Here is a 144179-nt window from a genome sequence, read left to right on the forward strand (position 1 = left end):
GGTGGACACGGCCCCTGTGACGAGTCACGTTGCCTGGGTCCACAAATAGTGGCAGTCTCACGCATCCGTGCCGCGCACCAAGTACCGGACAAGTACTGTTTGCTGTTCATGGTGCGCGGCGCGGGGTGCGACAGGGCATCTTGGGGCGTCTGTCTCTGCTCATACGGAGAAGTTGTCTGCATATCAGGCGGTAAACATTGCACTGACTAGGTGGAGTTTGGTTGTTTTTCTGCACCAATCATGGTTAATAAATTGCGAAATGGGAAGAGATGCTTTATTGGATCTCCATCAACGCTGTCTGAGGGAAATATGTCAGATGATGAGTCCATTCATGAAACGGTAAACCAAATTAGGAAAAAGGGAAAGGGCATAATTGAGAAATCGAGCTTTAACCCTTATACGAAGTCATCATCAAATACAAACGGGCCCATTCTAACATCGGTGGAGCCAGAAAAAGTTACAATCCCAGAAACTGAAAATGAGGTAAATATAGTGGCCCAAATCCACAAGGAGGGGCATGAGAGTACAACCTATCCACCAAAGCTGATACATAATGTACCCATTACCGACAGCTCAATATTGGGAGCGGTAAACTATGATTGTAATATGCCAACTATAGATATCTCGTTGGTTGCCCCAGTAGTTCTAGCTGAACTCCATAGCAGAACGCGTCTATCAAATGGGCCCTCAATGCCTGCAGCTGAGTCAAGGGGCCTTAGGGAGCAATTGCATTTCTATGCAGCTATAGCAGAAAATCTAAATCAATTAAAAGAAATGAGAAAAGGTGAAAGAGGATGGGGGGCCAGGGACCTTAAACACTCTGCTAGCTCACCTGTACATGAAAGTCATTATAATCCTTCTGATATACATTATCCACATTCACCAGTACTGGGCTTTGATCCAATACCAGCGAAAAAAAAATTAGAAAAATCTCGTCAACCAAATTCATCATTACCGTTATGTCCACTGCAAGAGAACCTAGTGAATTTAAATCCTCAAGAACTACAGAATTTTCCAGTCTTGACTAGGATACTGAACTTGCTGGATAAGGGGCACAAATTCACTCATGGGGCGATCGATGCTCTGAGTCTTGCAACATCAGAAATCAACTCGAGACTGTGTAAAATAGAGGGTTTTTTGATGGCTCAGGAAAAATGGCACGTATTCTGGGCGCAGCAACACTTGAGCGAGAAACGCTTCCATACTCAAAAGTTAGAAGCAATATTAACCGAGATAAAAGCTGTGAAGTTACATAATATGAAATCTACAGCTTCTCAAACTGAGTATGTAGAGAAGATCGATCCTACTAAAACAAATGCAACAAGTGATGCTAAGACTGTAACAGCAAATCAGACTCCACCATACGTGGAGATAGCCAAATTACAACATGAAAGAATACTGACTGTAGAGAAGATAGTCCTTGTTGCAAATTTAATTTCAGCAAAGAGTATGTCTGAGGTGCTCAATACAATTGAGGAACCAAAATTAATTCCAGTTATGCATACCCCTGATAGCCCCTCTGCGCTTACAGATTTGATCGACTTAAACTCGGTGATCACTCAGAAGGGACAGGAATGTATTGACGATCCAGCTGAGGCAGGAAATGGAACTCAGAGTACTTTCTTTATTTCCCGCAAATCTAAAAAATCGCATGCTAAAGCTCTGAAACGACAAACAAATGCAAGTTTGCAAAATCCTTTAACGCAAGCAGGGCTCAACATGGCTCACAATAATAAAGATAAAAACAAAAAATCAATGGAAAAACAGAACGATAAAAATCAGCAACAGCAAAAAAAAAATAATAAGAGTGTTATTAAGGATGACAATAACATTGATCTAACGCAACTTAACATCGAAAGCAAGGCTCTACTGGGCATAACCGACACTGTGCCACAAAATTTAATTCCCTCGAGTACAGGGGGGAACGTAAAAAAAAATACTTCAGATGAGCCATCAAACTCTAATGTTGCAAACATAAAAGATGACAATGTGCTATCATCACCTATCCTTATACAAATGCAGTTACAGTGTTTTTTTGAAAAAATGGACAAAAAATAACCTCTTTAGTCCAAAAACCACAAAATGTTGTAGATATCAGTGCTGATTGTTCTGTTGTGAACTCTTTGGCAAATAGAAGAGATAAGCCAAGCTGAGAACAAAGTTGTAGGTATTCAGGATCCTGATCCTATCAAGTTCCAACCCATGAAGGGAGCCCCAGATATACAGCAAAACCTGCATCCCATACCACCAACCCCGTCTTTTGATGGAGAGGGTGTTGATAGATGGTCATTTTACAATACTTTGGGGCCTGAAATGAAACTGGTAATGGGTTGGACGCTGGATCCAAGGAAAGTAGACAAACCTAACTTAAATAGAACATCATTGATGAAAGCATTCCACCAAATACCAGCACTGCGCAATTTAGTGTCTAATGACATCGACTGGGTTTGTTTACCGTACGTCTCAAACGGTCGTATGTTATGTAAATATCAGAACACTATCATTGCTGCGTTAATATGGAAACACGCAAGAGATTTCCAATTGCTTGGTTATGAGTTATCTTTGTTTACCTCGTTGGAAAATGCTACACTGTTTGTTGAATATCAGTCCTCTGCGTCACATAACAATGCCTTCATCGAAGATCATGAGAATCAGTTTGCAACTCTACATGAAAAAATCAGACTACAATCTGAATCTGTTGCGCAAATTGTGTCAAGCCTGGCATGGCTTGAACCACTTATGAAAAGTCTAAAAGGCGATATGCCAGTCAAAGAAAAACAATAAAATAACGCAGTGGTCATAAATTCTTGGAATTGCTGTGGCTTTAATAACCTTGAGAAATGGGTTCAGAATACACTAGATGTACAACTACCAGCAATAATCATACTGCAGGAAACCATGGCAATCCAAGATATTTATTTAGAAGGATATGTAGCTTTTTGTTCTCATGCGGTAAAAGGTATACAAGGCCGTCCATCTGGCGGACTTGCAATCCTTGTGAGACACTTATATTATACTAAGTTGTTGCAAATGTATTCATCCTTAGACATATTGATGGTGGAAGTGACATCCAAAGCTAGGGTGCTCTCCCAGTTGATCATATTTGCACTGTACTGGAACCCAGCGATAATAACTCTAGATGCTATTATCGAAAAAGTGAACTCTGTACTTCTACAAGTTGCAATCGACGCTCCAAATGCACAGATCATCATGGGTGGCGATTTTAATTCAAATCTTAATAATATAATGATGAAGTCAGACATAGCGTCCAAGTATGAAATATTGGCTTTTGAAAGGGGCAAATATGGAGGAACGTCTTGAGCGAATGGGAATTGCAAGTAGTGCCCTTTGCACAAAAGGTGCACCCTTATACTTGGGCTCGTGGCATGAAACGCTCAACAATAGATTACTTGGTAATTACGGACGCACTAGCGGAATTCGCTATAAACTGTAATATCATCCAATCGCGTCTAAGTGATCACTGCATATTGGAGTGTTTCTTAGATTGTAACTTACCAATGTATGAAGCTAAGCCAGTATTATCTTTGTTGGAGATAGACCGCAAAGCACTTTCCATCAGGTGGAATGCTAGACTATATAGGCAGCTAAATTATCTGGTTAACAGAGACACGGAAAAAAAAAATGTTGAAATGATGTCTAGATTTGATCTTATCGCATGGGAAAGAAAAAATGTTGGCATGATACGTGGTCATCTTGATACCTTGGTAAAGAAATGTTCAATGGCTAAGCAGACTGATTATAAGAAGAGTTACAATGTAGAAATTGCATTGAGGAAAAAACAAAAAAACAACGAAATACGTAAATTGATTAAATCATCCTATATTATAGGGGGTTATGTGATTCAGAAAAAAAAAATCCTTACAACCTATAGAAATGATGTCAAACAGTTGAAGATTGGTTCATTTATAGAAACCAACCAAAAAATGATTTTGAACCTAATTGGCAAAAACTCAAGGGACATTTTGGCAATACTGAAGGATCCCCTACTGAAAGGAAAGCCGGATCTTTGCTTTGCAGTAAGTGGGGAAGCATGTTGTGAAATTTATAAGTCCAAATATGCTCTGCCACAGAAATGTTGTGGGCTACAAACCCTAGATTTGGCTACGAATCTTCCCTCTAAATGTCCTTGGGGCTTGAATGATATTATATCTATAATAGCAATGCTAAAACCCTCTAAAGCTGCTGGGCCGGATGGCATTCCACCGTGCGTCATAAAGGACGGTCCGAAATTATGGGCAAAAACCATCTTAAGGAGGTTGGAATGTGTTTTTAAATCAAAGAAAGTGCCCGAGTCGTGGTTAACTGCGATCATAATTCCATTACATAAAAAGGGTCCCCTGAACGATCCCACCAATTTTAGACCTATAGCCCTAATTGATATCTCTGAAAAGATCTTTGCTGCCCTAATATTAAAGGACTTAAACGACTTCATTATAAAACAGAAAATTCTTTCATGGTTTCAAACCGGGTTCCATAAAGGTATGGGTACACAGTTGAATGCAACTCTGTTGGCACATTTACTGAAATCCACTAGGAAGAAAGGCCATGGTCCATTATATATGGCACTTGTCGATATATCCGGGGCATTTGACTCCGTAATCAGACAACAATTGTGGCAACGAATGCAAGATATTCATATTCCACCTCCCCTGATAGCAATGATTATAATGTTGCATTCTAATACAAGTTACAGGATTAAGATCGACAAGGAAGGCTCTTTAACACCGCCTATTTTAACCCATATAGGTGTAAAGCAAGGCTGTAATCTTGCAGCCACATTGTTCAACCTGTATTTATCTGAAATAGCTACAATTTGGTCTATGTGTAATTCATTTGCGATCAAACTAGGGGATCTTTGCTTGGATTGGTTGGCTTTGGCGGATGATTTGATAATGTTTGATCTTACTCCTTTTGGGCTGCAAAATAAACTTGAATGTCTAGTAATAGTCTGTGAGAATCGCAATCTCCAGCTAAACCCAAAGAAATCACATATCTTGGTATTTTCAAACAAGCAAAAGATCGTAAGATACCAATGGAAGATAAAGGGGCTCCCGATTCCATGTGCTCTGGGCATGATTTACTTGGGGTACAATTTTAACAACTCTGATTCGCTCAACAAATGGCATGTAGAAATCTCAATTAAAGCAATGCCACTGATCGCCCAAATGAAACTAATTTACTCAAAAATCTGCAATTTTTCCATGATTCCTTTGATCGATTACTATAAGCTTAAAGTAGAAGCAATCATTATATACGGCTTAGACCTGTGCTATTTGGAAATTGGTCCTATGCTAAATAAAATACAAGAAAAAATATGGAAGAAAGTATTACACTTGCCTATGTCACTCCCAAATTCGATCATCATACATGAACTGGGATTGACATCCTTAGCTACCAAATATTTATGACGCAAGCTTGCGTCCCATGCAAAAATTCTGGACCCGTATGTCAAATTCCCTTCATGAAGATCTTGATAAAATGCTAAAAAAGGCTATTCCAGCTTCGGTAGCAGAGGCAGGAAAAAGGTGTGATGAAAATCTTGTACTATTAGCCATGGAAAGGGAAGATCTAATTAAACGTCCTCAGGTTGTAAAGGCGAGGCTAATACAATATGATTGGGCAATGAACTCAGATAAAATTGGGCTATACACCTCATTTAAAGAGTACGCAAAATTTCGGGATAGACAGTCACCGTTACTTCTTGAGCGAATGGGAATTGCAAGTAGTGCCCTTTGCACAAAAGGTGCACGCTTATACTTGGGCTCGTGGCATGAAACGCTCAACAATAGATTACTTGGTAATTACGGACGCACTAGCGGAATTCGCTATAAACTGTAATATCATCCAATCGCGTCTAAGTGATCACTGCATATTGGAGTGTTTCTTAGATTGTAACTTACCAATGTATGAAGCTAAGCCAGTATTATCTTTGTTGGAGATAGACCGCAAAGCACTTTCCATCAGGTGGAATGCTAGACTATATAGGCAGCTAAATTATCTGGTTAACAGAGACACGGAAAAAATAAATGTTGAAATGATGTCTAGATTTGATCTTATCGCATGGGAAAGAAAAAATGTTGGCATGATACGTGGTCATCTTGATACCTTGGTAAAGAAATGTTCAATGGCTAAGCAGACTGATTATAAGAAGAGTTACAATGTAGAAATTGCATTGAGGAAAAAACAAAAAAACAACGAAATACGTAAATTGATTAAATCATCCTATATTATAGGGGGTTATGTGATTCAGAAAAAAAAAATCCTTACAACCTATAGAAATGATGTCAAACAGTTGAAGATTGGTTCATTTATAGAAACCAACCAAAAAATGATTTTGAACCTAATTGGCAAAAACTCAAGGGACATTTTGGCAATACTGAAGGATCCCCTTCTGAAAGGAAAGCCGGATCTATGCTTTGCAGTAAGTGGGGAAGCATGTTGTGAAATTTATAAGTCCAAATATGCTCTGCCACAGAAATGTTGTGGGCTACAAACCCTAGATTTGGCTACGAATCTTCCCTCTAAATGTCCTTGGGGCTTGAATGATATTATATCTATAATAGCAATGCTAAAACCCTCTAAAGCTGCTGGGCCGGATGGCATTCCACCGTGCGTCATAAAGGACGGTCCGAAATTATGGGCAAAAACCATCTTAAGGAGGTTGGAATGTGTTTTTAAATCAAAGAAAGTGCCCGAGTCGTGGTTAACTGCGATCATAATTCCATTACATAAAAAGGGTCCCCTGAACGATCCCACCAATTTTAGACCTATAGCCCTAATTGATATCTCTGAAAAGATCTTTGCTGCCCTAATATTAAAGGACTTAAACGACTTCATTATAAAACAGAAAATTCTTTCATGGTTTCAAACCGGGTTCCATAAAGGTATGGGTACACAGTTGAATGCAACTCTGTTGGCACATTTACTGAAATCCACTAGGAAGAAAGGCCATGGTCCATTATATATGGCACTTGTCGATATATCCGGGGCATTTGACTCCGTAATCAGACAACAATTGTGGCAACGAATGCAAGATATTCATATTCCACCTCCCCTGATAGCAATGATTATAATGTTGCATTCTAATACAAGTTACAGGATTAAGATCGACAAGGAAGGCTCTTTAACACCGCCTATTTTAACCCATATAGGTGTAAAGCAAGGCTGTAATCTTGCAGCCACATTGTTCAACCTGTATTTATCTGAAATAGCTACAATTTGGTCTATGTGTAATTCATTTGCGATCAAACTAGGGGATCTTTGCTTGGATTGGTTGGCTTTGGCGGATGATTTGATAATGTTTGATCTTACTCCTTTTGGGCTGCAAAATAAACTTGAATGTCTAGTAATAGTCTGTGAGAATCGCAATCTCCAGCTAAACCCAAAGAAATCACATATCTTGGTATTTTCAAACAAGCAAAAGATCGTAAGATACCAATGGAAGATAAAGGGGCTCCCGATTCCATGTGCTCTGGGCATGATTTACTTGGGGTACAATTTTAACAACTCTGATTCGCTCAACAAATGGCATGTAGAAATCTCAATTAAAGCAATGCCACTGATCGCCCAAATGAAACTAATTTACTCAAAAATCTGCAATTTTTCCATGATTCCTTTGATCGATTACTATAAGCTTAAAGTAGAAGCAATCATTATATACGGCTTAGACCTGTGCTATTTGGAAATTGGTCCTATGCTAAATAAAATACAAGAAAAAATATGGAAGAAAGTATTACACTTGCCTATGTCACTCCCAAATTCGATCATCATACATGAACTGGGATTGACATCCTTAGCTACCAAATATTTATGGCGCAAGCTTGCGTCCCATGCAAAAATTCTGGACCCGTATGTCAAATTCCCTTCATGAAGATCTTGATAAAATGCTAAAAAAGGCTATTCCAGCTTCGGTAGCAGAGGCAGGAAAAAGGTGTGATGAAAATCTTGTACTATTAGCCATGGAAAGGGAAGATCTAATTAAACGTCCTCAGGTTGTAAAGGCGAGGCTAATACAATATGATTGGGCAATGAACTCAGATAAAATTGGGCTATACACCTCATTTAAAGAGTACGCAAAATTTCGGGATAGACAGTCACCGTTACTGCCATATTTGAGACAGTGTCCTGGCCATAAAATGCGTTCGCTTTATATGAGGTTTAAACTCAACCTCCTTTCAACTTCAGAGCGTACCAAGAAATGGTCCAACAGTTTGTATTCAGAAGAGGAAGGATGCAGATTTTGTAAAAATTATCAAAAAGAAACTTTGAAACATCTTGTTATATACTGCGTCTTCTTTACAAAAGCACGGCAAACTAACTTGCTGAAACATCAAAATGAAATAACAGTTTACCAATGTGAAATGCTTTGGATACAATGTATGTGGGGCTATAGAATGTCCTTGATCATCGACCTAACACAATTGTTGGATGAATTTGAAAGGAACTTAAAGTGTAAGAACTTCGGCTTAAATGGATTGGCGGATGACCCTTCAGATATATCGGTTAATGAGGTCCTAGTGCACTCAACAGATGAATGAAAGTACTAAAAATTATGTTTATCCCGATGGGGAAATTATTGATCCTAACTTAGTTACATAGTCCACATTCGGTTGGAGGTAGAGTTAATGTGATTATATGTAATTGTTCTGTTTTAGACTGTGCATATGGTTTTCTTTTTTCTTTTTCTTCCCTTTCTAGCAAAACATCACGGTTATGGGACCTAATTTTATTATTGTTCTGATGTTTTTATGGTATTATGTTGTTTTGAAAGATTGTAAACTCATGAAGTAATATTAAGAATTGTTGTAAAGATAATTTGTATCGAAAAACAACAATAAAATAAAAAAATATAAATATTGGAAAAAGAAAAACAAAAAAAAATAGAGTGACTGTTGCAATGGAATGAGTAAGAGTGTAATACAATACTGTTGAGTAGAAAGTAATGGTTTAGGCTAATACATAGTGAAATTCTGTTATTTTAATTAGAGAAACATAGATGCAATATTAATATACTTAGTTTGTAGTAAGTGAAGAGTTTTCTTTGTTTGGTAGATATTTTTATCAATCTTCTTTGTTTCTGTAACTGTAATAGAAAGATAGTTGATATGTGTGGTAATGTTCAAGTAGTTTCAGTAGAATAGCATGGTATTTATTGTGGTAGGAACATTTTTAAATAAATGAGCAAATAAAGTTGTGTTATGTGTGGGGTATTCAGAAAATGTAAAAAAAGACTGTATCCATTTGTAGAAAGGGTACAGAAGACTGAAAAAGTCCTGTACCATTAATACAAATGGATACAGTCTTTTTTGCCCGTTTACATTGAGAATCCGAAAATACTGAACATGAGGAGTGGGTGTTGCGGGGTTGTCCCCCGCTCACCGTGTTCGGCATTTTCGGATTGGGGGTTGCAGGGTGTCCCTGTATAGGGCGATAAAGTAAAAACACAAAGGAAAAGACCCTGCGACACCAGTTCCGAACCATGTAAGTGAAGGGAACCAGTGTTGTAGGGAGTCAGCGGCACACAGCAAGGTGTGCTCCTAAAAGGAAAAGGTAAGTAAGCAGGGGGGTGTTTGTGGGGTATGTTTGGAGAGGCTTTCGATTTGGGGTGTTAGACCGTAACGGTCAAGCTAGCTATGGTCTTTTCCACCACAAACCTTTCCATTGTGGGCAAACAACCCAAATCTGGGTATTCAACTATGATGTCACTATATAGTATGTCATAGCATTGCTTGGAAAACACTAGTCTTTCATACGTAATGAAAAATATTTTCTTTAGGATTGTCTCTTTTTAGTAGCAATTTATTGAAATGCAAAGAATGGATACGTGCATTAGTAGTTCTACTATGTCCTGTGTTTTTGAAGTAAGGAACATGCACGTGGAAAATATTCCAGCAACTGTTTTAGTGGCAGTTGTAAAAAGGTGTAATATTGTGGTACTACATGGTATGAAAGCATTCCACCAAATACCAGCACTGCGCAATTTAGTGTCTAATGACATCGCCTGGGTTTGTTTACCGTACGTCTCAAACGGTCGTATGTTATGTAAATATCAGAACACTATCATTGCTGCGTTAATATGGAAACACGCAAGAGATTTCCAATTGCTTGGTTATGAGTTATCTTTGTTTACCTCGTTGGAAAATGCTACACTGTTTGTTGAATATCAGTCCTCTGCGTCACATAACAATGCCTTCATCGAAGATCATGAGAATCAGTTTGCAACTCTACATGAAAAAATCAGACTACAATCTGAATCTGTTGCGCAAATTGTGTCAAGCCTGGCATGGCTTGAACCACTTATGAAAAGTCTAAAAGGCGATATGCCAGTCAAAGAAAAACAATAAAATAACGCAGTGGTCATAAATTCTTGGAATTGCTGTGGCTTTAATAACCTTGAGAAATGGGTTCAGAATACACTAGATGTACAACTACCAGCAATAATCATACTGCAGGAAACCATGGCAATCCAAGATATTTATTTAGAAGGATATGTAGCTTTTTGTTCTCATGCGGTAAAAGGTATACAAGGCCGTCCATCTGGCGGACTTGCAATCCTTGTGAGACACTTATATTATACTAAGTTGTTGCAAATGTATTCATCCTTAGACATATTGATGGTGGAAGTGACATCCAAAGCTAGGGTGCTCTCCCAGTTGATCATATTTGCACTGTACTGGAACCCAGCGATAATAACTCTAGATGCTATTATCGAAAAAGTGAACTCTGTACTTCTACAAGTTGCAATCGACGCTCCAAATGCACAGATCATCATGGGTGGCGATTTTAATTCAAATCTTAATAATATAATGATGAAGTCAGACATAGCGTCCAAGTATGAAATATTGGCTTTTGAAAGGGGCAAATATGGAGGAACTTCTTGAGCGAATGGGAATTGCAAGTAGTGCCCTTTGCACAAAAGGTGCACGCTTATACTTGGGCTCGTGGCATGAAACGCTCAACAATAGATTACTTGGTAATTACGGACGCACTAGCGGAATTCGCTATAAACTGTAATATCATCCAATCGCGTCTAAGTGATCACTGCATATTGGAGTGTTTCTTAGATTGTAACTTACCAATGTATGAAGCTAAGCCAGTATTATCTTTGTTGGAGATAGACCGCAAAGCACTTTCCATCAGGTGGAATGCTAGACTATATAGGCAGCTAAATTATCTGGTTAACAGAGACACGGAAAAAATAAATGTTGAAATGATGTCTAGATTTGATCTTATCGCATGGGAAAGAAAAAATGTTGGCATGATACGTGGTCATCTTGATACCTTGGTAAAGAAATGTTCAATGGCTAAGCAGACTGATTATAAGAAGAGTTACAATGTAGAAATTGCATTGAGGAAAAAACAAAAAAACAACGAAATACGTAAATTGATTAAATCATCCTATATTATAGGGGGTTATGTGATTCAGAAAAAAAAAATCCTTACAACCTATAGAAATGATGTCAAACAGTTGAAGATTGGTTCATTTATAGAAACCAACCAAAAAATGATTTTGAACCTAATTGGCAAAAACTCAAGGGACATTTTGGCAATACTGAAGGATCCCCTTCTGAAAGGAAAGCCGGATCTATGCTTTGCAGTAAGTGGGGAAGCATGTTGTGAAATTTATAAGTCCAAATATGCTCTGCCACAGAAATGTTGTGGGCTACAAACCCTAGATTTGGCTACGAATCTTCCCTCTAAATGTCCTTGGGGCTTGAATGATATTATATCTATAATAGCAATGCTAAAACCCTCTAAAGCTGCTGGGCCGGATGGCATTCCACCGTGCGTCATAAAGGACGGTCCGAAATTATGGGCAAAAACCATCTTAAGGAGGTTGGAATGTGTTTTTAAATCAAAGAAAGTGCCCGAGTCGTGGTTAACTGCGATCATAATTCCATTACATAAAAAGGGTCCCCTGAACGATCCCACCAATTTTAGACCTATAGCCCTAATTGATATCTCTGAAAAGATCTTTGCTGCCCTAATATTAAAGGACTTAAACGACTTCATTATAAAACAGAAAATTCTTTCATGGTTTCAAACCGGGTTCCATAAAGGTATGGGTACACAGTTGAATGCAACTCTGTTGGCACATTTACTGAAATCCACTAGGAAGAAAGGCCATGGTCCATTATATATGGCACTTGTCGATATATCCGGGGCATTTGACTCCGTAATCAGACAACAATTGTGGCAACGAATGCAAGATATTCATATTCCACCTCCCCTGATAGCAATGATTATAATGTTGCATTCTAATACAAGTTACAGGATTAAGATCGACAAGGAAGGCTCTTTAACACCGCCTATTTTAACCCATATAGGTGTAAAGCAAGGCTGTAATCTTGCAGCCACATTGTTCAACCTGTATTTATCTGAAATAGCTACAATTTGGTCTATGTGTAATTCATTTGCGATCAAACTAGGGGATCTTTGCTTGGATTGGTTGGCTTTGGCGGATGATTTGATAATGTTTGATCTTACTCCTTTTGGGCTGCAAAATAAACTTGAATATCTAGTAATAGTCTGTGAGAATCGCAATCTCCAGCTAAACCCAAAGAAATCACATATCTTGGTATTTTCAAACAAGCAAAAGATCGTAAGATACCAATGGAAGATAAAGGGGCTCCCGATTCCATGTGCTCTGGGCATGATTTACTTGGGGTACAATTTTAACAACTCTGATTCGCTCAACAAATGGCATGTAGAAATCTCAATTAAAGCAATGCCACTGATCGCCCAAATGAAACTAATTTACTCAAAAATCTGCAATTTTTCCATGATTCCTTTGATCGATTACTATAAGCTTAAAGTAGAAGCAATCATTATATACGGCTTAGACCTGTGCTATTTTGAAATTGGTCCTATGCTAAATAAAATACAAGAAAAAATATGGAAGAAAGTATTACACTTGCCTATGTCACTCCCAAATTCGATCATCATACATGAACTGGGATTGACATCCTTAGCTACCAAATATTTATGGCGCAAGCTTGCGTCCCATGCAAAAATTCTGGACCCGTATGTCAAATTCCCTTCATGAAGATCTTGATAAAATGCTAAAAAAGGCTATTCCAGCTTCGGTAGCAGAGGCAGGAAAAAGGTGTGATGAAAATCTTGTACTATTAGCCATGGAAAGGGAAGATCTAATTAAACGTCCTCAGGTTGTAAAGGCGAGGCTAATACAATATGATTGGGCAATGAACTCAGATAAAATTGGGCTATACACCTCATTTAAAGAGTACGCAAAATTTCGGGATAGACAGTCACCGTTACTGCCATATTTGAGACAGTGTCCTGGCCATAAAATGCGTTCGCTTTATATGAGGTTTAAACTCAACCTCCTTTCAACTTCAGAGCGTACCAAGAAATGGTCCAACAGTTTGTATTCAGAAGAGGAAGGATGCAGATTTTGTAAAAATTATCAAAAAGAAACTTTGAAACATCTTGTTATATACTGCGTCTTCTTTACAAAAGCACGGCAAACTAACTTGCTGAAACATCAAAATGAAATAACAGTTTACCAATGTGAAATGCTTTGGATACAATGTATGTGGGGCTATAGAATGTCCTTGATCATCGACCTAACACAATTGTTGGATGAATTTGAAAGGAACTTAAAGTGTAAGAACTTCGGCTTAAATGGATTGGCGGATGACCCTTCAGATATATCGGTTAATGAGGTCCTAGTGCACTCAACAGATGAATGAAAGTACTAAAAATTATGTTTATCCCGATGGGGAAATTATTGATCCTAACTTAGTTACATAGTCCACATTCGGTTGGAGGTAGAGTTAATGTGATGATATGTAATTGTTCTGTTTTAGACTGTGCATATGGTTTTCTTTTTTCTTTTTGTTCCCTTTCTAGCAAAACATCACGGTTATGGGACCTAATTTTATTATTGTTCTGATGTTTTTATGGTATTATGTTGTTTTGAAAGATTGTAAACTCATGAAGTAATATTAAGAATTGTTGTAAAGATAATTTGTATCGAAAAACAACAATAAAATAAAAAAATATAAATATTGGAAAAAGAAAAACAAAAAAAAATAGAGTGACTGTTGCAATGGAATGAGTAAGAGTGTAATACAATACTGTTGAGTAGAAAGTAATGGTTTAGGCTAATACATAGTGGAATTCTGTTATTTTAATTAGAGAAACATAGATGCAATATTAATATACTTAGTTTGTAGTAAGTGAAGAGTTTTCTTTGTTTGGTAGCTATTTTTATCAATCTTCTTTGTTTCTGTAACTGTAATAGAAAGATAGTTGATATGTGTGGTAATGTTCAAGTAGTTTCAGTAGAATAGCATGGTATTTATTGTGGTAGGAACATTTTTAAATAAATGAGCAAATAAAGTTGTGTTATGTGTGGGGTATTCAGAAAATGTAAAAAAAGACTGTATCCATTTGTAGAAAGGGTACAGAAGACTGAAAAAGTCCTGTACCATTAATACAAATGGATACAGTCTTTTTTGCCCGTTTACATTGAGAATCCGAAAATACTGAACATGAGGAGTGGGTGTTGCGGGGTTGTCCCCCGCTCACCGTGTTCGGCATTTTCGGATTGGGGGTTGCAGGGTGTCCCTGTATAGGGCGATAAAGTAAAAACACAAAGGAAAAGACCCTGCGGCACCAGTTCCCAACCATGTAAGTGAAGGGAACCAGTGTTGTAGGGAGTCAGCGGCACACAGCAAGGTGTGCTCCTAAAAGGAAAAGGTAAGTAAGCAGGGGGGTGTTTGTGGGGTATGTTTGGAGAGGCTTTCGATTTGGGGTGTTAGACCGTAACGGTCAAGCTAGCTATGGTCTTTTCCACCACAAACCTTTCCATTGTGGGCAAACAACCCAAATCTGGGTATTCAACTATGATGTCACTATATAGTATGTCATAGCATTGCTTGGAAAACACTAGTCTTTCATACGTAATGAAAAATATTTTCTTTAGGATTGTCTCTTTTTAGTAGCAATTTATTGAAATGCAAAGAATGGATACGTGCATTAGTAGTTCTACTATGTCCTGTGTTTTTGAAGTAAGGAACATGCACGTGGAAAATATTCCAGCAACTGTTTTAGTGGCAGTTGTAAAAAGGTGTAATATTGTGGTACTACATGGTATGAAAGCATTCCACCAAATACCAGCACTGCGCAATTTAGTGTCTAATGACATCGCCTGGGTTTGTTTACCGTACGTCTCAAACGGTCGTATGTTATGTAAATATCAGAACACTATCATTGCTGCGTTAATATGGAAACACGCAAGAGATTTCCAATTGCTTGGTTATGAGTTATCTTTGTTTACCTCGTTGGAAAATGCTACACTGTTTGTTGAATATCAGTCCTCTGCGTCACATAACAATGCCTTCATCGAAGATCATGAGAATCAGTTTGCAACTCTACATGAAAAAATCAGACTACAATCTGAATCTGTTGCGCAAATTGTGTCAAGCCTGGCATGGCTTGAACCACTTATGAAAAGTCTAAAAGGCGATATGCCAGTCAAAGAAAAACAATAAAATAACGCAGTGGTCATAAATTCTTGGAATTGCTGTGGCTTTAATAACCTTGAGAAATGGGTTCAGAATACACTAGATGTACAACTACCAGCAATAATCATACTGCAGGAAACCATGGCAATCCAAGATATTTATTTAGAAGGATATGTAGCTTTTTGTTCTCATGCGGTAAAAGGTATACAAGGCCGTCCATCTGGCGGACTTGCAATCCTTGTGAGACACTTATATTATACTAAGTTGTTGCAAATGTATTCATCCTTAGACATATTGATGGTGGAAGTGACATCCAAAGCTAGGGTGCTCTCCCAGTTGATCATATTTGCACTGTACTGGAACCCAGCGATAATAACTCTAGATGCTATTATCGAAAAAGTGAACTCTGTACTTCTACAAGTTGCAATCGACGCTCCAAATGCACAGATCATCATGAGTGGCGATTTTAATTCAAATCTTAATAATATAATGATGAAGTCAGACATAGCGTCCAAGTATGAAATATTGGCTTTTGAAAGGGGCAAATATGGAGGAACTTCTTGAGCGAATGGGAATTGCAAGTAGTGCCCTTTGCACAAAAGGTGCACGCTTATACTTGGGCTCGTGGCATGAAACGCTCAACAATAGATTACTTGGTAATTACGGACGCACTAGCGGAATTCGCTATAAACTGTAATATCATCCAATCGCGTCTAAGTGATCACTGCATATTGGAGTGTTTCTTAGATTGTAACTTACCAATGTATGAAGCTAAGCCAGTATTATCTTTGTTGGAGATAGACCGCAAAGCACTTTCCATCAGGTGGAATGCTAGACTATATAGGCAGCTAAATTATCTGGTTAACAGAGACACGGACAAAATAAATGTTGAAATGATGTCTAGATTTGATCTTATCGCATGGGAAAGAAAAAATGTTGGCATGATACGTGGTCATCTTGATACCTTGGTAAAGAAATGTCCAATGGCTAAGCAGACTGATTATAAGAAGAGTTACAATGTAGAAATTGCATTGAGGAAAAAACAAAAAAACAACGAAATACGTAAATTGATTAAATCATCCTATATTATAGGGGGTTATGTGATTCAGAAAAAAAAAATCCTTACAACCTATAGAAATGATGTCAAACAGTTGAAGATTGGTTCATTTATAGAAACCAACCAAAAAATGATTTTGAACCTAATTGGCAAAAACTCAAGGGACATTTTGGCAATACTGAAGGATCCCCTACTGAAAGGAAAGCCGGATCTATGCTTTGCAGTAAGTGGGGAAGCATGTTGTGAAATTTATAAGTCCAAATATGCTCTGCCACAGAAATGTTGTGGGCTACAAACCCTAGATTTGGCTACGAATCTTCCCTCTAAATGTCCTTGGGGCTTGAATGATATTATATCTATAATAGCAATGCTAAAACCCTCTAAAGCTGCTGGGCCGGATGGCATTCCACCGTGCGTCATAAAGGACGGTCCGAAATTATGGGCAAAAACCATCTTAAGGAGGTTGGAATGTGTTTTTAAATCAAAGAAAGTGCCCGAGTCGTGGTTAACTGCGATCATAATTCCATTACATAAAAAGGGTCCCCTGAACGATCCCACCAATTTTAGACCTATAGCCCTAATTGATATCTCTGAAAAGATCTTTGCTGCCCTAATATTAAAGGACTTAAACGACTTCATTATAAAACAGAAAATTCTTTCATGGTTTCAAACCGGGTTCCATAAAGGTATGGGTACACAGTTGAATGCAACTCTGTTGGCACATTTACTGAAATCCACTAGGAAGAAAGGCCATGGTCCATTATATATGGCACTTGTCGATATATCCGGGGCATTTGACTCCGTAATCAGACAACAATTGTGGCAACGAATGCAAGATATTCATATTCCACCTCCCCTGATAGCAATGATTATAATGTTGCATTCTAATACAAGTTACAGGATTAAGATCGACAAGGAAGGCTCTTTAACACCGCCTATTTTAACCCATATAGGTGTAAAGCAAGGCTGTAATCTTGCAGCCACATTGTTCAACCTGTATTTATCTGAAATAGCTACAATTTGGTCTATGTGTAATTCATTTGCGATCAAACTAGGGGATCTTTGCTTGGATTGGTTGGCTTTGGCGGATGATTTGATAATGTTTGATCTTACTCCTTTTGGGCTGCAAAATAAACTTGAATGTCTAGTAATAGTCTGTGAGAATCGCAATCTCCAGCTAAACCCAAAGAAATCACATATCTTGGTATTTTCAAACAAGCAAAAGATCGTAAAATACCAATGGAAGATAAAGGGGCTCCCGATTCCATGTGCTCTGGGCATGATTTACTTGGGGTACAATTTTAACAACTCTGATTCGCTCAACAAATGGCATGTAGAAATCTCAATTAAAGCAATGCCACTGATCGCCCAAATGAAACTAATTTACTCAAAAATCTGCAATTTTTCCATGATTCCTTTGATCGATTACTATAAGCTTAAAGTAGAAGCAATCATTATATACGGCTTAGACCTGTGCTATTTGGAAATTGGTCCTATGCTAAATAAAATACAAGAAAAAATATGGAAGAAAGTATTACACTTGCCTATGTCACTCCCAAATTCGATCATCATACATGAACTGGGATTGACATCCTTAGCTACCAAATATTTATGGCGCAAGCTTGCGTCCCATGCAAAAATTCTGGACCCGTATGTCAAATTCCCTTCATGAAGATCTTGATAAAATGCTAAAAAAGGCTATTCCAGCTTCGGTAGCAGAGGCAGGAAAAAGGTGTGATGAAAATCTTGTACTATTAGCCATGGAAAGGGAAGATCTAATTAAACGTCCTCAGGTTGTAAAGGCGAGGCTAATACAATATGATTGGGCAATGAACTCAGATAAAATTGGGCTATACACCTCATTTAAAGAGTACGCAAAATTTCGGGATAGACAGTCACCGTTACTGCCATATTTGAGACAGTGTCCTGGCCATAAAATGCGTTCGCTTTATATGAGGTTTAAACTCAACCTCCTTTCAACTTCAGAGCGTACCAAGAAATGGTCCAACAGTTTGTATTCAGAAGAGGAAGGATGCAGATTTTGTAAAAATTATCAAAAAGAAACTTTGAAACATCTTGTTATATACTGCGTCTTCTTTACAAAAGCACGGCAAACTAACTTGCTGAAACATCAAAATGAAATAACAGTTTACCAATGTGAAATGCTTTGGATACAATGTATGTGGGGCTATAGAATGTCCTTGATCATCGACCTAACACAATTGTTGGATGAATTTGAAAGGAACTTAAAGTGTAAAAACTTCGGCTTAAATGGATTGGCGGATGACCCTTCAGATATATCGGTTAATGAGGTCCTAGTGCACTCAACAGATGAATGAAAGTACTAAAAATTATGTTTATCCCGATGGGGAAATTATTGATCCTAACTTAGTTACATAGTCCACATTCGGTTGGAGGTAGAGTTAATGTGATGATATGTAATTGTTCTGTTTTAGACTGTGCATATGGTTTTCTTTTTTCTTTTTGTTCCCTTTCTAGCAAAACATCACGGTTATGGGACCTAATTTTATTATTGTTCTGATGTTTTTATGGTATTATGTTGTTTTGAAAGATTGTAAACTCATGAAGTAATATTAAGAATTGTTGTAAAGATAATTTGTATCGAAAAACAACAATAAAATAAAAAAATATAAATATTGGAAAAAGAAAAACAAAAATAAATAGAGTGACTGTTGCAATGGAATGAGTAAGAGTGTAATACAATACTGTTGAGTAGAAAGTAATGGTTTAGGCTAATACATAGTGGAATTCTGTTATTTTAATTAGAGAAACATAGATGCAATATTAATATACTTAGTTTGTAGTAAGTGAAGAGTTTCCTTTGTTTGGTAGCTATTTTTATCAATCTTCTTTGTTTCTGTAACTGTAATAGAAAGATAGTTGATATGTGTGGTAATGTTCAAGTAGTTTCAGTAGAATAGCATGGTATTTATTGTGGTAGGAACATTTTTAAATAAATGAGCAAATAAAGTTGTGTTATGTGTGGGGTATTCAGAAAATGTAAAAAAAGACTGTATCCATTTGTAGAAAGGGTACAGAAGACTGAAAAAGTCCTGTACCATTAATACAAATGGATACAGTCTTTTTTGCCCGTTTACATTGAGAATCCGAAAATACTGAACATGAGGAGTGGGTGTTGCGGGGTTGTCCCCCGCTCACCGTGTTCGGCATTTTCGGATTGGGGGTTGCAGGGTGTCCCTGTATAGGGCGATAAAGTAAAAACACAAAGGAAAAGACCCTGCGGCACCAGTTCCCAACCATGTAAGTGAAGGGAACCAGTGTTGTAGGGAGTCAGCGGCACACAGCAAGGTGTGCTCCTAAAAGGAAAAGGTAAGTAAGCAGGGGGGTGTTTGTGGGGTATGTTTGGAGAGGCTTTCGATTTGGGGTGTTAGACCGTAACGGTCAAGCTAGCTATGGTCTTTTCCACCACAAACCTTTCCATTGTGGGCAAACAACCCAAATCTGGGTATTCAACTATGATGTCACTATATAGTATGTCATAGCATTGCTTGGAAAACACTAGTCTTTCATACGTAATGAAAAATATTTTCTTTAGGATTGTCTCTTTTTAGTAGCAATTTATTGAAATGCAAAGAATGGATACGTGCATTAGTAGTTCTACTATGTCCTGTGTTTTTGAAGTAAGGAACATGCACGTGGAAAATATTCCAGCAACTGTTTTAGTGGCAGTTGTAAAAAGGTGTAATATTGTGGTACTACATGGTATGAAAGCATTCCACCAAATACCAGCACTGCGCAATTTAGTGTCTAATGACATCGCCTGGGTTTGTTTACCGTACGTCTCAAACGGTCGTATGTTATGTAAATATCAGAACACTATCATTGCTGCGTTAATATGGAAACACGCAAGAGATTTCCAATTGCTTGGTTATGAGTTATCTTTGTTTACCTCGTTGGAAAATGCTACACTGTTTGTTGAATATCAGTCCTCTGCGTCACATAACAATGCCTTCATCGAAGATCATGAGAATCAGTTTGCAACTCTACATGAAAAAATCAGACTACAATCTGAATCTGTTGCGCAAATTGTGTCAAGCCTGGCATGGCTTGAACCACTTATGAAAAGTCTAAAAGGCGATATGCCAGTCAAAGAAAAACAATAAAATAACGCAGTGGTCATAAATTCTTGGAATTGCTGTGGCTTTAATAACCTTGAGAAATGGGTTCAGAATACACTAGATGTACAACTACCAGCAATAATCATACTGCAGGAAACCATGGCAATCCAAGATATTTATTTAGAAGGATATGTAGCTTTTTGTTCTCATGCGGTAAAAGGTATACAAGGCCGTCCATCTGGCGGACTTGCAATCCTTGTGAGACACTTATATTATACTAAGTTGTTGCAAATGTATTCATCCTTAGACATATTGATGGTGGAAGTGACATCCAAAGCTAGGGTGCTCTCCCAGTTGATCATATTTGCACTGTACTGGAACCCAGCGATAATAACTCTAGATGCTATTATCGAAAAAGTGAACTCTGTACTTCTACAAGTTGCAATCGACGCTCCAAATGCACAGATCATCATGAGTGGCGATTTTAATTCAAATCTTAATAATATAATGATGAAGTCAGACATAGCGTCCAAGTATGAAATATTGGCTTTTGAAAGGGGCAAATATGGAGGAACTTCTTGAGCGAATGGGAATTGCAAGTAGTGCCCTTTGCACAAAAGGTGCACGCTTATACTTGGGCTCGTGGCATGAAACGCTCAACAATAGATTACTTGGTAATTACGGACGCACTAGCGGAATTCGCTATAAACTGTAATATCATCCAATCGCGTCTAAGTGATCACTGCATATTGGAGTGTTTCTTAGATTGTAACTTACCAATGTATGAAGCTAAGCCAGTATTATCTTTGTTGGAGATAGACCGCAAAGCACTTTCCATCAGGTGGAATGCTAGACTATATAGGCAGCTAAATTATCTGGTTAACAGAGACACGGACAAAATAAATGTTGAAATGATGTCTAGATTTGATCTTATCGCATGGGAAAGAAAAAATGTTGGCATGATACGTGGTCATCTTGATACCTTGGTAAAGAAATGTCCAATGGCTAAGCAGACTGATTATAAGAAGAGTTACAATGTAGAAATTGCATTGAGGAAAAAACAAAAAAACAACGAAATACGTAAATTGATTAAATCATCCTATATTATAGGGGGTTATGTGATTCAGAAAAAAAAAATCCTTACAACCTATAGAAATGATGTCAAACAGTTGAAGATTGGTTCATTTATAGAAACCAACCAAAAAATGATTTTGAACCTAATTGGCAAAAACTCAAGGGACATTTTGGCAATACTGAAGGATCCCCTACTGAAAGGAAAGCCGGATCTATGCTTTGCAGTAAGTGGGGAAGCATGTTGTGAAATTTATAAGTCCAAATATGCTCTGCCACAGAAATGTTGTGGGCTACAAACCCTAGATTTGGCTACGAATCTTCCCTCTAAATGTCCTTGGGGCTTGAATGATATTATATCTATAATAGCAATGCTAAAACCCTCTAAAGCTGCTGGGCCGGATGGCATTCCACCGTGCGTCATAAAGGACGGTCCGAAATTATGGGCAAAAACCATCTTAAGGAGGTTGGAATGTGTTTTTAAATCAAAGAAAGTGCCCGAGTCGTGGTTAACTGCGATCATAATTCCATTACATAAAAAGGGTCCCCTGAACGATCCCACCAATTTTAGACCTATAGCCCTAATTGATATCTCTGAAAAGATCTTTGCTGCCCTAATATTAAAGGACTTAAACGACTTCATTATAAAACAGAAAATTCTTTCATGGTTTCAAACCGGGTTCCATAAAGGTATGGGTACACAGTTGAATGCAACTCTGTTGGCACATTTACTGAAATCCACTAGGAAGAAAGGCCATGGTCCATTATATATGGCACTTGTCGATATATCCGGGGCATTTGACTCCGTAATCAGACAACAATTGTGGCAACGAATGCAAGATATTCATATTCCACCTCCCCTGATAGCAATGATTATAATGTTGCATTCTAATACAAGTTACAGGATTAAGATCGACAAGGAAGGCTCTTTAACACCGCCTATTTTAACTCATATAGGTGTAAAGCAAGGCTGTAATCTTGCAGCCACATTGTTCAACCTGTATTTATCTGAAATAGCTACAATTTGGTCTATGTGTAATTCATTTGCGATCAAACTAGGGGATCTTTGCTTGGATTGGTTGGCTTTGGCGGATGATTTGATAATGTTTGATCTTACTCCTTTTGGGCTGCAAAATAAACTTGAATGTCTAGTAATAGTCTGTGAGAATCGCAATCTCCAGCTAAACCCAAAGAAATCACATATCTTGGTATTTTCAAACAAGCAAAAGATCGTAAGATACCAATGGAAGATAAAGGGGCTCCCGATTCCATGTGCTCTGGGCATGATTTACTTGGGGTACAATTTTAACAACTCTGATTCGCTCAACAAATGGCATGTAGAAATCTCAATTAAAGCAATGCCACTGATCGCCCAAATGAAACTAATTTACTCAAAAATCTGCAATTTTTCCATGATTCCTTTGATCGATTACTATAAGCTTAAAGTAGAAGGAATCATTATATACGGCTTAGACCTGTGCTATTTGGAAATTGGTCCTATGCTAAATAAAATACAAGAAAAAATATGGAAGAAACTATTACACTTGCCTATGTCACTCCCAAATTCGATCATCATACATGAATTGGGATTGACATCCTTAGCTACCAAATATTTATGGCGCAAGCTTGCGTCCCATGCAAAAATTCTGGACCCGTATGTCAAATTCCCTTCATGAAGATCTTGATAAAATGCTAAAAAAGGCTATTCCAGCTTCGGTAGCAGAGGCAGGAAAAAGGTGTGATGAAAATCTTGTACTATTAGCCATGGAAAGGGAAGATCTAATTAAACGTCCTCAGGTTGTAAAGGCGAGGCTAATACAATATGATTGGGCAATGAACTCAGATAAAATTGGGCTATACACCTCATTTAAAGAGTACGCAAAATTTCGGGATAGACAGTCACCGTTACTGCCATATTTGAGACAGTGTCCTGGCCATAAAATGCGTTCGCTTTATATGAGGTTTAAACTCAACCTCCTTTCAACTTCAGAGCGTACCAAGAAATGGTCCAACAGTTTGTATTCAGAAGAGGAAGGATGCAGATTTTGTAAAAATTATCAAAAAGAAACTTTGAAACATCTTGTTATATACTGCGTCTTCTTTACAAAAGCACGGCAAACTAACTTGCTGAAACATCAAAATGAAATAACAGTTTACCAATGTGAAATGCTTTGGATACAATGTATGTGGGGCTATAGAATGTCCTTGATCATCGACCTAACACAATTGTTGGATGAATTTGAAAGGAACTTAAAGTGTAAGAACTTCGGCTTAAATGGATTGGCGGATGACCCTTCAGATATATCGGTTAATGAGGTCCTAGTGCACTCAACAGATGAATGAAAGTACTAAAAATTATGTTTATCCCGATGGGGAAATTATTGATCCTAACTTAGTTACATAGTCCACATTCGGTTGGAGGTACAGTTAATGTGATGATATGTAATTGTTCTGTTTTAGACTGTGCATATGGTTTTCTTTTTTCTTTTTCTTCCCTTTCTAGCAAAACATCACGGTTATGGGACCTAATTTTATTATTGTTCTGATGTTTTTATGGTATTATGTTGTTTTGAAAGATTGTAAACTCATGAAGTAATATTAAGAATTGTTGTAAAGATAATTTGTATCGAAAAACAACAATAAAATAAAAAAATATAAATATTGGAAAAACAAAAACAAAAAAAAATAGAGTGACTGTTGCAATGGAATGAGTAAGAGTGTAATACAATACTGTTGAGTAGAAAGTAATGGTTTAGGCTAATACATAGTGGAATTCTGTTATTTTAATTAGAGAAACATAGATGCAATATTAATATACTTAGTTTGTAGTAAGTGAAGAGTTTTCTTTGTTTGGTAGCTATTTTTATCAATCTTCTTTGTTTCTGTAACTGTAATAGAAAGATAGTTGATATGTGTGGTAATGTTCAAGTAGTTTCAGTAGAATAGCATGGTATTTATTGTGGTAGGAACATTTTTAAATAAATGAGCAAATAAAGTTGTGTTATGTGTGGGGTATTCAGAAAATGTAAAAAAAGACTGTATCCATTTGTAGAAAGGGTACAGAAGACTGAAAAAGTCCTGTACCATTAATACAAATGGATACAGTCTTTTTTGCCCGTTTACATTGAGAATCCGAAAATACTGAACATGAGGAGTGGGTGTTGCGGGGTTGTCCCCCGCTCACCGTGTTCGGCATTTTCGGATTGGGGGTTGCAGGGTGTCCCTGTATAGGGCGATAAAGTAAAAACACAAAGGAAAAGACCCTGCGGCACCAGTTCCCAACCATGTAAGTGAAGGGAACCAGTGTTGTAGGGAGTCAGCGGCACACAGCAAGGTGTGCTCCTAAAAGGAAAAGGTAAGTAAGCAGGGGGGTGTTTGTGGGGTATGTTTGGAGAGGCTTTCGATTTGGGGTGTTAGACCGTAACGGTCAAGCTAGCTATGGTCTTTTCCACCACAAACCTTTCCATTGTGGGCAAACAACCCAAATCTGGGTATTCAACTATGATGTCACTATATAGTATGTCATAGCATTGCTTGGAAAACACTAGTCTTTCATACGTAATGAAAAATATTTTCTTTAGGATTGTCTCTTTTTAGTAGCAATTTATTGAAATGCAAAGAATGGATACGTGCATTAGTAGTTCTACTATGTCCTGTGTTTTTGAAGTAAGGAACATGCACGTGGAAAATATTCCAGCAACTGTTTTAGTGGCAGTTGTAAAAAGGTGTAATATTGTGGTACTACATGGTATGAAAGCATTCCACCAAATACCAGCACTGCGCAATTTAGTGTCTAATGACATCGCCTGGGTTTGTTTACCGTACGTCTCAAACGGTCGTATGTTATGTAAATATCAGAACACTATCATTGCTGCGTTAATATGGAAACACGCAAGAGATTTCCAATTGCTTGGTTATGAGTTATCTTTGTTTACCTCGTTGGAAAATGCTACACTGTTTGTTGAATATCAGTCCTCTGCGTCACATAACAATGCCTTCATCGAAGATCATGAGAATCAGTTTGCAACTCTACATGAAAAAATCAGACTACAATCTGAATCTGTTGCGCAAATTGTGTCAAGCCTGGCATGGCTTGAACCACTTATGAAAAGTCTAAAAGGCGATATGCCAGTCAAAGAAAAACAATAAAATAACGCAGTGGTCATAAATTCTTGGAATTGCTGTGGCTTTAATAACCTTGAGAAATGGGTTCAGAATACACTAGATGTACAACTACCAGCAATAATCATACTGCAGGAAACCATGGCAATCCAAGATATTTATTTAGAAGGATATGTAGCTTTTTGTTCTCATGCGGTAAAAGGTATACAAGGCCGTCCATCTGGCGGACTTGCAATCCTTGTGAGACACTTATATTATACTAAGTTGTTGCAAATGTATTCATCCTTAGACATATTGATGGTGGAAGTGACATCCAAAGCTAGGGTGCTCTCCCAGTTGATCATATTTGCACTGTACTGGAACCCAGCGATAATAACTCTAGATGCTATTATCGAAAAAGTGAACTCTGTACTTCTACAAGTTGCAATCGACGCTCCAAATGCACAGATCATCATGGGTGGCGATTTTAATTCAAATCTTAATAATATAATGATGAAGTCAGACATAGCGGCCAAGTATGAAATATTGGCTTTTGAAAGGGGCAAATATGGAGGAACTTCTTGAGCGAATGGGAATTGCAAGTAGTGCCCTTTGCACAAAAGGTGCACGCTTATACTTGGGCTCGTGGCATGAAACGCTCAACAATAGATTACTTGGTAATTACGGACGCACTAGCGGAATTCGCTATAAACTGTAATATCATCCAATCACGTCTAAGTGATCACTGCATATTGGAGTGTTTCTTAGATTGTAACTTACCAATGTATGAAGCTAAGCCAGTATTATCTTTGTTGGAGATAGACCGCAAAGCACTTTCCATCAGGTGGAATGCTAGACTATATAGGCAGCTAAATTATCTGGTTAACAGAGACACGGAAAAAATAAATGTTGAAATGATGTCTAGATTTGATCTTATCGCATGGGAAAGAAAAAATGTTGGCATGATACGTGGTCATCTTGATACCTTGGTAAAGAAATGTTCAATGGCTAAGCAGACTGATTATAAGAAGAGTTACAATGTAGAAATTGCATTGAGGAAAAAACAAAAAAACAACGAAATACGTAAATTGAGTAAATCATCCTATATTATAGGGGGTTATGTGATTCAGAAAAAAAAAATCCTTACAACCTATAGAAATGATGTCAAACAGTTGAAGATTGGTTCATTTATAGAAACCAACCAAAAAATGATTTTGAACTTAATTGGCAAAAACTCAAGGGACATTTGGGCAATACTGAAGGATCCCCTACTGAAAGGAAAGCCGGATCTATGCTTTGCAGTAAGTGGGGAAGCATGTTGTGAAATTTATAAGTCCAAATATGCTCTGCCACAGAAATGTTGTGGGCTACAAACCCTAGATTTGGCTACGAATCTTCCCTCTAAATGTCCTTGGGGCTTGAATGATATTATATCTATAATAGCAATGCTAAAACCCTCTAAAGCTGCTGGGCCGGATGGCATTCCACCGTGCGTCATAAAGGACGGTCCGAAATTATGGGCAAAAACCATCTTAAGGAGGTTGGAATGTGTTTTTAAATCAAAGAAAGTGCCCGAGTCATGGTTAACTGCGATCATAATTCCATTACATAAAAAGGGTCCCCTGAACGACCCCACCAATTTTAGACCTATAGCCCTAATTGATATCTCTGAAAAGATCTTTGCTGCCCTAATATTAAAGGACTTAAACGACTTCATTATAAAACAGAAAATTCTTTCATGGTTTCAAACCGGGTTCCATAAAGGTATGGGTACACAGTTGAATGCAACTCTGTTGGCACATTTACTGAAATCCACTAGGAAGAAAGGCCATGGTCCATTATATATGGCACTTGTCGATATATCCGGGGCATTTGACTCCGTAATCAGACAACAATTGTGGCAACGAATGCAAGATATTCATTTTCCACCTCCCCTGATAGCAATGATTATAATGTTGCATTCTAATACAAGTTACAGGATTAAGATCGACAAGGAAGGCTCTTTAACACCGCCTATTTTAACCCATATAGGTGTAAAGCAAGGCTGTAATCTTGCAGCCACATTGTTCAACCTGTATTTATCTGAAATAGCTACAATTTGGTCTATGTGTAATTCATTTGCGATCAAACTAGGGGATCTTTGCTTGGATTGGTTGGCTTTGGCGGATGATTTGATAATGTTTGATCTTACTCCTTTTGGGCTGCAAAATAAACTTGAATGTCTAGTAATAGTCTGTGAGAATCGCAATCTCCAGCTAAACCCAAAGAAATCACATATCTTGGTATTTTCAAACAAGCAAAAGATCGTAAGATACCAATGGAAGATAAAGGGGCTCCCGATTCCATGTGCTCTGGGCATGATTTACTTGGGGTACAATTTTAACAACTCTGATTCGCTCAACAAATGGCATGTAGAAATCTCAATTAAAGCAATGCCACTGATCGCCCAAATTAAACTAATTTACTCAAAAATCTGCAATTTTTCCATGATTCCTTTGATCGATTACTATAAGCTTAAAGTAGAAGCAATCATTATATACGGCTTAGACCTGTGCTATTTGGAAATTGGTCCTATGCTAAATAAAATACAAGAAAAAATATGGAAGAAAGTATTACACTTGCCTATGTCACTCCCAAATTCGATCATCATACATGAACTGGGATTGACATCCTTAGCTACCAAATATTTATGGCGCAAGCTTGCGTCCCATGCAAAAATTCTGGACCCGTATGTCAAATTCCCTTCATGAAGATCTTGATAAAATGCTAAAAAAGGCTATTCCAGCTTCGGTAGCAGAGGCAGGAAAAAGGTGTGATGAAAATCTTGTACTATTAGCCATGGAAAGGGAAGATCTAATTAAACGTCCTCAGGTTGTAAAGGCGAGGCTAATACAATATGATTGGGCAATGAACTCAGATAAAATTGGGCTATACACCTCATTTAAAGAGTACGCAAAATTTCGGGATAGACAGTCACTGTTACTGCCATATTTGAGACAGTGTCCTGGCCATAAAATTCGTTCGCTTTATATGAGGTTTAAACTCAACCTCCTTTCAACTTCAGAGCGTACCAAGAAATGGTCCAACAGTTTGTATTCAGAAGAGGAAGGATGCAGATTTTGTAAAAATTATCAAAAAGAAACTTTGAAACATCTTGTTATATACTGCGCCTTCTTTACAAAAGCACGGCAAACTAACTTGCTGAAACATCAAAATGAAATAACAGTTTACCAATGTGAAATGCTTTGGATACAATGTATGTGGGGCTATAGAATGTCCTTGATCATCGACCTAACACAATTGTTGGATGAATTTGAAAGGAACTTAAAGTGTAAGAACTTCGGCTTAAATGGATTGGCGGATGACCCTTCAGATATATCGGTTAATGAGGTCCTAGTGCACTCATTAGATGAATGAAAGTACTAAAAATTATGTTTATCCCGATGGGGAAATTATTGATCCTAACTTAGTTACATAGTCCACATTCGGTTGGAGGTAGAGTTAATGTGATGATATGTAATTGTTCTGTTTTAGACTGTGCATATGGTTTTTTTTTTTCTTTTTCTTCCCTTTCTAGCAAAACATCACGGTTATGGGACCTAATTTTATTATTGTTCTGATGTTTTTATGGTATTATGTTGTTTTGAAAGATTGTAAACTCATGAAGTAATATTAAGAATTGTTGTAAAGATAATTTGTATCGAAAAACAACAATAAAATAAAAAAATATAAATATTGGAAAAAGAAAAACAAAAAAAAAATAGAGTGACTGTTGCAATGGAATGAGTAAGAGTGTAATACAATACTGTTGAGTAGAAAGTAATGGTTTAGGCTAATACATAGTGAAATTCTGTTATTTTAATTAGAGAAACATACATGCAATATTAATATACTTAGTTTGTAGTAAGTGAAGAGTTTTCTTTGTTTGGTAGCTATTTTTATCAATCTTCTTTGTTTCTGTAACTGTAATAGAAAGATAGTTGATATGTGTGGTAATGTTCAAGTAGTTTCAGTAGAATAGCATGGTATTTATTGTGGTAGGAACATTTTTAAATAAATGAGCAAATAAAGTTGTGTTATGTGTGGGGTATTCAGAAAATGTAAAAAAAGACTGTATCCATTTGTAGAAAGGGTACAGAAGACTGAAAAAGTCCTGTACCATTAATACAAATGGATACAGTCTTTTTTGCCCGTTTACATTGAGAATCCGAAAATACTGAACATGAGGAGTGGGTGTTGCGGGGTTGTCCCCCGCTCACCGTGTTCGGCATTTTCGGATTGGGGGTTGCAGGGTGTCCCTGTATAGGGCGATAAAGTAAAAACACAAAGGAAAAGACCCTGCGGCACCAGTTCCCAACCATGTAAGTGAAGGGAACCAGTGTTGTAGGGAGTCAGCGGCACACAGCAAGGTGTGCTCCTAAAAGGAAAAGGTAAGTAAGCAGGGGGGTGTTTGTGGGGTATGTTTGGAGAGGCTTTCGATTTGGGGTGTTAGACCGTAACGGTCAAGCTAGCTATGGTCTTTTCCACCACAAACCTTTCCATTGTGGGCAAACAACCCAAATCTGGGTATTCAACTATGATGTCACTATATAGTATGTCATAGCATTGCTTGGAAAACACTAGTCTTTCATACGTAATGAAAAATATTTTCTTTAGGATTGTCTCTTTTTAGTAGCAATTTATTGAAATGCAAAGAATGGATACGTGCATTAGTAGTTCTACTATGTCCTGTGTTTTTGAAGTAAGGAACATGCACGTGGAAAATATTCCAGCAACTGTTTTAGTGGCAGTTGTAAAAAGGTGTAATATTGTGGTACTACATGGTAGGTACAAGCACTGGTTTTAAAACAGTGTACCTGTATTAATAGGGAATATTTGAAACTATATTTTAGTAAAACAACACACAGTGTATAGGTGCACAAGCAGCACCAAAATGTGTATATTTTTAAAAGGAAAAGAAATGTATTTTCTAAACACTTGTATGGTACTATTAAATGTCAGTCAGTTGATGTGAACAGGTTGTAACTGGTGGAACTATAAGAGAGCTGATAGCAAGGAATGGAAAACATTACACATTTGTATGTAAGGGAGCATACTGTTGTTTTGAAACATGTATGTTTTGGCAGATTGTTATTCAAAGTCTAAAAATGCATCTGATAGCAGTGGTTAAAAAGCTGTATGATGTATGGGGGGCTGATATATAAATAAAAAATGTGGTGAAAAAAATGCTTTGGAAAATACAAGCATTCCTGCACTATCTCTTCTTAAATGTAGATATTGTTGAATCTGCAAATAGAAATCTGAAACACTTTTTACAGTAGTTTCTTATAGAGAAGGCTGTGAAAGACTGGACACATGTACTCTCACAGTTGAAATGTATATCTGAAATGTTGACTGACTTGACAGGGATACATGTAAAGTATGTGCATGTCATTGGTGGATGGATGTGTGACTGTTTGAAAGTAGCCAATGAGAGAGAGTTGCACAGATAGAAGTAAAAAAAAAGAATAAGGGCTGTCCTGTGCGATGACGTCTGCAGACGTCCGCGAAGTTCCCCAAACACACACGTGTCATCGAGGTCCTTTAATGATACCCTGCATGGAAATGGGACTGCAGAGACTGTGGATGCTCACGGCTATCCACGGATATCGGGGGGTTAGCTGATTGGGTTTCATTGTTGTGGAGAAGGAGTTGAAGTAAAGAGGCGCACAGGATAGGAAGTGTTTCATTTCTTGTGTGAAGTGCTGGAAGCATGGCTATGCACAAGAAGACTGTTGGGATGTTAGGAGATTCATGGATTCATTGGATGAAGGCATATGCCATCTCCGAAAATCTTGGATTTGAAGGAGGCAAAGTTATGGTATGGAGTTTGTGGAATGAACTGGAGTGCATTGCTACCCTTGAATGAACATACTGTGTGTTTCAAACATCCATATATAATTATATTGCATTGTAGAGGCAACAGTTTAGGATATGTTACTGGGAAATACTTGCAGTTTGCTATGAAAGATACCTTTAGAAGTCTAATGGAACTGTTCCAGCTACAAAGATTATTTTTTTGAAAATTACTCAAAGTCAAATGTGGAAAAGGTCAACTTTGTTTTGTCCACAAATTAAAAAAGCCAGGCCAAACGTTAATAAAGCTGTGTGCTTTGTTAAGGGACTTCAATTCAGCACTCCAACTAAGTAAATGCCTGGTCTGTGATGCCCAAGGGAAGCCCTTATTTATATATTTTTAAGAAAAGTTATAATCTGGATGATAAACCCTTATATAACACCCTTCTCTTTGAATCCCCCTGACCTCACTGAGCCAAGAAGTAGGTTTGTTTTGCAATTTACAAATTTATTGGAAAAATTAAACAAGATATATATATATCACACTTTTATAAATAAATATTTGATAACACACTTATGAAGATAATGTTGATCAACAATGGATCCTAGCACACTTTTTTTATCAGTTAGGAGTTGGTACAGAAAGGATAGAATAGCTGAGAATGCTTTATGGTTTCAAGGAAGAGTAATGGTGGAAAGGAATACAATACAGAAATAAACTGATATGGTTTCAACAAGAGATAATATAATCACTTTTCCCCTTTGTGGCAATTCACTCCCCCCTATGCAATATAAAGAGATGGAAGAGAAGCACACAGTTTTCAGGAATACAATCACAATACGATACGAATTTCAGTTCCCCAATAGCAAGCTTAGAACACAGGGATGATTTTAAAACACAGGCAAAATACTTAAATGTGATTTGCAAAGGTGAAAATATGCTAAAAATGATTGGAATTCGCTATAGGCGATTCAGGGTAGGTGGCAGCTACTTTGAATTAGTTCAGGTCAACACTATCAGTGATTCATGAGGGATTATTAGGTTGAAAACGGATTTCAGCAATGCAAAGCAAAAGACAGCAATTTTTCACAGGTGGTGAAATGAGCTTGAGTGATTACGGAAAAACTATAAGGAGTAGAAAGTTTAGGGCTTGTTGGAAAGCTGAGGATCCTAGCTTTCAAAAAGAAAGTTAAATCTCGTTCCTAGCACATGCGGTTCCAAAGATACGGACGATTTTGTGAAGGTAGTTTTTCAGAAATTAAATAATGATTCAGAATCACAAAATGACACTTTTACCGGTTTAAAATCAGAGAATGGACACCCGATTCTATGATGCAGTTCTGGACAGGTTAAAATGGTTTGAATCAGATTATTTTAGACTAAGAGATTGGTTCTGGCACAGTTTTCAGGATACTCACTCCTAGTCTTGGAAGGAATGGGCCTCCGTCACCAATTTGGTCAACAGGTTTAGCTGCGGTTCTCTCGCCACGGACGGTCTCTGGTACCGGTTCTGCTCACAGCGATCTGGGTCAGCTCTGCTCTGCTGGTCTGGATCTCTGGTTCTGGCAAAAGTTCTTGGCACTGCACACAGCTCTGCTTTCTGGGAGTTTCTGGCACAAGGTTCTAGGCCAGAATCAAACAGCTCGCTCGCTCGGCTGTTGAATAGTCAGGTTGCAAAAGATTTTGAGGCCTGCTGAAAAGGATTCAGCTTGTAGTTCAGGCCCCTCTGCTTTAAAGTTCTGGAGTCTGGAGTCTTCTGGATATTGTCTGGTCCGGCAAAAGGCTTCGCAAGAAATCAGTTTGAAATGGAAAAGTGAATTTCCCTTCCTGGGTCCCAGTGGCTCCTTTTATGTCTTTTGAAAATGGGTGTGTGCGTGGGCATAACTAAGCCTGCCCCTCACAACTTATCATTGGCCAAGTTGTCCTCTCTCCCTTGATTGGGGGAAGGAAATGAAGTGTCATCGTAATGAGATACGTTTATGGGTCAGAGGATCCTCCCCTTGTCAATTTGCACACAAATCTATTTTTGATACAAATACATATTTATCTATGTACAATTTTTCTAATATTATATGTCCAGTTAACATATTTTCTGTAGCACCAAATCATCCGATCCCTGTCTTTGTAAGATGTTGTGTCCACTTCTGACAGAATTCTGCCCTTTTCATCAAGAACACAACCTCTAAACCTTTCCAGAATTTACACACACATGTGCAAGGAGTATGGGCATCAGATGATAAAGTGTTAGATTTTTAACATACAGACATTTGGAATAATACCTTATTTTCTGCTACTACCCCCCAGAACATACCACAGAGTCCTAATACCTCTTAAAATGTGCACAGAAAAATCACAAGAATAAATGATATTATTATATAATTGTGAGAATTTCGTACTATGAAGTATGCATCTTTTTAAAATTATACTCTGGCCCAGATGGGTGTGGTTTAGGTTCCAAAGCACATGGGGGGATTTCTGTCTGTCCCCGCCTGCAGCTCAGGAGGCTCCCAGAGGCACTGCTCCTCCCAGTTTCTTCCAAGAGGAAGCCATTTACGACCCCCCCCCCTAATTTAACATTTGCCTGAGCCAAGGAAAGCTCGTTGTTCTGTTTCCTGCAGCCCCAGGTACCCCACCCCTAATTCAATCAGAGAGGTGTGATCTCCTTTTGGTGGTGCAGCAGAAGGGAGGCCAGGCCTGGGAATGCAGTTGCTGGGCAAGTTTCCACTCCTGTCGGAGGTAGTTGTCAGGCAGAATTCAATCTCTTTAAGCCAGGCTTCAGCTAAATATCACTTTTGTTCCTGTTTTCTTCATTCAAATCAAACTTACAATTTTTACACATGCAGCTAGAACGCTGATTCTAAGTTCAAAACTATGACATTTAAACAGCTGCAACCTATGTGACACTCAAAAGTAGGTCACTCATTTATTTTAAACATTTCAATTTTAGTGGTTTTAAATCCAATTTCACTTAAGCTGCTGACATCCACAGCTCAGCCAGTTTTGTTATAAAATTTGCTTTAGGCTCTTCATCTTTCCAGATTTTGTATGCACACAAGACTACATTCTGCCAAATGTCTGCTGGTGTTCAGTGAGATTTTTGAATATCTTGCAATGTTTATAATAGGCATTTTTAGCTTGCATTTCAGAGAAACAAATGTGATTTCAAAGCGCTTTTTTAGCTAACCGGCACTGCTGTTTTTCCTTTGGCACCACGTTTCACTCATGGCGCTTCTGCCCCATCACGCTCGCACTGGTGGGTGGCAGGTTAGGCAACCATTTTGGTGTGTGCAAAACTGCGCAGTTTTCCTGGATTCTGGCGCAAATGTGGGCTTTTCGGCCATCTTGGATTTTCTAAGCCCACAGCACCAAATGTTGTAGCATAATAATTTAAATGTGGGTCAAGACACCTGACAAACCCCCGCCCGACTGCACTTTGATTTAGAGTCGAGGGGGAGTCGGGTGCAAAGGATGTTTTGATCCACGCGCTGGGATGCCCGCATCATCTTCTTCTTATTCTGCAGATGGCACAGTTCAGCATCTTTTCCTCCATCAGGGTGGATCGATCGGTTCTCCTCGCCGGTCCTGATGGGAGTTTCGGGCGGTACCCCGGGCCCCTCGGATCTTTGCTCTCGGTCCCCAGGTCATCTTCCTTGGTCAGTCTCCATGGTTTCATCTCTCCTAGGATGCAAAGCTAAGCAGCAATACCTATTCGTAGACATTTCTCCCCCACTATTGATATAGTGGGGCGGCATATACATTTTATAAATCAAGTGACATTTACATTCTTATTTTAAAAAACAAGATATAATCAGGAGACATTTGCATTCTGTTACTATATTTTTGATATGTGGAATATTTTAGGGTTGGAGTTTTTATTGATCTGGGGCGGCTTCCTCTGAGATTCCAGAGGGTTCCTCCAGTTGTTGCAGAGTGTGCCTGGGATGGCAACACTTTAGCTGATTAATGTGGACCCACTTATCTTCTCCCACTGATGAATTACCTTTGGGGTATGCGGATATTGTAGGCGACTGGGGAGATCTTGTCTACAATTTCAAAAGGTCCCTTCCATGTAGGCAGATATTTTCGCTGTTTGGCCTGGTTCCTTTGGAAATTGTATAGATAGACCCGGTCTCCCACATTGTATTCTTTCCTGGTAGTCTTCAGGTCATAGTGAGTTTTCATACTCTCGGCTGATCTTTCTAGATTCCGCTGAGCATAGGCAAAAGCATGTTGGAGGTGTTTCCTTAAATTCTCCACATACTGATGAGTTGTGGAGGCATTGATTAATGTCTGCTCTTAGGTCCTGTAGAGCAAATGCTGGGGAAGCACCATCTTGTGTCCAGTCATCAGCTCAAACTGTGACATTTTAGTTGCAGATGAAGGGGTAGACCTGATGGCCATTAGGACAAGTGGTAATCGGATATCCCAACTTGGCCCAGAATCTGCCACAAACTTTTTTAAGATGCTCACAATGGTTCTGTTGTATCTCTCCACGGCACCAGAAGAGGCTGGCTAATAAGCAATGTGTAGCTTCCTTTTAACCCGCAGTATCTCCCACATCTTTGTCATTACTTCCCTGGTGAAGTGGGTACCTCTGTCTGTCTCGATCCTTTGGGGTAGACCAAAACGCAAAAAGATGTGGTTGATCATCAGGGCAGCTGCTGTTTCTGCCTTGCAGTTTGGGGCTGGGAGACATTCCACCCATTTAGTAAATAAGCATGTCACCGTCAACATGTACTTATTTCCCCTAGGGGAGCGAATCACGGGGCCTATGAATTCGACTTGCAAATCTGACCATGGCAGTGTCATCCCCCTCTTTTGGAGAGGCGCACGGTGTGTGAGGGATGTTGGCTGAAATTGTGCACACACAAGACACCCCTTCAAATATTGGTCGAGGTCCTGCCCCATGTGTGGCCAGAATGCAACCTCTCTTAAGATCTCAAGTGTTGTATGGAACCCCCTATGACTGGCGGTGGCCGCATCATGGGCGTGACTTAACATCAGGCTTCGGAATGAGGTAGGGACCACCCACTGATCATGGCCAGCTTGGGATTTCCTTACCAGCAAACCGCCTTGGATTCGGAACATTTTTGGACATTTCATCAACACTCTAAGGTCCTCTTTCCCAATGTAATCGGTATCCGTCAGGGGAAAGTTCTCAGGGTCCTCAATGTGTTGGTAAAACTTACCAATTATTGGATCCCCCTTCTGAGCCGTAATCAAATCAGCATCTGGGGTCTCCTTACTCCATTGTGCAGTTGAAAGATCATTGTGAGCATTTGTCTGGGACCTAGTGATAGCAGTGATCTCTATTAGATTCCCTTGGATGGGCCCAGTTTTGGCCAGCTGATCAGCTAAGTAATTTAGAGTTTTGTATGGTCCCTCTACTTTGGAATGACCCTTGATCTTTTTCCAGTGGACGGTCATCCCATTCGAGGTGACCAGACCATCAATATTTTGGATTAACTTCCCATGTTTCAAGGGTTTGTTATTAGCACATAACATGCCTCTGGTTTTCCAGTTAACCTGTTGCTCCACAAACCCGTTCCGTACATAATCCGAGTCTGTGATTATGACCAGTTCCTGGAGTTGATATTGGACAGCAGTGAGGATGGCTTGATGCACAGCCATCAACTCTGGCACCTGACTACTTCGGGAACCAATTTTGTACCCAGCGGAGGGTTCTGAGGACTCATTCACCCATGCATTCCCTACGCCGGCCACAAGTTCTTTTTCCCCGCTGATTGCAACATGGTAAGAGCATCCATCCACATAGACAGTGGGCATTCCCTCACACTTGTCTTCTTCAAAGACTTTGTGGGGGGAATTAAGGTATGCCTCCATGTTGTCCTTGTTTTTTAGACTTTCGTCCTCGAGACAGTTTTCTCTGGCACAATCATGCAAGTCAGCCAGACCTTGCGCGAGGGGACTCTTCTTGATTCAGCCATATCTGACCTCCGCAGGAAAGCCTTGCATTGACAGACACTTTGGAGGTATTGCAGAGGCTGGTGTGGAGTCTCCACTATGATGTCTTCCCCCTGGATAAACGGGCGGTAATTCTTCAATGCCCTCACCGTTGCCAGGGGTGCCTTCTCACAATCGTTGAATTTTTCCTCCACAGAGGATAAAGTTTTACTCTCATAGGCGATTACTTTATTGACCTTGTCATGCTTTTGATATAATACTGCAGTCAACCATGTATTAGAGAAGCCTGTCTCCAAGAAAAGCTGCTTGTTTCTGACAGGGTAAGCTAGGCAAGGCGCTTGTGAGAGGCTTCTTTTAAGCTGTCTTACTACCTCGGATTGTTCTGGACCCCATTCCCACTTGACCACCCCCTTCAAGAGCTGAATCAGGGGTCTGGTGATCTCTGCGTAGCCCTCAATGAACTTTCTGCTGTAATTAGTCAGTCCAAGGAGGCTCTTAGTTGTGGGGTCTTTCAGTTTCTGAAGTGCTTCCACTTTCTTTTCCTGGAGGCAGAGACCCTGAGGAGTAATCTCATGCCCCAAGAAATTAACACGGGTCCTACACCACTGTGCTTTCTGAAAGGAAAGTTTCGCTCTGGCGGCCCTCAACTGTGTCAGAACATAACGGATCTCTGCTTTGTGTTCCTATACAGATGGACTTTTGATGAGGACATCATCTACATAAGCCAGGTTACCCGTTGCACCCAGGTCGGGCATGGCCTTATGTAGGAAAATGTTGAATTCATTGCCAGAGTTGAGGTATCCGAAGGGAGTCCAGGTCCATGTGTACTGCTGGCCCCCAAAGGTAAAAGCCAGTTTGTATTGTCCTCCCTACTGACAGGCACGGTCCAATATCCATTGGTCAGGTCCATTGCATTGAATACCTGTGACCCCTGGATCTGTGCCAGCCCTTTGTCGATGTAGGGAAGTGGCCATCGGGAAGTATGGACCCGTTTGTTGAGCTCCCTAAGGTTGGCACAGAGTCTCCATTGGCCGTTTCGCTTCAATGTTCCCAGCACCGGATTATTGAAGGTGCTGTGGACTGGACGGATTATTCCCTGGGACTCAAGGTTCTTAATTATTTCAGTAAGGGACTCCATGGATGCGAGAGGCAAGCGATATTGCTTCACAAACACTGGAGTCATGCCAGGCTCCGTGGGAATTGTTGTTGTGTGGATGTTGATGCGACCACAGTCATATGAGTCTACCGCAAAGAGGTCTTGGAATTCCAAGAAAACTTGTTTCAACTTTTGCTTCTGTTCCAGAGTCACACAGGCATCAGCTAGGTTGACTCTCTCTTCCACCATCTGCCTGAAGCCTGGAAAGATCTCAGCGGCCTCCTCCAGCTGGGTGGAGAAGTTCCTGGTCAGAGTGCTGATTCGGACTGGAGGCTTCAGGTGGGAAAGGCAGCCCTCATGAACCTGGAAAATCACCTCATCCCTTCTAAAGTCACAAGTCACATCTTCCTTACCATAAGGGCAGGAAGTGTACACCAGGAAGTTCCCCCCATGCCGGGTAAAGATCCTGTCTGGTGTTGTATTGTCATCACTATCACTGTCAAAACAGTCCTTGGGGATTGGTCCTAACAGTTCATTTCCTAAATCAATGGAGAAATGTCGGTCATCAACCGCCATTCCAATAATGGTGCCTGCGGCTAGAGTAATACTCTTTAAGTCGCTGTTATCCACTTCTATTGGAATGGTGTCATGTTTTATGTTGACTAATGATGTTGGGTTTACCCCCAACTCTTGCTGTTGGAGAGAAGCATTTAGATGAATATAGGCATCAGGGTTTTTCAATTTTTGTCCTCTTTTCACTTTCACTTCCAGGGAGAATTGTCGGGTCCTTTCTGGGATGGTGACTTCCTCTTTAATCTGAATTTTAACTGCATAAGGTAGCAATTGATCTGACCTAATTGCTTTTTCTGGATCATCAAAGCCCATGGGATTATTCGCTAATAGGGACCAAGCTTTGAAGTTTATTAGGTCCAAACTAGTGGGAAAGCGATTGAGAATGTCACTGCCTAAGTAAAAGGACGGCAGTGACGTCTCCCACGACCCAAAAATTATGGACTATGCTCTTGTTGCCAATGGAGATTTTGAGCATACACCTGCTTGGCAGGAGATGTTTGGAATTGGGTGTTTCCAGATCCATTTCCCATTTGTTTATCAGTTTGAATGTGGGAATGTCTGGATCTTTTGGGAGTTGGCGGAACATGGCTTCGCTGATGAAGCTCTTACCGTTGTTCACACACACTCGGGCGAGAACAGAGTCCTTCCCTTCATTTAACTGAATGGGGATGAACAACTGCTCTCCAATTTGTTGAATATCAGCCAGGCTCTGTGCTGATTTCACATCTTTCTAGACTATTAGAGTGGGAATGCCTGATTGTGGATTAGTAAAGAATTTCAGAGTTTTTCCTTCCGGTATGGAATACCACCTTAAACTGGAAGGAAGGTTGATTTTCGGAAATAGAGAGGAACCCCCATCACCAGTTTGCTGTCCTACTGCTATTACTCTCACGTCTGGAATTTGGTTGTTCTGGAAGTGAAATTCTACTTGGTCAGATTTTTGTTCAACCATGTGTCAGGTGCCGTTTAACTAATATGGTTGACGCTCTGTTTTAATTTTATTGGTCGGCTAGTCTGGGTCCAGAGGACCTTGTTTACGCAATCTATTAGGGGTGACACCTTCTCAGGAGGTCATTCCCTAGTAAACAAGGGGTGCCCTCTGGAGTCACTACTATGACCGGGTGTTTCACCTTGTGTCGCCCAATTGTGATGTCCAAATCTGCAGTCCCCTCAACAGGAATTTCCTTCCCGTCAAAGTTCTGAAGTTGTCCAAGAAGAGAGGTGAGAGGAATTCGGTAATTCTCCCCCCTTCCTGCATTTAGTTCATCAAAGGTTGTACCCTGCCCCTGTACTTGTACCGGGGCATAGTATCTTCCCTCCTTCTCCTCAAGTTGGCACATATAATGCACATTTTTTGACAACTGGTGGGCTAATTTTCTGGTTTTAGACATTGAGAGAGAAGAGATTTGGGCAGAGATCAGCAAGGAGTTTTGGGAATCTGAAAGAAAAAGTTGGCAACTGGATATTGATGCGGTTTTGGGTTCCCCTGGTTCCGGTTCTGGGCCGCCCCCCCCTTTTTGGAGGCAGTCACCAGGATGGGTTTGAACCAGGGTTTTCGGTATTGTTGGTTCTGCGATAGAATGATGGGCGGCGACAGCTCAATCCCCACATCTACCCAGTCTATTGATGCGGTTTTGGGTTCCCCTGGTTCTGGTTCTGGGCCGCACCCCCCTTTTTGGAGGCAGTCACCAGGATGGGTTTGAACCAGGGGTTTTCGGTATTGTTGGTTCTGGGATAGAATGATGGGTGGCTACACCTCAAACCCCACATCTACCCAGTCTGGATTGGAATCCCTTGGGACCCATTTTTGGTTGGGAGGAGTCCCCCCGTCTCTGAAGGAGAAGATCCTTTTCCCAGGATCCTCTGAGGATCCCTCTCCCTCAAATTGGAAGACCTGTACCTCCTCCACAAAATGGGTCTGTTTGGGTCCTTTGTTTCTCCTACCTCCTCTCTGCTTCTTGGGTGGCAGACTTTCAGGGGTAGGAGATTTTGTTTCGGTTCCTGGGTTTCCAGGGGCTGTTTACAAGTGGGGAAGGAAGCTTCCTCCAAGGCTTTACACCCCCCTTCCCATTGTGCCTCCTCCCTGGGAACCGGTGGGTTATCGGGGTGCTGCCCCTGTCATTGTTCTGGAGCACCAGGCCCAGAGTTTGGGGCATTCTGCGGTGGCATGCTTATCTGAGGGTTCTGTTGAGCCCTCAGTATGTGACCCAGATCCTTTGCCATATTTTGAACCTGACGCTCTAACTGCGAAACCCGCTCAGGCTGATACGGGGTTCTATTTTCTCCCCTGCGCAGATCCCGGGAAGGGTAGCTATCCCTTCTCTGGTACTACCCCGGGTTGGGAAGATTTGGGTACCCCTCCACCCTTGGGCTCCCCTCTCCTGGATTAGGTGGTCTGGGCTCAGGGAATTGGGGAAAGAAGGATGGATGATTTTGGGGCTGCAAATTGGGTGGATACCTGGGAAAAAAGTTCTGCCCAGGGTTTGGTGAATTTCTGCCCTCCTGTGGGAAGTTAGGAGGGAAGTTGCCTGGGTTGGATGCCTGGTTGGATCCCCCCTTGGGTTGGAGGAGTTTACACATACCCCAGATGGGTCGGTTTCCCTTGTAGCGGGGACCTACATAGTCAGGGGAGCGAGGGACCCCATTTGTGGGACTACCTCCTTGACTCCCTGTCTGTGACTGGCGCTAGGGCCTTCTGGGCTGAGAATTATTTGGTGGAGGCAGGTGTTTAGGCCCCCCATCTCCAAATTTAAAATGGGGGCAACCTTTACCTCTGCCACCTTGGCAGCAGCAGGGGTGCTGGTCGATTTGGGGCTTTTCTGAGCATTATTTTTATTTTCTTTGGGCTTCTGCACCTCATAGATCCGGGTAGCCTGTTCAATGACCCAGTCTAGTGACCTTTTCTCATGAAAATCTCTCACTAGCTGGGTCATGATGTATTTGGGTAAGGCATGGAAAAACATATTTACAAACTCTTTACTGTCCGTGCGCACCCTTCTGGTAGTCTGCGCAAGGGCACGCTTCAATTCCTGCACAAATTCTTGTGGGGCCTGATCCTCCCCACATTGCAAATTGTAGGCTGTCTTGCGAGCCTCTTGGGGATTTCTGTGAACAGAAAAATGTTTCAAGATGGCCGCCCTATATGTGGACCATCTTGAATGGTTTTGGTCCTCCAGCCCTGCAAAGAAATTGGAGTATTCTGGGGAGAATGTCCATTTGACATACTGAATGCAGCTACTGCTGTCCTTCAAATGGAAAGTCTCCATCATTTGCTCGTAAAGCTACAAGTGTTCCCAAACAGAATACTTGGTTTTCTTGTGATAAGGGGTGATGACACTCCTTTTTGCCTTAATCTGTTTTAAGGGGTCCTTAAGAAAGACCCTTTTTTGCCTTATTGGCCTTTTTGGTTCGGTTAACCCTGGTCCATTCATCCTCTGACTCAGAAGCACTGCTCCCAGAGGTGCCCGTCTGATCTTCCAGGTTTTCCCAGATTCTGCGAGCCTGGGAATGGCTGGCAGAATGTGGGGACCTGGTCTCCTGTGTCCTGTGACGCTCAGAGGAGTCTTCAGATTCCTCCTTGCCGCCAGGATTTGATAGGTACCCCCCCACTGACCTAACTGGGCAGAGGTTTTCAGGATGCCCTTAGTGGGCCTACTCTCCTGGGGTTCCCCACTAAATTGCACTGTACTTAGGTGCCCATACCCGGATGCCCGCCCATCCATTCCTGGGTGGTACTGGCCTATGAGCCCCATACTTTTGGCTGGATGATAATCTGCCACCCCCGTGGCCCTGGGCTCATGTGCGCCATGGGACATGGGGGTGGCAGAGTCCAAGGGCTCCTGAGGTTATGCTCAGGTGTTTCCCTTTCCCAGCGAACCTCATCTCTATCAGCCCCTGCTCCCTGTTGCCATGCAAGAGCCTGTGCTTTCAGTTCCTCAGTTAAGGCCTTACTAGACCCTATCAGTCTCTCCTGCATGGATACCTCTTGCTGGAACCTATCGTTGTGCTGACAGAGAGCCTCATTCTCTCTCTGTGCCTCCTGGTTGGTCTTGGAATACTGGGCCAGACTTTACTGCAGGAGGGCTACCTCCTGAGTCCCATCCCTACTGGCCTGTTCCTTTCTTGCCAGAGCATCTTCCACTCTCCTGGTGTGCTCTAACAAGTTCTGATGCTCTTTTTGGAGGTCACCCAGTCCCTGGAGGGCCAGTTGATTTTCTTCAATTTTTTCTTTTAATTGGCAGACTTCCTGGCCTAAGGTGTCCCTTTCTTGACTAAGAGCCTGCATCTGTGCCGCCAGGTCGTCCCTTTGCCTTTTAAGGGCCCCAGCTTACTGGTGCTCTTCGTCAAATTCTGTCTGGGTATCCAGGTCTTTCAGAATCAGTTTGTTGCTCTCTGCCTTCTCCCTATCTAGGTGGCTTTGCAGGGTGACTACCTGCTCTGCGCATGCCCTATTGAAGTCCAGTTGTTGCTCCAGCTTTTTCTGGCTCTGCAGTAGGGCATCCAAACCTTCTTGGTACTCCTTCTGCAAGGCCAGAAATCTGGTATCCTGGTCAGACGTTTCCTGTTGCAGGATACCCATATCCTATTTTATTTTAATTATATACTGCCTACTATCATTTTCTGACTCCTCTGCTCGGAAGAGACCAGGTCAGATTGGGCCTTCTCTAATGCCATCAGTTGCCTATTTGCCAGATCTTGGCCTTCAGCACATTTGTCCCGTATGGCTCCCATATATAAATATAAATATGCCGCTACCCTGGCAATCTTGTTGTGCTCATCCATGGCCTTAGGGGCCATATATAGTTCACTCAGGGCCACATGTAAGGGACCCTGATATCTCCATGTATCTGACCCAGTTACAGTGACCTGTTGCCCGATTGCCTGCAACCACACACTTTGGTCCTGTTCAGTCCACTCACCTCTCACAAATAGTTTATGTAAGAGGTGCTCTCTACCTATTTACATATATACCAATGTCGTCATTCTGGAAATTGATTTCCTTCCTGACTTACAGAAGTTAGTATTTTATTTTGCAAAACAGACCTTTTCCTTAGAGCGTTCCTTTGAAGAGTGTTTTTACAGTGTAATGCAGCGTGGTGATCCAACAGGATTTATGTATCCTATCAGTTAGCACACTGTATCAAGCTGCACAAGTGGTAGATCTAAACAAGATGTTCCGACTCGAGCCCCCACTCTGTTAAGGGACTTCAATTCAGCACTCCAACTAAGTCAATGCCTGGTCTGGGATGCCCAAGGGAAGCCCTTATTTATATATTTTCATGACAAGTTATAATCTGGATGATAGACCCTTATATAACGCCCCTCTCTTTGAATCCCCCTGACCTCACTGAGCCAAGAAGTAGGTTTGTTTTGCAATTTACAAATTTATTGGAAAATTAAACAAGATATATATATATCACACTTTTATAAATAAATTAATATTTGATAACACACTTATGAAGATAATGTTGATCAACAATGGATCCTAGCACATTTTTTATCAGTTAGGAGTTGGTACAGAAAGGATAAAATAGCTGAGAATGCTTTATGGTTTCAAGGAAGAGTAATGGTGGAAAGGAATACAATGCAGAAATAAAGTGATATGGTTTCAACAAGAGATAATATAATCACTTTTCCCCTTTGTGGCAATTCACTCCCCCCTATGCAATATAAAGAGATGGAAGGGAAGCACACAGTTTTCAGGAATTCAATCACAATATGATACAAATTTCAGTTCCCCCCTAGCCAGCTTAGAACACAGGGATGATTTTAAAACACAGGCAAAATACTTAAATGTGATTTGCAAAGAAGTGAAAATATGCTAAAAATGATTTTAATTCCCTATAGGCGATTCAGGGTAGGTGGCAGCTACTTTGAATTAGTTCAGGTCAACACTATCAGTGATTCATGAGGGATTATTAGGTTGAAAATGGATTTCAGCAATGCAAAGCAAAAGACAGCGATTTTTGACAGGTGGTGAAATGTGCTCGTTGCAATTCGCGGCACTTTTTCCGAGTCCGTTGAGCGCGATTACGGAAAAACTATAAGGAGTAGAAAGTTTAGGGCTTGTGGGAAAGCTGAGGGTCTTAGCTTTCAGAAGGAAAGTTAAATCTTGTTCCTAGCACATGCGGTTCCAAAGATACAGACGATTTTGTGAAGGTAGTTTTTCAGAAATTAAATAATGATTCAGAATGACAAAATGACACTTTTACTGGTTTAAAATTGGAGAATGGACACCCGATTCTATGATGCAGTTCTGGACAGGTTAAAATGGTTTGAATCAGATTATTTTAGACTAAGAGATTGGTTCTGGCACAGTTTTCAGGATACTCACTCCTAGTCTTGGAAGGAATGGGCCTCCGTCACCGTTCTGGTCAACAGGTTTAGCTGTGGTTCTCTCGCCATGGACGGTCTCTGGTACCGGTTCTGCTCACAGCGATCTGGGTCAGCACTGCTCTGCTGGTCTGGATCTCTGGTTCTGGCAAAAGTTCTTGGCACTGCATACAGCTCTACTTTCTGGGTGTTTCTGGCACAAGGTTCTAGGCCAGAATCAAACAGCTCACCCGGCTGTTGAATAGTCAGGTTGCAAAAGATTTTGAAGCCTGCTGAAAAGGCTCAGCTTGTAGTTCAGGCCCCTCTGCTTTAAAGTTCTGGAGTCTGGAGTCTTCTGGATATTGTCTGGTCCGGCAAAAGGCTTTGCAAGAAATCAGTTTGAAATGGAAAAGTGAATGTTCCTTCCTGGGTCCCAGTGTCTCCTTTTATGTCTTTTGAAAATGGGTGTGTGTGTGGGCATAACTAAGCCTGCCCCTCACAACTTATCATTGGCCAAGTTGTCCTCTCTCCATTGATTGAGGGAAGGAAATTAAGTGTCATCGTGATGAGGTACGTTTATGGGTCAGAGGATCCTCCTCTTGTCAATTTGCACACAAATCTATTTTTGATACAAATACATATTTATCTATGTACAATTTTTCTAATATTATATGTCCAGTTAACATATTTTCTGTAGCACCAAATCATCCGATCCCTGTCTTTGTAAGATGTCGTGTCCACTTCTGACAGAATTCTGCCCTTTTCATCAAGAACACAACCTCTAAACCTTTCCAGAATTTACACACAGATGTGCAAGGAGTATGGGCATCAGATGATAAAGTGTTAGATTTTTAACATACAGACATTTGGAGTAATACCTTATTTTCTGCTACTACCCCCCAGAACATACCACAGAGTCCTAACACCTCTTAAAATGTGCACAGAAAAATCACAAGAATATATGATATATATATATGAATTTCGTACTATGAAGTATGCATCTTTTTAAAATTATACTCTGGCCCAGATGGGTGTGGTTTAGGTTCCAAAGCACATGGGGGGATTTCTGTTTGTCCCCGCCTGCAGCTCAGGAGGCTCCCAGAGGCACTGCTCCTCCCAGTTTCTTCCAAGAGGAAGCCATTTACGACCACCCCTAATTTAACATTTGCCTGAGCCAAGGAAAGCTCATTGTTCTGTTTCCTGCAGCCCCAGGTACCCCACCCCTAATTCAATCAGAGAGGTGTGATCTCCTTTTGGTGGTGCAGCAGAAGGGAGGCCAGGTCTGGGAATGCAGTTGCTGGGCAAGTTTCCACTCCTGTCGGGCGTAGTTGTCAGGCAGAATTTAATCTCTTTAAGCCAGGCTTCAGCTAAATGTCACTTTTGTTCCTGTTTTCTTCATTCAAATCAAACTTACAATTTTTACACATGCAGCTAGAATGCTGACTCTCAGTTCAAAACTATGGCATTTAAACAGTTGCAACCTATGTGACACTCAAAAGTAGTTCACTCATTTATTTTAAACATTTCGATTTTAGTGGTTTTAAATCCAATTTCACTTAAGCTGCTGACATCCACAGCTCAGCCAGTTTTGTTATAAACATTGCTTTAGGCTCTTCATCTTTCCAGATTTTGTATGCACACAAGACTACATTCTGCCAAATGTCTGCTGGTGTTCAGTGAGATTTTTGAATATCTTGCAATGTTTATAATAGGCATTTTTAGCTTGCATTTCAGAGAAACAAATGTGATTTCAAAGCGCTTTTTTAGCTAACCGGCACTGCTGTTTTTCCTTTGGCACCACGTTTCACTCATGGCGCTTCTGCCCCATCACGCTCGCACTGGTGGGTGGCAGGTTAGGTGACCATTTTGGTGTGCGCAAAACTGCACGGTTTTCCTGGATTCTGGCGCAAATGTGGGCTTTTTAGGCCATCTTGGATTTTCTAAGCCCCCGGCACCAAATGTTGTAGCATAATAATTCAAACGTGGGTCAAGACACCTGACAGCTTTATTACCAGATGCAGGAACGGCATCTTTTCACAATGAGAATATATGGCATGATGCAAATGTTGGAAATGAGATTTTTGTGTGTAACATCAAAAATGCTTTGATGCTTTGAAGAAATGTTTCTAAAAGTTATGAAAAACAAAGAAGTAAAATATACATTACAAAATTTACACACAAAAACTTCCTTAATGAGTGAACATTGTAGTAAGAAAAAAGTAATGTGAGGTTAAAACCTCTCACTTTTATTCTCCTTGAAGTCTGCGGACAGTTTCACTGTGTGCAGACCATATGCTTGGAGGAAAGGGGGTGAGTCATTTTTTATTGATAGTGTAATATGAGTGGGAAGTATGAAAGCCGTATAAAATGGCTAAACACATCCTACGCATGTTACACCTTATGTTTATATTTTGTATGGCAGAGAAAAGGGGTTGGGACGAAAATGTATTACTGTCACCTTTTGCTGAGGGAGTAATGGAGGGATGGGGAAGGGACACCAAACACCATAAGGAAAGGATAGGTGAATAAAGGAAGATGTAGGGGCTGCTAAAAAACTAAGGTAGGGGCAATCCTTCTCATGCCCCTTCATGGCTGCCTCAAAGTTAGGTCCCGGGAGGATAGCTCAGCGGCAACGTGCTCGCCTTGGAAACAAGACAACACAAAGCAACACAGGTTCGATCCCCGGGTCCGAACTTAGAAACCTTCCGGTATTAAACGCGTCATTAATAGGCAACTAAGAGACATATTCCTGTAACAGCACCTCGATGCCCCCGGGCTGTGTGAGCGCTTTAAAAATGCAAATACAAGATACTTTTAAACGTGAAAGATACAGGTCAACAGCCTCCTGTATGTCCTGTGAGATGACAGGAGGAATCCTCTGCCCCACTGCGGTATCCCAAGTGGTGACAGGAGTGGTTGAGGAGGGTATGGTGGAGGGTAACCTACTCGCTGAGTATGGAATCACCTTTTCCACGCAGCCGGGTGTGTGGCAGCAAATGGAGAAAGTGCCAAATGAGTACTGCCCCTTTTGGCCACGATTGAATACAGTTTGCTCTCAGGGTTGCACACGTGGCCAGCCTGAGCCTTTGCCACCCACCTCACAGTGATGTAAAACCCTCCACACCCACAAAGTACCAACATAGTAGGTACCTGCTCCACTACATCTTCTTCTCCCTCTTCCTCCTGAAGTCTTATTACTTAGTCCTGCTCCCAGTGAACATGTCGGATTCAGCGATCCCTAGTTACACATGGTTGAATGGTCTTCAAAAATCCTTCATCGACTATGTGGTAGTAATTCCTGCTATAAAACATCTATGTGGTTCGGTAAGTAGCTCTCCTGGTTCACCAAGCGGCCACACTATGTTGACATGGTCAATGGATTTGCAAAAACCAACTTGCCGTAAATTGCCAAAACTAATTCTAACATTGAAATCAATGGGACAGGAAACCATATTAGATTGTCTGCAGGAATAATAAAAGACACAAATAGTAAATTAGAGGCCAAGCAGCAGCTCGAGGATGGTTGACCCTGGGATCAGATTTGGCACATGGAGACCTAAGTTAGGTGCCAAACGTACAGTCCCCAAATAAGTAAGAAACATTTTGGAAAGAGAGGGCATACCAACCTGACACCTTTTGATGCTGCAATCCACAAACAAATAATTGAGCTAAGAAAAGACACAGCAGCCACGCGAAACTACCCAGGCTTAAACAGTACCCAAAAAGTGAGTAGTCTAAAGCAACTTTCAACCCGCCATAAAAATAGGGTGAAACAACACAAAATCTCACTGGCCAGCGTAAACTGGCTAACTGTCTTCACCCTATTAAATGCACATGGCAGTTGGAAATGTTAGTCCCGCTTTAGTGAATACCATAAAGTATCATGCCGAAATGCCCTCAAGTCGTTGACTGAAATGGCTTGGGACTTGCATATGCAAGAATTATACACTGACAAAAATCTGGGACTGAAAGTCTGACCAGATATGCCCTGAAAAAACCTGGGCTGGCCTTAAATGTGGAGGCAATAGAAAATATTATTAAAAACTTAAAAGCCTCAAGGGCACTAGGCCCTGATGGTATCGCTAACCTCCTATTCAAGGCCAACCCTGAATTATGGGAAAAATTACGAATGTAGCTATATGGTCAAGTTGAAACGAGTAGCAAATATCCAGATAGCTGGCTTTGCTTGATCTTAGTCCCGGTATTTAAAAAATGGAACAGATCTGAAGCGGCCAGCTACCGATTATTGGCCATGCTCGATGTTAGCCAAAAAATATTTGCCACTATATTCTTAAAACTACCCACCACCTGGGTTGAAGAAAAGGGCCTCTTGAAAACTTTCCAGACAGGCTTCAAGAAATCACACAGTACTATTAGTAATATATGCGCTGTGCACAATCTTATGGCCGAGGCTCGGGGTGGGAAAAGGAATAGTTTATAGTGCTGGTTTGTCGACTTTAGCAAAGCTTTCGAGCTAGTCGACCGATCAAAGCTCTGGAACAAACTTGTGCTCTGGGGGGATAGCAGAGCTGCTGCTATATTTCATCAAGACACTACATAATAATACATCAGTCTCGGTCCGCCTGAACCAGCAAAGATCGAAAAGCAAAATGTTCTCGACAAATCGGGGGCCTAAAGCAGGGCTTTGCATTAGCATCCCTGTTTTATAACCTGTTTGCCACAGATATGAATACTGCTCTTAGTCAGGCACATCATTTCCCCCCAAAAATAAATGGTTCGGCTGTGCTAAGCATGACCTGTGCAGACGATGCACTTATATTTGACACTACTCTTACCAGGGACGTCATTTCACCAAAATGCCAGGGGTAGCGGAAGTGACATCACACGACCCTTGACCCATGATGACATCACAGACATTTGACCCCACCCCGAAGTGATATGCACGGAAGCGATGGAACACGACCTTTCACCCGTTGACAAAACAGGAAGTGACATCACACAGCATTGTACACTATGAAAAATATGGTTGCAATATCACTATAATGTGATGTACATTCCATGCAAGAATGGATCGCCATATGTAGCGTTAAGATCAGTGTGTATAGGCCCATATTATCAAATTACTGTGAATGCAAGCAGACGGCCATGACCAAATGATAATGATGTGTGATTATATAGCACTTACGCTTAAGCTCTTTATATAGAAAAAACATACACCCGATATCATCCAACCTGTGTCGGTACTCATTTATCGACCTCAGAAGGATGAAAGGCTGAGTTGAGGTGTTTAAGAACAGACTAAACCAGTGACTCACCCCCTGAAGTGTGCCTGAAATAAACCTTTAATGAGTCTAGCAATTGTATAGAATTCCAGAAAGACACATTATTTGGTATTCCTATTCTTTCTTATTTAGGGTCAGTGCTGAAAGTGTTAGACTTGTGGCACTCCTGTTGTTATTTTTCTTATTTTCTTCTGAACAAGAAAGCTAGCCACTCCAGGAGCTTGCATTACAAAAAACTCAAAAAAAAAGAAATACATTTTTTTAACATTTTCTTTTTTGTTTGTTTTTTGCACACAGAGTTCGCAAGGGAGACCACAGAGGTCACAAGGGAGACCTCAGAGGTCTCAGTTGCGACCTCTGGTGACCCCCAAATGACGTCCCTGACTCTTACTGGTCTGGAAAGGTCGCTGGATGCTTTAGCTCAATATGCCAGGGACAACTAAATGGAGATAAATGTAACAAAAACGAAGATCATGTACCTGGCAGGCAAACTACCTAAAAGAAAACATTCCATAGAAAACTAAACGGCAGAAATCTGGACATGATGGAAGAGTATACATACTTGGGTTTTACAATAAAGTGTAAACCTTTAAACACATACCAGGGCAATACTTACAATACAAATCTTGCGTAAATGGTTGGCCGTAAAACATTAGAAAGCAAACCTGGACGGTCCCAATATTGAGGATAAGGTAGAAACATATCGAACATGTATCATACAGGGTATACTTTATGGGCATGAGGTACTTCCTTTAAAGCAAGTGGGCTGGTTGGACCAAATTGAGGGGACACTTCTACGCACCATTATAAATGTCCCTTCGCCTGTCCCAGTAGAAGTCTTGAGATTAGAGTACAGCCCGGTTTCATTGAAATCCATCTGGTATTTGCAAAGAACATTGCTATATTGTAAACAGACATCCCCATATGTGAATGATAACCCTTTGATGATATTGATGGGCAGGAGACCAGTGACACTGTCTGAGACAGGGTTATGAGGGAGATGAGACAGACTTCAATTACATGTCTCAATACCCTTAACCTACCACCATCCATATTAACAAATTTCCCTGTGGTTGAGTCAACTATAAAGAAACAGTCGAGGACATGGGACAGAATAAAAATCCTTGATAATTTAGCTTTGAAAAAAATTATAATGAATTCTCACAGCAGGCCTTTGAGCAAGTTGCTCTCAGGTCCTACCTGAAAAAGCCCTGCTCACGGGACTTGAAGCACTTCATCCTATGCCTTTGACTGAATATCTTGCCCACAGCTGAATATATTGGGGCTTGGAAGGGTATTCCAGTGGAGGAGCGTACTTGTCGTCTAAGCTCCAAATATTTGGAGAACAGTCGCCATTTATTAACTGCCTGCCTGGATTTAAAACCTTTTATTGGAAGAGCTACACAGTAACTGTGAATTCTGATGCCCATATTGAGTCGGAGCAAAGCTGGTGCTCCTTGGTTGGCGCTGAATCACGGGTGAGAACTGCTCCAGCCTACACCATATGGAGGGACGCAATGACACAAATTGAGGCTAGATTAACTCTGGAATATTAGGGATTTATTGGTGAGCATTTTACATTAACTCAATTTTATCTACTGCACTTTTATCTCATTTTGGGTGTTAATATAATTCTTCTTTTATTTGAGTAAAATGATATTGTAAAAGATGCTGCAATTTGCTTTTTATCTAAATGTAATGATGTTATAATAAATGTGCTTAAGGTTTGTATTTAAACTAAATGCACAATAAAGAAAGAAAAACTACACAACAAAAAAAGATATTTTTTATTTAATGAAAATGCCATATATCACATAAGATCGCCCTTATTTTATAATGGCGAAAATGAGCATGGAATAGTCACTTTTTGAGCGGGAATGGACAATAAGATCTGTCTTTGAATTAATCCAGGTGATATGTCAAAACCCACTGATTGATGGGGGTATGCTCCCTGACTTCAGAGGGCAAACGGATACTAGTGCAGTTGACATATCAGGCAAAGTCTATTAACTTTAAACTTAAAAGAAAAATGTTCTCTTGCACTTCTGTCTTTATGTTAATTGAGCAGTTTTTCTTAGTTTGCATTGATATATTGTTTCTTTCTTGGTATTCCTCTCCCTATTTCAGCATCATTTAAGTGAATTCCTTCTTCCATAAACTTTTTCTTGAGCAGTACTTGCTTCTTTCTGGTGTATGTGTTTGTTGTTCTTTTTAATGCACTTATTTGTTTATATATTCAATGCCCATCTATTTTCAAGATCCAACACTCGCTACCTGTTACATTTCAGCCTCTGGGACTGTGTCTTAATTCTACGCATTCTTTACAACTGCTCCACAAATCCCCCTTCATTCCTTGATCTGAGCCTATTTCATGCATACATATAGTACTCTTTTGGAGAATGTCCTTTCATCATCAATGCCAGGTCGCTAGTAGCTCATGCTACAGAAATTGCAGACCTAATACTCACCGAAAACCTTGACTTCCTCGCCATCACTGAGACCTGGCTACACCCAGCAGCAGGCCCTATGCTTATGTTGGCAGTCCCAGATAACTATTCTATCCTGAGACAAGACCGCCCTAACTCTAGAGGAGGTGGTGTCGCCTTTATCCACAAGTGCAGTCTTACCATGAGACTAACCACCTCGACCGACGCCCTCTCTTGCGAATCACTAGCAGTCAAAATACCACTCACTAACTCCCAAACTCTTAACATCGATCTGATCTACCGTCCGCCAGGCCCCATCGGCACCTTCGATGAAGACCTTAACTCCATCCTATCCAGCAACCTCAAAAGCTCCACTCAAGCCCTCACCTTAGGAGACTTTAACTTGGGCTACAATGACTTAGAAGACCATTCCGCTAGTACCATAGCTAATACTCTTACTGAATTAGGCTTTGTGCAAAGATGTATGACACCTACGCACACGAAAGGTAGAACACTTGACTGGGTGGCCGACCATAACTGCCTAGTGAACATCACTAATATCTCACCCCAAGCCTGGACCGACCACCACTTGGTATCATTCATGTTCTCCACCGACAGACCCCCACCCCCGCCCACCATCAAGGCCCCACCCACTCTCACTAGAAACAAGAAGAACATGACAGTAGAAAGACTTATCCCTGACCTCCTCCCCATTCTCAACTCACTTCCTGATAACTTGGACCCTGAGTCCTTAGTTGAAGAATATAACAAGATTATGGCCACCTCACTGGACCGCATCGCCCCCCTTAAACTGAGATCCAGTAAACCGAAAACGCACCTCAACAAATGGTACTCACCATTCCTCAAAAAACTAAGACAGCAAAAAAGAAACTGCGAGGCCATCTGGAAAAAATCCCCTTCAGTCTCTAATAAACTAAAACTCTCCAAACTAGCCGCACTCTACAAAAAAGAAATCTACCTGGCCAAACGAGCCTCCTTTGACTCTCGTATATCCCAAGCGAAATCTAACATGAAAGAACTTTTCTCCATCCTCAAAGAAATAGAAACCCCCATAGCACCCCTTGACACGTGCACCAAAGATAAAAACTGGTGCTCAGAAATTCAAAGTGCCCTAGCCAACAAGATTGCGACTCTTCAAAGTAAAATCACTAGCAAAAGAGCATCCCTGAATGACACCCTCAACTCAATAATTCCGGACAAACCCACACCCACTGACCTAGCCCGCTTCCAATTCACCAAAGTCAACATACTGGAAGTCGAAAAAATTATCCTGTCCTTGAAACCGTCTAACTGCCAGGGAGATCTATGCCCTGCACAGCTCATTAAAGATGCTGCCCGCGACCTCTCCCCTTTCATTACAAAATTGATCAATGCCTCCTTTGCCACTGGCTCCATCCCTACTAACCTAAAACAATCCTGGGTACTACCTCTACTGAAAAAACCTACACTCGACCCAGCCACACCCACAAACTACCGACCCATAACTACTGTTCCCTTTCTACTAAAAATTCTGGACAAGGTTGCCTATGTACAAATACAGAAGCACTTGGAAGAACACAACCTCTTAGGCTCTAGACAATCTGGATTCCGTCCCCAACACGGGACTGAAACCGCCCTTATTGACTTGAAAGCGCAGATCGATTCGCTCAGAGACAACGGACAAGCCGCCCTACTCCTCCTCCTCGACCTATCTGCAGCCTTCGATCTGGTCGATCACTCCGTCCTTTGCTCACACCTCCACTCCTCGGCTCATTTCTCCAGCGAGGCCATCACCTGGATCACATCCTTCCTTAACGGCAGGACTATGAGGGTCTTCTCTCCCACGGCGGCAGCAGACCCTATACCCATCACCTGTGGTGTTCCTCAGGGCTCTTGTGTCTCCCCCACATTATATAACATATTTACCAAGCCCCTTTTCGATGATTTGGATCATCTTGGTATCACCTACACTAACTATGCAGATGATACTCAGATCCTCCTTCCGCTTTCAGGAGATTATGGAAAGGATTTGGCCTTGTTAAATAGGGTGTACATCATCATCCAGGCATGGATGGCTACTCATGGACTATGCCTGAATGATGATAAAACAGAACTCATCATCTTAGGCACCACAATCAGTATAAAGAAACTTGGCCCGGCTTATAAATCCTTCATGATTGACGGGAACAACATCAAAGTCGGACTGGAGGTCAAAACATTGGGTTTCTATCTAGACTCCAATTTTTCCCTCAAAAGACAAGTGAGCTCCCTTGCATCCTCCACGGCTTACACGTGCAAATTAATCCGTGCAGCCAAGCCTTTCCTGTCCGACACTAGTTGTCTGACACTCGCCAGAGCCCTCATACTGTCTCGCCTTGACTATTGTAACGCCCTCTACCTAGGATCCACCAAGGCCATCACCAATAAACTGCAAACCCTTCAGAACAACGCTCTCAGAGCAGCTCTGGGCATCTCCAGAAGAGAACACATTACAGGAATCAGCCAACAGAACAATTGGCTCCCCACCAGAGATAAAATTCTCTTAAAAACGGCATCCCTCACCCACAAGTCTCTCAACAACGCAGCCCCAACCTACCTGATCAACAGGTTCCACAAACTATCCTCCTCAAGACCCATCAGAACCGCATACAAAGATTGCTTATCTGTCCCCCACTACAAACGGGCCACTATAGGAGGCAACAGCTTCCCGGTAAAAGCTGCCAAGTTCTGGAACTCCCTGCCTCCAAACCTCAGAGCAGACTTGCCTTATCAGAACTTCCGTTCCAAGTTAATCTCCTGGCTGAAACTGGAGACCCACTAAAACCAGGTAGTGTCCAGCGCTACACGCACACATCGTAACCACGTGTGCCTATTGCTTATCTGTATATTACATTACGGCCTGCTGGCCTACTGTTGATTTGTATATATTGTATATAACATTTGTGCACCTATATTTGTATTATGTATTTTCCTCGTGTAGTGTAACCAAGCTTAGAAAATTCTTGTAAAGTCTGCGCCCTGATACCCCCGGGTACGCTCGCGCATTATAAATAATAAAACAAACAAACAAATAATAAAACAAACAAACATTCTCAATCATAATCATTGTTGTTACTCATTTTTGCATGTGTTATTTCTTTATTTTGTTGTCTGCAATGCACCAACGGCAACATAGCCACTCTCATCCAAGCACACTTACTGCCCTTACCTGCGGTGCACCCTGCACCAAGCTCCTCTTCCTGTCGCTGTTCTTTAATCTGTGTGATCTATTTACATACACATACATCCTATTGTATCCTTGACATCTAATTTTCTAGAGATGTCTGTACATTGGGGACTGGCCATGCCGTTTTACTTTTCATCCCACCTCTTCTAGTATTCAGCCAGAATCCTGCTATTGGGAATAGGAAGAAGGCGAGCACTTTAACCAGTGTAGTAATTAATGTCATAATCATTGTATCCGCACATCCAAATGTTGAGGATTAGTATTTATGGTTCATATTTGCAAAATGTTAATGTCAGGGGTGATTGTTGGACAAATGTAATCAGCACAAAGCCCAATGTGTATCATGTGATTATTGATTCAAGCATACAACCTATTTATCACAGACACATTTGTCAAAACTATAGATATTTAGTCATTCTTGTGTTCTTTTTTCCAGTTTCCCCCTTTTCACGGGAGTAGAGGGAAAGAGTACAATAAGAATAGAATATGCCATTTTAGGTTGTGCTAGTGTGTGTTGCTCATTACGACAAGTGTAAGATTCCTATTATGACAACAATACATAATGGGCATGTTCATCAAAAATGAGTGTTGTACATTTAAAGAGCCAATTTGCAATGTTTATACAATTAAATAATGTACTATTCTTAATGGCTGCTTCTGCAGAAAATACATACCAGTTTGTCTCAAAGTATCTTTCTTTCTTAGAAAGGGTCATGCTCAGATTTAAACCATTTATCAATTTCTTCTGTGAACACTAAGACAATATTTGTGTTTGCTTTGGCCATTGATAGGTAGTGCCACTGAAGCACTGCATTTGTTTGATTATGCATATACACTTATAATTAACAAAACATGGGAAATAACAAACTTAGCTCTAGAGTGAACATCCTAGTCCACCAATGCCTTAAAAGGTCAACCAGAGTCCCAGGCCCTCGTGCAGAGCCTGCCTGTTTTTCCCTTACATGAGCCTTCACAATTTGACCTCGTTGTAAGGTATAAATCATTCCAGTGTACCAAAACCAGATCTGGAGATGCTTACTGTGTAATCAACACCACTGCTTGTTATTTGTCAGTCATATCACTAGCTCACCAATAGCACATGCACACATGAAAACAGTCTCTATGATGGATGCCTTCCTGTCTGAAATCTGTTCATTGGGGCACGTTTCCTTCCTTGGTGAAAGTTGTGTGCCTAAATCCTGCTCAGACACTGGTTTCCTCGCTCATCCTTGCAGCATAATCCCAGACCCCATCTAAATATAGGCCTCGGTGGCTGATGCACCCATTCTATTTTTTAGCATAAAAAGACAGGACAGCCCCCCTCCTCTCTTCAAGATATCTGTGATTATTCTCTGTCCATTTGTCTGTTAGCAACTGCAGGGGATGGAGCTAGCAAATGGGAAGCAGACAGAGGGAAAGGGCGATGGAGAGGATGGCTGCAGGAGAAAGCCCAAATAACCACACCCATACATGGAACCCTGACAAGAACTGCTGCTTCTGATCACAGCTCCGAGTGTCTCTCTGGCCGCACATCTTGCCAAGCAAGATAGTGAAGGAATCTTGCATGGGTACATTTTAAATTCAATTTAATGCAATAACGGTTTAGTAGCATGGCTTGCAGTTGGGCAAATTATTTTTATAACCAGGTGATCTCTAGTAGTTTTCTAAGTTACGTGATTGCTGCACATGTTATGGTGTAAATAACATCCTACGTCTGCCCCCACCATCCCACGCTACTGAAGCATAGTCCTATTTTTGTGTTGGCAGCCACTGTCAAATTGCAGTGCTGCTTTTATATTTCTCGCATGTTCTGTTTTTGTTTTATATTTGGCCATCGTGCTTTATTGGCACCCCCTCTTGCTCTTAGTCAATCCTTTCAAATGTCAGCTAGGTTCCTTACCTTACACCCCACACCAAAGGTGATTAGTAAACCACAGCATGGCTATCCAGACACCTACAGCTCAAAGAGAGGTAGAAAAAGGAGTGTAGGTGATATGGATAGGGGGTGTGTGTGTGTTTGTGTGTATGAGATAGAGAGAGGGAAAGAAAGAGAGAGAGAGAGAGAGAGAGAGAGAGCGAGAGAGAGGGAGAGAGAGAGAGAGAGAGAGAAAGAGAGAGAGAGAGAGAGAGAGAGCGAGAGAGAGAGCGAGAGAGAGAGAGAGAGAGAGAGAGAGAGAGAGAGAGAGAGAGAGCGCGCTAGATCGGCATAGGGTATGTCAGTTAGAGCTAGTGTCTTATATTGGTAAAGCATGAAGAGTTTATAAAAGGTGGAATTGGGTAGAGATGGAAATGCTGGAAGGGGGAACACAAAAAGTCACTGAGAGAATGCAGGGATGCAATTAGAAAAAGCGAGAGAGAAAACGAGATGATGTGTATATGCTAAAGTACAACTTTGGTAAATGTGAACTTATCTCCTCCATGGAACAGAGAATTAATGACATGTACCAACAAATTGTGTAAGATTTAGAAAAAAAAAAATAGGAAATACTTCCATCAGGTTTGGGAGCACTTCAGTAAATATTTAGACTACGCATTATGTTAGAAGTGGGATTCTGCACTCCATTAATTGAGGTGAGGACAGCTGCTCCTTGTTGGGGCACCTGCAAGTGGGAGCATGGATTATAGATAACCAATGCTGTCTCCTTCTCTATCTCTGATTCTTTTTCTCTCTCACACTCTTTCTCTATCACTCTCATTTACTTTCCTGATTACTACCTCTTTACTTCTCTCTCGCTTTCTCTCTTTCTCTCTCGTTCCTTCTCTCTATCTCTTTCCTTCTCTCTCTCGCTCGCTTTCTTTCTCTCCCTCTTTCTTCCTCCATCTTTCCTTCTGTCTCTCATTTATTTTTTGTCATTTTAGGCAAAATAACAGATCCTAATGTTCACTCTGATTGATCAAGGAAGAGCATCAGACAGCTATAACAACCAATGGAACAACAGTGTGCATCTAGATTCAGATTGGTTGGCAAGGAGGAGTTGGTGTGCAACATGCACGTCTTAATCCCTCTCCTGTTGTTAGCTCCCCGCTCCCTTGTTTCTCTGCTTCTGATTGTAAAGTACTTTGTTGCTTCCCGATGCTAGGTCAAAGCTCAATAAATACCTTAATAATAGCAATAATAATGATAATATAATAAGATAGCTATGAAGGGGGCATTGGACCAGTTGCTGATTGGCCATTTGGAGTTTGTGAAGGAGCTGGGGAGGGAAGATGAGGTGTTATTATAGTTCTATGAAGAAGATCCATTTGATGGCAGAAATTGGATTAGCCAGTCTTTGAAACTGTGAATCGCTATTCTTGTCTACTCTTTTTTTATACAGTCCAAAAAAATGTAATCTCCAATATAAATGCCGAAATGTATTCTTTCTTCAGCAAAGACCTTTTGAAAGCAGGGGATGGACTCTTTTCAGCAAAATAGGCATAACTTCAAATCTCCCTGCATTGAAAATAAGCCCTTCCTCTTATTCCTTGAAGATTTTTTTATATGGGGTGATCTTAACCCTTTCCTAAAAGGTCCTGAGCTATGCTTCTGAACTGGGATTCTGATATGGTCTATATGATAGCAGTGTGGGTTTGAAAGCATCTATTATTTGCAGTTTTAACAGGTGGCGCGTTAGCCCCTGATGTGCGGGGTTTAGAGGGTGGCTAGCGAGTACCCTGCTGTTTATGACCCCCTGATTGGTCCTTAGCATGTATGTCTATGGGTGGTGGGAATTTCAGGGGCCACTCGCTGCATTTTTCAAGGGTCCCCATCATTTTGTGTTTCTCTACTGTTTCTTCTGCGCAGTGTACTGGACCCGAGGTTTGTAGTTCAACGATGGACAACAATGAGGCAAAGCCAGGAGCGAGTCAAGAATGGCCGCTGTCCCGCGAGCTGCGGGACACGACCATGCATAATGAGAGGCTAGTAGCAAGCACCAGCCGTCATTTTCATAACAGATCTAAATTGCGATAAAAGCTTTTCATGTGGAGTCCTGCAGAGAGGGCCTCGCCGCCGATTCATTATCCAACTCTTCCTGTCTCATTTGACAGCACTTTGTAAACACAATGTTCCCATATTAAAATCTCAGGTTGCGGAGTTCACATCTGTTTTGTTGTGGGTTTTGTGCGTGTAAATATCATACCACTTAATGTGCATGCCCAACCCCCATTGTTTATCACGTGTTCTTCGCACAGTCCCCTTTCTGTAATTTGTTGTCAGTGTAGTGGGAGAAAGAAACCAGGGAGAGATGTCCAACACATCCGCTACTGTTCAGGCTGGCATGCAAGGCCCCCTGTGCCCCCATGGTGAGGTCCTCTAGCATAGCACTTCTTTTTTTGTATTCTATTAAAGCATGGCAACATAGTTCGAGAGCACCAGGAGTACAGTCCACAGGTGGGTAGACAACATTTGGGCTGGCATCTTTAAAAGTAGCTCAATACTGTGAGTTAGGGTTTGTGCATAGGTATGTGTGTCCATTGCATTTAGTCCTTGGCCTGACCAAGGGCCTGATTTACAGAATGTTTTGTGCGCTGAATAGTGACTTAGCGCAATAATCAGCAGGCAAAACTCCTTTAGTCGATTCATGAAACAGACTTTGCGTGACTTTCTGTTTCTTTGCGCGGGCCCATCACGTCTTTGCGGGAAGTCGACTGCGGTTCTCCACACTTTTGTACAGGCGCGTTATAAATGCCATATCATATCATATTATGGGCCAACGCAAGGAAATAAATAGGGGTTGAACATGCATATTCCATATTCCCTATTCCCCACGCAGAATGAGGAAGAGCAAAGAAGAGCGTGGGCCTGTTGAGGGACAGGCCATGCAGAGAAAACACACGCCCATTCAAGCGCAAACATAACCGAATTTATGGATTTCACTGAGCAACGTCAAGTCGGGAAAAGGCACGCGCAATCCCTCTGATCTCACTGCCACATAATAGTACATGCAAAGTACAACACGCATACAACGTGCAAAGGAAACAACGCATACAAAGTTTGCAATGCACACCACTCCAATGTCAGTCAGCCACAATGAATGCAAGAATACTGGGAGCCATCGTAGTTGGGCAAAGCAGCAGGAGGAGGATGAGGAAACCCCAGATTTTACCAACATGCACAATGCTGTGTGGAATGTCAGATGACTAGGTTTTTGAAAGGTACCGTTTCCCAAACCAGGGCATACTAGAACTGGTTAGGGAGTGGGAAGAATATCTTGCATCCCCCACCCTCTGCTCCCATGGCCTCACCCCCCTGGAAAAGGTACTGTCAGCACTCCATTTCAAAGCCACAGGCTCTTTCCAGCACACCACAGCTATTGTTGGTGGCATATCTCAAGCCACACAATCCTGCTGTCTCCACCGGGTGTTGGCCTGCATAACATCATGTGCGAGTGTGCGCAAAAACATATGCATGCCGTGCACAGTGCAGGAAAGGCACAGAGTGAGCCAGGAGTTCTATGCGGTAGCACACTTGTACTTGGCGCCATTGATTGACCGAGCACATTTACCTCAACTGGAAGCATTGGCAATCCATCAATGTGCAGGTCAACTATGAGACAAAAGGAGTCATTTGCAAGTCAACGTCAATTTTCCCACAAGCACACTTAACAGTTACATCTACTGCCAGTCACCACTCTACTTTGCTCTTGCATCGGGAAAGTTCTGCAACAGCTGGCTCCTAGGTGAGTATCAACTGTCATGCACATGCATGCACCTATGTGACACAGTGAATAACTGACCATGACAATAAATGGCAATAACAACCATCTACAAATTTGCAAGGGACAGTGCCTGCCCGCGTTCAAGATTCCTGCTCACTCCATTCAGGAATCCGGCAACACCTGCTGTGATAAGAAGCAATGCAGCACATATAGCCACTGTAGTATGTAAAATCACTCTAGCAGCATGTGTCCTTCAAATGTTGCCACACGGCATGGCATACCAGTCAATATACAGAAGGGTCATTGCCCCAGCCAGAGGCACCCCCCTTGCCCTTGGTTGGCCAAAGGATACAGGGAGGGGCTGCATGCAATCAGCTCATGCAAACATACTTCTCATGAAAATCAGTCCCTGTGGGGCACACACAGTGAAGCCACTTTCCTGGTGCCATTCAATGATTCCTTGGGACCAATCCTGCGTGCCCATAACAAAACCCTAAGAATGTGTGCCTGGTAAAGGCATACTGTGCATGGCCTTAGCCATAAAATAAACTGCAACAAACACTGACACAGTCATAGCAACTGAAAACAACAGTGACCATGTTGCACACATAAAATCACACAATACAAGCAACAAACTCCCCGACCACAGTCACATGTCCACCACCAACATTCGTGCATGCAGCCCCACAACAGCATACAGGAGGACACAGGTAGGAAGGCAGAGCACAAAATGTTCTCTTCAACTAACACTTGTGTAGCCCGCCCTGCCCATCCTATGTGTGACTATCAACAATATAGCTTGGGTGGCCACCCCATTTCCTTACAATAATTATGCCCATAATTCTGATCTACATCTAAATAGTCACACAGAATGCAACAATAACAGGTTCAAAACAAGAAAGATGCACACCTCCCCTCACACCTTTTACCTTGTGAGTCTGCTGCAGCTTCACCCTGGAATTAATCCTTCCTTCCCTCGGTCGGCTCAAAAACCACCCTACTCTGGCGACATGTCACATGCAAGCATCCAACAGCACTGTCCTCCACAATAACAGCAAACATCTTCCCACACAGAATGCCTCAGTTCACAAAAACAACGCAAGGTCAGAGCAGGTAACACATCCATGCACCCAATTACACAGCAACATGAGCCTCCCTGAGATCCATGCAACAAATGCAAGCAAATACTCTCCAGCCATCCATCATTGTATTTCCCTGCACCCATGCAGCTAGGCCACCCACCTCAGGCCAATACAAGTAAAACAGCCCACACAGTGATACCTTCCCCACCCACAAAGCATACACTGTCTGACCCCCTGGGTGCCATGCAGTGAAGGACCAGGTACCACTTAACCCTTGTTCTGGGGAGGGGACATTGTGAACACGCTAATCTTGCTGAAGTCAGAATGACAGTGAGAAGGCTCCCAAATAGAGATCACTGAGAGGTTGGAAACCCAGGATCATCTTGGAAGCACACCCAATGCCACAATATGGCATCCCCTGATTAACGTGGCATCAGGCAGGACGGTGCAGTAAGCACTGGCAGGGGACCTGATGATGGAAAGTCCATATTGAATGCAAAGATCTAATCAATTTCAGTGAAGACAGGATACAGCAGAAGCAAACTTGTCAAAGAGGGAGCAGTCATACACGAAGGCAGGGCACAGAGGCAACTGGCATAAAAGAGACAAGTTGACAACTGAAAGTAATGAGAAACGGAGGTCAAGGAGACTGCCAAACAAAATGCAGCATGGAACAGGCAAGGGGAAGGAAAGGCAGAGTTCATAGGGACTGGACTGAACAGGGACCAATGTGCTAGGAACTGAAGGGAGCATTGAGATGCTCAGAGCAGCTGTCTATAGGCAGCAAAATATCTGCCAATGTACCATGCATGGTACATGTCCCTATGGCAAACAACAACACCAGGCCAATAGCGTGTGCCTGGTGTCTGGCATGAACCTGGCATCCCACACATGTCCTACAATGCTTTGCTGTGTGTGGATTTGTCTCGGGACAGTATCCCCAGAAGGGGAAATAGTACCAGGAGTGGACTGCCAGCATGGGTAGCCATGCCATGAAAAGCTTAGTGAACTTGATGCCCACAGCAGGACAGACACATGCAAAAACTGCAGGCAATCACTCACCAGTCTCCCATCGCCATGTGTCCCTACACCCATGCAGCCAGACATGCTCACCTCAAGGTAACTGAACAATAAATGTCCTAAATTGACTACCTACCTCACAACAATCACCCCACAACCAGTACCCCCCTGATTGAATTGAAAAAACAGCAAGCATAGTCTCACCAGCCTACCATCACCAGGTGCCCGCACAGCCATTAAGCCGGACCTGCTCAGCTCAGTCCAAGGCAAATTAAAATCACCCCACACAGTGCCAGACTCCCTGCCACCAACAACACCGCAACCCATGCCTCCCTGAGTGCCTTCAACTTACCTGAATAAGGTACCAACCTGTCTCGCATCCACGGCATCACGCCTGAAACAACATTTTAAGCTTGCACAGACATGCATTGCAATAAAGTAATGAAACTGGACAGCCTTGACAAGTCATGAATGGAACAAGGAAACAGCCATGGACCACCAAGTGTCAACTTCCAGAAGTACAAATAACAGTGTGTGAGAAAGTATCAACCTTTACAACAGAAAAACTAACCAACAGAGAAAACACTGGCAGTGAAGCAAACAGATTTCAAGCACAGCACAACATGATATGATATGATTTGGCATTTCTAACGCGCCTATACACAAGAGTTACAAGGTGCGATGAGGCAAGGGAGGGGAACAGAGGGAGGACAAAGACAACAATCTTACTAGGTCAAGTAACATTGAAAACACGCAAGTGTAGGGGTGAGGGGAGGGAAAAAGTGTTGGGGCGGGGGAGGAAGGCCGAGTACCATACAAGTGATCAAAAACAACAAGAAGTAGTGCGGCCAGCAGGTGGCAAGTGCAAGGGTTAAGTGCAGACAACAGGTGTCCAATAGGTGCAGCTAAGGGGACTGTAGCGTTGCAGATACAGACCCAAGTGCAAAGGTTGGCAGGAGGCAGTGCACATGTGTAACTGTGTGGGCAGGGACCTGGGCCCGAATTCAGAGTGTTGCCAGGTGACCAGTGCAGTATCAGACAGGAGATCAGCAGGTAGAGGAAGAACGAAGGCAGAAGCAAAGAGGAAGGTCCTGAGGTGCTTCCGGAACCGGAGATGGTTCTGCTCAAGTTTACTACTAACAGAAAGAATCAGGAAGACTCTGTACTCTGGACCAGAGTATTACTATAAATCACAAATCTGAAGGGATGTCCAGAGAGCAAAAATATATTAACCACAAGGGTGTATCAAATTTTATTCACCATGATACAAAAACATCAAAAAAATCAATCAATAAATAACATCATTATATCACATCACACAACAACATGGGAATACATAAAAGCTGGCTAAAATTAGTCCATCACAACAACCAGTTTATGACAGGCAGGGACGCTGTTCCTGACGGAGGCACCAGCCGAAGAAAGAGATCTACCACCAACTCGTTGCTTGGAGAAGCAACTGACCCTAAGGAGGTTGGAGGTGGAGGAGTGAAGATCTCGAGTAGGAAGATATTTCTGAAGAGACAGTTGGAGGTATTGTGGTCCCAGGCCCCAGAAGGACTTGTGGACAAAGCAGAGGGTCTTGATCTTGATGCTTGCAGCCACTGGAAGCCAATGAAAATAATTCAGGGCTGGAGAGATCCCTGGGCTTGAGGCAAAGGAAAATCTTGCAGTCCTGTTCTGGATGAGTTGTTGAGGGCAGAGAGTAGAAGCGGGTAGATTTAAAAAGAAGCCGTTGCAGTAGTCCAGCCTAGAGAGAACCAGAGCTCTAGAGACAGTGAGCTTCTGGGGGAAGGCGAGGAAAGGAAGAATACCTCTGAGGAGGTGCAGTTGGTAGTTTGACTCCTTAGAGACATCTGAGATTTGAGGAGAGAAGGAGAGTGTGGAGTCGAAGATGACCCTGAGGTTCGTAGCCTCACAGGTGGCGGTCGGCCAGAGAGTGACAGGAATGGAAGGTGCAGGTGTGTCGATGAGGAGGATCTCCATTTTACAGGCATTAAGGCAGAGATCATTGGTGTTACACCACTCCTGGATTGCAGACAGACAGTCGGAGATGAGAGAGGGAGAAGAGGTGGCAGAGGGGAGCCTGAAAATGAGCTGAGTGTCATCCTCATAGCACTGAAATTTGGAGCAAAGAGCAGCAATGCAGTGGGCGGTGCCAGTTAGAAAGGTTAGACCCCTGGGGAACACCACAGGCAGAGAGTGAGATACAGGAAAGGAAGAACCCAAGTTGGACCTGGGAGGGTCATGTCTGAGAGGAAAGAGGTGCACTCTGGAAACAGCTGTCAGTCAGCCCCAGGATGCAGGCCCAAGTGAGGCCATTGATTTCTGGCATACAAGTTCTTCAGACGCACTGCCAGGTGTCACATATGCCTTTGGGTAACCCATAGATGTAGCAAAGGAGAAGGAAACCAGGTGATGCAGCGAAGGTCTGGGGAGTGGAAGTACAAGTGTTGGAGATGATGTGAAGGATGACAGAGGGCAGGAGGGCAGGAGGGAGACAGGACACAGAGTGATGAATGTGCAGCTGCAGAGTGGAGAGAGAGAGAGAGAGAGAGAGAGAGAAAGGGAGAGAGAGAGAGAGAGAGAGAGAGAGAGAGAGAGAGAGAGAGAGAGAGAGAATTGTGGTGCAAGGAGGAGAGAGATGTTGGCTGTTAAAGTGGGTTAGGTAGGGCAGAGGGAATGTGGTGAAGAGAGGCAGACAGAGACAGAAAGACTGGGACAAATGCAGCATTGTCTAAACGACTAGAAGGCACATAGATTGAAAAATAGCACATTTTGGGGCAAGGGAGGACTATAGTGGGTGAGGGCGAAGGGTAAACTGGGAAACAAAGGCAACCTGTGAAAGGGAAGTCCTCTGCTCCTCATCACAAACACAACATGCTCTACCAGCCGCAGCATGTAAACCAGAAAGAGACCCATGTCCACAACATCCATGTAAATAAGTCCCTTCAACCACATCTCCAGACCCTGCATCAACCACCAACCCTGCTGTTGGACACCACAGTAAATGCACATGACAACAATGCCCAACTGTTGTCTCACCCTCCAACAGACCACACTCCCTGGACGAGACAGTATGAGTAATTGTGCTGAGATCATAGGGTGTACTGGCAACACCTCCAGAGACAACAGATGAATAAAAGCGGGGCGGATTGGGAGTGGACAATGTACCACATGCATGTGCCCACAATGTACACACAGTGCAGGATTTAAACAAGACGTTATTGAAAAACAAAGTTGTGCAATACATCCAGGTGGAGAGAATATACCAAAAAACAACAATGAACAATGCATGACTTGATTGGGTAAAGTCTGTCAGGGATACACATGCACAAACCAGTACAACCATAGGTGCACGAAGTGTGCCAAACCTGTCCTGTGGACTCAATGGTGATAAATTGCCAGAACTGTGTTACCACAGGCAAGGCCGTGAAGGGGGGCAGCCGAGGACATGTTCACCTGACAATGGACACGTGTAAGATGTGGAATTGTATCTGGGCAGGTCATGTGAGCGGATAAGGGTGTGGAGTGGGCTCTGGTACAGGTCAAAGAGTACTGTGGACAGGGAGTACACATGCAGAGTCCCAGAGGAAACATAGGTCGGGGGGAGGAGAAGGGTAGCAGTAACAAGATATCTTAACTGTCAGTGAGACAAGTGGTGAACAACCAAAAACACAGTCCAGATGCACAGAAAAATCAGGACATGAATGAGGATGTAGATCCAGAAGGTGGAAAATACTGCCAGTGGCTCAAGTGTGATAAGTGCTGCACATTCCCATAATTTGGCTGTCAATTGTGAAAGTGCAAACTCAAAAACAATGCAAATGCATTAATGTGTAAGGTACATAGACACACATGTATGTGGACAAACATACATCTGCACTGACATTCACTGTAACTAAATGATTACACCTGCAGAAGAAAATGTGTGAGAATGCATGCAAAGATCGTGTTGACCCCTAATACAAATATAACACGATAGACAGTGCTCATCCTTACCTGCTGAGAGAGCAGCCCTGATGTTATTGCCTCCTCACCTCCACCAGAAACTATACCTCCACATTTTTGAATGGAGGGCCAGTGCCTGGCAGAGGGCATGGGAACTAGGGAGGTGAAAGGGTGCATGGCGGACCTCCCATGGAGTGCAGTAACTGGATGAATCAAGATCACTACAATAAAATGGGACGTGGACCTCTGCCTCTCCCACTGACCCAATTCCTTCCACACTCATCCTTAAAAGGTCTATCTTCTTCTTGTACCTTATCTCCTCTCTTTCTTTAAGATCTGTTTTTTAACGTCTATTATTCCTGCATCTTTTAAACACGCATCTATTATTCCTATCCTAAAGAAACCCACAGCCAATCTCTTGATTGTTTCCAATTTCTGTCCCATTTCTCTTCTATCATAGCTTTCTAAACTTTTAGAACATCTTGTTTATTCCCAAATCTCCTTATTTGTCACTGACTCCTCCCTTCTTCCTCGATTTCAGTATGGTTTTCATTCCTTCCACGCTACAGAAACTGCTTTGATCTCTGTGCTAAACTATCTTTTTTCAGCTCTGTACTCCAAGCACTCCTCTTTTATTATTATTCTTGACCTATCCGCTGATTTTGACACTGTGAATCCCTCTTTACTCTTGGCGTCACTCTCTTAATTTGGTCTCACAGGTTCTGTTCTGTCCTGGTTCGACTCCTATCTGTCCAACCGAATCTTCTCCGTCTCCTGGGCAGGCAAGACGTCCACGTCTTTCTCGCTCGATCATTGGGTGCCTAAAGGGTCAGTTCTAGGCCCCTTTCTCTTTTCCTTATACACATCACATCTCGCTGCTATTATCTCCTCTTTTGGTCTATCACATCACTTCTATGCTGACGACACTCAACTATTCCTATCCTTTTCCTCTTTTGTTCGGGAATTTATCACACCCTTTCAGCATGTCTTGTCGCCATTAAATCCTGGATGTCCTCTCATTTTTCTCACCATTAATGCAGGGAAGAATGAGGTATTGTTCTTCTCTGCAAACACTCTTCCTCCTCATCTTCCACCTCCATTTATTTCCTTCCCAAATCCTAAACTCCCAATTTCAACCACGGCTCGTAATCTTGGTCTCCACTTCGACTCAAATCTCTCCTTTTCCCATCATATTTCCCTTACTTCTCGTTCCTGTCACTTTCATGTCCATCACATCCACAAAGCTTGACCGTTTCTCACTTTTCAAGCATCCAAACTTTTAATCTCCTCCCTGATCTTTTCTCCACTATTCTATTGTTCTATGATATGATATGATAAGGCATTTATAACGCCCCCATACAGAAGTGTTTCATTCTGTTTGGCCTTCCCAGATCTCGTCTTGCCCCTATAAGATCAGTCATCAACTCTTCTATCGGTCTATGTGTCTTCTTCTCTTTCGGGATTCTCTTTCCTCTTCTATCACAAAAACGTTGTTGGCTGCCCTTCCACTCTCAAATTAAATTTAACTTTCTTTACCTTGTTTTTAAATCTCTCTATGGTCTTGCTCCTAACTATCTTACTGCATTTGTATCTTTCTACATTCCTTGTCTCCCTCTCCGGTCTTCTTTCACACTTAGACTCCTGGTTCCACTGCTCCCCTGTGCTCAGTCTCGCTTTCCATCGTTTGAACTCCTTGCTCCCCCTACTGGAATGCTATCCCACTTTCTCTTTGTTACATCACTGTATATTCTCTTTTCCATGGTTTTCTAAAAACCCACCGACTTCAACGCCCCTGAGTGATCGCCCTTTGGATTTAACTGCTTCAGTTTTATTTTACCGTATTTCAGTTTTTATGTCCAGCACTTTGGTTTAAAGCGCTCTATAAAAGACAAATAGAATATAAAGACAAATAGAAATATCCCCTGCCATAGTTGCAAATCATGTATACTGCACATATGTACAAAAAGGCATATCAACTCATTGTTACCTGCACATGTCAGCCTGCTGCTCTCAAGTCAACCATGGCACTTCACACCACTGTGCATGGCTCCATCTCCAGTACGGCACTCATTATTCTCTTGAGTGGGCAACAGCCCATCTCTCAAGGTTGAAAAATAAATTTAAAAAGTCTATTTCGGATAGGGGAAAAACAACACATGCCTCCATCGTGGACAGGCGTATAAAAAAAATAAGAAGAATGTGTCCCTCCTGATCAAGGTGGCAAAACAAACAAAAATCACACCACAGTTTGGGCGGGTTCAAAACAAAAACAAATGTCCATCATGAACTGGGGGTAAACAAATGTTCACCCTGGATGGGGAAGATGGAGGGTGCATGTCGATATCCACATGAGTGGACCAGAAAAATCAACAACAAAATAAAAACACCATGTGATCATGGACATCACAGCAGAGGTGGTTGAGGAAGCGTGGTTGTGCTGAGACTGCCTTCCTGCGGTGGATCCATGGGAGGTTGTGGTGATGGCAGTGGATCCAGTCTGTGCAGTGCCACGGCCTGGTGTTCATTGGCCAGGGCCAGCCGTGACATGGATGCATGCACCAGCACCCCAAGGTAGTGAACTCATGATACGCTTCATCCCGAATGGCCACAGAGTCTGTATGTGCGCTGACTTGTGACGCATCAAGGTGCTGGGATAGTGGAGCTGTGTCCATGTGACTGAGAATTCATCGTCCAGTGAAGCCCTCAAGTTCTTCATCTCACAGCGATTGGATCTACGAGATGCCAACATCTCACGCCTCAGGGCCTCCTGCAGACACTTCAGATCAGCCCGTCAACACTTGATGTTGGCCTCCACACCCAGTCTGTAGGAGTGGCTTGAGGACCACATGTTTTGCTGCCATTGTGCATCGCGGGCTGCTGGTGTGGGCATGTTCTCAGCCAGGCAATCCATGCCCTTTGCAATACGACTCAACATATCGCCATGCCGGATGGTGTCACGCAACATTTGCTGCTCCAAACCTGTCTATCCAGCATGCACAAGTCCATCACGTGTGTGAGGCCCATGGCGGTGTGATGCAAGGGACCAGGCCTGTTGATGCTGGACCCCTGTTGTTGGCTGCAGGTATGCAACCATCAGCCCCAGAACCTGACACCAGCTCATGGGAGGGAGGACTTGCAGCCGTTACCACCATGGACATGGGGCTCACCACTGACCAGCCATTGTGAAGCCTGCTTCAATGCTGCAGACTCAGTGGCCCCATCTGATCTGCCCATTGGGGCACTCACTTTCTCCCTCAGCGAGTCATCCACTTCTGGTTCTGCATCCAAATCAGAAGAATCTGAAGAGGCAGGAGCATGATTGATAATCGCCTGTAGCGCCTGTGAATTTTCATGGTGAAGGGCACTACAGCCTCCACTAGTGGACTGAGGTACCAGCTCCTCTTCTTCCTCCTCCTCTTCCTCTGTATCTGGTGCATCATCATCTGCACATGGACAGAGAACAACAGTTTGAGTCATTGTTTCCTGACAAACATGCACATGTACACCAAAGTGCAGACATATACAAAATGGCTGGACACCCATACATCTAACACCGTGACTTGGCACACTGTGAGCTGTAAGGCACGGATGTGTGGCATTATTGACATGCAGCACCCTTGCAGACCCAGTCCTGTCTGTGCCATTAAGAGACACATAGGCATACAACAATGGCATGCACACTGATTGATGGGCCATTCAACAGGCATTTCATCACACAGCCCAGGGACAAATACTGCACATGGGGCATTGTGATGATGAAGGCCAGCACAAGGCATCAGTTAGCCAGCTGGATCCACAGATACTACGAAGATCGAAATATGATGGACAATACATGATTACAAATTTGTACTTGATAACCATGTCATGGTAAATCACACATGTAGACTGCTCCTCCATTTCTCTCCATTGCTACATATGTCCCATGTCTGAGATGCCAAACACTGGTGTTCTTGCCAAAGTGCTCCCATGGATCCATTGGGACATGGCCTACATGCAACCCCTCAACATCGGCATCCTCACCATCCACACAACATGCCAACCACTTCCACATTTTGCTTAAATGTGACTCTACATCCTGATCAGAACTGCACAGCCCATTGCATCATTGTGCAGAGCATAGTCCATGTACAACCGATGATGTGATATGTGTACAGCAATGATGTGTGCGCTGGCCAATTCACTTCCCTCTCAGTGAAGGCCTCTCTGTGCTTTGCCAACGTGTGACTACACATATGACTGTTACCGTCTGGTGTATCACATCAATGATGACACCAGGTGAACCAGCAATCTGTGTGTGGATTCATGTGGCTGTGAGTCCCTTCCTGTATCCCTAGCACAATTCATGGATCTGGATTGGCAAATCACATTGTGTGTGATGACAGTGCCATTCACATGACATTGTCATATGAAGTGTCAGGCGATGACTGGCCATGAGTGAGTGACTGACAGTCATTGACTGTCTCGTTGTTTGACACTGTCATATAACAGGCGCTGTCATTTCACCCAATGCCAAGTGGCACTTCACATTGGGTCTGTTTGCTGTGCACTATATTCATCCTTGCACTGTGTGACCGCACAACTTGGTAGTCCCTTGTGCTAGCTCTATGTTATGTTATGTTATGTTATGAGTATTTATAAAGCACAAACCATCACCAACTAGGGCATCTTGGCACTGGGGCGCAAAGAACCAAAAAAGCAAAAGAGACCAAAAAGAACAATAGAGAGGATTAAACAGGAAAAATAAATGTTTCACTGCTCGCTGGAATGAAAAATGATTGTCGATGAAACAGAGGGGGAAAGGCAAGGCATTCCACAACAGGGCGGTGGAAACCGAAAAAGAGCATCCCCCTAAGAGGCAGCGCTTGAAATGTGGGACGGCAATGTGATAGGCTGTGGTTGATTGCAGCGACCGGGAAGGAATGTAGCGCATACATTTAGATTGTAAATATTCTGGGCCTAATTTATGGAAGGCCCGATGAACCAGGCAAAGTGCCTTAAATTTGAATTGCTTAGCCCCTGGGAGCTAGTGAAAGGTGGGAGGATGGCAGATGCCAAGGAGCGGTGAGGGGTCTACACAGCCAAACGCTCCGCCGAATTTTACACAATTTGTACATGCTGGAGGAGATACAAGGGTAGACCAAGGTAGAGAGAGTTTCAATAATCAATGGAGCCAGAAACTTAAGACAATACAACTCGAGGACGGAGATCCTGCGGAAGATAAGGAAGAACTTTACGAAAGATGCAGAGCTTAAACTGAACAGCTTTACATACGGCCCTCACCTGATCACCCAATGACAAGGATGCTGAGAATTTGATGCCAAGGTCCTGCACAGTGACAGAGGGAGAAGGCAGTGAGCCAAGTTCAGCCGGCCAGTAGGCTGCAGACCAGGGTGAGGAATCGGAAGTGGCACCAGCCACCAAGACCTCCATCTTGTCCCCATTAAGACAGAGCCAATGACTACCCATCCAAGCATGGATGGCCAAAAGACAGGAACGACAGCAATCCAAATGAACCAAGATTTGTGTGTCATCCACATAGGAATAACACTGTAAACCAAAGTAGTGAATAAGTCTCACCAGAGGCTGGATATAAATACTGAAAAGCAAAGGAGCAATAGGAGAGCCCTGGGGAACCCCCCAAACAGGGCCGGTCTTTGCATCAGGCATCCCAGGCGGCTGCCTGACGTCAGTCAGCCTCTAGGGGGCGCTGCACCAACAGTCCACAGTGCCAGGGCTAGAATACACGTGCAACACGTTAGTTTCCTAACATTATAAAAACGAATGTGCCTGTTCATTTTTATAATTTTAGGAAACAAACGTGTTACACATATATTCTACCACTTGCACTGCTGCAGGCTGTGCCCTCGGCCAGGGCAGTTTCTAGTCCATTTGGTGCCCAGGGCGAAACACTAGGAATGAGCCCCTCTGCACCCTATCCCATGCTCCACTCCCAAAGCACCCCACGCTCCACTCCCACCGCACCCCGCGCACCACTCCCACTGCACCCTGCGCGCCATTCCCAAACTACACCGTTAAGGAACTCCTACCCAAAGTCAAACAGTCCGTCACACAAGGAATGAATTGCCATTTGCAACGGTGGGCCACTTTTTCACTGGTGCCCAAGACAATTTATGCCCCAGTCCCACTTAGGCTGCAGATAATGAGGACTGGGCACACCAAGAGACCATGAATATGGCATAGGATGCAATATATACAACCAACAAAGAACACAAGATGCTGAAGGGGGTTTGGAGGCAACCTAAGCCAAAAGGGCAATGACAAGGAGACACCTGAACCCAATAAACAATCACTTTAACATTCTTTGAATGGGAAACAAGTGGATGCTTTGATACAGTAAAGGCTTGACTGTTGTAAGGATACATGGACCAGGATTATTTATTTATTCATGCAATGTTTGTCGGGTACCTGCATATTTATTTATTTATGCAATGTGTGTCGGATACAGGTATCCGACAAACATTGCGTAAATAAATAAACTGTCTCCATGTACCCGACAAACATTGCATAAATAAATAAATAAATAAATACACTAGTTCTTGGCTTAAAGAATATTTACTCAGCAACACTGGTCAAAACTATTATCCGCATTTTGAAGTAACTGATCACCATTACCATGGAAGTGGTTTAAAGTGTAATTGATATATAGTTTGGAAAAGAAGCGGCATGAAAGAAATAGCGCTGCATTAAACTATTATTTTGTCCATTTTCTGAGCTTGCAGGGATGCACCATGGGCCCAAACGGGTCTCCGTTTGTACCGTCTCAGGGCCCACGGTGCGTCCCTGCAAGGCACGTCCACTCCCCACAGCCCACTGCACCTCCCCTCCCATCTCAATGCCAGCACGAAACCATTTAGTGACTAATGGGCCACCATTAGCAGTTTCCTGCTGGCATTTTGATGGAAGGGGCTGGTCTTAGCTGCAGGGGGACCTAAAGTGTTTTTATTGGTGTGCTTATGCCCCCCCCAAGTGGCGTGAAAGTGGTCAGAGGGAGCCTCTGTAATGTCACGTAGTACTTCTGAACTACGTGACATTACAGTCAGAAGGGGCAGCACCAGCACCTGACCTGCGTAACTTTCCCCACGTCAATGCGCTGCCCCACAAACTGGGGAATTCCATCCCCTCCAGGGACCGTGGAAATTGCACTCCCTGAGGCTATTGCGCCCTGGGCAGTTGCCTGCCTCGCCCGGGCCAAGAAACTGGCCTGGACTTGCCCCTCAGGCAGTGCAGGGCAATTGGCAAATAAATTAGCAACATTTGTTGCTTTATTACCTTGCCACGGGTGGCGCCGGCGCTGCTGGCGGCAGCCAGGCCCATGGGCGCACATGCGGTGTGCCCTCCTCCAGCTATGGGTGCGCACTGAAGTGTGGATCGATTGGGGCTGGCTGGTGTTGTTGGCCGCGGCCATTACAGAAAGGAGGAGCGATTGGGTCACTAAATCCTGAAGTTGTTCCCATCACAAGCACACACTGCCAAGCAGCAGCAGAATCAGCAAATACAAACAGTTGCCGCATCCTGCCCTTGCTGATTGGGCCTTGTTTCAGGAAATCCGGAAGTAACTACAGCCTGCCGAGGCAAGCACACTTCTTTCCTCCTGCTCCCGTCCTCGCAGGTGAGGCCTATTGATGCATAGGTGTTTTATTTATTTTAAAATTGTATTGCGGAGATGACTGGGCCAACCAAGAACGGCCTCTGGAGGCCACAAAGCTAGACACTTTTGTCAAGGCTCAAGTAGTCAGGAAAAAGGAAGCGTGCACTGGTGGTGGACTCTTCTCAGGAGATCAAAAGGCTGGTTCTCAGAAGACCTGGGCAGAGTGTCACCATCAGCAGATCTTAGACAGTTGCAAGTTCCAGCGGGGTTGGATTGGTCCGTCCGTCGGCCATTCGGCCCGTGGCCAGGCCAAAATCACTTCAAAGGTGAGGCCCTGGGGGCCAGTACCATGCGTGAGCCGGTTTGGAGGTTACTACGCCCCCCCTAGTTCCCTCTCCCGAGCATATTGTTCATCGTTCCCTCTTTCCTGGGCATGCACTGCTGACTTTATTTTTGTGCAAGAGTTTCATACATTTCACTGTTCGCTCAGACTTGTCTTATACTCTTTGTCGTTGTGCTTCTTTTGTTTGGAATAGCAATCATGCTAGTCTAATTAGATAAACAAACACCTACACGAAAGTGCCTTGTGAATGATGGTGTGAAGGATGGATGCAGGCGCTGGACCAAAAGCTGAGCGAAGTCTACACAACAGCTGGCTTGGGAAAGCGACTCAGCAACTATAGTGGAAACCGTCTCTGTGGACGGATGGCCTGTCTTCCGTATAATGCAAATACCCAGACTTGCAGGATGCATGCTTCACTTTCTTTGTTCCATTGGGGAAGACATGCTGTAGCATCAATTCATGGCCTTTAAAATACCCTTCATGGTGCAGATTCCGATCTCCTTTAACACAAACGCCTGGACAAGGCCATGACTAGCTAACGCCACATTAATCAAAGCCATGTCTCTAAATAATGGTTCAAGTGTTGGGGAATCACCTGCTCACACTTTCTGTCGTGTGACCAACCAGTGCGCAAAAGGTGTTTCAGAGCGTGGGGCTCTTGATGCCACCCATATCTGCATTTGATACACCAGCAGCTAAACACACCTTGGGGAGGCAGCTCCTTCTGCAAAGTCCATTTCTCTCCCAACCGCGGGACAATGTTCTTTACCATAATGGAGAATGTGAAAAAGCACAGGGCTGCAAGGCTGGGGGGTGAGGGTGGAGGGCAAAGCGCACTATGCTAAGGGGTACACTGGAGATGTTTCCTCTGATACCCGCAGTACTCCAAGTCCCTTGAAATGAAATTCGTCTATACACTGTACAATGTGCAAGGGCCGCTGTTATTCAAGCAGCACGCCACTGGTAATTTGCAAAAAGTAAACTTAACGAGTCCCAAGAAACGGTTGCCTTCCACCCTTTAAGAATTTGATTGTTTTTGTTTTTATGTTGGGATGGTAGACATCGTTTTTCTTTGAGATCTTACAGTTTCATGGTGCTGTCTGGAGCTAAAATGAGTGATCACGAAGGAAACATTTAAAAATGTTGAGAGTTCACGAGCATGAGTGAAACAAACCCCAATACTCGAATTGCCATTTCTCTGCCACAGTAATGCACTGCAGTGTGTTTCAATGTAAAGTCCACATTGTAATGTCATAATTTTAGAATGCCACCTCTCCAATATTAACATTGGGAGCTATGTTGAATTGTACATGCATGTCAACTCTCTGCATATGTTTAAAGTAGACTTTACCACTCACATGAAGTAGTGATATTGTTTACGTGTGTCCCTCCTAAATATATTTAACTTCCCGTGAAATATTTGATGCAATACATATTGCATAAATGCATGTATTTTAATGCTGAGATAGACGGGCCTGTACAGCTATCGGTGGGTATGTTGCTGGTGCTTGCTCTTGGAGGTTCGAGTAACACTGTTCAAGACCAGTTCATTACCTTTTAAGAGTGGCTAAATGTTTGAGGCCATACGAATGACATTGTCGATTCTCTGACCTGAGTCACAGCAGCAAACTGGTCATTGTTACTAAAAATGAAGAGTAAAAGCAGACTAACATAACCAGGCCTGTTCGGGTTTGACCCTCTTATTGCTGTTTTCTGAGGTTCATGAAATTCAGCAGATGCCAGAATTGACAATTTTGTTAACTCATAGTCCCCACTCCCGCTGCTCAGCCCATGACACATGCATGAGATCACAGGTCGGGTGAGGGGGGGGCGCCAACGATGCTTCCCGCCTGAGGTGCAATCTGTTGTAAAACCGGCCCTGCCCCCACACATGACAGGCACAGAAGCAGAGATGAAAGGACGAAGAGAAAGAGACTGTGACCAGCTGGAAAGAATGGATGAGAAGCAGTCCAAGACTTTGGCCAAGACACCCACCTCGGAAATTCTATTGATCAAAATGGCATGATCAATGGTGTCAAATGTTGCGGAGAGGTCCAGAAGGATCAGGACGCCAATGTCCCCCTGGTCCACAATCTGAACCAAATCATCGTAGGCATACACCAGAATGGACTCTGGGCCCTGACCAGGCCTAAACCCGGACTGAAAAGGATCAAGGGCAAAAGAGTCCTCAAGAAAGGAACAAATGAGGGGGTGACTAGGGCTTCAATCCGTTTCATCAGGAAAGATAACAAGGAAATGGGGCAAATGTTTGAGGGAGGTGAGGAGTCAAGATTGTTTTTCTTAGGAGGGGAATGACAAGCATATGTGTTAAAGTATCAGGAATGTGACCGGTGGAGAAGAAAAGATTGACAGCTGAAGTCACCAGGGGAGCAGTGTTAGAAATCATAGCCTTCAGGATGCACAACAGAATCAGATCCGAGGGAGAGATAGATTTAAGACTCTGAGTAGTCGAGATGATATCAGCATCAGTGAAGACTGGTAAATTCGACCAGGCACAAGCAGCCGGATGGGAAAAAGATGTACCGACGTCCACAATGGAGGGGACCCTGGCCTCAACAATTTTTTTCCTAATGATCATAATTTTGTCCACAAAGAAGGTGGAGAGTGCAGTACACAGCCCAAGAGAAGGAGCCACCCTATTCTCCAGGGTACATGAGGACAAGGATTTAAATAGTTAGAAAAGTTCCTTATGGGAGTTGGCTGCAGCCTCAATGCGCGTGGAATAATAATCACACTTGGCTTTGGAAATAGCACTCTGAGAGCCCGCAGGCAACCTCGCCCCGCATTGAGCGAGAGTACAAGAAAAGGACCCCAAGTAAAATAAGCAGAGCAAAGAATGTTAAAATATATTTGTAAAACATAAACTGAGTGCGATAAAAATACTTGAAACATAGGCATCCAGTCACCCGCCAGCAGCCCGAGTCCAGACTCACAGCCAGTTAAAGAAAATAAATAGAAAGCAGAAATAAATAAAATGTAAAATAAGAACTGGGGTCTGAACAGTCACTGTAGCCATGCTACTTGCCAAGTAAAAAAGCTGGCCTGATCCGAGGCACCATAAACACATTAGCCCTTGAAATGGCCAATTCATGAAGGGAGATGATAGACAGTGAGAGCAAACTCGCAGGGTTTGTGAGTGTCTGCAAATAAAGAAACAGGCGAGACAGCAGGACAAGCCCCATGGCCACCAGGAGGCCAGGCATGGACACTGCCACTTGTACATTCAATAGTGCACTGGGATCATTGTCATATGCATCCAATAAGAGTGTGCCATACTTAACCCACACTCAATCACAAGGATCCATCACAGAATTCTCCTCAAATTCGATACTCCACTGTACAAAACCCCTGTGCCACACCGCCACAACATGGTATTCACTGGCTGCAGGCCAGCACTGAGTAGAGACGTTAATGCCAGCACAGTCAGTTGAACTATAGCCCTGCTCAATTGTACACTATTCACCCATGAGGCATTCCTGATGGTGAGTATATTGTATCTGTGTGAATCTGGACCCCATACGACAGATCATGAGCCGCCTTTGTCATTCATACTGCTAAATGTCATTTGTGTTCGGGGAGTAGTATGTAGGTGCAACAATCATTCCCTAAATTCATGCATCCTGTATAGGTGATTTTGTTGGGGCATCAGTTACTGTCTATGAGCATAATCCAGTGATGATGTGTCAATATTTTTGACCGACATGCTTGGACTGAAAACCAGCACCTCCTATCTCCATATCCCATGACTGAAGGAGCAACAGAGCCCTCACTCCACATCTGAGTGAGCTGCCAAGTTATTGCATTTGAAACAGATTACACACGTCTCAAGTACACAGACAGGCCAATATTTGTGCAAGTGTCATCCAGAATGATGCACAGAAGAATGCATGTGCCTGTCATTGCTCGACTGATGAACACATACAGGGGTTTCATATGAGACAGGTGATTCTCTTACCTTAACACATAAATTCATTGGCCTCTCGGTCCCTCCCCTACCTATGCAAAGCCATCACCAGAGATACCTCCTCCCATTCCAAGAGGTCTCACTACTCCAACCAACTGCGCATACCAACCATCAAAAGGGCCAAAGCAGGGGGGATTGCTTTCCTCATTTAGCACCAAAACTCTGGAATGCCTTGCTCAATACCCTCAGAACTGAGACATCCCTCACAGTTTTCTGCAAAGACCTTAAAACCACTCAGTTCAACTAACACTCCCCCCTCCTGCTTGTCTGATTGCTACATCACCTATGTATTGCCTGTAACTAAGTATGTACTACCTAACACACTGTCATGTATTCTAGTATGCTTGGTTCTGTAAACAATTATGTCTCTGTAACCAGGTGTGCTCACCTGTTACAGTGCCACGATGCCTCAGGGCTGCTGTGCGCTATACAAATGTTAATAAATCAATAAATAAATTCTAATATGAACTGGATTTATATATTTGAAATTCGACCATGCCATACAAGACATGCAATGCAGACAGGCACACTTATTGGCATAATTCATGCCTGTAACCTTTTGCATGGGCTTTCTACAGACATTTCAATTGGAGAGTACCAGACTGGCCACATTGGCAAGATGACCAACCATCACCTGTTTTACACTGTGTTTCATCTAGTGTTGCCTCTTGCAATGCCCAAGTTAAGTTGCATATACAGAATGCCCGCTACACAGGAAAGTGGTCTGTGGGCACTTATGCCCTGGAAGGCTGGTCACACCACAGATTGGATAATCATTATGAAAAGGCATCCCGTAAGAGCAGGTGGAAGTACAAACATGCAACTCAGCAGAAAATAATGCGTGTGTTCGACATAAATCGCATGTAGTTGATGTACAATGCAAAGAGACAGGCCACAAGAACATTGCAAAGATCGATACATGTGGATGTTGCATTTTTTGGCATGACACAGAGGTGTGCGCTGTGGGTGATGTATGCCTGTCAGGAGTTCATGTCATGGGGTCTTGCAAAAGTTCTCCCATGGATGCATTGGGACAAGGCCAACATGCAATCCTTCAACATTGGCATCCTCACCATCCACACAACAGCTGAGCTTATACTTGTTCCGTCGCGTGAGATCATTCACCTGCTTCTGGACCTGTTCAGCAGTGCGATTCTACACACCTAAGGCGTTGATGAGTCCTGTGACATGCTGCCAATGCACCATTCGTTATGCTGGTGTATGGGTGCTCCATGCATGCTGGTACATTTCATGATGGTGATCCTAACATAGACAACGAGGATCTGGAACTCCTCATCTGTGAAGCCCCTCTTCCTCTCCAGACCTTTCTCCTGTGGCATGTCTTGGGGTGAAGCCGCTTACTGCTCTGCAGGGCATCCCTTCTTGGGCCTAGTGACCCTAGGTTGTGCTGCTATACCTGTCTGCCTCTGACCACAACCACATCCACATCCATATCCAGGTGCCCGGTCACCAGTGGGCTGAGGCACACCACATCCTCCTGGGCATGGGGCAGATGTGTCCTCACCATGTCCCTGTCCACTGCCTTTCTGTTTCCCTTTTTAGGGCCTTTCCACTGCCCAGAACAATATATTGTTCTGGGCAGTATCAGGAAGGGAACAGTCTACATGATGTCCTACGTAGATGCGTGGTCCAGTGAGGCTCCAAAAGCAAAAATATGCAGTACGTAATACTTAGATGCACCCTGAAACAAAACATTGCGTACACGATACCCTGAAAGCTTCCAAAAAGTGAAAAAACTGGTACGCGATACGCAGAGGCACCCCAACTGAAAACCTTGTGTACACAATACCTGGAAAGCTTCCAAAAGGTGAAAAAAGCAGTATGCAATACTAAGAGGCACCCCAACTACATAAATTGCATATGTGATACCTGGAAAGCTTCCAAAAAGGAGAAAAAGTGGTACGCGATATCCAGAGACACCCCAACTACAAAGAAAAGCAATACGTGATACGCAATAGCACAGAGAATCATAGAATTGTGTTCACGACACACCGTAGGCCTCATATGGACAGAAATAAATGCGCGTATGCGCAGAGGCAACCCCTCAAAAAGAAAAAATGTGGTACACGTTACCTGATGGAAATGGCTTGCACAGCACCCTCAAATGAGTGTATGCAATACTCGTCCATATTTGCACTTCATGTGCACAACCAATATAACTGACGTAGCTGTGAGTCACATTGGAGGTGCGCTGTGTCCATCTAGTTGCTGCTGGTGAGTAGCCATGTAGTGCACTGGTCTACAGTGCATGTATGTTGTGCATGGGCCTGCATGTTTGTAGTTACTTCCCTATGTATGTGGCATGCATGTTTTTCAATGATTCACAGTGGCATGCAGCCCCAAGACAATGCTCACCATGTGTGACATCTGACATCTGTTGATTGGACATTTGCTGGTACTTGCAGTGTCTGTGTTTGTACAGTTGTGCCAAACGTTCTCATGCAATGTCACTTGATGGTTAGACGTGCTTGGACAGTAAGGGTGCCAGATTCCAATGTTGTGCCCATGTCAGGGGCATGTATGATGGACAGAATGTTGTGTGGACCATTGCAATGTGTAGCAAATCACCCTCAACGTCTGGAGGTGACACGTGTGCATCGATGTTTCATGTTGTGGCATTGAGTTTTCAGACACATTGATGTGATCTGTCATGCTGCTGTATGTGTATTCTGAATTGATGTGTGATCATGCCATGTGTATGTGCTTGGGGCTACGGCATACTTCTGTGTGCCTCTGAAATGTGTGCATGTATGTGTTGCATCCTCACAGTCAGACTGTCAGGGGGGCATGAGGTTTGAAGTAATTGTGTGGACAGATGCCCAAACAGGTGTGTGCATGGCCATCCTGTGCGTAGTGCAATCATGAGTGTCTACTGAGATCCAGCATTCCACTGTGTGTCTTGCCACCAATGCGTATCCAGCAGTACCCAGGTCCATCTGGGTTTCCATGCATTCTCTGTTTGGCCAACCTACCAGTTGACTCCCTGACAACTCCTGTGCACCTGTTTCATTACATTACACTGCAAATCATGCTTTCTTCTCAGGACGGCACATGAGGGGAGTCAAAGTATGAATGGTACATGGGTGACTGCTATATGTTGAGTGGAGCAAAAATCAGGACCAAGACCTGGTATAAGAAATATAGCCAAGTGGAAACTCGCCTCAGAGTACATAGGTGTATTTCATGTATACCAATTACTGAAGTGTTACATGTGAATTGTTTTAAGCTTTGCATTTGTTAACTCAGGGCAACAGACATACCTAATTTATTTTTTGGTGGCACTTTTTATTTAGATACATTGGTAGCCTTAAGAAATGTTCTGGAAGCACAATTTGGGAAAGCAAATCCAAGACAGTTGGGGACCTATGCTATGTGGTTTGTGGAAGCTACTGCAAGACCCAACACATTGAAACCTATGGGATTAAAAGATATCATTGAACAACTATGGGGACAGATTTGGGAGATAAGAGGAAAAGTGGCAGGTGGATCACCTGCTTTATTATGTCTCCAGATCATAAAAGAGGAGAGGGATAAGAAGTCAGTTGTTTTGGTCCAGAGAAGATATTATTGATTGCTTCCTTAATGTCCGCAGTGCAACACTGAGGGCGCGGGAGCCAAGCAGCCGGCCCAAAAGCTGTAATACCAGCCACTGCACAGGGGCCTACTGCAGGGCTCTATTTATATCCATCATCTGTTGCACAACTTTCATCTGTGGGAAGGACCTCAGGTACTGCACTAATGACAGTTATGCATACTGCTCCTCTCTTTAAACGTTGTGTGTGAAAAGGGAAATGTGGTATATGAACTCCAATTTACCATGCGACAAGTGCTGCTGAATCAGGTGCAAATTTTGACGGTGGATGGAGGAGAGCCACAATTACACACTGTCCATGTTCTGCGGACACCAGGAAATTTGCATAATTTGGCAAAGGAGTTCCCTAACAGCAGAGATAAGCCACAGTAATTCATAGTGGAACTCCTCACCACTATTCAGTGCTATAACCCCAACTGCACTGATATGACCTAATTCCTTGTTTTGAATCTGCAGCCAAAAATACAACTACAACTCAAAACCATTTGTATTGGATGACAGAATAAGTCATTGCCCGACTTAGATATGGCCGCAAATAACTGCATAATGTCCCTGGAAAAAGAGAAGGAGAACAGTGAAAAAAAAAAATGATGACTCTGCATTTGTAGGCATTGCAAGTAGGGGCACAGCCAACCCAAGTGGTAAGGTGTAGGTTTTGGAAAGGATTATGTGGTATAGGAGGGGGTCAGACATGAGGAGCCCCACAGCCGGCTCCTTTTAGACCACAGGGGCATCAAAGGCTAAGAGGAGTATTTGAACATCAATCTTTACAATGATATATGCAATCTACTGCATATGTTTCTGATCCTTCTGTGTGTACCTACTGTAAGCAAACAAGACATTAGCAGAATGAGTGCCCCTATAGACTGCAGCATAGTATGTTTCCTAATCCCCAGGTGTAGTTCTTTAATCTGGCTCCTGGCATGGACACTCCGGGGAGATTCCCAAATCAGAAGGCTGCTACTCCAGACACTTTCCCAAATTCAAACACTCAGACTTTTGCCCCTCCTGGTCAGGTCAGCCACTGTCAGTGTACCCTAATCCTATCTTACTTGAACAGAAGTATACTTTCATTATAGATGCTTTGATACCACTATGAAGTGAATGGAAAGAACGTGCCCTGTTTGATCGACACTGATGCCAGTAGATTGCTTTATGTTCTAAGTGTTTCTCTAATATCCCATTTTCCACTTAAAGTGTAAAGGCAGCAGGTGTTTTTAATATCCCTGTGGCCCATCAAGTAACAATGCCTCTCACTATAACACTGGGACCTATAATTGACACCCACACATCTCTCCTTAGCCCCAATGTTCTAGTGAATATGCTGGGTAGGAATTTGTTATGTAAACCTAGGTGTATTCAGGTGTGTTTTTAAATGTCAGTGACAAAAGTACTGAGATCGTGTTTGCAGTGCACCCAACAGATACCACTGAGGCTAGGTTGCACAGGGAAGGAGACTAGTCACCTGACTTGAACAAACTCATTAATGCAATACTGCACTCATCATGGTCTATGCATGTCAATACGATTGGGTATATATACAGTGCAGAAACAGTAAAGAGCAAAGTAGACACTTCTAAGAAGCTGCCTTACATTCCCCAGTATTCCTTAAAGCCTGATGCTGATGGAGGCCTTACCTCTGTCATCAAACCTCTTCTGTCACAGGGTAATATTGTTCCCACCAATAGCCCATGTAACAACCCCATATTGCCAGTTAAGAAGAATAACATTTACACTTTTTGAAAAGACCTTTGGACAGCTTCTTATTGTACTGTGGTAGACTTGTGCTCAGATGTCTTCTCTATCCCCAGACATATGGATAGCCAGTAACGTTTCCATTCTCACATATGGGAATCCAGGACACCTGGGCCCATTTGCCTCAGGGTTGCACTGAATTCTCAACCCTGTTTTCCCAACAATTGAAAAAGAGTCTAAATGATATTTGAGTACCTGGTAAATTAGTCTATGTGAAGGATGTTGGTGATCTCCTGCTAGCCTCTCCCTCCTATGAGGCCTGAAAGGAGGAAACAATTGTGTTGTTAACTGCTCTATCTAACAAAGCTCATACATCATCTAAACACAATTTCAGCTGTGTAGAGAGTGAATGCATTATCTGGGTCATGATATCATTAAAGGTCACTGAGTTATAGCCTTCTCTAAAAAAGAGGCTGTATACAAGATTCCAAAACTACAAACATTTACACAGATGTGAGCATTCCTCTGCATAGTTTGTTACTAGTGTATTCAAGGATATACCAAGTTAGTGAAATTCTTACAAATATATACAGGAATGGACACTGTTGAACCCCTACAATAGTCTACTGAAGCTGATGAAGCATTCTCTGAGGTAAAGAGAAGGTTGGCTGGCACACCGGCATTAGGTCTATCTGATTATGAGAAGTTCACACCATGAAATGGGGGCAGTCTGCTCTTGCAGTGCTGACAGAGAAACATGTATATCATCAAAAGCTTATGAGGTATTACAGCAAAGAACGAACTGGATTCAGTAGCTGCCTATATGCCACCTTTTTTGCAGTCAGTAGCTGCATCAGCCATAGCAGTTCAGCAATCACAAACTATAGTACTAGGTTCCCCATTAGAGGTTCAAGTACCATATTTGGTAGTAGATTTACTGTTGAAAACCAAAACACAACACATGTCTAATTCCTGAGCCAACTAGTATGATATATTGTTGTTTTAGTCTTCTAATATAACTCTGACAAGTTGTTCTGTGTTAAACCCATCATCCCTGTTCCCTACTCCCCAGGATGGGGAGCTGCATGAAACTTATACCCAGGGCTGTGATGCAATCTCCTACTATTTTTTTACTCCCTGAGGGGACCTGAGGGACACCCTTTTACAAAACACATACTTGATTTATGTTGTTGATGGATCATGTTATTGAGATCAAAGGGTTGTTTTGTGTTGACAGGGTGTGCCTTTTACCCCCGGGTAGGTTGTGAAGAGTGGCAATTTGACACATGTCACCTCGTCACAGGTAACAGATCTTGTAGTACTCACCAGAGCATGCAAACTAGCAGCGCAACAGACAGTGAACATATGTATACAGAATTCTGCTACACATTTGTGGTGGCCCACAATGTCTGACATCCGTGGAAGCACAGAGGCTTCCTAACCCCCTCAGGTTCCCCCGTAAAAGAAAAAAAGAAAAAAAAAACATCAGTATGTTACAGTGCTCTTAGATACCATCATGCATGCCCCCTATACATATATCTGTATTTAAGTGTGCTGCCCACAATCCATTAGATGACAAGGTTAGTTGTGGTAACAACTTTGCTGAATCTACTGCTAAACTTTCTGCAGTAGCAGACTCCAATGATCAATATATTTCCATGAGTACATTATTATAAGGGTAGTGGCTCTGAGAGTGAGATCACTACATTCTAAGAACAATAACAACTATGTACAATGTTGGGTAATCTTATATATGTACACTGAAATATAAGTGGTAAGGAAATAGCATTATGGCAGGGGATAACTTTACAACAAAGAGCCCTGGAATTACGTCCTTTCAGGACATTGGAAGAATTGACCTTATGCAACAAATTACCCCCTGTTGTGAGAAAGATGTTGGATCTGCAAAAGGTGCAGGCTTCATGATGATTCTGTCTGGTGAGTTGTGCATGGTCAATTGTTAGCCCTGAAGATACTATGGATGTATCATGGACAGACACATGCAGGAAAAAGGGGCATTTACACTCTCAGAAATTATTGTTTTCCCCTGACTTTGCATCCTTAGCAGAGGAATGTTGCAGAAGGTGTGCCATCTTTCTCCACCACAATATTAGCAGAGTTGTTCTGACTGCCCCATTAGCAGATCCTCCACCTTATGGACTGTATTTGAATAACCAAGTTGAGTTTCTCCAATTTCCCTGTTGCAATAACTTTCAGTATTTGCTGGTTATAATGGACATCTTCTCTGGCTGGGTGAAGGAATACTCATGCCAATGAGCAGATGAGATAACTGTAGCAAAACTCTTTATAAAAGATTGCATACCAAGGTGTGGAGCCCTGTTTCCAATAATTAACAGTTACCAGCGGACGCATTTCTTCAACACTATCATCAATAACCTCCTTACTCTCTTGAACATGCAACATAACCTTCATTGTCTAGACCATCTACAATCTGTGGTTGGAATAGAAATATGCTATGTTATGTTATGTTGATTGATGCTATGCACCATTGCCATTTGCATGATCTCCAGACACTCATGTGGCTCTGCAAGAAAAGTTGGTAAGGTTGGTTAGTGAGGAAGAGAGGAATAGGATAAAGTTTGTGTTCATCAGTTGATGGATGCAGAACCAGGGGGGAATGGCATCTGTGCGTGGGAGCTTTCTTGGTGTGTCATGTTATGTGCACTGGGCGTGTTGTGTCAGAAAGGGTATTGTCCAGTGTCTGAGTTGTTTGCAAGTATTGGATGTGGCTTATGGTTAGAGAGGGGTGTGCAGTTTGCAAGTCTGTTGATGGGTTGTTTCACTACCCCCTAGGCGTGTATAGTATGTGAGAGGTGTGAGGCTGTGGAGAAGAGAAGGAGAGGTTAGTTGGTTTCAGGTGATCTCTTGGTGTTGAGTAGTTTTATTGTTGGTTCTTCATTCTGTATTGCCCCTTGTTTGCTTGGGTACTGGTGTGTGGTTTGCAGAGTGGCCCATCTAAACTAAATCTAAACAAATAAACCAGCACACTTCTAGTGTGGCTAAATTCAAAAGGAGTAGATGCCAAATAAGTATGGTTCTGTTGTGGGTAAATTCAAAAGCAGCATTAATTAACTCAGTGCAATTTTAGTGTGGCAAAATGCAAGCAGCAGGAAATAAAGTTAGTACGTATTCTATTGTGGCAAGATTCAAAAGTGGTATTGACTAAATCTGTACCATTCTAGTGTGGCTAAACTCAAAAGCAGCGGGGATCAAGTTGGTACAGTTCTATTGTGGCTAAATTCAAAGCATTGGTAACCAAGTTAGTACAACCATAGTGTGATTTGCTTCAAAATCTGTGGATGCCAAATCAGTACAGTTCTAGAGTGGCTAAATTCAAAAGCAGCAACGCTAACTTAGTACAAGTCGAGTGTGGCTAAATTCAAAAGGAGAAGATGCCAAATCTAATTGTGGGTAAATTCAAAATCTGTGCCAGTACAATTATAGTGTGGCTGACTTCAAAAGCAAAGTTAACTAACTCAGTGCAATTTTAGTGTTGCAAAATTCAAAGCAGCAGGAAACAAAGTTAGTACAAATTCTAGTGTAGCAAGATTCAAAAGTGGTATTAACTAAATCTGTACCATTCTAGTGTGGCTAAACTCAAAAGCAGTCGGGATCAAGTTGGTACAGTTCTATTGTGGCTAAATTGAAAGTGTTGGTAACCAGGTTAGTACAACACTAGTGTGGTTTGCTTCAAAATCTGTGGAACCCAAATTAGTGCAGTTCAAGGGTGGCTAAATTCAAAAGTGTCATTGACTAAATCAGTACACTTCTGGTGTGGCTAAATACAAAAGCATAGGGGTACAGTTCTAGTGTGGTTCAATTCAAAAGCAGTGTTAACTAAAACATTACAATCCTATTGTGGCACATTCAAAACTAGTGTTAACTAAATCAATACAGTTCTAATGTGGCTAAATACAAACATAGTTTTAGCTAACTAAATACAATTCTAGTGTGGTTAAACTAAAAAGTAGTGTTAATCAAACCAGTACAGTTCTAGTGTGGCTAAATTCAAACAAAGTGTTAACTAACAAAGTACAATTCTAGTGTGGTTAAATTCTAAAGCGGAGAGTTATAATTATGGTTTTGCGAGATTCAAAAGTGGTGTTAACTAAATAAGTACATTTCTAGTGTGGCTAATTTCCAAAGCAGCGTTAACTAACTGAGTACATTTCTAGTGTGGCTAAATTCAAAAGCATCATTAACTAACTCAGTACAAATCTATTGTGGCTAAATTTAAAAGCAGCTAGTTGCAATTCTAGTGTGGCTGAATTTAAAAGGAGTGTTAAATAATTCAGTACAATTCTAGTGTAGCTACTTCAAAAGCAGTGGGTTGAAATTTTAGTACAACAAATTCAAAAACAGTGTTAACTAATCCAGTACAATTCTAGTGTGGCTAAATTCAAAAGCATCATTAACTAACTCAGTCCAATTCTGATGTGGTTAAATTAAAAAGCAGCAGGTTGCATTCCTAGTGCTACTGGATTCAAAAGCAGCGTTAACCAACTCAGTGCAATTTTAGTGCGGCTAAATTCAAAAGCAGCGCGTTGCAATTCTAGTGTGGCTCGATTTAAAAGCGGCATTAACTAATTCAGTACGACTCTAGTGTGGCCAGATTCAAAAGAAGTTTAGCTAAGTCAGTACAAGTCTATGAGAAAACAGCATGCAATAGCATGGAAAGGAGTCCAGGAAATTGTGCCTTGTTTCCAGTGAATTTATTTATATTAGTTTACTTTACAGGATCTCACTTGCCCTTGTTTACACGTGTTTCGGTCACGAAAGGCCTTTCTCAAAATAGGGCTTGTCAAATTAGTACGCAAATTAAAATCAGATCGAGAGGAGCCGACGGAAGAGACTGTTTTGCTACCTGGCGAATTACAACGGGATCTAACCCTTTATAATTGTGAAGTGTAAGGATTTATTGAACACCCTAGTGGGCTTTTCAGTTTAATTTGCGTACTAATTTGACAAGCCCTATTTTGAGATTTAAGGGTCAGATTTAATTAATCAAATGAAGGGAAGAGGGATTGGGATTAAATTATTAAAATTAAGGGCAGAGGGGTGGGTTTAATTATTAAAGTATGGACTGAGGGGTCGGGAATACATTTCTAAAATTAAGAGCAGGTGTTTTGGTTACGTTGATTAAAATAAAGTGTCGGGGGTTGGGGTAAAGTTAACTTTAAAGGGATGGGAATTTTGGCAGAAGTACAGGACTGAAAGTGTGCACTTACCTGTTCCGCAGGGTGCTGGGGTCCAGCTGGCAAGGCAGCAGGAGGTACACATGGCTCCCCCATTCCCTGTTTGCTTCTTTTTTAACCTTTGTGTTGCTGGTAGGTTCACATGCCCCCCATCAGCACCAATCAGGGAAGGGGGTATTGGGGAGGGTCTCTGGAAGGGGACAGGAGGCTGGAGTGAATCTTTTCTCCCTTTTTCTCTTTTTATTTGTTTTATTTAAGGATACAAGTCAATTAAGTTATGGCATAAGGGTTAATTTATTAAAAGTATTAAGGGAATGTAGGTCAGATTTAAATAATTCAATTTAAGGGCACGGGCATCGTATTTAATTAATTGAATTAAGGGCCCAGGTATCAGATTTATTTAATTAAATTGAAAACGGGGGGGAGGGGTCAGGATGAATTGATTAGAATTAAGTGCAGGGGTTTGGGATATGTTGAATACAATTAAGGATAAGGGGTAGCTAAAGTTACCTTTAAAAGGAGGGGGCATTTGGTGGAGGTACAGGCTTGAAAGTCTTCACTTACATGTTGCTTGGGGTGCTCAGGCCCATCTCATACATACAGCAAGGTGTTATCATGAACCAGTTTTCCAAGCTGTGTCAGGAGACAGGGATGAAGTGGCCAGTTGCACTCCCTTTGGTATTAATCTCCATTTATACTATACCAAACCGTAAAACTGGTCTGAACCCCATGAGTTCCTGTTTGGGAAGTCCATTAGATTGCCATCCTCTCGTCTCATTGAAGTTCCTTATATAAATATCAACCTATCAGACAATGTTTTAAATGACTATATTAAGACACTGATTTATACTGTCACCCTTATAAACTCGTTGTTGAAGGACGCTTTTCTGAAAACTCCCACTGAGGGGTGCCGTTCCATACAACACAAAGATAATATGATGATAAGAAGCTAGCAGCAGAAATATGTCCTTGTTTTCAGATGGACAGGCTTTTCCAGGAGATCCTAACTACTAACACCGCCTTCAAGATATTCGAGATTCCTACTTGGATTTGCGGTAGTCATTGCAGATGTTTATTGACTCTGGAAATCTGCTACATTATTATGTTGTCCAGTTGGCTTCTCTCTTCAATGGATCTGCAGCCTGTTCCAAAACATCTGTGAGGAAAAGCATTTAATTCATCACAAATGGTCACAACATCTGTATCTACTTTTGTTTTTACTTTTTCTATTCTTCCACAATTCCAGTCTGGCTTTCTCCATCGTCACTCTACTAAAACCACTATTCTTTCTGTTTTGAATTCACTACTTACTGCATGCTACTCTAAACAGTCATCCCGTCTTGTTCTCCTGGATCTGTCCGTTGCATCTGACACCATAGATCACCCCTTTTTATTGGTGTCCCTCTCATCCTTTGGATTCACAGGTTCAGTCATTTCTTGGTTTCAGTCATACTTGTCTCAAAGAACCTTTTCTGCTTCAAGGGCCGGCAAGTCATTTGAGTCCTTGGTGCTTGCTCATGGTGTTCCACCAGGGTCTGTTCTGGGCCCTTTTCTGTTCTCCGTTTATAGTTCACCTATTGCCGCGGTTATTTCTTAATTTGGCCTTTCACTCCACTTCTATGCTGATGATACACAACTTTTCCTCCCTTTCTCTTCTTTCTCCTCTGACATTCACCACACTCTCTCTGTTTGCCTGTTAGCCATCAAATCCTGGTGGCTTCATGATCCTGGTGGCTCCAGGATCCCTTCTCACTTTCTTACACTCAATGCTGGGAAAACAAAGGTTCTCTTTTTCCCTGCTAATATTTTTCCTCTTTCTCGTTCTCCATCTTTTATTTTGATTCCCCCATCCCAGCTTCCAATTTCCCCTACTGCTCAAAATCAGGGGGTTTATCTTGACTCTTCTCTATCCTTCTCTCGCCATGTTTATCTAGCATCACGTAACAGGCGCTATCATCTATATAATAGCTGCAAAGCTTGCCCATTTCTTACTTTTCAAGCTTCAAAACTGTGGATTTATTCTTCTACAGCTTTGCTGCTTTCTTTGGGCTCACAATCTCTCATCTCAGCCCTCTAAAATATGTCTTTAACCTATCTATTTGTCTTCTCTGTCTTCTCTGTCTTCTCTCTTTTCGGGATTCTACCTCAACCCCGCATGCTACACTTGGCTGTTTATCTTTTCACTCTCAACTCAAAATTAATGTCTTATGTCTCAACTTCAAGTCCTTCTACAGTCTTGCTGCTGACTATCTTTCTATCCCGGTATCCTTCTATACCCCTTCCTGTTAACTCTGCTCCTCCTTTCTATTTCTCCTGGTGGCACCTCGCCCCTGTGCGCTCAATCTCGCTTTCGTTCTTTCGCTCTTTTAGCTCTTCTACACTGGAATTCTCTCCCCTACTCTCTATCTCTGCCTATCCTCTATTTCATAAGTCATTGAAGTCTCATTTTCTCCAACATGTTTAATATGATAGTTTAATTGATTTTTTATTGACTATGCTTAGTCACTTTTTTGTACCGTTCATTGTTTTTCTCTACAGCGACTTGGCTTAATGCGCTATATAAAATATAAATTAATACAAAATACAAATACAAATTGAATCCTTGCTCTGGAATAGAAGGAATATAAGGAATATAGGCACATGGCAGGGTGGGGCCTATGGTTTCAATGGAAGCCGAGATTGAGGAATTTACCTTTTTTCTAGGATTCCTCCCATAGTCAGCACACTGCATGCGTGCTAGGTCAGGACCCTCACGCTTGTGAAGTACTTCCTAACCGGCTTTCAGATGAGGACTACACTTGTTCTCTGGATGCTGAGCAGCCTTTATAAACTGCACCACCAACTGTGTTGAATTCAACTCATATGGAAACAGTTATGAGCCAATTGAGGAGACTGATCTGCTACCTGAATTCACACATATTTCTAATTGTATACACTATCATTTCTCTGTTCTGCAATTTATAAGAAGGGGTCATTGGAAGCAGAGGACTGGTTATTGGTTCAGGAACGGGTCAGGAGCCACAGCTGAGGTTAGTGTTCACAGACAAAAACTGAACTACAAAAATTATACCAAAGTAGTGAAAGTACCTAGTGGGTTTCATCAGATGGCATTGCCAGGCAGCTGTAGGATGGAGAAACTAGAAAGTGAAATGGAAGAGAGTTTTAACAATGTCGATGGCTTGTTTGGTTTTCTGATAATGTTAGAGAATTTTAGGAATAGCTCAGTGGTGACGAGAAGCCACAGGTAATATGTGAATATGTTACTGGATTGAGTAATATTCATTTACCTTGGTCCTATACCGTCCTTCTTATGCATCGACGTCACTGGGTTTTTTAATAACACTAGAGTAGGTTCTCAGTAATTTTGGTATGACACTTCCAGTAAGGTAGATAGGTTGGGGTTACGTTACATTATTTTAAATGCCACCCTATTCATCATGATATTTTCCCTTCCTGTGTGTCCAATTCAGGTCGCCACACAGTTCCCCAAATGCTCTAAAGGAGCCCAGGTCGGATTACAGCAGCAGTTTCTGATGGTGGGTAATAGGGTTTATTGGCGGTGGATGAACACACTTTGGCTGATTTTGCAGTCCCAGAAGGTCTTCCTCAGAAGTAATCCCCACGCCCTGCAGGCTCTATCATTACAGAACTATGTTATACGTGTTCCATGAAAAGAGACAACACTCTCTAACGCCCATGACTGGGCTATTGTTCTCACAGAATCAGCACACACATGCCAGGGGCCTAGGAGGTGGGTTTCTTGAAGTTTCCTTAGTCATGTGGGGAGGAAGGATAGCTCTGGGGCAACGAGTTTGTCTTGGAAACGGGACAACGCAGCGCAACACAAGTTTGAATCCCGATCCCACACTTAGAAACCACTCGCTGGTATTAAGTGCGATATAAATGAACAATACGAAATAAATAAAATGTGTTCACTAAACTATAAAGACAACAGGCTGGGATGCCCGGTTAGGCTAGCTATGTGGGATTGCTGGTGTTGCCATGCTGTGTTCCTTGACTTACAAGCCACTTAACAAAATCACCTGGTTGACATCTTCAGAATAAAAGCATGTGACTGGTTATCTTTCACCAAACCAAGTGAAAAACATTGAGGGAGAAGAATACACTACAGGGAATATATGGGTACATCCAGATCCCCCTTCCCTGCCATGAACCAGTAAAACCAAACGGATTAGGATGATTGTATTGTTTTATGATACCTGGAGGCCAGTACTCCTTGACCAACATTGTAGCTTCAACCAAAACCCCATTGGTTTGCCAGAAACATGTATTCATCCAGGAAATCAGTTGTAAGGTTCTAGCCAAAAGAAGGCAGTAGAAGCATCCTTCCCAGTCCAGAAGAAGAATGAGATATGTAGGAAGCAGAGGAGTAAAGTCCTCCTCTAGTGTCGGAAGACCCAAGAGCCATGCCTGGACTGGTCAAAAGAGGGTCAGAAGAAGCGTCCAGCATGAACACTCCGTAACCTTAAGAATTGTCCTTGGAATCATCCAAAATTGGGGAAAAGCATAACACTTGGTTGCAACCAATTGCTACTGAAATGTGTCTGCTGCCTGCAGGTCCGTCAGTTAGAGTTGGTCAGTCGAAATTCAAAGATATTCACACCGATAATGTACTGTCATAAACCCTGTTGTGACAAGCATCCAGTGACTGCCGTCCTCTATGTACCTATGGAGTGACAGTCTGGACCTGCATTGGAGGTCCGCAGGAGGAATTCCACTAAAATCAAAATGCCCTTAACCAGATAGTATTGCCAATGATCCAGAGCACTCTCTACAATGTTCTTCTGGATGTTGTGCTTCTCAGCTTGTTGATCGATCTGATGGATGAAACATTGTCCATCGTGAGCATACTAGCACAATTGCTTACAACCTTGACTAGACTCTTGTTGTTAACATTCCATCTAACTATTCTGGACAGTTGGTTTGCAACAATTTCTCTAAGAAGAACAGGCACCTGCTGTGGGCATCAGGCCATTCCTTGTGCACCAAACTTCTTAAGTGACTTGTGTCTCAGTGACAGAATCCAGCACGTCACCAAATATGACATTCCAGTTGCCATCTCGAAGACTGTTGATCCACAGTTGCCCTTTGGAATCCTTGCCACGGATACAACATCTTTGTGCCATCTGACTCTCTATAACAGAGAGTCCTTCAAACTCTGGGGAGCCGTGTAATGAACAGGACTGTGGAATACTGTTTAAACTAAAGAAGCTAAAAAGCCTGCTAGTCTGGCAAGATACATGCGAGAGAACCTCCTTGGACATAAATGAGTTCCTCCAATAGCAGTTAATACATTTTGGGTTTTTTGATGGCTGTTACTCTGACAAAGGGCTGGTGGCTGGTGCCTGATACACATGCACATTGTGCTGTATCAAATGCTCAAAGTGCTTTAAAAGGTATTTGAATGGATTACATATGGTTTATTATCCAACTTGACATCGAATGGAACATTTCTGCCTTGAGATTATGTTAATGGAGCAATTCACAGATTGACTTTAAGGCAGTTTGCCAATTTTCTGAGCAAAAAGCAGTTATGGTATTATCTTGAATATTGTTGGAAAAGCATGTTGTCAATTTGAGGATTTCTGTGAAATATGCTTCTTTCTGAAGTTTTACTTCATCACTTTGCAATTTGTGTACAGCTCATTTTTATAGATGAACAAGGAGACGAGGAGACTACGTGGAAAAACAAGGCTTTGGATAAATTGTTTTCAGACTGGAAGGAAGTGAGGTGCCTGCGTTTTCACTGTTTTGCATAATAGAGTGCTCACTCATTCATCGGATGAAACTTTTCCATTTGAAGAAGTAAATAAGTCCTCGTTTTTTCTTTGGTAAAACGCAAGAAAACAACTCTTTATCATAGCCAGGTTCTGACTTTAATATTTTTACTGCATATCACAACCAATGAAGGGGATACTTAGCCATGGCCGGTTATTACATAGTTTGGGCTACTTCCTGACACATTATCAAGTGTCAACCAGGTCAGTAACCAGGCCAAAACCCCTGGTTGTCTGAAAAACCACAACCGATATGAGCGTTTGGGGAAACACAAGAGCGGATGACAGGAAAACGGTAGACACCTGCAATGCCACTGTTCGTCTGGCCATCAAAACTTGAGACATGTCAAGTTGGGCTAGTGAAGAGGGCATGGGAAAGTAGGTGTCTTTCAGATGTAGCCAGTACATCCAGTCACTGGAAAGCAGCATATCACTGAGCAGGCACCCACCCTCCATCTTGAAGTGCCTGTAAGATTGTCATTTGTTCAGATAGTAGAGGTTTATTACAGCCTTATTTTTCTTTTATTTCGTTTCTTTAACTTGACCAATCTTGATGTTAAACCCTGTGGGGTAGCAAACGCACACAAGATGGCAACCATGATGCTCACATCTCTCATATCCTTAGAAATCAGACCCGCCAACTGAGAGTAGGAATCTTCCTGTAGGGTAAGTCACAACAATTATTTTGCAATCCACAAGGGTCTGTCTACACGACCCACAGGCCCTGCCATAACAAGTAGCAGTCTCTTTTACTTATCCCACATGGGTCCTGAAAAGGGAATGTGGGGCAAGTGCCAACCCTTACACTTACAGTTGTCTGGTCCTGGACTCTGTGAGGCCTACAGCTGTGTCTTTTCACAGTGTTTGAAAGTACCTCCTTTAAACCTGGTGTCCAATGCAAAGACATCAGATGTGCACACCAGACGGAAATATCATTGAATCTGCTCAAGAGACATACGTATGTGTGCTCTATATATGTGAACAAATGTCATTTGAGGCTGTGTGTAAGCTTCACCAAAGAGAAGGCCCTTCAGATCCTCCGTAAATTCCCATTGACGTGTGCGAATTTCACTGCAGCTTCTTCAGCCATGTTAAGTACGTGTGCCCGAGTGTCAACAACTCCCCAAAAAAGTCTCTGGGCCTCATTGCGACCCTGGCGGTACGTGGTAAACGGCGCCGTAAAAGGTGCCACCGCCGTTTACCCCGTACTGCCTCATTGCGAGGTCCCCTCGCGGGACCCAGGAAGCAACGCCTGGTCAAACCAGGCGTGCTTACCGGGTCCCGCGAGGGGAAGAGGGAGCAAACAACGGGCCAACTCGTAATGGCCCGTTGTTTGTTCCCTCTCCCATTCCCATTCAGCCCTATGGAGGCTGAAATGGGAATGGGGAAGGACCGGGTCCGGGTCCTTGGAGCGAGGAATTACCGGGCCTTCCGAACTCGTAATGGCCCGGTAATTCCTCATTCTGTGGACCCAGACCCGGACGCGATTTCGGCGGCAGCCATGCCGCCAATAGCTGCATGGCTACCGCCGAGGTCATAATGAGGGCCTCTTTGTCGGCCTTTGAAGGCTTAATCCAATCCTTTCTTTTCTACCTTGCTAAATGGTATTGCGATCGATCTCTGGCTTCAAGCACACTATCCTTGCTATTTCGAGTGATGACCAATGTGTCCTCATCACCCTGGTGCACTCATCATCTGGTAGGCATCTTGTGCTCATTCTTCTATGTTCAGGCACATGCTGCTATGGGTGCCAATATTTTTTTAGAGGGATGCCAGATGCCCTAGGGGTAAAACATAGTGATACTGTGTAGATGTTTCACCAATTTGGCTGGTGCAGTGCCACAGTAGAGGTAGACGGCCTGGACCCCATTGGCAAGGTTTGGTACTCCTCCTTGTGACCATAAAGGTCTTCTTCCACTGGATATCAGCTTTATCACCCACGTGTCTTCTTCCTCTGAAGACATATGGATATATGGAGCAGTGAGAGCAGAGAACTGCGGAACAGCGCATCATGGCCTGATATGCAGTGCATATCTATTTCTCTTGGAGGGTGCCTGGCTTTTATACTAAGACACGTTCCTCTATTACTGCATGCTTTCCCCACCCATCCCAACGTTCCCATTAAGCACCTCCAGCACTGCAGAGACACATTTTAAAACCACTGTGGAAGGAAACGCCTTTCGTTCCCAAAAGGGAGCACATTTCCTCAGAATCATCACCCCTCATTGGGGTGCATCACAGGACTGGCCATAAATAATACTTCTGGCTGCCCCTTCCTGTAGACATACTGCAGGTCGTTTTAAAAAATAAGTCGAAGGTGGAGATTTAAAAAATAAATCACATTTCGCTCACTTTTAAGTGTGTCCTTGCCTCTTCCTTTTGTCACAGGGAGCGAGTTTCGTAACACCATTCAGAAGACATTGCCATGGGCCTCACATCCTAGTGGTAAAGAGCTCTCAGATTTTAAAGCAGGCCCAGGTAAGTTGACTAAGGGTTGACGCCAGATGCCAGGCACCATTTGCAGGCGTATATTTATTCACAGGTGGAGCAGTACAAACTTTAAGCATGCTGTTTCACTGAGGAGCTTTAACATAGAGTCAGGGCACAGCATAGCACAGAATGGCATTACATATGAAAATGGATACACTAGTGGTTTGCTTCCTGCGCATGAAGAGTAGTGAAGTTCAAGGTTTTCAAAAGATTCCCATTCACAAGGCTAATAAGCAGGATGAAAAAGAGTGGTGGGGTAAAGAGGAAATTGGCGGGAAATGGACAGATGGAGAAAAGAAGGAGGAAAACGGAACAGAGGCAAGAGGAGAAGTAAATCAAAGGAGAAAAAATCGTTCAGGGCAGATCACAGAACATGGTGAGAATGGGAGAGAGAAACATGCAAAAGCACGAAAAGTAACAATGGGGAGAGTGGGGGTTGCGTGGAATGTTAAGGCTCGGCTGGAATGGACAGTGTGTGGGCCATCTGCAGCCCCAGGATGGGCGGTGGGAGGAAGGCCGTTGGAAATGAGGAAGAAAGCATGAAGGTGAACGGATGATGCGTGGAGGCCTTCCTGTCAAATTACCTTCTCAAAACCGTACCTCCGTGCTGTTGCCCTCCTTCAGAACCCGGGTGACGAGCGAGTGGCGCAGTTCAAGACCCTGCTGGCAATGAGTAGGGCGCAGTCTGCTCTGGTGTGCTGTTCCTGGTTGGTGTAATGTGCATAGTCGTCCTACATCAGTGTGGAGTGTCTGCCGCTGAAGCGTGGCATGGCTGCTGGCGGGCTTGTTCAAGTGGCCACTGATCAGGAAGCCGCTTCTGTGCCTGTTTCCGGTGCCTCTTATATGAGTAAGAGTTCAGAGCCAGTGAGAGTGCTGGCTAACATGCTGCGTCACCTCCATTCTGTTGACAGAGACTCCTATCCCGTAGGTGGGCGTTGTTGCTCCAGGAATATGATGTCCAGGTCATGTACACTTCTGGCCCAAAACTTGTGATAGAAGACTGTTTGCCTCATCTAGCACTCCTGGTGACCAGCGGGGAGGAGGAGGAAGATCTGTGGGTGCTGATTGCGCAGGTTGCTGTTAATAACATTATGATCCAGGCGGCCTGGAAAAAGGTTCACCTTGTGAGTGAAAACACGCTCTTTTACAGGTTCCCTGAATGTGGCTGGCGACATGCACTTCCGGGACCAGAATGTCATTCCTTCCAGGGGGGTTGAGGCCTCTCATTGTTGAAATGGTCGACTGCAGTCATTTGGGCAGGAGTATATCTAAAGAGCATGTTCATGAGTGGCATTGGTGGCCTGAGGCGGCCCGGCAGTTGCAGGAGGTATTCAAATTGGCTGTGCCCTGTGTGCGTAGTGACAAGGTCAAAGGAACTATGGAACCGGCCGCAGCAGCAAGTGTCAGTGCTAACTGAGCAATGCGCCGAGTAGGGCACAGAACAGGATGCTAGCTTCCTATTAGTTTGACGGATTACCACTCCACACGGCTGTTAATGCTGAAAGCAAGGGCGTGTGGGCTGGCTCCTGGGTTGGTGGGCATGTGTGAACTCATACCGGTGGACAGGAGAAAACCGCTGAGACTGTTTGAGGAGTGCCATGCCCAGACCCGATACTGGTGTACACACAGGAACACAGAGACTGTGTTGGGGCTGGAGACGTGAGGATGGGAGAGGATGAATAATCCCAAGGTGCTGGTCAGAGGTAATTCTAGTGTTTTATTTTGCCAAGTAAGGGGGTGGTGCCAAGTGGAGCCAGAGCCGGGTTGTTCAGTGCCATGAGGTGAAGTGTAGAGGAGTCATGAGCCTGCTCTCTTGGAATGGGGTGTCTTCCAATGTGGGCACAGGGGGCAATGCTCCAACCTCTAGTCAGGACTAGGAAACACCACTATTCCCAAGGGAGCCCTCCAGCCGACCGCCCTTCTGTCCCGGATGCATAGCAGCCAATTTCCGATGGGGAAGTGGAGGCAGCATGGCTCCACAGCCTGCCCGTTGCGTGAATGACTTGCACCACTGCATTGACTTTGCTGCGGGATGCTCTTGTTATAGGTTGGTGATATGTGGGAGCCGGCTGGAATGTTCAGGAATGGAGAGGGAGTTGGCCGTTTCAGGTTCTCCGAGGGATGGTTGGGAGGAAGGTATTTGGAAGCAGAGGGCAAAGCATGGCGGTGGTTTTGTGCAGTCTAGATCTCCTGCGTGGGGAAAGTTTGGGACAGAACCTTGTCACAACCCTACCTGTGTTCCGTGGTCCTGCTTCAAGACAGAAAGAGAAAACAAGGGAGAGAGGGGAAGGCATTACGGGAAATTCAGACGAAGGGGAGAAACGAAAAGAAAGAGAACTTGAAAAAGATGTCCAAGGTTTAGAAAGACTGGAAAAGAAGAAGGCACATGCAGGTGAGGTGAAGGGGAATGACTCATTTTTAGATAAAAACGATGGTAAAGAATAAATAAGAGACAGTTTAAGAAGGAGAAATAGAGAGGAAATAGAACAGATACAGGGAAAGAAAGAATTGAAAAGAAAAGTTCAGAGAAAGAAAAAAGATATGAAGAATGAAAGAGAAGAGACAAGACGGAACAGAACAAGAAGCATCACAGGCTTACTTAACTACCTGTCAACTTTAGAGTCAGGTTGTTTCTGCAACTTCCCTGCAATTGACACATGGATTATTTGACTGACAATTGGAGACACACAAACGCCACAGAGTGGAAAGGTGAATGTAGATTCAAATGTCCCTGCTTCCCACAATTGAGAATATCCCAATTTCTCAGAACGCCAGCAGTGTACACAGTATATCAACCTTCACATATAAAGATGGAAACTGTGTACTAATGTCCTTTGAGTGAGTTGCATGAGCAGTGGGAGCACGGTTTAAAGTTTCCATGGACATGAAAGGCCTGTTCTTCTCATTTCCAACACATTACTCAAGGGGTGTGTTGTCAATATTTCCTCCATGATGTTCCCTGTGGATATATAAGTATATTGGCGCTGACTGGCAGAGGTGATGATCAGTGAGAATCAGAAGAGAAGTGATTTCAACAAATGGAAAGATGATTCTGGGTGGCATACAGACGTAGAGAATGCTGGTTCCATAGCCGTAGTGCCAGCACAGAGAAAGCTTGCCTCAAAGATCATCTGTTTTAGAATGCTGCATAAGTAACTACTCATACCAGTTTAAACCGGATTTGAGCTGTCATGCCGGCCCCTTTTCAAGTTAGCTCCACTCCTGATCAATGGAGTGCCATGTCAATGTTACAAGCAGTTAACTCTCTGCTTCACGTCTGAAACCACATACTCAAGAATGGCTGTCACAATAAACTGTCTCCTCTCCCTTCTACTCTACCCTTCCACTCAATCCCCTGACATGCAAGTGCTAACCCCCCATCACGATTTCAATTGCCTAAAAATATATGCATATGAATGCTGGTGACAACAATAAAAGACTTTCAATTAGTAATTTTCCGCCTTTGTTATGTAAGTGACTTCAATCCAGCAATCCAACTAAGTCAATGCTTAGGATGGGATGCCCAATGGAAGCCTTTATTTATATATTTGTATGTCAAAAGTTCTTTAAATCTGGATGATGAACCCTTATATAACGCCCCTCTCTTTGGATCTCCCCGACCTCACTGAGCCAAGAAGTAGGTTTATTTTGCAAATTAAAAGGTTTATTTGAATAATTAAACAATATATATATCACACTTTTATGAACTAAATAATATTTGAATAGCACACTTATGAATATGGACGGTAATCAACAATGGGTAATATTACAAAATTGACAATCTCTTTAATCACTTAGGAGTAGGAATATGAAGGATACTGTAGCAGAAAAAACTTTATGTAATTCAAGGAAATGCAATAATGGGAAAGAATGCAACACAGAAATAAACTTGATATGATTTCAATCAAAAGATAATATGGTCACTTTTTCCCCTGTGACTACTCACTCCCCCCCTATGCAATATGAAGAGATGGAAATGAAGGCAAACAGGTTCCAGGAATACAATCAAGAATGCAGTTCAATCCCAGTTCCCCCAGCAAGCTTAGAGAAAACAGGTATGATTTTAAAACACAGGTCAAAACGCTTTTGAATGTGATTGCTATGGATGGGAAAATCTACTAAATTGATGTTAATTCACTAAAGATATTTAGGATAAGTGATAGTTACTTTATATTGGTTCAGGTCAACACTAGCAATGATTCATGAATGATTATCAGATTGAAAACGAAATTCAGCAGTGGAAAGCAAGAAGCAGCTATTTTTACAAGTGATGAAATGGAGCTAAATTGCAATTCGCTGCAATTTTTCTGCGTATGTAAATCGCGATTATGGGGAAACTATAATGAATTGGAATGTCGTTTTGGGTTTGTGGTTCGAAAGTTACAGAGGTTTTTGTGAAGGTAGATTTTGCAGAAATAAACTCAAGATTCCAGAAATGACAGATGCGCTTTACAGATTTGAAATCAACAGGATGGACACAAGATTCTATCATGCAGTTCTGGACAGGTTGAAAAGGATGGAAGAGGATTACTTTAAACTAAGAGCTTGATTATGGACAGTTCTAGACTAGATACTCACTCCTAGGCTTTGGAATGGAATGCGCCTCGTCAAAGATTTGGTCAAGGGTTTGGCTTCACTCTTGCCACCGGACAGGACTCAGGCCCTCTGGGTTCTGCTCTCAGCACTGCACAGTGGTCTGGGTCTCTTGAACTGGATCTGACAGGTCTGGATACTGTACTGCTCTCTCTGGGGCTGGATCTGGGTTCTAGCACAGGGTTCTTAGCTAGAAGCAAACAGCACGGCCTGGCTTTTGAATGGTTTGGTTAGGCCCTGTGGAAGTTTAGGGGTTAGAATCAGGTTGCAAAAGATTCTGAAGGCCTTCTGAGAAGGATTCAGCTTGTGAATTAGGCCTTTGCTTCAGGGTTCTAGAGCTTGGTTCTAGAGTCTGAATTCTAAGTTCTGGTCTCTGGATCTAGATCTGGAGTCTCTATCTGGATATTGTCTGTATCTGGTCCAGCAGAGTGCTTCGCAGGAATCGGTGAGTAGTGGAAAAAATGAGTGTCCTATCTGGGTCTCAGCAGTTCCTATTTATGTGTTTTCAAGGTGGGTGGGTAGGCTGATTCTCTATGCCCAACCCCCTAAGGATTTGATAGGTTAGAGGATTCTCTGTCCTTTGACTGGAGAAAGGATCAGTGTGTCATGAGGTGTCATCATGATGCTACCATTTACCCTCTAGGGAAGAAACTCCCCTTTGCTTTTACTTAGAACATCTCTTTTTCATAACAAACATATTTCCAAGGTGCACAACTTGTTCATAATACATACACACATCACAAATTATGTAAGGTCCATTCTTGTCCAACTCTGATCTTCCTAGGAGCTTTGGTTCAGAAATGACAACTTATACGCGATTTTGGTGGGTTTTCCAATATTGGTTCTGCACCAAATTTGATACATGCATGCAGATCCTTTCTGGGCATATTACTGTAAGTTCTTATGTTCATAGCAAAAACACTACAGCAGCAATATTAATAAATTCCGGGGTTTGGTCTCAGAACATCACCCGGCGTCCAGCTTAGTCTTAAATTGTGAGTGAATTTTTCATTGTAACCATCTCAAAGTTTAACATTTTGGTCAGCTTGGTACAATTTGTTATAAGCATTTTTATAAACAAACATTTGCTTTCCATCTAATTCACATCTCAGTCTGGTCTGCCCCCCAGAGCTGGGTGAGTCAGATGGTCACATGGCCTGCCTTCCTGCTAGAGCAGTTGTTGACCAGGCACACCCAAATCAGCATATTCTATCCAGCTGAAAGAATCCATTGTCTTGTTTCCAGGCAGCAGAGCATCAGTCCAGGGTGCCTTGGCTAGTTCCTATTCATACCAGCTTGTCAATCTCTTGACACGGGGCAGGGGAAGTCTCCTTTGTCCAGGGAAAAGATTTCAAGGGTTCTCATGGGAAGCTAGCCTTTTGGAGTTTTAACTGCATCAAGTTACTTTCTGACCACTTGCAACATACTTCCTTGTAAAAACATATATTTATAACTCACAATAAGCAACATATCTTTTAAATCAAGTCTTTTTCAACAATGAAATCACTGTGTGGCACTCTACGTGGCATTTTGATGGAATTCTCTTATTTGGCATAGTTTGGGTTACATGTTCAACTTTTCAAAGAATATGGTTTTAAAACGCCGGCTTCTGGTAGTGGTGAGTACCGGTATTGCACCCATTTTTGACAGCTGTCTTTACATCAGTATCTTTAAAAGGGGATTTAGCTTGATAGCATATGATTCTTGCTGGCATTGTATTGATGTGGATTCTTGCAGTAGAATAATGTGGAACACCCAACACGAAGGTTGGAACTTTTTGGTGATTTGTGAGCCATGATTTAAGCACATTTTGACAATCAAGAAAATGAATTCCCAAACAGCTCTGTGTTGCTTTTGGCAATCAGCATTGCTTTTTCAAATTGGGTTCAGACTGCTTTGTGGATGGCCCAATGGTGGTTTTAGGCAGTAATCTCCTGTGCTCACTAAGATAGGCAAAAGTGGATGGCAGCCTATCTTTCAGATTTTTACTGCACATTTTTGGATGGTTTTCAGCGAGCAGCATGCTTTCCAGTGGCCCTTCTGATGTTTCTGTTGCCAGCAATGCACAGTAATGTTGCAGGGCTTGGATGAGTGGGTTGATGCATCCCACAGGCCCCCCTCTTGCGATGGCCGTTGATCTTTCATCAATGGAACTTTGCAAGACTGGGATGTCCGCATCATCTCTCCGGATTCCACAAAAGGCAAAGTTCAGCATCTCTTCCTCCATCAGGGGTGGATCGATCGGTTCTCATCGCAAGTCCTGATGGGAGTATTGAGTGATACCCCGGGCCCCTCGGATCTTTGCTGCTGGTCCCCGGGTCGTCCCCCTTGGTCAGTCTCCATGGTTTCTCTCTCCTAGGATGACAAAGCAAAAAGGCAACAACATATTCGTAGACATTTCCCCACCACAATTAATGTAGTGGGGCGGGCATATACATTTTGTAAATCAGGAGACATTGGCATTCTTGTTATTGTATTTTGTAGACTATAAGTAGAATATTTTAGGGTTGGAATGTTATGGATCTGGAGTGGGCCCCTCTGGGATTCCAGAGGACTCATCCAGTTGCTGCAGAGTCTGCCTGGGATGGCAACACTTTAGCTGATTAATATGGACCCACTTATCTTCCCCCTCTGCCAAACTGCCTTTGGGGATGCAGATCTTGTAGGCGACTGGTGAGATCTTGTCTACAATTTCAAAAGGTCCCTTCCAGGTAGGCAGAAATTTCCGCTGTTTGGCCTGGTTCCTTTGGAAATTGTATAGATAGACCCGGTCTCCTACATTGTATTCTTTCCTGGTAGTCTTCAAGTCATAGTGGGTCTTCATGCTATCGGCTGATCTTTCTAGATTTCGCTGAGCATTGGCAAAAGCATGTTGAAGGTGTTTTCTTAAATTTTCAACATACTCATGAGTTGTGGAGGCATTGATTAATTTCTGCTCTTGGGTCCTGTAAAGCAGATGCTGGGGAAGCACCATCCTGCGTCCAGTCATCAACTCAAACAGTGACATTTTAGTTGCAGATGAAGGGGTAGATCTGCTGGCTATTAGGACAAGAGGTAATCGGATATCCCAACTTGGCCCAGAATCTGCCACAAACTTTTTTAAGACGCTCGCAATGGTTTTGTTGTAACGTTCTACTACCCCACTAGAGGCTTGCCGGTAAGCAATATGTAGCTTCCTTTTAACCCCAAGTATCTCCCACATCTTTGTCATTACTTTGCTGGTGAAATGGCTACCTCTGTCTGACTCAATCCTTTGGGGTAGTCCAAAACACGAAAATACGTGGTTGATCATCAGGGCAGCTGCTGTTTCTGCCTTGCAGTTTGGGGCCAGGAAACATTCCACCCATTTAGTAAATAAGCATGTCACAGTCAACATGTACTTATTTCCCCTAGAGGAGCTAATCATGGGCCCTATAAAGTCGACTTGCAAATCTGACCATGGCAGTGTCATCCCCCTCTTTTGGAGAGGCGCACTGTGTGTGAGGGATGTTGGTTGAAATTGTGCACACACAAGACACCCCTTCAAGTATTGGTCGAGGTCCTGCCCCATGTGTGGCCAGTATGCAACCTCTCTTAAGATTTCAAGTGTTGTATGAAACCCCCTATGACCAGCTGTGGCCGCATCATGGGCGTGACTTAACATCAGGCTTCGGAATGAGGTAGGAACCACCCACTGATCATGGCCAGCTTGGGATTTCTTTACCAACAAACCGTCTTGGATTCGGACCATTTTTGGACATTTCATCAACACTCTGAGGTCCTCCTTCCCAATGTAATCAGTATCCGTCAGGGGAAAGTTCTCAGGGTCCTCAATGTGTTGGTAAAACTTACGAATTATTGGATCCCCTTTCTGAGCCGTAATCAAACCAGCATCTGGGGTCTCCTTACTCCATTGTGCAGTTGAAAGATCATTGTGAGCATTTGTCTGGGACCTAGTGATAGCGGTGACCTGGATTTCCCCCAACAGGGACTCGATCTCTATTAGATCCCCTTGGATGGCCCCGGTTTTGGCCAGCTGATCAGCTAAGTCATTTCCAGTGTTGTCTGGTCCCTCTACATTGGAATGACCCTTGATCTTTTTCCAGTAAATGGTCATCCCATTCGAGGGGACCAGATCATCAATAATTTGGATCAACTTCCCATGTTTCAAGGGTTTGTTGTTAGCAGATAACATGCCTCTGGCTTTCCAATTAACCAGGTGCTCCACGAACCCGTTCCGTACATAATCCGAATCTGTGATTATAACCAGTTCGTGGAGTTGATGCTGGACAGCAGTGAGGATGGCCTGATGCACAGCCATCAATTCTGCCACCTGACTACTTCGGGGACCAATTTTGGATCCAGCGGAGGGTTCTGGGGACTCATTCACCCATGCATTCCCTACGCCGGCCACCAGTTCTTTCTCCCCGTCGTTGTCAACATGGTAAGAGCATCCATCCACATACACAGTGGGCATTCCCTCACACGTGTCCTCTTCAAAGACTTTGTGTGGGGAATTAAGGTATGCCTCCGTGTTGTCCTTGATTTTTAGACTTTCGTCCTCGAGACAGTTTTCTCTGGCACAATCATGCAAGTCAGCCAGACTTTGCGCGAGGGGACTCTTCTTGTTTTGGCCATATCGGACCTCCACAGGAAAGCCTTGCATTGACAGAATCCAGGAAGTAATTCGGGAATTACTCACTTTTCCGGCCCGGATTCTATCACTTTGGAGATATTGCAGAGGCTGGTGTGGAGTCTCCACTATGATGTGTTCCCCCTGGATAAACGGGCGGTAATTCTTCAATGCCCACACCGTTGCCAGGAGTGCCTTCTCACAATCGTTGAATTTTTCCTCCACAGAGGATAAAGTTTTGCTCGCATAGGAGATTACTTTATTGACCTTGTCATGCTTTTGGTATAATACTGCTGTCAAGCACAAAATCTCAGGGTAAGCTAGGCAAGGCGCTTGTGAGAGGCTTCTTTTGAGTTGTTTTACTGCCTCGGATTGTTCTGGACCCCATTCCCACTTGACCCCCCCGTTCAGGAGATGAATCAGGGGTCTGGTGATCTCTGCGTAGCCCTCAATGAACTTTCTGCTGTAATTAGTCAGTCCAAGGAGGCTCCTTAGTTCTCGCAGAGTTGTGGGGTCTTTCAGTTTCTGAAGTGCTTCCACTTTCTTTTCCTGGGGACAGAGACCCTGAGGAGTAATCTCATGCCCCAAGAAATTAACACGGGTTCTACACCACTGTGCTTTCTGAAAGGAAAGTTTTGCTCCGGCGGCCCTCAACTGCGTCAGAACATAACGGATCTCTGCTACGTGTTCCTCCACAGATTAACTTTTGACGAGGACATCATCTACATAAACCAGGTTACCCCTCGCACCCGGGTCGGGCATGGCCTTATGTAGGAAAATATTGAACTCATTACCGGAGTTGAGGTATCCGAAGGGAGTCCGGGTCCATGTGTATTGCTGCCCCCCAAAGGTAAAAGCCAGCTTGTATTGGTCCTCCCTACTGACAGGCACAGTCCAGTATCCATTGGTCAGGTCTATTGCAGTGAATACCTGTGACCCCTGGATCTGGGCCAGCCCTTGGTCAATGTAGGGCAGAGGCCATCGGGAAGTATGAACCCGTTTGTTGAGCTCCCTGAGGTCAGCGCAGAGTCTCCACTGGCCGTTTGGCTTTAATATTCCCAGCACCGGATTATTGAAGGTGCTGTGGACTGGACAGATTATTCCCCGGGACTCAAGGTTCTTAATTATTTCAGTAAGGGACTCCATTGATGCGAGAGGCAAGCGATATTGCTTCACAAACACAGGAGTCATGCCAGGGTCCGTGGGGATTGTTGTTGTGTGGATGTCAGTGCGACCACAGTCAAATGAGTCTACCGCAAAGAGATCTTGGAAATCCAAGAAAACTTGTTTCAACTTTTGCTTTTGTTCCAGAGTCACACAGGCATCAGCTAGGTTGACTCTCTCTTCCACCATCTGCCTGAAGCCTGGAAAGACTTCTGGTTTGGCTATCTCTGCGGCCTCCTCCAGCTGGGTGGAGAAGTCCCTGGTCAGAGTGCTGATTTGGACCGGAGGCTTCAGGTGGGAAAGGCAGCCCTCATGGACCTGGAAAATCACCTCATCCCTCCTGAAGTTACTAGTCACATCTTCCTTAGCATAAGGTCAAGAAGTGTACACCAGGAAGTTCCCCCCATGGCGGGTAAAAATCCTGTCTGGTGTTGTATTGTCCTCACTGTCAAAACAGTCCTTGCGGATTGGCCCTAACAGTTCATTACCTAAGTCTATGGAAAAATGTCGGTCATCAACCGCCATTCCAATAATGGTGCCTGCGGCTAGAGTAATACTCTTTAAGTCGCTGTTATCCACCTCTATTAGAATGGTGTCATGTTCTATGTTGACCAATGGAGTTGGGTTTACCCCTAACCCTTGCTGTTGGAGAGAAGCATTTAGATGTATGTAAGCATCAGGGTTTTTCAAATGTTGTCCTCTTTTAACTTTCACTTCCAGGGAGAATTGTCGGGTCCTTTCTGGGATGGTGACTTCCTCTTTGATCTGAATTTCAACTGCATAAGGTAGCAATTGAGCTGACCTAAATGCTTTTTCTGGATCATCAAAGCCCATGGGATTATCCGCTAATCGGGACCAAGCTTTCAAGTTTATTAGGTCCAAACTAATGGCAAAGCGATTGAGAATGTCACTGCCTAAGTAAAAAGCGGCAGTGACGTCTCGCACGACCCAACAATTGTGGACTATGCTCTTGTTGCCAATGGAGATTTTGAGCATACACCTGCTTGGCAGGAGATGTTTGGAATTAGGTGCTTCCAGGTCCATTTCCCATTTGTCTATCAGTTTGAAGGTGGGAATGTCTGGATCTTTTGGGAGTTGGCGGAACATGGCTTCGCTGATGAAGCTCTTACCGTTGTTCACACACACTCGAGCGAGAACAGAGTCCTTCCCATCATTTAACTGAACAGGGATGAACAACTGCTCTCCAATTTGCTGAATATCAGCCAGGCTCTGAGCTGATTTCACATCTTTCTGGACTATAGGAGTGGGAGTTTCTGATTGTGGATTAGTATAGAATCTCAGAGTGTTTCCTTCCAGCGTGGAGTACCACTTTAGACTGGAAGGAAGGTTGATTTTCAGAAATAGAGAGGACCCTCCATCACCAGTCTGTTGTCCTACTGCTATTACTGTCACGTCTGGAATTTGGCTATTCTGGAAGTGAAATTCTACTTGGTCAGATTTTTGTTCAACCATGTGGCAGGTGCCGTTTAAACTAACATGGTTGACACTCTGTTTTAATTTTATTGGTCGGCTACTCTGGGTCCAGAGGACCTTGTTTACGCAATCTATTAAGGGTGACAACCTCCTCAGGAGGTCATTCCCCAGTAAACAAGGGGTGCCCTCTGGAGTCACAACTATGACCGGGTGTTTCAACTTGTGTCGCCCAATTTTAATGTCCAAATCTGCCGTCCCCTCGACGGGAATTTCCTTCCCGTCAAAGTTCTGGAGTTGTCCAGGAAGTGAGGTGAGAGGAATTTGGTAATTCCCTCCCCTTCCTGCATTCAGTTCATCAAAGGCCCTTCTGGACAGAAGGGTAGCTTGAGATCCCGTGTCCACCAGCGCTGAAATCGTACCCTGCCCCTGTACTTGTACCGGGGCATAATATCTTCCCTCCTTCTCCTCAAGGGGGCACAGATAATGCTCATTTTTGGACAACTGGTGGGCTAACTTTCTGGTTTTGGACATTACAAGAGAAGAAATTTGGGCAGACTCCTGTGGAGAGCCTTGGGAATCTGAAAGAAAAAGTTGGCAACTGGAGACCAGAGCCATTGTGGGTTCCCCTGGCTCCGGTTCCGGGCCGCCCCCCCCTTTTTGGAGGCAGTCACCAGGATGGGCTTGAACCAGGGGATTTTCTTGCTGTTGGTTCTGGGATGAGATGGTGGGCGGCGGTAGCTCCGTCTCCACATCTCCCCAGTCTGAATTGACATCCCTTGGGACCCATTTTTCTTTGGGAGGAGTTCCCCCATCTCTGAGGGAGAAGATCCTTTTCCCAGGATCCTCTGAGGATCCCTCTCCCTCAAATTGGAAGACCTGTACCTCCTCCTTAAACTGAGTCTGTTTGGGTCTTTTGTTTCTCCTACCCCCCCTCTGCTCCTTAGGAGGCAGACTTTCAGGGGCAAGAGATTTTGTTTCCGGTTCCTGGGTTTCCAGGGGCTGTTTACAAGTGAGGAAGGAAGCTTCCTCCAAGGCTTTACACCCCCCTTCCCTTTATGCCTCCTCCCTGGGAACCGGTGAGTTATCGGGGTGCTGCCCCTGTCATTGTTCTGGAGCACCAGGTCCAGAGTTGGGTGCGTTCTGCGCCGGCATGCCGACCTGAGGGTTCTGCTGAGCCCTCAGTATGTGACCCAGATCCCGCGCCATGTTTTGAACCTGGCGCTCTAACTGGGAAACCCGCTCAGGCCGATACGGGGCCCTGTTTTCTCCCCTGGGCTGATCCCGGGAAGGGTAGCTATCCCTTCTTTGGTAGTACCCCTGGTTGGGAAGATTTGGATACCCCTCCACCCTTGTCCTCCCCTCTCCCGGATTCGGTTGTCTGGGCTCAGGGAATTGGGGAAAGAAGGGTGGAGGATTTTGGGGCTGGAAATTAGGTGGATACCTGGGGAAAAAGTTCTGCCCAGGATTTGGTGAGTTTCTGCCCTCCGGTGGGAAGTTAGGAGGGAAGTTCCCTGGGTTAGGTGCTTGACTGGATCCCCCCCCTTGGGCTGGAGGAGTCCACACATAACGCAGGATGGGTCGATTTCCCTTGTAACGGGGACTTACATAATCAGGAGAGCGAGGGACCCCATTTGTGGGGCTGCCTCCTTGGCTACCTGTCTGCGACTGGCCCGAGGACCTTCTGGGCCTAGCATTATTAGGTGCAGGTAGGTTTTTAGGCCCCCCCATCTCCAAATCCAAAACGGGGGTGACCTTTACCTCTGCCACCTTGGCAGCAGCAGGGGTGTTGTTGGCTTTGGGGTTTTTGGGCGCATTATTTTTATTTTCTATTGGCTTCTGCACCTCATAGATCCGGGTCGCCTGTTCAATGACCCAGTCTAAAGATCTTTTCTCGTGAAAATCCCTCACAAGCTGGGTCATTATATATTTGGGCAAGGCATGGAAAAATGTATTGACAAATTCTCTGCTGTCTGTGTGCACCCTTCTGGTGGTCTGCGCAAAGGCCCGTTTCAGTTCTTGCACCAATTCTTGTGGGGCCTGATCCTCCCCACATTGCAAATTGTAGGCTGCCTTGCGAGCCTCTTGAGGATTTCGGTGCACAGAGAAATGTTTCAAGATGGCCGCCTTATAGGTGGACCATCTTAAATGATTTTGGTCCTCCAGCCCCGCAAAGAAACTGGAGTATTCTGGTGAGAATGTCCATTTGACGTACTGGATGCAGCTACTGCTGTCCTTCAAATGGAAAGTCTCCATCATTTGCTCATAGAGCTCCAAGTGTTCCCAAACAGAGTACTTGGCGTTCTTATGATAAGGCGTGATGACACTCCTGATTGCCTTAATCTGTTTCAATGGGTCCTTAATCAAGGCCCTTTTTGCCTTATTGGCCTTTTTGGTTCGGGTAACCCTCGTCCATTCGTCCTCTGACTCAGAGGCACTGCTCCCAGAGGTTCCCGTCTGTTCTTCCAGGTTTTCCCAGATTCTGCGAGCCTGGGAATGGCTGGCAGAATGTGGGGACCTGGTCTCCTGTGTCCTGTACCGCTCAGAGGAGTCTTCAGATCCCTCCTTGCTGCCAGGATTTGATGGGTACCCCCCCACCTGACCTAACTGGGCAGAGGTTTTCAGGATGCCCTTAATGGGCCTACTCTCCTGGGGTTCCCCATTAAATTGCACTGTGCTTGGGTGCCCATACCCGGATGCCCGCCCCTCCATTCCTGGGTGGTACTGGCCTATGAGCCCCATGCTTCTGGCTGGATAGTAATCTGCCATCCCTGTGGCCCTGTGCTCATGTGTGCCAGGGGACATGGGGGTGGCAGAGTCCAGGGACTGAGAGAAATAAAGGCCTCTGGTACTAGGGCTCCTGGGGTTATGCTCAGGAGTTTCTCTTTCCCAGCGAACCTCATCTCTATCCGCCCCTGCTCCCTGTTGCAATGCAAGAGCCTGCGCCTTCAGTTCCTCAGTTAAGGCCTTACTAGACTCTATCAGTCTCTCCTGCATCGCTACCTGTTGTTGGAGTCTATCATTGTGCTGGCAGAGAGCCTCATTCTCTCTCTGCGTTTCCTGATTGGTCCTGGAGCCCTGGGCCAGTCTTTGCTGCAGGAGGGTTACCTCCTGAGCTGTGTCCCTATTGGCCTGCTCCTGTCTTGCCAGAGCCTCCTCCACCCTCCTGGTGTGCTCTAGCAAGTCCTGGTGTTCTTTTTGGAGGTCACCCAGTCCCTGGTGGGCCAGGTGATTTTCTTCCATTTTTCTCCTTAAGTGGCAGACTTCCTGGCCTAAGGTGTCCCTTTCCTGACCAAGAGCTTGAATTTGTGACGCCAGGTCGTCCCTTTGCCTTTGGAAGGCACCAGCTTTCTGGCGCTCCTGATCAAACTCTGCCTGGGTATCCAGGTCTTTCAGAATCAGCTTGTTGCTCTCTGCCTACACTCTATCTAGATGACTTTGCAGGGTGGCTACCTGCTCCGTGCATGCCCTGTTAAAGTCTAATTGTTGCTCCAGCTTTTTCTGGCTCTGCAGTAGGGAGTCCAAACCTTCTTGGTACTCCTTCTGCAAGGCCAGAAATCTGGTATCCTGGTCAGCCTTTTCCTGTTGCAGGATGTCCATATCCCTCTTTATTTTAATGATGTGCTGTCTACTCTCATTTTCTGACTCCTGGCTCCCCTGAAGCCTCTGCTCAGAAGAGACCAGGTCAGATTGGACCTTCTCTAATGCCATCTGTCGCTTATTCGCCAGATCTTGGCTTTCAGTACATTTATCCTGCATGCCTCCCATATATAGGTACAGGTATGCGGCTATCCTAACCATCTTGTCTTGTTCATCCTTAGCTTTAGGAGCCATGTATAGTTCACTCAGGGCCACATGTAGGGGACCCTGATCTCCCCATATATCTGACCCTGTTTCAGTGACCTGTTGCGTGATGGCCTGCAGCCAGACCGTGCGGTCCTGGTGAGTCCACTCACCTCTCACAAATAACTTATGTAAGAAGTGCTCTCTGGCTATTTTCATGTCTACTAAGGTCGTCATTCTAGAGATTGGTCTCTGTCCTGACTTACAGAAGTTTGTATTTTTTTTTTTTTTTTGCAAAACAGACCTTTTCCTTAGAGCGTTCCTTTGAGGAGTGCTTTACAGCGTAACACAGCGTGTGATCCGACCGGATATGTGTATCTGGTCAGCTGGCACGCTGTATTAATCTGCACAAGTGATAAATCTAATCCAAACGTCCGGCACGAGCCCCCAATTTGTAAGAGGATTCAATTCAACACTACAGCTAAGTCAATGCCTAGTCTGGGATACTGAATGGAAACCCTTATTGATATATCTTTATGTCCAGTTCATGCGTTCTGGATGACTACCCCTATATAACACCCCTCCCTGGGAATCCCCCTGACCCCACTGAGCCAAGAAGTAGTTCTGTTTTGCAAGTTAAAAGGTTTATTTGATAATTTAAACAATATATATATATCACACTTTATAATAATTTAATAATTGAATATCACACTGAATCTGAGCAGTAATCAATAATGGATAGTCTGGCACTAACACACTTCTTTATAATCAATGATGAGTGGTTATAGGATGGATAAGATAGCAACAATACTTGATGGTTTCAAATGGATGCAAGGTGGAATGAAAATGCAGTACAGAAAATACTCAATATGCGTTCAACAAAACAATGTAATCACTTTTCTCTGGCAATCCCCTCCCCCCTTTATGCAATGCGAGGAAATGGAAGGAAAGCACACAGTTCTCAGAAATGCAATCAACTGTAATTCAGTTCACCCCAGCAAGCTTAGACTACAGAGGTTTACAACACAGGCCCAAAATGCTTTTATATGTGCTGGCAATGAAGTGAAAAATACGCTAAAATGCTTTTAATTCCCTCTAGAGGTTCAGGGTGAGTGGTATATACTTGGGATGAGTTCAGGCTCACTTTAGCAAGGATCTAGGAGTAACTAGCAGGTTAAATGAATTTTTGACAACTGAAAGCAAGAAAACTGCTGTTTTCACACGTTGAGAAATTTGCAAATCGCGGCAAATTCGCAAGTGCGTTTTTCGCGATTGCGGCGAAAGTATCGGGGGTAGGAATGCGGTTCTAGGTTCGTAGAAAAGCCACGATTCCCAGCTTTCAGAGTAAAGTTACTGCAAGTCTCTAGTTCAAACGGTTACGGAGATATGAGCGATTAAATAAAGGTCGTTTTTCGGATTTGGAATTTTAAAATTCAAAAAGACAAGTGACAGCTAGCAACTAGAAAATGACAGGTGACAACTTTACAAATGACAGGTGACAGTTAGGAGGCAGTTCTACTTAAGATAAAATAGATTGAATTATATTATTTTAAATAGAAGATTGGTTCTGCACAGTTCTGCTGGGTACTCACAATATATTTTGGAAATAAATGGGCCTCGCCACGGATCTGGTCAGGTTTTAGACTGGACTCTGGTCTGGTCTCTGCACTTCACAGTGATCTGGGTCAGCTCTCTCTCTCTCTGGATTCTGGAGATTGATGGAGGTAAAGTATGGATTTTCCCGGCAGAGCGTCCCGCAGCAAATGGATTTGAAGGTCCCTATCTGTCCTGTCTGTCTGCTTTTATGTGTCTTGAAAATGGGTGTGTGTGCAGCATCACTAAGCTCTACCCCTCTCCACTTGTCATTGGCCACTTCATCCGCTTCCCCTTGATTGGGGGAATGAAATGAAGTGTCATCATGATGAGGTCTGTTTATGGTACAGAGAACCCACCCCTGTCAAATTACACACAATCTATATTTTGACCCAAAAGACATATTTGCACAGGTACACATTTGTTTAAAATTACATGCACCCATCACATATCACAGGAGGTATACCCTGTCCAAATCTGCTCTTCCTGGGAGCTTGCATTCAGAAATGGCAACATTTGCACTTTTTAACTGATTTCGTAATATCGGACATTACCCCAAATTTATACACATGTGCGCAAGGAGTATGGACATTAATTGATGAAGTGTCAGATTTTTAAAATGCATACATTTTAAGTAATACCCTCTTAACTGCTAGTTTGCCCCCAGATCATGCCACCGGTTCTAAAAACCTCTTAAAATGTGGGCAGAAAAATCACAAGAATTATGGTATCATTTAAATAATTTTCACAAGTCCGTACTATGAGTTATTCATCTTTTCTAAAACCATATTCTGGCTACAGGGGTGTGGTTTCCCCCCAGCACAAGGTTGAATTTCTGGTTTTTCCAGTTCTGCCAAGCCAGCTTGCTCTCACAGGCAGTGCTCCTCCCCTTTACTTCCAGGAGGAAGCCACTTTTACAGCCCCGTAATAAAACATTTGCCTGAGTCAGGACAGGGCTTTGTTCAATTTCCTCCAGAGCCCAGGTAATTCAATCAGGGAAGTGTCATATCCCTTTTGGTGGGAGCAGCAAAAGGACAGCTAGGCCTGGGAACACAGCTGTTGTGCAAGTCTCATCTCCTGTCGGGGGTAGCTGGTGGGCAGTATTCAGTTCCTTAAGCCAGGCCCCACTTTTGTTCCCCAGTTTAAGTCAAGACAATTTTTTTACATATGCAGCTAGGATGCTGATTCTAAGTTTAAAACTATGACATTTAAACAATTGCAACCTATGTGACACTCAAAAGTAGGTCACTCATTTCTTTTAAACATTTAGGTTTTTAGTGTCTTTCAGTCCAAATTTACTTAAACTGCTGAAATCCACAGCTCAGCCAGTCTTGTTATAAACCTTTAAGTCACTTCAGAATATAACTTTAGATTGTATCCACCTCTCAGTAAGTCTTTCTTTGGCTTGCCTTGGGTTCATTTATTCAGTTTTAAACAAAATCTGGTGGTTTTAAAACGCCGGCTTTCTGATAGTGGTGAGTACTGGTACTGCACCCCTTTTTGGGATTTAAGAAAATGAATTCCCCACAATTCTAGGTTGCTTTTGGCAATCAGCATTGCCATTCCCAATGGTTTCAGACTACTGTGTGGGTAGTCCAATGGTGGTTTTAGGCAGTGCCCTTCTGTGCCCATAACATCGGCAAAAATGGGTGGCAGCCTATTCTTCATGCACTTCCCTGTGCATTTTCTGGGAAGCTCTGGCCATCATGATGTTTTCCATGTCAGTACTGTACAGTTTTTGAGGTAGGGCTCGGATGCATGGGTAAGAACATCCCACAGTTTGTTGAGCTCCCTAAGGTCGGCGCAGCGTCTCAACTGGCCATTTGGCTTCAATATCCCCAGCACCAGTTTATTGAAGGTGCTGTGGACTGGACGGATTATCCCACGGGACTCAAGGGTCTTCATTATTTCAGTCAGGGACTCCATTGATGCGAGAGGCAAGCAATATTGCTTCACAAACACTGGAGTCATGCCAGGGTCCATGGGAATTGTTGTTGTGTGGATGTCGGTACGACCACAATCATATGAGTCCACCGCAAAGAGATCTTGAAAATCCAAGAAGACTTGTTTCAGCCTTTGCTTCTGCTCCAGAGTCACACAGGCATCAGCTAGGTTGACTCTGTCTTCAACCATCTGCCTGAAGCCAGGAAAGACTTCTGGTTTTGCTATCTCAGCGGCCTCCTCCAGCTTGGTGGAGAAGTCCCTGGTCATAGTGCTGATTTGGACTGGTGGCTTCAGGTGGGAAAGGCAGCCCTCATGGACCTGGAAAATCACCTCATCCCTACTGAAGTCACAGGTCACATCTTCCTTACCATAAGGGCAGGAAGTGTACACCAGGAAGTTCCCCCCATGCCGGGTAAAGATCCTGCACAAATCTGTCTGGTGTTGTGTTGTCATCACTGTCACTGTCAAAACAGTCCTTGGGGATTGATCCTAACAGTTCATTGCCAAAATCAATGGAAAAATGTCAGTCATCAACCGCCATTCCAATAAAGGTGCATGCGGCTAGAGTGATACTCTTTAAGTCACTGTTGTCCACCTCTATTGGAATGGTGTCATGTTCTATATTGACTAATGGTGTTGGGTTTACCCCCAACCCTTGCTGTTGGAGAGAAGCATTTAGATGAATATAGGCATCAGGGTTTTTCAATTTCTGTGCTCTTAACTTTCACTTCCAGGGAGAATTGTCGGGTCCTTTCTGGGATGGTGACTTCCTCTCCAATCTGAATTTCAACTGCATAAGGTAGCAATTGAGCTGACCTAAATACTTTCTCTGGATCATCAAAGCCCATGGGATTATCCGCTCATCGGGACCAAGTTTTAAAGTTTATTAGGTCCAAACTAATGGCAAAGTGATTGTGAATATCACCGCTTAAGTAAAAGTGGGCAGTGACATCTCGCACGAGCCAACAATTATGGACTATGCTCTTGTTGCCTAGGGAGATTTTGAGCATACACCTGCTTGGCAGGAGATGTTTGGAATTGGGTGCTTCCAAATCCATTTCCCATTTGTCTATCAGTTTGAATGTGGGAATGGCTGGATCTTTTGGGAGTTGGCGGAACATGGCTTCGCTGATGAAGCTCTTACCGTTGTTCACACACACTCGGGCGAGAACAGAGTCCTTCCCATCATTTAACTGAACAGGGATGAACAATTGCTCTCCAATTTGCTGAACATCAGCCAGGCGCTGAGCTGATTTCACATCTTTCTGGACTATTGGAGAGGGAATGTCTGATTGTGGATTGATAAAGAATTTCAGAGTGTTTCCTTCCAGTGTGGAATACCCCCTTATACTGGAAAGAAGGTTGATTTTCAGAAATAGAGAGGACCCCCCCCATCACCAGTCTGTTGTCCTACTGCTATTACTGTCACGTCTGGGATTTGGTTATTCCGGAAGTGAAATTCTACTTGGTCAGATTTTTGTTCAACCATGTGGCATTTGCCGTTTAGACTAACATGGTTGACACTCTGTTTCAATTTTATGGGTTGGCTAGTCTGGGTCCAGAGGAGCTTGTGTATGCAATCTATTAGGGGTGACAACCTTCTCAGGAGGTCATTCCCTAGTAAACAAGGGGTGCCCTCTGGAGTCACTACTATGACCGGGTGTTTCACCTTGTGTTGCCCAATTTTAATGTCCAAATCCGCAGTCCCTTCGATGGGAATTTCCTTCCCGTCAAAGTTCTGAAGTTGTCCAGGAAGAGAGGTGAAAGGAATTTGGTAATTCTCCCCCATTCCTGAATTTAGTTCATCAAAGGCCTTTTTGGACAGAAGGGTAGCTTGGGGTCCAGTGTCCACCAGTGCAAAATTGTACCCTGACCCTGTACTTGAAACGGGGCATAATATCTTCCCACCTTCTCCGCAAGGTGGCACAGATAATGAACATTTTTGGAGTACTGGTGGGCTAATCTTCTGGTTTTGGACATGGAGAGAGAAGAGATTTGGGCAGAATTCTGTGGAGATTCTTGGGAATCTAAAAGAAAAAGTTGGCAACTGGAGATAGGAGAAGTTTGGGGTTCCCCTGGTTCCGGTTCTGGGCCGCCCGTCCCCCTTTTTGGAGGCAGTCATCAGGATGGGTTTGAACCAGGGGATTTTGCTTTTGTTGGTTCTGGGATGGGATGATGCGCGGCGCTAGCTCAGTCCCCACATCTACCCAGTCTGGATGTGAATCCCTTGGGGCCCATTTTTCTTTGGGAGGAGTTCCCCCATCTCTGAAGGAGAAGATCCTTTTCCCAGGATCCTCTGAGGATCCCTCTCCCTCAAATTGGAAGATCTGTATCTCCTCCACAAAATGGGTCTGTTTGGATCCTTTGTTTCTCCTACCCCCTCTCTGCTCCTTGGGTGGCAGACTTTCAGGGGTAGGAGATTTTGTTTCTGGTTCCTGGGTTTCCAGGGGCTGTTTACAAGTGGGGAAGGAAGCTTCCTCCAAGGCTTTACACCCCCCTTCCCCTTGTGCCTCCTCCCTGGGAACCGGTGGGTTGTCGGGGTGATGCCCCCGTCATTGTTCTGGAGCACCAGGTCCAGAGTTTGGGGAATTCTGCGCCGGCATGCCCATCTGAGGGTTCTGCTGAGCCCTCAGCATGCGACCCAGATCCTGTGCCATATTTTGAACCTGGCACTCTAACTGTGAAACCTGCTCAGGCTGATACTGGGTTCTGTTTTCTCCCCTGGGCTGATCCCGGGAAGTACCCTGGGTTGGGAAGATTTGGGTACCCCTCCACCCTTGGCCTCCCCTCTCCCGGATTAGGTGGTCTGGGCTCAGGGAAGTGGGGAAAGAAGGATGGATGATTTTGGGGTTGGTAATTTTGTGGATACCTGGGAGAAAAAAGTTGTGCCCAGGATTTGGTGAATTTCTGACCTCCTGGGGGAAGTTAGGAGGGAAGTTCCCTGGGTTAGGTGCTTGGTTGGATCCCCCCCCCTTGGGCTGGAGGAGTCCACACATAACCAAGGATGGGTCGGTTTACCTTGTAGCGGGGACTTACATAGTCAGGGGAGTGAGGGACCCCATTTGTGGGACTCACTCCTTGACTCCCTGTCTGTGACTGGCCCGAGGGTCTTCTGGGCTTGGAATTATTCTGTGAAGGCAGGTTTTTAGGCCCCCCCATCTCCAAATCTAAAATGGGGGCAACCTTTACCTCTGCCACCTTGGCAGCAGCAGGGGTGCTGGTCGGTTTGGGGTTTTTCTGAGCATTATTTTTATTTTCTATGGGCTTCTGCACCTCATAGACTCGGGTGGCCTGTTCAATGACCCAGTCTAGTGACCTTTTCTCATGAAATTCTCTCACTAGCTAGGTCATGATGTATTTGGGTAAGGCATGGAAACATGTATTTAGAAATTCTTTACTGTCCATGTGCACTCTTTTGGTAGTCTGCGCAAAGGCACCCTTCAACTCCTGCACAAATTCTTGTGGGGCCTGATCCTCCCCACATTGCAAATTGTAGGCTGCCTTGCGAGTCTCTTGGGGATTTCTATGAACAGAAAAGTGCTTTAAGATGGCTGCTCTATATGTGGACCATCTTGAATGGTTTTGGTCCTCCAGCCCCGCAAAGAAACTGGAGTATTCTGAGGAGAATGTCCATTTTACGTACTGAATGCAGCTACTGCTGTCTTTCAAATAGAAAGTCTCCATCATTTGCTCAAAGAGCTCCAAGTGTTCCCAAACAGAATACTTGGAGTTCTTATGATAAGGAGTGATTACGCTCCTTATTGCTTTGATCTGTTTTAAGGGGTCCTTAAGCAAGGCCCTTTTTGCATTATTGGCCTTCTTGGTTCGGTTAAGCCTGGTCCATTCATCTCTGACTCAGAAGCACTGCTCCCAGAGGTGCCCATCTGATCCTCCAGGTTTTCCCAGATTCTGCGAGCCTGGGAATGGCTGGCAGAATGTGGAGACCCAGTCTCTTGTGTCCTGGGACGCTCAGAGGAGTCTTAAGATTGCTGCTTGCTGCCTGGATTTGATGGGTCCCCCCCCCCACTGACATAACTGGGCAGAGGTTTTCAGGATGCCCTTAGTGGGCCTACTCTCCCGGGGTTCCCCACTAAATTGCACTGTACTTGGGTGCCCATACCCAGATGCCCGCCCATCCATTTCTGGGAGGTACTGGCCTATGAGCCCCATACTTCTGACTGGATAGTAATCTGCCATCCCGTGGCCCTGGGCTCATGTGCGCCAGGGGAAATGGGGGTGGCAGAGTCCATGGACTGGGAGAGATGGAGGCCTCTGGTACTAGGGCTCCATAGGTTATGCTCTGGTGTTTCCCTTTCCCAGCGAACCTCATCTCTATCAGCCCCTGCTCCCTGTTGCCATGCAAGATCCTGTGCTTTCAGTTCCTCAATCAAGGTCTTACTAGACTCTATCAGTCTCTCCTGCATGACTACCTGTTGCTGGAGCCTATCATTGTGCTGACAGAGAGCCTCATTTTCCCTCTGTGCTTCCTGGTTGGTCCTGGAGTACTGAGTCAGTCTTTGCTGCAAGACAGTTACCTCCTGAGTCCCGTCCCTACTGGCCTGCTCCTTTCTTGCCAGAGCATCTTCCACCCTCCTGGTGTGCTCCAACAAGTTTTGATGCTCTTTTTGGAGATCACCCAGTCCCTGGAGGGCCAGGTGATTTTCTTTCAGCTTTCATTTTAAGTGGCAGACTTCCTGGCCTAAGGTGTCCCTTTCCTGAGCAAGAGCCTGCCTCTGTGCCACCAGGTTGTCCCTCTGCCATTGAAGGGCACCCGCTTTCTGGCGCTCTTCATCAAACTCTGCCTGGGTATCCAGGTCTTTCAAAATCAATGTATTGCTCTCCTCTATTTCTTTATCCAATTGACTTTGCAGGGTGGCTACCTGCTTTGTGCATGCCCTGTTGAAATCTATCTGTTGATCCAGCTTTTTCTGGCTCTGCAGTAGGGACTCCAAACCTTCTTGATACTCCTTCTGCAAGGCCAGAATTCTGGTATGCTGGTCTGCCCTTTCCTGTTGCAGGATACCCATGTCTTTTATTTTAATTAGATACTGCCTACTATCATTTTCTGACTCCTGGCTCCTCTGCAGCCTCTGCTCAGAAGAATCCAGATCAGATTGGGCCTTCTCTAATGCCAACAGTTGCCTACTTGCCAGATCTTGGCCTTCAGCACATTTGTCCTGTATGGCTTCCATATATAAATATAAATATGCCGCTACCCTGGCAATCTTGCTTTGCTCATCCTTGGCCTTCGGGGCCATATATAGTTCACTCAGGGCCACATGTAAGGGACCTTGATCTCTCCAGTTAGCTAACCCAGTTGCAGTGACCTGTTGTGTGATCGCCTGAAACCATGCATTCTGGTCCTGCTCAGTACACTCACCTCTCACAAATAGCTTATGTAAGAGGTGCTCTCTAGCTATCTTGATATCTACCAATGTTGCCATTCTGGAAATTGATTTCCTTCCTGACTTACAGAAGTTTGTTATTTTATTTTGCAAAACAGACCGTTTCCTTAGAGCATTCCCTTTTGAGAGGTGCTTTTACAGTGTAACACAGGGTAGTAGCCCAACAGGATTTATGTATCCTGTCATTTAGCACACTGTATTAAGCTGCACAAGTGGTAGATCTAATCCAGAATCCCTGGCTACCGAGCCCCCAATCTATAAGGGCTTACATTGGGCATCCCATCCTAAGCATTGACTAAGTTGGATTGCTGGATTGAAGTCACTTACAGTTAACTGTGCAGCCATGTATTTATGTTTTTATTCTATTTGCATTTTTAAAGCGCTCACACAGCCCAGGGGCATCGAGGCACTGTTACAAGAATATGTCTTAGTTGTGTATTTATAACGCGCTTAATACCCAGAGGTTTCTAAGCATGGACCCGGGGATCGAACCTGTGTTGCTTCGTGTCGTCTTGTTTCCAAGGCGAGCAGGTTGCCGCTGAGCTATTCCCCCAGTCCATAGAACACCGTTTATTGCCTGTTTCCTGTCCAGCCACTGCTCTGTAGGTAAGCCAGGTCAAGACAACGTAGCCAAAAAGTTCAGGAGGTTGGGGGCTAAATTTCGATCAGCCCAATGGTCCTTGTGCCACTGCTGGGGTGGGCATCTGCTCATATGGTAAACAGGTGCCTTCCCAGAGCAATTAGAAGAGGGAGAGAGAGTCTATTATCTCCTTTCATAATAAACACGCCCTTTAATTAACAAAGGGTTTCACGTGCAGGAAACTAACATGCCACTTGCCAGATCAATAATGTCTCAAATATGCATGGTAAAACTGGGTAAAACTGCAGAATTGCCGTCAGGCTATTTGCTGTCTCTTAACTGTTAAATGTATTTTACGCACTCACTCTGCCTGTGCATACCATTATCGTCTCCGAATTTGAAGGGCCCTGAGCGACTGTTGTTTTTCCCCCCTGTTCCCACCCTCCTCGAGTGCTTTGAAACACTTGCCTGTCTAAAGGGGCTTCATACATAAACAATAACGTAACATACGGTATACTGCATTTATATTACCCTCTTTACATTTCCGAAAGGTGTTCCTTTGAGGCCAATGTGATATAATCTGTAGAGAACTGAAAATAAACATGTCCGCAATTACACCATACCCGCTGCCTATTTTGTGTATAATATAGACATTGTTATCATAATTGATTGCATGCATCCATGGCATCAAGCATGGCAAGGTTCAGCAGAGATGGAAAAGGAAAGAGTCGTATGGCTTGTCCTATGATAAATCTGACAGGATCGTTATTTGAGTTATGAATGGTTGGCGGTAGCTCTGCCTCTGGCATGATACCCCTGTCTGTTTCACTTTTCCTCCAATGGGTTAGCCAACTTTTACCCACTGAGTCCTCACCAAGTTCCTTATGAAGTGGTCAGTTCATTGTGTACCCACAAGGCCTCAGATGCCCAAATGGCGCCTTGTTCCTGCGCACGCCTCCTTCCACAGGTAACCGAGTGTGCTAGAATGGATGGTGGCATCATTAGTTTGGGCTAATAGGTAGCGCTTGCTCCACCTATAAGCCAGATCAATTGCATCAGACTACAAATTGGGAGAAATGGCAAATAAGGAGGGACACAGAGTTTATAGGTGTTGTTTGGTTATTTGCCCAACGATTGAATGGCCATGGCCATGATAATCTCTGTGGCCATTCCTACCCAGTTCCCGCCTCTCCCTTCCCACAGAACCTCCTCATAGGAACTCGTTGAGTTCACCTTCTGCAAACCTTACCATCCAACTTTTCACTCAGTGCCTGCCAGTGTATTTTAAGTAGTTTGCTGAAAGTTAATGACTTAATCAGAGCTTTAAACATGCTACTGGTGTAAAAAGAAAACATATTTTAACCAGGTCTGCCTTCAGCAACTCGATTTATAAGCATTTTGCATGTCCTTTACTGAAGTCCTATAATAACAAACAAGAATGGGCAAAGCCAACAGTTTTGGCTTGTGAATAAGTATTAGACATATACTAGACACTGCTATTAGATGCATTGATACTTGCACAATTTTGCAACTGCTCCCATAATGACCAGTTAATATCACTAAGGTAGTGCCTGGCAAATGCCTTTGCCATGCCTACTCAAAAGCCCAAGATGTCGGCATTGACAATCTTTGTTATTGAATGTAGTGGGATACATGTTGTGGCATCTCGAAGAGTTCTATTAGCATTAACTCCTGTGCAAACCCAGTGCAAAGTCAAAGAGCCTAATGCTGGCACCAGTAAGAGCTGGTTGTAGTACCGATGTTACATATGTGGTAATCACCTATAAAAAAGAGTTCAGGACGCCCCTCTGAAAGAAAGAACATGGCATGATAATCTGTTCTGTGGGAATGTACCCACTCAGAGTCCGCAGCCACATGTTTTAGCTCACTGTACCTTTCAAAAAGGAGGTATATCCATTTGCATATCAGTCTTTCTCCCGCCCACTTGTGCAATCCAGCACCGAAATGCTATGGCAATCCTCCTTTGAACAGGAGTACTAAAGGCAACCCCAGACAAGTGTTTCGGCCTAGTCGAGCCTCATCTGAGCAGAGTGAGCAAGAGGTCCATGTCTGGATAACCCTAGGTAATTTAGGGTGACCAACCTAAAGTTCCTTTTACGTATAAAAGAAGGTCAGGGCGCCCCTCTGCAAGAAAGAACACAGCATGATAACCTGTTCTGTGGAAATGTACCCACTCAGAGTCCGCAGCCACATGTTTTATCTCACTGTACCTTACACAAATGAGGAATAACCATTTGCATATCAGTCTTTTTGCCGCCCACTTGAGCAGTCCACCACCGAAATGCTATGGCAATCCTCCTTTGAACAAGAGTACCAACAGCAACCCCAGACACGTGTTTCAGTCTAATCGGGTCTCATCAGTGAGGTGGAGCTGTGCCTCTCTGAGTACAGTGAGAAAGGGGTCCACGTCTAGGTAACATGTGGCTGCGGACTCTGAGTGGGTAAATTCCCACAGAACAGGTTATCATGCCGTGTTGTTTCTTGCATAGGGGCGCCCTGTCCTATTTTTCAATGATTATCACCTATGCTTGCCACAGAGAGCAGTAGCAAAAAAACCGAAATTGCCACAACCTTGAATCTACATCTAAGTGATAGCCCTAAAAGTTGATGAGAACATTATAATGTGGTCAGAACTACTGGTTGTGTGGCACAACCTTGCAACTGGGAGGAAAGACCAATCCCAGATCCAAATGTCCTTTTTAATCCAATGGTCTGATGTCACACTTTGTCAAAATACACTGACTCTACTTTACCCAAAAAGGGTGAGAGAATTCCCCCCAAATCGACCTGTGCACATTTGCTGGTCACCAACCCCATATATTCATGGTTCACTTTTGGGGATCTTAAGCAGCCCCATACGAACAAAGCAACACTCTGCCCACTCCGCTGCACAACTCCCCATGCCCTCCCACCCAGAACCTCAAGAATAGTTAAAACTCTAATGTGTTTCTAATTCCAGCGCAGGAGCAATGGAAATAGGGAAATACTTGCACGTGCCTTATTCCCCTGTAGCGCTACGCTATGCCCCACAAGCGCAGTGCGGCTGCTGCTACGGTGACCTGTGAAGGGTGGCGGAATCCTGCCCTCCCTTTATTATTGTTCGGCATAGCAGATTTATAAAAATCGGAAAATGATGACATTTTTGGGCGGATTGATTTTTTTTCCCAGCTCTAGTATCACCTCTCTCCCCATCACATCCTGGCTATTGAAATGCACTCGAGAACAGGCCCCAGGTGTCACGCTCATCTACGTACAGGAACTTACATTTGAGGGGATTCTGCTGCAGTTCCGGTTCTCTATGAAGTGCTTGGCTGTTCCATGGAGTCAGCGCTGCGCTTTAACAAATCCCCCAAAATACGATATGTTTTTGTGCCTGGTTGCCACCAGTGACTTCACACTGATTTTCCCTTTTTTTGTTGTTGAAACTTTTTTTTTTTTTTAAGAAAATCACTTTGTGATGCGAATATTTCCTTCCTACAATTTATTGGAGCTATTCATAATTTGTAGTAATTTTTTTCTTCTTTGTTCACTACATCAATTTGTCAACAACCCTTCTCATCTGTTTGTGCACATCATGTCTCGAATTCGCTGTATATTTCCTTCTTGACCTTGACAGTCATATACTGCATGAGTGTTTTTCTTGATTAGGTTATCACTTGTAATAATAAAACATGAAATGAAAAATGACACCATTACATTTCGAACCACGTGAAATGACTGTGCAGTCATAATAGTGCTGTCGCTGCGATAATGACCTGACATGGTTGTACTCAAAAAGTTCTTTAAAATAAATGGAATCTCGAATGGTATCATATGTATGAAGATATTGGCTGGTGGTGTTCACTTGAAAAATAAAGCTTTGAAAAAAAATCGAATCCCATGCTTGCTTCCCTACTGAGCAGCATTTTCTTTACTATTGTACGGCACAGAGAAGACACCAAAGTGCAAGGAAAGGTTGGGCAGATATAGTCATTTTCTACTAAGTTAGAAGAGAAATCAAGGTGTCAATAACAGGGTCGGAATGTACTCTAAACGATCAAAGAACGTCCTCTTTGCCCAAAGGCAAAACCATTACAGAAACATTGACAATAACAAGGACCTCACCACTTTCTGAGAAGTTGGGCCATCTTGCGCCAGTCTTCAATCCACATTTGGCCACTGCTATGCAACTTGGTTTGACCTACACTGATCCCGACTCACTCCTCTCTCATGCACACAACAAGGATTTTGGAGAGTTGCAATTGAATTGTCGTTGAGGCGTGCCACTATAAACTGCGTGTGGGAGCAAAACCGAGAGCCGGAGTAACTGCCTTAGTAACTGCATTACCTAGTTGATGGTCGTGGTCCCGCATAACAGCATGAGTAGCAAGTGTGAATTCGGAAAATCAACCCAGGCAGATATTCTGACGACTAACCACTCTCCCATCCCTCTCCCTCCGCTATCACCAAATGTAAATTCAAGCCCAACTCGGTCATCCCCTAACGCAACCAAGTCAACATTGCACTCCAAGCTCACTCTTCTCCCCTTGCTCACTCCATCATTTTAGTCTTTAGTCAATTCAACTTGGCACTGCCCACTCCCTTCAATGATCAGAACTCTATCAATTCCTTTCCCCCCTCCTGTTTGCATCCTCAACGATGGGCTTCGACAGCGATCCAGCTGCTGAGGACAACCATGTGTCTGTGTTTGTGCAGCTGGCACAAGGATTGATCCCCCACTCTCCTCGCTGCCTACCTGAACTCACTACTGACCCTGACTCAAGGCATTGAAACAGCCAAAACATCCAATGACAATTGTCTTGTTTCTGCTCTCCACTTGTACCCTTGTAACCTAGGCAATGCTTTCTCCCAAGAACCACCCTACTTCCTCCTCTTCCTCTGCCAACTCTCTTGCCTAATACTTATCTTCTAAATTCCCAAAATATGCAACTCCCTGTCCTCCCTTGAATATAACCCCATTCTCTCATTCTCGCCTTCTTCCATTTTCCCCTAACTCTCTGCTCTATCCCAATTGTTCCCCCACTGAACCTCTACTCATCCTACACTCTGCCAGAATTTCCTGTGCTCCAAAGCCCCCTTTGAATCACAAATTGCTAAGGAACGTGCACTTGTTATCTATGCTCACTTTTTCACCGTATTCAACTCTCTACTCCTCAAGTGGTATGTTCCCAGCATGTTCCAAAAAAGCCACAGCCATACTTCTGCTAAAGAAACCAAGTGGTGTCCCAAACAACCCTCATCCTGCAAAACTGTCCCTCACCCTTCCTTGCCACTCTAAAATCCTCAACAGCTGTGTCTTCAATCGCAAAGTCAACGATCTTGAAGTGCACACACTGGATGACTCTTTCTGGTCTGGGTTCTGGGCCAAACACTCCATTGAGACTGTTCTTATTTGCAACACAAACTCTCATACCAATGTCCACCACTCTCACCTGGCCATTCTTATCTGGTGAGTGTGTTTCACTTCATTCAGCACTGAATCATCCCCTCCAGCCTCTTTCCCACTTTGGCTTCAAGGACACATGCTTGACTGGGTGTCCCCTTATCTACCTGCACAATTATTCTCCATCACGGGGGACTCCGGAACCACCTCCCTGATTCCTCCCCGAGTGGGCATTCCTCTAGGAACAGTCCTAGGCCCATTTCTCTGCACCCTTTTCACCTCCTCCTTAGGCAAAGTAATTTCTTCCTTTGAATTTAAGTATCAACTGTTTTCTGAGAATACTTCAATCTTCTTCTCCTTCCGCTTCTTCACTGATGTAATGTCTGAATGTTTAAGCAACTGCCTAACCAACATCACCACCACATGGCTAAACCCTAGCTCAAGGTCAACTGAAAGATGGAAATCATCTTTCTACCTGCCTCCAACACAACCCCACTCTCACTGCTCTCTGCTCCTTTATACTCACCGCAAGACCCATGGCTCACATACTTGAGGTTCTCCTTGAAAGAGAGTGTCCTTAAACTCTTGCAGTTCATCACTGTCACTGCAAGCAGACTGAATCTCCTAAGCATTTGACAAAACGGACCACACCTCGTGCAAAAATCAACTAAAACACTTATCTCTACACTTGTGCTCAACAAACTGGACTACTGTGCAAGCCTAGCTCCTGGTCTAAACCTCTACTTTAATGGATTCCTCAACAAATCTTCTCATGTGCAACTCACAACCACCTCAGAACCTCCTCCACCTCTTCCTACCATCACCATGCTGGTTGGTTCTCCATGCAAAATCAGTCTCTCCCATTTCCTCTCACTGTAATCCCTTCCTCAAACTCCAAGATCGTCATCTCTTCACAGCCTTTCCTCTCTATATCTCACCATCATATTTGCACAATTTTCTTACTTGCTCACTCCACTGGAGTGCTCTCAAGCACAGCCATCTATTCAGTAAGACATTTCAAAATGTTGCTCAAACACCACCGGCTAGCAATGGAATTAGCTACCAAAATACTTCCATCCTCTAACTCCCCAACCAACCTCTTCTGTATTCTGACCTCAAGCCTGTCCTATATAATGTGTCCAAGTTTAAATACTGGCCTCGTGTTGACAAAGTTAAAAATATGATTTTTTCCTTCAGTCCAAGTCCAGGTATATATTCCCACTCCTACCACATCCTGACTCAGTCATGTTACTCATTCAATCAATGTTCTTTTATAAAAGCATCCAATCCTAGAACAGATGCCTCTTTCTGTTAATGCCTACTTTGTACGTCATTTCTGTTTGAAATACACCTACTTCTTCAATAAACACAAAAACGCAAACACAATACAAATATTTCTGGAGCTTAAACAACTGACTCAAATTCAGGAATTAGGAATGAGTGGCTTCATGAGTTGCTGTGAACACAGGTAGAAATTGTCTAATGGCACAGTGTTCTCTATAGCTTATTTTGCACTCAATGATAGCCTTAAAACAAACCCTGAATCTAATCTACTCCATGGTGAGACTATGGGCCTCATTATGAGTCTGGCGGTAGCTGTGCCGGAAAAACCCGGCAGGCTGCCGCCGGACACGAAATTACATTCCGCCTCCATGATTGCCGGAATCACAGGGGCATTACAACCCCGTTGACCCGGTAATTCTGGAGGTGGAATTCCATTAATCCCCTTTCTCATGGAGTGGGGATGGGGACCATTGAAACAACGGTTCTGTCTATGATGGAGCCAGTGTTTCCATTACCGCCTGCAGGCGGGTGGCGTTACTCCCGCCAGGTCAGACCTGGCGTGAGTGACACCTACCGCCTGCAGAACTCGGAATCAGCTTGTCCGGAAACAGTGGAGGCGGATTTACTGCCACAGTTGTTACCGGACTGGATGACATATAATGAGGCCTTATCTCTTCAGTTTTCGACAAGCTTACATTAGTACATCTCCTTGTGAATTGTTAAGCAACTGACACTCTTCATTTGAGTTATTGGGTTTCAAAAAGTCTCCCTTGGCATACAGAACTCTATCCTCTTAAGATAGTCATTCAACTTTTCTACATCTGAGACAAGAAAGAGAGTGTAATATTGTCTGCATAGTAGTGCACACAGATTCACAGTTTGGTAATTAGATTAATCAATGTTATTCTTGCACATTTTAGGTCGATAGATACTCATACTGTTGTGGGTTCTGTCAAACATAGACCTTTTCAATTTTATCATAGATAATGGGGGTCATTATCAGTACAGAAGTAAGTGGTAAAAGTGGTTATAATTAAATTACTGCCATGTTTACCACTATGTCCGATTATGCCTACCAGAAAATTGGTGCTAATTCCACTAGTGAAATTACCACTCGCGGTAAGCAGAATTAGCACTGAGGCCAATTCCAACAGTGAAATTCCTGCCAGAAATAAGTTAAAAATGTATTTCCTTCATATTACAAGTGAAAATACAGCTGAAGTAACCTAAAAAATCAGCAATAATTCTGCCAAAAACACATTGCAGTTACCTCCCCTATAAGGTAGAGGAAGGTAAATGCATACTGGCGATGGAAATCAAGACACAAGTGCACCAGATCCACTTAGGAGGAGTATATAAGGCCCACACCTCCTCCAAACACACATCCAAGCCACATGCAGCCACATGAAGACACTGATTATGGGATCCACAACCTGCTACTATTCATCCAGCTACAGAAGTATGCAAGAAGAACCCAGCAGGGAAAGAGAAAGTCAAAGATACCACAAAGGTGCAAGATACGTGTGCTGCAGAGAGCACCCATGTCAAGTGTCCGCCTATCCCTTTGGACACTGACAGACAACCAATTTGTGACACTCTATCATTTGGACTGTCCCACCATCACAGACCTGCTCACCCTGATCCAGGCTGATCTCCAGAGCACCATCACGATCAGAACTGCCCTCCCTCCCCCAGTAAAGCATGTGTCCATCCTACACTTCTGTGCCGTGGGCAGATTCCAACACACTGTTCAAACGCTGCATGGGATGTCCCAGCCAACTTTCTCAAAAGTACTATATACACTAATGAGGCATGCCTATCAGCACATCTCCATGCCCTCCACCCAGTCACACGCGCACAGCAAAGGCACGTTTTTACACCATTGGCCAGATCCCCAACACCACAGCGACAGTGGATTGCACACATGTGTCCCCCGGGAAAGGGAACAGGCATAATGGAACAGGAAACAGTTCCATTCCATGAATGTCGAAATGGCATGTGATGCTGGCCTCACAATCAGCCGCTGCTGCGCCCGATACCATGGTGCAACACATGATGCCATGATAGTGAAGGACAGCACCCTACCAGTATACTTGAACACATCAGATTGACAGCTAACCTGGCTTGTGGGTAAGTAGTAATAGTCAATCGGTCAAAGACATAGCACTGTGACACACATGGAGAACAGAATGAGAAGTAATGTGACCCAACTACAAGACTCAGGATGCATCACCAAAAAGCAATGATCAGGTGACGAGCAATGACCTACTTACCCGAGTACACATACTGACCTCAGATGACTCCAAAGGACATCCTGGCATGCAAGGTAGCAGAACACAATCAGAGAAATCAAGCAAGGCACCTGTCAAAGCCATTCCCTGCCAATGCATGGTCATAGGGGGGTGCATGACCTACCACCATCTCCATACTGTAACTGCATGGGTGACATCACTGTATAGACAAATACATGATGAATGATGTTGCATACACTGTGAATGGCTGAAAGTGCACTCAGTAGGTCAATGCCCCTTCACCACAATTGATGGAAGGTGCCTCATTCACACGTACGTACAGATGAGCCCACATAGACCAATGGCACAATTGGCTCATATGCATGTACCTTGGTGCACAAACTGTCATGTCTAACACTGTACATTTAATTTCTTGTAGGTGAATATAGGCTATTCATAGTTACCCTGGCTGATAACACCTGTGAAGAACCCTGGTACACCACAGGAGGCTGCCTATAATGAGGCCCAGAGGAGGACCGGACATGCATTGAGCGCACCTTCGGATTGTTGAAGGCTAGATTCAGGTGCCTCCACCACACAGGTGGTGCACTCATGTACAGCTCTGAGAAAGTAGGTAAAATCATAGTCATATATGTTATGCTGCACAACATGTGCATACAAAGGAACATACAAATGCCTCCAGATGGGGACCATTCCCACCGGGCACTGATGAGCAAGATGTTGCAGGTGAATACAGGGCACCTTAGGACATATATGGGGAGGTGAGAGAAGGATGAATGGTCCATCAGGACCTCATGGACATTGTCATTTTCTTTACTTATCACATATGCACCGCTGATGTCACTGATGATTAATTGAATACACACATATCATCACCATAGAATAAACACTACAAATTATCAAGACTCAAAAGTGATTTATTTTCAACCCTAATCCCAACACCATGACCCACCCTACACCCTGATCCCCAACATTATCACCCACCCCACACCCTGATCATGAACACCATCACCCACCCACACCCTGATCCCCAACACCATCACCCACGCCATACCCTGATCCCCAACACCATCCACCCTTCCCACACCCTCAGTCTGTCCCATGTGCTGAACCATTAGCGCTGCTTCCAATTGTCCACTTATTGCACCGGCAGGGGAGCATGAGACATGCCGTGCTGGCGCGCCTGGACGGCATGCTGTTCAATGACCCCTCAGTAAACAACCCCTCAGTAGGGGTGGCTGACATGGAACTGACTGGTTCACTGCCCGGAGGGGTTGCATGGTTAGATTGATTCCTCTATCCTTGGTCTCATGTGAGGCCGAGATCTCTTCTGCAAGCTCCCGCACCCTCAGGCTGATGAGGCTGTTACTTGCATTTGTGTGCACTGTATTGTGGCACAGTCGGTCAATGGATGTGTCAACACGCCTGTAGGCCCCCTGGATCACACCGCACATGGCTGTGAATGGCACAATTGCTCCTGTGCAATGTCATGCACTTCAGCCTGCCGTTCCTCAATTCTATCCAGCCGCTCTCAAATGGCTTGCAATGTGGAACCTTGCACTTGCTCAGGACATGGATGGGGCCCATGTCCTCATTGCTGGATGACCGGCCTGCCTGCTCTGCATGGTCATCTGTATCCTCTGACTACTCGAAGGGGCGAGAGGCTGCACAGGGGGGAGCATTCCAGTGAGAAGTGTCTTACAGGTGAACATGCAGGACTGGAGTTGGATGAGGAAGACTCTGATTGCTCGGTGGCAGCGGGTGCAGTGGGCTGGACACATGCCTGCATATTGTCAGTACTCCTGAGTCCCCAGCAAGGGTGGAGGGTGCCCCTGTTACGGGTGGAGCTGCAGCCTCCGTAATGACCTGAGTAGGCGGTTGTATTGTGGGCAGTGTGCCAGTGACCATGGAGGTGGACGGCACTGTCCTCTTGCATTTGTTTTTTTGGATGGCACTCCCACTCCTGCCCGAAGCATGTCCTGTGGCCTTTGTAGCGCTTGCTGATGCTGGTGTGCCCGTGGTACTGGTGCCTTTCACTGTCCTGGGTGTATTGTGTACCTGTTGGGAGACATGAAAGAGTGTACGTCAATACCTTGATGGAAATGTGTTAGGTGTGTTGTCATGTGGTGTTGTGTGTGCTAGGCCTCCAGGTTGCATACTTCATGTGCTTGACAGTATGGCAGTTTATCTTATTTATTGATGCACATGCATGTGGTCAATGTGGGAGGGTCTGGTCTTGCTTTGACCATGCAGTCATGTGCATCACTGACATACAGGGTCATGTTTGTGCATGTAGGGCCAGATGGAGGTTGCTTGTGAATCCTGTAGTACTGTTAGCTGAGGGGTCCTGTGCTAGTTGTGGTGGAGTCATGACGACATGCGGTAGAACATTGTCTCCATTGCAGCTTGCAGCTAATCTTAAATTGCACTGGTTGTTGGTTTGAGACAAGCGTCCAGTGGTATACTTTGGTGACATGCGCTACATGTTTGGTGTAATGCTTGCTGTGGTTTCTGTGCATGAGTGACTGGTGTGAGGGTAAGGGGTGGTTGTGATATATAATGCAGATGTGTGACAGTTCTTGTTATTTACAGTTCGATGGTGATTGTTTCATACGTCATGCCCTTGTCATCCTACTTGTTGGTGATTTAAACTAGATTAAGGCTTCCATAACTTGTGATGTAATAGCCTGCAGTGCCACATGGATGGGTAATGCATTGTCGGGCTTACTGTTGCCTGAATGCATGTCAGTTTCTGTTTGTCTACATACTATTAGGTTTCTTCTGGAATGGGCCCAATATGCGCTCATGTACTAATCGGGTTCGACCTTGCTGCTGGTTCTGACCTTTGCCAAACCCACACCCTTCAGGCCCACTATATGGAGGATGCTGCTGACCATGTCTTCCCATGGGGTCAGCTGTAGAGGGTCTACTGTTCCTCCACCTGTGGCAGCCATCTCCCTGCGGTGGTTGGAAATGATGCTGTGGACTCTGGACTTGAGGCCATCACGTGGGATATGGTCTACAGCTACCACCTTGTCCCTAATGTCGGCCCAGATGTCATTATTGCGTTGCTGGGGTCTGCCATTATTGTGACCCATAGAGTTCCTCAGAATGGCTCACCACCTGATCCTCTAGGACTGTTAGTTCTTGATCACAGAATGTGGGTTTTCGCACTCACATATCAGGAACCTTAGACTTGGCCTTCCCTGCACACGTGATTGTGCTGGCCTCTGGGGATAGATGGCACTCCTGCAGGTTGATTTCCAATGGATTGTGTTTTTAATGATGGCAGCCGCATTACTTCCTTTTCCTGCATTGACGTTATTTCCACCGACCGTAATTGCTCTGCCGGATTCAGCGCTGATTGGCCCAGCTTGGAAAGGGAATTCTGCTGAATATGGGCAAATTAACCATCATGTAGTTGGTTTTTAGCCGTAATTCCACTGAACGGAATAATAATTACCTCCAACGGTGGGTGGGCGCTCCCGCCACATTGTAATATGGCGGTAATTTTGCCTGACACCATAGTGGTAATGGTAATACTGCAGAGGCAGAATTATCACTGTATTACTGTAGAATCCCTAATCAGCCACAACGTCTTTTGAATGCCAAATGGCACTAGTGAAGTCTTATATAATCATTGCAGATGTCATGCACTATTTTTAAAAATAAAACATATTATATTTAGTTTTCACTAAGGTGAAAAGGAATGAGCTAGTGCTACACGAAATAGGGCATTTTATAAGGCTGACTGGTGTGGGACGACAATGCATCATGCCATCTCTGTTGTTATCACTTGTTCTTTGCTTCCATGATTGGTCTTTTAAGTCAAATAAAGAGGACATATGCTAGCGGGAGACTTAAATGCTGTCAAGCTTATTTCAACAGCAAGGGGTTTCACTACTAAGCCATTACACATACCTCTATATTTCATAAAGGATATTGGCAGCAGGGAAGGGTTACTCACAGCCTACAGGTTTCAATGGCCTACTATTCAAACCTTGCAATGGATGAAAATGAAGGACTGGCCACAACACTTTATTACTCAGCTGCAGAGGTACAGAAGGTTCATTGTAAGAGTGCTTACTTTAAACCTTTGGTGGATGTTTTATGAACTTTGTTCTCTGAGATCACTGGCTTTCCCTCTCCCACTCTGGTCACCCTCCGTGGGCCCCCTACCCTTGCCTTCCTGTGAGGCAAGAAACCATAGTGTAATCTTCAACTCCACTCTCTCCTTCTCTCCTCACAACACGGACCTTGCCAAAAAGGCCCACTTCCATCTGCACCTCCTCATAGGTATCCTACCCTTTCTCACATTCCCCCAGAAGTTCAATGTCTCTGGAGCCATGGTTCTCTCCAGGCTGGACTACTGCAACAGCCTCTTTCTCAACCTGCCTACCTCTACTCTTCGCCCCTGCAACTAATACAGAACAGGACTGCAAGACGTATCCTTGGCAGAGGTGTAGCCGGGATTGCCGAACAAGTGGGGCCTGATGCTAATGTAGTTGGGCCACCACTGTGTCATTAACATCTGTAAATGTCCACACAACGCTGCTGAGTGGACATTTACATATTTTGGATGGGGCATGCCTGCTCAGGCCCTACCCTGTCCACGCCTCTGATCCTTGGCCTCAAGCCCAGGGATTTTATCTCTCCAGCCCTGAAATCTCTCCACTGGCTCCCGGTGGCTGCAAGGATCAAGTTCAAGACCCTCTACATCATCCACAAGACTTTCTGGGGTGGGGGCCTGCACTACATCTAATTCTCTCTTACGAAATACCTACCTTCTAGAGCCCTTTGCTCAGCTACCTCCAACTCTTTAAGGGTCAGACGATTCTCCAGGCAGAGAATGTGGGGTAGATCTCTCTTCTCTGCAGTTACCTCCTATGGAACGGCCTCCCTGCCCCTCTCAGACTTGAGCCGGGCCACCGAAAGTTCCGGAAGCAGCTCAAGACCCCCTTTTCTTCCCTTTGCCTTTTTACTCTTGCTTTATTGCTAACTTACCTGTCTGATTCGCCAACTGATTTCTTGGTACTCTCAGAGTCTCACTGGGTACCAGGCTCTTCCATGACCAGTCTCCCTTGCACTGCCTCCTGGCCTGCCACGAACTTAGGGGCTGTAACTGTATCCCCCATAATCCCCCTGCCTCCTTGCACTCACCCAGAGCCACAGTGCTCTGTCTGCACTTACTCAGAGCTGTGCGCCCCTGATCGTACTTCCCCTTCCCATCTCCCTTGCACTTCCCCCTCTCCCTTGCACTTTGCATTGTCACACTTGCACGATCCTGAATGACACAAGACCTAGTAGGGTCGTTTGTCTTTGTCTTCCCTCTGTCTTCCTTCCCTTGTCTTGTGGCGCCTAGAAACACTTGTGTGCAGGCGCATTATAAATTCCATATCAGATCACATTTTGCTGGTACTAGGTCTATCTGTGGAGCTGGAATGATCAAGTCATTCATTCCTTTATCTGCATATGGTGCAAGCTGTGTCTGGGCTTTATTCGATCAGAGGGAGGCCACCTGAAGGCAGTAGGATTTGTGATTGGGAATCTTCCGGCTTCCTTCGTCTGGTTTAAACTTTTTTTTTTTTATGGCAGTTGGCATGGCCCTTGACAACTATTCTGTTTTTATAGCACATTTCCCCTGAATTCCTCAGAATATGAAGTTTTCCACCAAAGTGGCTTTGCGCGATTTTCAACATGGCACTATTAATGGCCTTTCAAGTTTAACTGTCTTCCTGCATAGACACAGAAGTCAAAAAGGACATGTGCATCTTGTGCCATAGAGGCTCAAGGAGAGCATTAACCTCCTGGTATCCCCCTTCTCTTTCAGGGCCCATTCCATTTGGACATACCGACCAACGTGTTCTTCTGGGGAAGCTGATAAAAGAAGCCGAATGAGTGGCTGTCACCAGTTTTAGTTTCTTCTGATAGAAAAAGAACCCTGTGCATATCCTTAAACAAGTTAGTGTCCATGGCAAGAAAGGCAATGCATGCGTGCACTGTCCATGGTGCACTGACTGCTTAGAAAAGACAGTCTGTAAAATGCCTTGATGTGAGCTGCATTGTGGCTTGCATGATAAAGTGCTGGGGGGTGTTTCCACTATGACTGAAGGGGGCTCAATTTCACCCACCTCCTTTGGGAAGGAGGGGTTGTACGGATCGGTTTCATTCTTCAGCCAGTTGGTCATTCTAGGCCTGCAAATGCTGTAATGTTGAGTCTTTGCTTATATTATACTAACCTTTACTGCGGTTTTGTTGTTGTTTTTTTAGGGTAAGAATGACCAGGTTAATTAATTTCGCATGCAACAGTAATATAAGTGCATCAGGCTCAGGCCAAGACAATCTGGGCACCAATGATTCATAATGCAGTGGCCGCCATGTTGCACTGACACCATATTGACAACTCATCTTACTGTATCTCCAGGTTTTACAAAGAGCTTTGAAACTACTTAGTAATGGAGCCTACGTCTTTACATTAATTCGAATACCCATTCTATGATCACACAGTCAGCATGTTGTGCAGTAAAATTGTTAGGAACATTTTATCCTGGCGAGGTACTACACATACATGTAACTCTGCTGATCACTTTAGGAAAGAGTACTGAGCACTAGACAACTAAACATAAATGGCACGTTACTTATATTGCAGCAAATGGTATGTACTTGCACTTGTTCCAATATGGCACGCACATTTGGCAATGGCTATTATTATGAAAGACACCTATTATTTGCATTATATCTGGAAGTGAAATGCATAGTGTTATGAGGAGACCAAGGAAGGGGACTTGGGATTTTCTGGAGCCAAGAAACATCACCACTTACTTCAAGCACGCCCCGGAAGTGTTATATGTATTGAATTACATGTGAAGAAAGATTTCCTGTAGTCTTCCAGTCAGGGGAAAATAGTGTTGGGGCAAGGAACACAGAGAAAATTGGGCACACAACATGTTTGCACCGAATACGGAATACTTTGGGAGGCCAGATGTTCACTCTGGGCTCAAACTACGTGTCCGCTCACAGAGCAGGGCAACCTGTTGAATGCATACGAGCATACGAGCCCTCGGGCAGATTGTGAAGTGAATCCCAAATCTGAATCTGTAGCAAAAGGGCAAAAGATAAGATGTTTGAAGCAGCAGCAGTAACACAAGAGCACTCTGCTACTGTAATGCCTGGACTTGACCCCAAGAAGGTGGATACACTTTAGAAGCCCTCTAAACACGAGGGAAGGTCCCAGAGCCAAAAAGTATCCATAGATGGAAGAAACACCTGGTTACAGGAGGGTAGAAGGAGCACAGTACCACACACACTCACACATACACGAGGAGCAGATGGAGGGGAAACCATTTAGCAAACACCAATCACATGAATTAGTGACCAAACCACTATATAAAAAGTGGCACACATCACTAGGATGTGAGCTGCTTAGGATAGGGATCCAGGTTGGTGTTGGTGTTTTAGAAATTGAAGGAGCAGGAGAAACAGGCCGAGATAGCAGGAGCTGGCCAAGCTAAATGTGATATATTGTTAGAGGGTTTAGAAGCAGGAGGTGACTTAGCCAAATAACCCACATTGAGAGAGTAAGGGGCCAATTAGAAGCATTAACCCCAAAGCATGCAAGAGGATACAGAAGAGGAATATGAAGGTCATTGCCTATTGCAGCATTACCCAATATCTTGGTAGTACTTTCAAAGCCACCAAAGCTGAAAATACGTTTGCAAACCTGAAAATTTGAACATGGACGGTGGTGAGGGTCAGCCAATCAGGGGGACCCTTGACTGCAGGCTGTAAAATCCACACACTAAAAAGATCCATTGGGTATGAAATCCTACCCAAGGAGACCCCTAGTGCAAGAGTGGAAAATTGCATGCTGTTGTCTCTGTAAAAGTGCAGAGTGGCCAGTAAGGCAAGAGGAATACACTACACTGGTAAGCTGACAGGTTGTGCCCCAACCCTTGAATATCAGCAACAACAATAACAACACAAACATTGGCGCACAACAGATGGTAAACCCATCGGGAACTACGAATTGTTTGGACAGGATGCCGGCCCCACGGTCGGCCCACAATGGAAACTCGACATTGTCAGTAAAAGCAACATCGGCAACCCAGGATAGGCCACCAATCCTGGAGTTGGCAAACCAGAGATCAGAGGAAATCCAAAAAGATTCCTTTCATGACAAAACACAAGGGTCTTTCATTACAAGCATTGACATCGAAGACGACTTACTAGACCTCTCTGTCTACTCGATGGGAGATGACGAGGACAGCGACAAAGCCGAACAAGTATTCGGATTTCAACAAAGACTACAAAGCAATAGGCGCTGCAAGGTACCCCCAGTTGCTGGTGTGTATCCCAAACCAGGGGGCGGTGGAAACGGAGGAGAAAGCTTTGAGATCCGTCTAGCCCTTTCTAACCTGAGAAGCTAAAGGAATGATGCAGCAGCAGAGGGCCGCTGCAATGGCATCTCTAGCAACTAACCACATGCCAGACACAATCCCTGAACAAGGGCCCCGAGAAATAGATTGGGCAGCTCATAGAGAAGCCATGGGCTCAGTAAGTCATGACAAGGGCCATAGGGAAAACACTGATACTGCTACTGAGCAAAACACAGCAAAGATCGAAGCTTTAACCGTCACTTGTCAAAAGTTGCATATCGATCAACGTAACATGAGACGCCAACCAGGGCCAGGCCTGCTTCAGTCAAACCGTGACAAAAATACTACTGACGAAAAACCCGAGTCAAACCTGTCAGGAGCTTTAATCACTGATCGGGGGCGTAACGGCAATAGCTGTAAGTCTCCTTTATTTAAAATCCTAGAGCAAAGACGGAATAACCAAACACAGACCATCCCATGGCGAACTCAACCAAAACCACAAATAAAATGATAGATCGAAGGATTCCTCGAGTGACGTCTACACCAAAAGACATGAGGAAAAGCCACATTTGTCTTTGCAACTTATTTTACACATCAACGACGCACTAATCCTGAATAGAGCAAACGTCTTGAGACTTGTGCATCACATTCCAAAATTGCGGCTCATCGCTACTGAAGATCTGAAAATAATTGACTTTCTGGAAGAAAAAAGGCTGGAAATGGTACTCATTTGCTTGTTCTCTAACTCAGTGAAACAGCTACTGCTGGACGAAGCGCCGTCACTACTGCCAATGAGCTTCGACCTTCTAGACCCCAAATCGACATCAACGAGGGAGTCCCAAAGAAACAGCTACAATCTTGGAACAGCCCGCCAACATCATACGGAAACTCAGAATAGATCTAGGGCACAGTGTCCACACTTGAATGAACCTCAAGATGAAGCGAATCCACCAGCATGGACAGCCAAAACCAAGACAGCCCAATTCGCTATTACAGTGAAGGGGCGTCAAGAGGCCCACGAGAGCTTCAGCAACAAGTCAAATAGGGGACAGATCCATGAACTTCTCCATGTGTAGCTGGAACACAAGAGGATTCACACACCTGTTTGGAAAAAGTGATAAAATCTTCGTGCCCATGACATGATTTGACTGCAAGAAACTTGGTTTACGGAGGCACCTGTATTAGAAAACTACACCATTCAACTTAATCCTGCAATTAAAAACCTGAAAGGAAGACCCTCACAAGGTCTGTTACTAGCTGTTAAGCATGACACCAACTCAAAAATACTAACAGCAGAAAACATCAGCCCATACATTCAGGCCGTAACAATGGAAACAGAAAGTTCAGACTCTGTCAGCCCAAGAGCACTGATTGTGCTGAATATGTATTGAAACACGACGGCACTGGCGTCTGGCCATTTCTCTGCAACTATAATGAACGTCATAGACAATTTTGTTGAGCTATGGAATGATCCATTTATAAACATATGTGAACATCTCAACATTCATTGTTTCGACCGTTGGTGCTCCCTAATAAGGAACCCAGCCACATTGGTGACCCCAGCTGAAATAAGAGGTCTTGCGTGGTGGGAAGACTTGACCCTTCGAAACATAGACATCTTGAACAGGAACACTAGGGGGGATGTTCCTGCCTCCGGCACATGGAAAAGAGGGTGGAATGGCAAATCCTTGACTACTTTTCAATCTCAAGGAACATGTCCTCGCAGGTGAAGATTTTAGAAATTCTACACACATGGTTGAGTGACCATATCATCTTAAATTAACCTGCTCAGCGCTAAATATATTTCCCCTGGTGACTCACCCTTAAAAAGTCAGGGCATCCTCTGGAAGAAACAGGCTTATAATTTACCCAGAGAGAATTGAAGAACTTACCAATACGCTAACTGCTGCCTTCAGACATGAAAAGCTGGACCAAACAGAACATGAGATCAATTACACCATGATGCTGATGGATTTTGTCGAATTTAGGAAGCATGGTGCAAAAAGTAACTTTTCACATAGGCACATCTTCGATGAAGAAATTGGCCAGGAACAAAAAGCTCTTGAAAAAGAAGTACGGAACCTCATCTTAGAGAGAGAAACGATGCGCAGTGCCTCATAAGAAAACTAAACAGCGGCACCACAACTGGGTGCCTGTGCGTAAATAGTGGATGCTGCAATGCGACTCAGAAACCATGCTTAAAACCATTGCTTCAAAAAACACCAGTGAAATCTGGCAAACGATATACGCAATCAACGCCCCGCAGCAGGCTCTGTTGACCAATGCGGTCTCTGCTGATGCCCAGCTCGATCATTTCTCCTAGATATTTGAAAACACCATCACAGATAAAATCGACACAATTCCATCTAGGGGGAACGGTTGGTCTTTCCCTACAGAAAAATAAGACATTCTACTAATGAATGATCAATAAGTCAAGCAACTCGAGGGCCCCCGGCCCGGAAGAGACGCTGTACAATAGAATACATTGGCTTTTTATACCTTTTGTGAGCACGATGTCCAGCCCCACTTCGGGTTAATATTCCACTAATAAATCACCGATCTAGGGTTCATGCCAAGTCTCGTACATCCGCATATAACTGGTTTGCTTTCAATACATATATCAACAAGCCTATACGGCAACTGTGTATTCTGGGATTTTCCATGTAAGTCTTCTTAAACATTAATACAATGTAGTTAAACAACAGTTCTACGTTGAGTATTTGAATACATTGTCTTTATCGTACACTCGTGGATTAGTTTTATTGCATGAGTAATCCTTTATACACAGGTCAACGAAGGACAAGGTCTCAGTTCACGACCTCAACAGGCAAGTTACATTT

This window comes from Ambystoma mexicanum, chromosome 3q (genome assembly GCF_040938575.1).
Source record: "Ambystoma mexicanum isolate Mex_15411 chromosome 3q, UKY_AmexF1_1, whole genome shotgun sequence".
Lineage (NCBI taxonomy): Eukaryota > Metazoa > Chordata > Amphibia > Caudata > Ambystomatidae > Ambystoma > Ambystoma mexicanum.